At 50.7% G+C, this 144,179-nt stretch overlaps 2 protein-coding genes across 4 annotated transcripts in view; both read left to right on the top strand.

Annotated features, from left to right (window-relative positions):
* Positions 1-1,065, top strand: part of LOC136579926 (discoidin domain-containing receptor 2-like) — a 112,970-nt gene extending 111,905 nt beyond the window's left edge. The window contains exon 18 of the mRNA XM_066580021.1: positions 1-1,065. This exon is cut by the window's left edge and continues 5,963 nt beyond it. The gene's annotated coding sequence lies outside the window, so the exon portion shown is untranslated.
* A 46,307-nt stretch (positions 1,066-47,372) lies between these two features.
* LOC136579924 (uncharacterized) lies at positions 47,373-138,737 on the top strand. 3 transcript variants are annotated; one of them, XM_066580019.1, is made up of 17 exons: positions 47,373-47,438; positions 61,614-61,672; positions 66,449-66,667; positions 68,206-68,283; positions 68,502-68,729; positions 101,130-101,348; positions 103,655-103,732; positions 103,823-104,098; positions 105,058-105,276; positions 105,930-106,007; positions 133,270-133,530; positions 133,737-133,952; positions 134,300-134,377; positions 134,578-134,811; positions 134,981-135,199; positions 136,437-136,514; positions 136,709-138,737. In XM_066580019.1, the coding sequence occupies exons 2-17, from the start codon at positions 61,621-61,623 to the stop codon at positions 136,867-136,869; spliced, it is 2,694 nt and encodes an 897-aa protein (XP_066436116.1). In that variant the 5' UTR covers positions 47,373-47,438; positions 61,614-61,620; the 3' UTR covers positions 136,870-138,737. The 3 variants fall into 3 exon arrangements, with proteins under 3 accessions (XP_066436116.1, XP_066436117.1, XP_066436115.1); XM_066580020.1 differs by lacking the exon at positions 47,373-47,438 and adding an exon at positions 53,746-53,796; XM_066580018.1 differs by lacking the exon at positions 47,373-47,438 and adding an exon at positions 61,414-61,478.
* The last annotated feature ends 5,442 nt before the right edge of the window (positions 138,738-144,179 follow it).

Here is a 144,179-nt window from a genome sequence, read left to right as displayed (position 1 = left end):
CACCCTGAACAGGACTGTCCGCACCTCATGTCCGGCACCCTGCACTGACACATAGGAACATGGCACTGTTTACACTGAACAAACAGAGGAAAGCCCAGCAGCCTCTAGCAGAGGAGCCGGTATATATGAGCAGCAGACCGGTGGGGATTGGCTGGCTGGGGAAATCAACACCCAGCCAGCTCAATCAATCCCACCTATGGGGGGCTGCACTGAGCTGGAACCAAACAGCCTTTAGGTCAGTAGTGTTAATACATGGGATGAATCAAGGGGTCTATAAAAATTAATTGATGAACTCTTGGAAATACTCAAGAATACATAGCTCTGTCTACTAGGTCCTTAATACGGTTTGGCCCTAATTTGGTTTTCTCTGTAGGACATAAAACTTTGTTGAAGGTTCTCTAAAACAGCCAATCAGGGGTTGGAAAAAAATCCCACATAAGTATCCTTTGTATCCTATTCATTATAAGTCACATGACTTCCTTCCTACAGAAAGTTATGCCTACAGAGTAAGGGGTGGAGCCTCACGTCTCCTTCTTGATTGGCTCTTCTAGGGGTCCCTTTATGAGCAAAAATCTATCCACTAAGCAGCTTTGATAGAACATTTAGAGATGCCCTGATCCTTCCCGGCAGCGGTTCCTTTAAGATGCAGTCTGACTGCGGCAAAATTCTGAAATTAAGGCCATGAGGCCACGTAGTCTCACAAGTCCCCACTGGACGGCCATTTATGGTGGCCATTGTGGAGGCGTGGCTTCCTGACTCTAACTTACAGAGACACAACGCATCTCAAATTGCCACCTTGCGCCATACGGTTCTGTAGGCTGTAAATGATGACGTGCTGCAAGACAGCGGTGGCTAATCAAAGTCTCTGCCTGCCTTGCCCTAACCAAGTGGAAACTGCGCTCTATTTCTCTCTGGTTTCACTTCTTGCATCTTCTCACGTTTTTGTGTATTGAATGCCTATTATTATTTTCCCACACTGGATTTTATTTGTTATTGTCTTACACATGAATGTTATGCGGAGGTCATTCTAATGATAGAAGGTGATGACCTGGAACATGGGGGGGGGGGGGGGGGGGGGGGTCGTTGTGTAATACTGTACTACTGTCACTTCTGTAGATAATGAATCGATATTTACCTGTAGCCAGACTGGACTGAAGTGCAATGAACTCTGTATTGCCGAATAAATGAGCCTGATCTGTGGACAATCTTGTACGGTCTCTGTCGTTTTATTTCTCCACTGCATCCAAATGCCTCCCTATTGTTCTAGTAGTATGGGGTCTACATCAGAAAAAAAAAAAACACGATCTACAGTATCCGTTGACTTCATTTAGATGGTTTCCAAGTCTTCAGCCAAAAATAGTCCCAGTAACAGACCATCAGGAGAACATCTTGTGGGTTGGTGAGCAAGAGGAGTCCCTTGGATTGGCGTCTTTATCATGTATCCCTTAGACTGAGAGTCTCCTCATACAAGAGACTCACTGGAGTGTGGAACCCAAATACAGGACGGGGCAAGTGTAATGCTGGAAATGTTTGTTTTACAGATGACGATAATAACACTAGAAGAGAGAGAGAGGATTCAAAAAGATCTAGAAAAGTTTGCACAGCGGGCGGCGACTAACAGAATGGTATTTAACAAGGAGAAATGCAAAGTCCTATATCTGGGCAAGAAAAATGAGGAAAGCCAATACAGAATGGGAGGAATTGGGCTAAGCAGCTGCACATGTGAAAAAGACTTGGGTATACTAATAGAGCATAGACTGAACATGAGTCAACAATGTGATGCAGCAGCCAAAAAGGCAAACACAATTCTGGGATGTATTAAGAGAAGCATAGAGTCTAGATCCCGTGAGGTCATTATCCTCCCCTACTCTTCCTTAGTCAGACCTCATCTGGAATACTGGGTCCAGTTCTGGGCACCCCACTTTATAACAGACATAGACAAACTGGAGCAAGTTCAGAGGAGAGTTATCAAGATGGTGAGCGGTCTGCAAATCATGTCCTATGAGGAACAGTTAAAGGATCTGGGAATGTTTAGCAGAAGAGAAGGCTGAGAGGAGACTTAATAGCTGTCTACAAATATCTGAAGGGCTGTCACAGTGCAGAGGGATCAGCCCTATTCTCATCTGCACAAGGAAAGACTAGAAGCGATGGGAGGAAACTGAAAGGGAGGAGACACAGATTAGATATTAGACAGTGAGGGGATCAATGAGTGGAACAGGTTGCCATGGGAGGTGGGGAGATCTCCTTCAATGGCAGTCCTCAGAGGCCGGATAGACATCTGTCTGGGATGATTTAGTGATCCTGCACTGAGCAGGGGGTTGGACCTGATGACCCCGGATGCCCCTTCCAACTTCTTGGTTTCTATGATGATGAGGTCCAAGATACTGGGCCTAGTAGAAAGCTACTGAAATTAAGTCCAGAGATAGGGCAGCCTCAGGGGTAAAAGAGCTGAAGGGATGCCAAAAAATACTTTGCAAAGCAAAAGGGTTTTATTGGGCAAAAGTGGAAAAACTTAAGTGGAAAAAAAATACAGATATATATAATTTTTGACCCGCAGAATAATGTATCGCAGCACGATTAACAATGTAAAAAAACAATGTCAGATCTGATGTACGTTTTCACCTGCCCCCCCCCCCCCCACAAAAAAAAAAAGAATAATATTATATGTGCCCAAAAAAAGGTTCTCGGGCGCCACACAAAACCCCTCTTACTTGGCCGTGTTGAATAAAAAAGTTATGGCTTTTGAAAAGTGGAAATTAAAATCCCCCAAATTTGTCCTTTGGGCCAAATAGGCCGCGTCACAGTGACGTTAAAGTGCGTAAACATTTTTTGGGACAACCTATTATTTCTTCTTCCCACTTTCTGTAAAGCCCTCCTATTTATTAGATTGATCCGATGTTCACTACATGAAATGTTTGCAAAAATGGTTGTAAATGTTTTAAGAACTGTCGAGCCGAGGATTCGGCCTGAACAGTTTGTCGTCCACCACTTGGACTTCGACGGGAACATGGCAAAAGTCAATTAGTGCATATTACATATCAGTATATTACACCACTTAGTATAGTATATGTTACCTGCGTTAGCAGAGCTGAGCGTATATACCTGCGTGAAGCAGAGTGGAGTGTATATACCTGCATGTAGCAGAGCTCAGCGTATATACCTGTGTGTAGCAGAGCTCAGCGTATATACCTGTGTGGTGTGTATCAGAGCTGAACGTATATACCTGCATGTAGCAGAGCTGAGTGTATATACCTGTGTGCAGCAGAGCTCAGCGTATATACCTGCGTGTAGCAGAGATAGGTGTATATACCTGCGTGTAGCAGAGCTGAGCGTATATACCTGCGTGTAGCAGTGCTCAGCGTATATACCTGTGTGTAGCAGTGATAGGTGTATATACCTGTGTATAGCAGAGCTGAGCGTATATACCTGTGTGTAGCAGAGCTCAGCGTATATACCTGCGTGTAGCAGAGCTGAGTTTCTCTCTCTCTCTTTCCTTGCGCTCAGCAATGCTCATGCTCACCGGTCACCTGCTTCATTCTATTCTTGTCATTTTCACCCACAAGAGCGGCACATGAAGCGCGTGGGTCTGTGAATGTCGGACAATAGATGGGCGAGTGGTCATGTGTTGTCCCATGCAACTTGTGCCCAAGTTTCTCAGTTGCAGCTCATATATGGGCACCTGTATCCGGCCTAATGCTGACGGCCTTGGATCAATATAGAGACGTTCCTCTGAACTTGATGCAAAACTGACTGGCAGGACATTTGCATCGCCTGTTGTAGTATTTAAACAGAATTTAAAAACCCTTTTTAAATCTGCGCTACACCGGATCAACCGCTGAAGTCCCCAAAGAGGAAGATGACGTTTTTCAAACAGATATTCCTTTAAAAATGTATTAACATATAAAAAGAGGAAAAAAGGGAACAAAGTAATCCACACCGCTAGTGACAATACACTGAAGTATGCTATTGCAGTGTATATGCCATTGCAGTGTATTGTCACTAGCGGTGTGGATTACTTTGTTCCCTTTTTTTCTCTTTTTATATGTTAATACATTTTTAAAGGAATATCTGTTTGAAAAACGTCATCTTCCTCTTTGGGGACTTCAGCGGTTGATCCGGTGTAGCGCAGATTTAAAAAGGTTTTTTTTATTCTGTTTATATCTATACCCGATTTTTTTTTTTTGCCAAATTATCGGGGTACCCCTTAATGCTGCAGCTCTCCAAAGATTTGGGTATATGGAAGAAACCTCAAAGGTAACTTGCTGAAGGCTCACCTGGACTGCAGGTGCAGCGGGATATTTGTGTAATTGGATCTTTTCTCACGCTGTATATATAGAGTGTGAGGCGCTCTCCCGGACGCTTTATCTGTTGTAGTATTTGTGTTGTATGGAAACCTTTGATCTGCTTTCAAAAAGTGTGCAGTAGGGTGACAATTCTTTTTTGGGGTCACAAGTACATTTATTGTCAATAAAAACAATTGACCCCCCCCCCCCCCAGAAGAAGTTGTCGTGTTGCTGCAGATTCCGGCATGCAGTTCCATCTCAGCAGATCCGTAAATGATGAGAGTTGTCCTGATTAGATGGACGGTCTTGTCACCAGAGCCTCTAGAAGTGTTTCCCCCCCTTGGCCTATAAGAGGCTCTCGGAGGCTCCTTGTGTGTAGTGACCTCTTCTTCCGCTTGTAGAGCTTGTTGGCCACTAGACGCCTCTACGTCGCAGAGAAGAGATTTCACCCCGTTACCAGAGGGGGGCGCATTGAGATGTGAGAAGCCAGATGGTCGTATCCATGCATTGTCCCCCATCGGCCGTTCTGACTAGACTGTTAGGGGGTGTTGGGACCAGTGGATGGGGCACACAAGGTGACTGGGCTCAGGACGCCCCCTACAGACCACCAGTAGAGAGGAGCATCTGACCAGACTGTTAGGAGGTGTTGGGACCAGTGGATGTGTGAGAGCACACAAGGTGACCAGGCTCAGGATGCCCCCTATAGACCACCAGTAGAGAGGACCATCTGACCAGACTGTTAGGGGGTGCTGGACCATTGGATGTGTGAGAGCACACAAGGTGACCAGGCTCAGGATGCCCCCTATGGACCACCAGTAGAGAGGACCATCTGACCAGACTGTTAGGGGGTGTTGGACCATTGGATGTGTGAGAGCACACAAGGTGCCCAGGCTCAGGATGCCCCCTATAGACCAATAGTAGAGAGGACCATCTGACCAGACTGTTAGGGGGTGTTGGGACTAGTGGATGGGGGCCCACAAGGTGACTGGGCTCAGGACGCCCGCTACAGACCACCAGTAGAGAGGAGTGTCTGACCAGACGGTTAGGAGGTGTTGGGACCAGTGGATGTATGAGAGCATACAAGGTGACCGGGCTCAGGACACCCCATACAGACTACCAGTAGAGAGGACCATCTGACCAGACTGTTAGGAGGTGTTGGGACCAGTGGATGGGGCACACAAGGTGATCGGCCTCAGGATGCCCCTACACACCACCAGTAGACAGGAGCGTCAGACCAGACTGTTAGGAGGTGTTGGGACCAGTGGATGGGGGCACACAAGGTGACCGGTCTCAGGATGCCCCCTACAGACCACCAGTAGAGAGGAGTGTCTGACCAGACTGTTAGGAGGTGTTGGGACCAGTGGATGTGTAAGGGTACACAAGGCAACCTGGCTCAGGACCCCCCGACAGACCACCAGTAGAGAGAAGCGTCTGACCAGACTGTTAGGAGGTGTTGGGACCAGTGGTGAGGGCACACAAGGTGACTGGGCTCAGGACGCCCCCTACAGACCACCAGTAGATAGGAGCATCTGACCAAACTGTTAGGAGGTGTTGGGCTCAGCGGATGGGGCACACAAGAACGCCCCCTACAGGCCAACAGTAGAGAGGAGCGTCTGATCATCCGACAAGCACCAGTAGCTCCAACTGTTTCATTGTCTGCCATCCAGAGATAGAGGGTGCCATCGTTACTTCTTTTTAGGCACTAGGCTGAAGGACATTTGATTTCAGTTCCCCCATTACATATACGACCCCCGCCATTCGCAGTGGTGTCGTGAACCATGAGACTGGACCAGAGGCGTAACTTGAAGCTTCTGGGCCCCAATGCAAAATCTGTAATGGGGCCCCAACTATAATACCTTAGTCATAGTACTGGGCTCCCTATATGCAAAAGAGAAGCCTTATGGGCCCCCCAAGGCTCCTGGGCCCGAGTGCAACCGCATCCCCTGCATCCTCTATAGTTACGCCCCTGGACTGGATGCTACGGATTAGAACCAAGTTGTCTTCAGCGATGAATCCAGGTTTTGTTTGGGAGCTGATGACCGCCGTGTTCGTGTCTGGAGGCCTCGGGTCAGTGCCTTAATCCTGCCCCCTGCTGGTGTGATCGCATACGACAGTTGGCCCCCCCTAATAGTGGTACGAGGTACAATGACAGCTCAGCGTTATGTTCAGGACATCCTGCAGCCACATGTGTTCCTCTCATGGTGGCTTCCAAGAGGTAGCAGGATAATGCTCGACCGCACACACAAGGGGGTCACAGAAGCCTCCACAACATTGTCACAATTCTGTGGCCGCCCGGTCACCAGATTTATCACCAATAGGACATGTATGGGACCATCTGGGATGCCAACTTAAACAGCCTATGAGTTTACACGATCTAGAGGCTCAATTACAGCAAATGTGGAGTGATATGCCACAGTAAACCATACAGAACCTGTCTGCCTCCATGTCCGCCAGTATCACATCTTGTATCCAAGTTAGAGATGACCTAACAGAGCAATACAGTCTCCATGCCCGCCCGCTTAACATCTTATATCCAAGCTATACACAACCCAATAGGATACTAGAGCCACCATGCCTATTCATATCACAACTTGTATCCAAGCAAGAAGCAGCCCCAACAGGGTACCAGAGCTTCCAATCTCACCGGTATCACATCTCATATCCAAGCTAGAAGTGGCCTTACTGGGTGCTAGAACCTCCATGCCCAGTAGTATCACATCTTGTACCTAAGCAAGAGAATGGGTAACAACGGGTACTATAGCCTCTAAGTTTGTTGGTATCACATCTTATATCAAAGCTAAAGGAGGCCCAAGAGGGTACTAGAGCCTCCATGCCTACTTGCATAACATCTTGTAGCCAAGCAATAAGCAGCCCCAACAGGGTACTAGAGCCTCCATGCCCGCCCATATCATATATTGTATGCAAGCTAGAAGAGGCTCCAACAGGGAACTAGAGCCTCCATACCCAGTCATATCACATCTTGTATCTACGCTAGAGATGGCCCAACAGGGCACTAGAGCTTCAATGCTCACCTGTATTATCTTCTATCCAAGCTAGAGGCGACCTAACAGGGAACTAGAGCCTCCATACCCAGCCATATCACATCTTGTATCTACACTAGAGATGGTCCAGCAAGGTACTAGAGCTTCTGTGCTCAGACATATCACATCTTGTATCCAAGCTAGAGTCGGTACAACAGGGTACTAGAGCCTCCATGCCTGCCTGTATCCAAGCCATAGGCGGTACAACATGGTACTACAGCCTTCATATAAATACTCCTTCTAGGGGAAGACATGCAGAGATTTCTTTCAGACAGACAGTCAGTGTTAAAGAACATTCACGTGAATAACATCAAAGGCTGTAATGGAGCCGTGTGCTGTCCGTGGAATACACTGCATATACCTTCGATTGGGCCCTTGGAGTGCACTGTGGACCTTTTCTGAGGGTTCAGGCGGAGGCGTCTCCTACTTAAAATTCAATGTCGTTGTTAGCCATTTGGTTGCTCATGACCCTCGGCGACCCTAAAGGCTCCCTCCCTCCATGTTTTTTGGTTTTGCTTCTTTCAGTTGTATGATATCTTGCCAGTATCAGCTCTGACAGTATCGGCCATTGTGTTCTTTGGCAGCCGGGTCTTCTTTTGCCACTGATCTGTCCAAGCATTATAGATATTTCTAGCGACCCTGTTCGCATTACGTGGTCAAAATCCGTGAGCCTGAGTCTGGTCATCTTGTCCTCCCGTGAGTCTGAGCTCGGCCATCTTGTCCTCTGTGAGTCTGAGTCCGGTCATCTTGTCCTCTCATGAGTCTGTTCATCTTGTCCTCTGGTGAGTCTGAGTCCAGCCATCTTGTCCTCCATGAGCCTGAGTCTGGTCATCTTGTCCTCCCGTGAGTCTGAGCCCGGCCATCTTGTCCTCTGTGAGCCCAAGTCCGGTCATCTTGTCCTTCCGTGAGTCTGGTCATCTTGTCCTATGGTGAGTCTGAGCCCGACCATCTTGTCCTTCATGAGCCTGAGTCCGTTCATCTTGTCCTCCCGTGAGCCTGAGTCCAGTCATCTTGTCCTCCCGTGAGCCTGAGCACGGCCATCTTGTCCTCCTGTGAGCCTGTCTGCTCATCTTGTCCTCCTGTGAGCCTGAGTCCAGTCATCTTGTCCTCCCGTGAGTCTAAGTCCAGCCATCTTGTCCTCCGTGAGCCTGAGTCCAGTCATCTTGTCCTCCTGTGAGTCTGAGCATGACCATCTTATCCTCCTTGAGCCTGAGTCCAGCCATCTTGTCCTCCGTGAGCCTGACTCTGGTCACCTTGTCCTCCCGTGAGCCTGAGTTCGGTCGTCATGTCCTCCAGTGAGTCTGAGTCCAGCCATCTTGTCCTCCATGAGCCTGAGTTCGGTCATCTTGTCATCCGGTGAGTCTGAGTCCAGCCATCTTGTCCTCCGTGAGCCTGAATCCGGTCATCTTGTCCTCCCATGAGTTTAAGTCTGGTCACCTTGTCCTCCCGTTAGCCTGAGCACAGCCATCTTGTCTTCCTGTGAGCCTGAGTCTGCTCATCTTGTCCTCCTGTGAGCCTGAGTCCGGTCATCTTGTCCTCCCGTGAGTCTGAGCACGGCCATCTTGTCCTCCGTGAGCCTGAGTCCGGTCATCTTGTCCTCCCGTGAGTCTGAGCACGGCCATCTTGTCCTCCGTGAGCCTGAGTCTGGTCATCTTGTCCTCCCGTGATATATCGGGTCTTATACGATTCATGACTTCTCTGTTTGTTACTCTTGCTGTCCCGGGCATAGACATCAGCTGTCGCCAGCAGCTCCATCGCATCAATCCTCCTGCTATCAGCTTTTTTTCGGATTCTCTCAATCCTACGGGTGAAGAGCGAAGTTTAAGTACAAGTAGTCGGGGTTTTCCTCATGATACAACTGGGGGAAGTCCTCGGGAAGACCGGCTGCTGATGCAACTCATGATGGAAGGAAAGGACTGCGCTGAACCAAAGCTCACATACTAGCAGCGTGGGATGTGTGCGGCATGAGTCCAGGGAAACCGGACATTGTGAAATGCAAAATGACAAGACTTCACAGTGATATTCTTGGGATTAGCGAATTGCACTGGACGGGTAATGGATATTTTCAGTCCGATGACCTCACATTGCGCTATGCCGGACACGAGGAAATCAAGAGGAATGGATTTGCCTTTACTACAAACAAGCAGAACTCAAAGGCCGTAGAAAGTCCTAGAACAATCAGTGACCGTATCATTGCTATCCGGATATGTGGTAAACCAGTGAACATCTCCGTCTTACAGGTCTGTGCCCAACGACGAATGCCGATGAGGAAACCATTGAAGATTTTTATGCCGACGTCCAGAAAACACTAAACGAAGGACATCATTTACATTATGGGCGATTTCAATTCCAAAGTCAGCAGCCAGAAGCGACCATCACAGGAAGATTTGGGCTTGGTGAAAGAAAGGAAGCCGGTGATCGACTGATACAGTACTGCCAAGACAATGGGCTCAGGATAGCAAATAGGTGGTTTATGCAACCCAAATGGCGACTGTACATGTGGACATCCCCCAAATGCCGACTGTACATGTGGACATCCCCCAAACGCAGACTGTACACGTGGACATCCCCCAAACGCAGACTGTACACGTGGGCATCCCCCAAATGGCGACTACACGTGGACATCCCCCAAACACAGACTGTACACGTGGACATCCCCCAAACGCAGACTGTACACGGGGACATCCCCCAAACACAGACTGTACACGTGGACATCCCCCAAATGCCGACTGTACACGTGGACATCTCCCAAACACCGACTGTGCACGGGGACATCCCCCAAACACAGACTGTACACGTGGGCATCCCCCAAACGCAGACTGTACACGTGGGCATCCCCCAAACACAGACTATACACGTGGACATCCCCCAAACACAGACTGTACACGTGGACATCCCCCAAATGCCAACTGTACACGTGGACATCCCCCAAACGCAGACTGTACACGTGGGCATCCCCCAAACACAGACTTTACACGTGGGCATCCCCCAAACACAGACTGTACACATGGACACCCTCCAAACGCAGACTGTACACGTGGACATCCCCCAAATGCAGACTGTACACGTGGACATCCCCCAAACACAGACTGTACACGTGGACATCCCCCAAATGCCGACTGTACACGTGGACATCTCCCAAACGCAGACTGTACACGTGGACATCCCCCAAATGCAGACTGTACACGTGGGCATCCCCCAAACACAGACTGTACACATGGACATCCCCCAAATGCCGACTGTACACGTGGACATCCCCCAAACGCAGACTGTACACGTGGACATCCCCCAAACGCTGACTGTACACGTGGACATCCTCCAAACACAGACTGTACACGTAAACATCCCCCAAATGCCGACTGTACATGTGGACATCTCCCAAACGCAGACTGTACACATGGACATCCCCCAAACGCAGACTGTACACATGGACATCCTCCAAATGCCGACTGTACACATGGACAACCCCCAAACGCCGACTGTACACATGGACATCCCCCAAATGCTGACTGTACACGTGGACATCCCCCAAATGCCGACTGTACACGTGGACATCCCCCAAATGCTGACTATACACATGGACATCCCCCAAACACCGACTGTACACGTGTACATCCCCCAAATGCAGACTGTACACGTAAACATCCCCAAATGCCGACTGTACACGTGTACATCCCCCAAACGCAGACTGTACATGTGGACATCCCCCAAATGCCGACTGTACACGTGGACATCCCCTAAACGCCGACTGTACACGTGGACATCCCCCAAACGCAGACTGTACACGTGGACATCCCCCAAACGCCGACTGTACACGTGCACATCCTCCAAACGCCGACTGTACACATGGACATCCCCCAAACGCAAACTGTACACGTGGACATCCCCTAAACCCCGACTGTACACGTGGACATCCCCCAAACGCCGACTGTACACGTGGACATCCCCCAAACGCCGACTGTACACGTGGACATCCCCCAAATGCAGACTGTACACGTGGACATCCCTCTAAATGCCGACTGTACACGTGGACATCCCTCTAAATGCCAACTGTACACGTGGACATCTCTCTAAATGCCAACTGTACACGTGGACATCAGCCAAACGCAGACTGTACACGTGGACATCCTGGTCCCCTCCATAATTGTCATACCTGTCTGTCCATGTGGATGCACTGTGCAAAGCTGTCACGTCTATTTTCTGTATGTGTGTTGCACAGCTGCAGCGTCTGAAGGGTTAACTCCCACAAAATCATCGCCTGTCAGCTCTGCTGCTGAATGTATCTATCCTGCTGTGCCATGTGGTACAAGTGAGGGTATAAATGTGAGTGTCTGAGAGCGGGAAGGGGTCTTCTCCTATCTGTGTTGGAGGAGGGTTCCATCTTACCTGCTGCTCGGACTAACACAGAGCCGCATGGGAGCACCATCAGCGTACATGTTGGTGAAGATGGAGGAAGAGGAGCGACATCCCGTAGCACACGGAGTGTGGATGAAGTAGGAGTGAGTCCATTACAGAGAAAGAGAGAGCGTACAACTCCTATCATCCTACCGCACATAATCCAGGCATCCGTTCACACTGCAGGCATTATTTTTCCTGTGTGGCCGCCCACCATTAGGATCCCCACACAGAGGTACATGATTGTGATCCCCACACAGAGGTACATGATTGTGATCCCCACACAGAGGTACGTGATTGTGACCCCCACGCGGATGATGTGCGGGGTGCATTTAAGCTGAGTCTTCTAAGTAATTTTGTCTTGCCAGAGGGTATGTGAGAGGATCTTGTCCTTGTACCTCCTCTGGAGTTTATATAATGTCCAGGACCGGTGACATATAGATAACGTGGACTATAGGGCCGTATTGTTCCTGCCAACCTCTGAGCTTCTGCTGTAACTGCTGCCGTGAATCTACCTGGAATTACCTGTTTATTAAAGTTTAGCTCAGTACAGTTTTACCGGCCTCCACCGTTCCTGAGGACCCGAGGTACCATACACGTGTCCAGTGTTAGAGTAACGTTGTGGGAACGGTGGCGTCACGACGTGATATACATATACAGACTTCCATAAAATATTCCCCCTGTGTTACCGCTCGGTTACACCGTGACAAGGACTAGGTCTCCGGCCATACCACGGTACGTGGGTTTGCAGCAGTGGGGTACTATATCCGCCCTTAGCCTGTTGTAGCTTGGTGTCTCTAACGGGGCGTCACAATCCCCCAATGGCTTCCATTGAAATCAGATTGATTACATCCTGTGTCATCATCGTTGGCGAAGTTCAGTCAACCTTTCCCGCCGCCGACTGCGGCGCTGACCGTGAACTCCATACAGCTAAGATCAAGAGCAAATTCAATAGCATTGAGAAGGGTCCGCCATTGAGAAACTCCAACACCTCTACAATCCCCCAATCACACACTATAGAGGAAGCAAACCGATTGGAACTGCTGGACACATCAGAGACGCATCCAGAGGAGCTCCGGCGCGATATACAGTCCACGGTATGGAAACAGTCAGCAAGCATCTCACCTATAGGAGGCAGGAAACACGACGCTATTGGTTGTCCGAGCGAACCCTGAGAACAGCCGATTAAAGAAGTGCAGCGAAGGCGGCCGGCCGCAAAGATCAGCAAGTGAATGCAATTCTCAGCGAGCGGCAAGGAGGGATGGACTGGATGAGCGCTGCAGACAACCGGAAGCAGAAGCCATGAAAGGCCGTATGTGAGGCCGATTCTCACCGGTCAAGATGGCCCGAAAACCCTTCATGGCAGCGGCCCAATCACAATCCAATGACATTTCGGAAGTTGAATTTCTATGGATCCTCAGCGCTGCGGCGCACTTGTGTTTTTCTTGCGCGTTTTTTTCCTACGATTGTTAATTGGACTTTCTAATGTTAAAAACGCACAAAAATCACACAAAAATGTCACCGACCTGCGATGGGTTTTTAACATTAGAAAGTCCCACTGACAATCGCGTAAAAAAAACGCGCAAGAAAAACACGCGTGTGCCGGGCCCTGTAGGTGCATTTACACGTTAGATTACCGGACACGAACAGTCGCTTGTTTTCCTAATATTTGGGTTCTGTAAATGCGATGGTTAGTCGGCTGTAGATCTGTCCGCATGTGCAGCCAGCCAATGCCAGCTGTATAAGGGTGAGCGAACATATTAACAGTCACTGGGCCCCATGAAGCCAATCCTCTGTCATGCGGTCATGGCTGTGAACAAGCGCCGGTGACCCGTCTTGCCCCTTTTCAGACCTTTAAGGCAGATTGTATAATTGAACATCTGCTGAATTGAGATTCTTCAGAAGTGCCATTGTTTGCAGAGCTGCCCTACTACGTATACCTACAATAGAGCTGCTGCTCTGCTCCATGCTTTACACTGCAGCTCTGCAGAATGAACGTTGAGAATAAGCACATGTCAGTACAAAGCAAATGAAAGCAATGCACCAGTGAGGTCACAACTTATGCCACAGGCTCGGCGTTGGCACCTGACTAACCTGGGCATGTGCCAGGAGCCAGGGAGAGCCCACTTCACTTGCTGGCCACAGGGGGCCCAGGCTGCTGGGTCAGGCACAGCAGTCAGGCCCCTCTGATTTTAATTTTAAGTGTTTATTTTAAAAGAAAAAAGGCTATGCTCATCTCCTCTGTCGCTCTCTGGCAGCTGTAATGGGCGTACTTATTCCCCGCTGACTTCCGGGTTTGGTGATCATGTGACAAAACACATAAAAACAAGGAGTTTAAGATGTCTGAGTATCAACTTTGACAGAGACAACTTGTGGCCGGGAGAAGTCGTCATGGCAGTCTGGGTCGGATGCAAAAGAATAGGGAATCTGAATGACTCCAGTCAGCAAGGAGGTCAGCTGTGATTACTGGATACAACGGTACTGTAATCACTTGTACAGCCTGCAGAGCGCCTGTGTACAGCCCGTATCTACCAGTATATGGTCACTTTATGCACCATTGCAGATATACTGCTGCATGTGTCGTGACACGCAGCAAAGGAGCCCACTGAGACTGTCGCCCAAGGGCCCGCAGAAACCTGCAGCCGTCTCTGTCAGCACCAAAATCCTTCTTCCCAATATTTGTCAGTTCTTGTCCAAAGCTTATAGGATTGTGGGCACCAAACCCAACGTTGTGACAGACACTGGCTGGGCCCTGCCCAAAGCCACATTATTAAAGCTACACCCAACTGATGTGAAGTAGCTCCTGGGTACAATGCACAATGTAGAACCTGCGGGCGCCCCCTTCGGCTGTGGTCCCCAGGAAGGAAGCCAGCACATTTGGCCTTATCCATTACTTGCCTTCCCCCGAGGGCGAGTCTGTAAACGATGGAGGTTTGGCAGAGGGGGCCTCGGTCACCTATATTTCTTTGGACAGAGCTGTTGGCCTCGTACGTGGGCCGGCCGGGGTGATCATCTGGCCAATCGGATGTGAGTGCAGCCGGACTGTTGCCATCTTTGGGTTGCGTCGGCGGGCAGTATTCCTTGGACACCTGCTTGCCCGTGGGCTCCTCCATATCGTGTCACTTGTTTGAGATGTTTATTTGCGTTCTGGAATGGGTTAAACCGGATCTAGTTCCATCATTCACTCCCTGGACCACTTCCTGTTCGTGGGCCCATGTGACAGCAACAGGGGTGCCTTTATTACTGGATAGCTTCCATTTTTCATGCATTGCTTGGTGTCCCCTCGTCCGCAGAGATCACGGAGGTTCGGCAACAATCCTTGATTTCTGGGTAACTGATTTACTGGCCATGATTGTCCGGTTGCCCCAGGATTGGATTTGGTGGAGGGCTTCTGTTCGGTGTCTAAGGTCCCCCTCCGCCACATGTAATCCCTGCTGCGTCTGCTGGTTTTCACCTCCCGGGTTATACCGATGGGCTGGATTTTCTCCCATTACCCATCGCTAGGAACCCAGTGGGGGTGACCGCTCCAGGACACCGGTGGAGGCTGACCGCACCCCTCAAGGCTGATTTGCGCATATTGAAGGCATTCCTGCATTCATATCATGTCCGGCTGCTGAGGTTTCCAATTGAACCATTCATTGACACATCTAGGGCTCCGAGCTTCATTCCAATAGGAGTAGTTTGTTCTCCCACAGCCTTGTGAATGGCAGGAGTCAGGCTTGTGCCGGAACCTGATGTTGCTGGAGCTGTTCTCCATTGTGGCTGCAGTGGAAATTTGGGGGAAGAATTTTAGCAACCGCTGGGAGCGCCTCAGGACACGTTCACATTAATATGCCATCTTCTTCCTCCTTGCCCATCAGGTACTTCAGTGCTGGGAGCTGAACATTGGGTTTTGGGCACGGCACATTGGGTGTCAAAAATAGAGTTACTGACTCTTTGTCACATTTCCATTGGCGGGATTTCCGGGATCTTCATGCGAGGTGCCCATGCCCTGCCTATCTATGGCACCTGCTGTTGCTGAGGTCCTCAATTTCTCCTGCCAGTTGGCAGCATCATGGTAAGGCCTGGGCGGAGTGGCTGTCCTTGGTTCAGGGGCCGGATGTGTCTGGGTCAGATCAGCTCCCCTTGGAAGTGATCCTCGAGTTTATGTTGTGCAGAAAAATGGGCTTCAGGACTTGTTGCCTAGCGTCAGTCATCAGGTGCAGGCTAGTACTTCCAGATTCTGGGCTGGGTGGATGTATACCCTATGCACTATTGTGTCACTAGATTTTTGGAGCTGTGTTCCACCCCTTTTGAATTTTCCCTTTTTTCTGTTAGTTTTGCCCTCGCCTTTTATGAGGCCTTACGGGTGGGTCAATTGGTCCCTTTGGCGGCTTCCCGCCCTGGTGGTTTGCATCCAGAGGATGTGTTGTTAGCGCTTGTGGGTCCGTGGGTCCAAAATTGACTCTTGGCAAGGGTGCGTGGGTGCGCTGTCCTTGTTGGCACCCTTCGGCTTGTCAAGCATTTTTTCAGAGTTTGAATTTTAGGTGTTAATTTTTTGGTTCATTCTGCTAATCCCGTGTCGTGGCCCCAAGGATACATATGTGGCCCTTCCATAACTGTTCATCCGTGTCGTGGCCCCAAGGATACATATGTGGCCCCTCCATAACTGTTCATCTGTGTCGTGGCCCCAAGGATACATATGTGGCCCCTCCACAACTATTCATCCATGTCGTGGCCCGAAGGCTACATATGTGGCCCCTCCATAACTGTTCATCCATGTAGTGGCCCCAAGGATACATATGTGGCCCCTCCATAACTGTTCATATATGTGTCCCTAAATGTCTGTCAGGTCTTTAATGTGGATGCTCTGTGTGATTGTCTTGTCAGTGATTTATGTGTATTGCACAGCTGCAGCGCACAAGAGGTTAACGTCTAGGTATGTCTGGAAAATGTAACAGTTTGTGTGTATCCAATGTTGTCACAGGAGCGTGAAAGATATATGTGTTTGCAAGATGTGCAAAGAGAGAGTTGTTGTTTGTAGGAGTCTTGAGTCTTTGCCAAGCAGTCAGTGTAGTCTGCCCGCCAGACAAGTGAGTCTGCCAGTCTACCCAAGACATCCCCACCAAGGCCTTTCCAATATGGCAGAAGCGGAGCGATATGTCCATCTACTTTGAATGGAGAACACCCCATCTTATCCCCGTTGGCATTGAGTTTAGAAGCTGCCATGGAAGGACTGAGAGAGTGCCCTCAGGGCTCCACCCACCAGCGATATTTGTCCCTGCGATGCGACAGCGATGATTATGAATCCAGTGATTTTTAATGGTTTTATACTCATTTGTGATGTTTCAGCAGAGCTTCGCAGCGCAGAGAAGAAATCTGCAATATGGCCAGTGTCTTCAATGGGGCCGGCAGCAGCGCTAGCCACATAGAAAACATAGGGAGGATACCGCGGACTTCTGTCACAGCTGTGGTAGGAGTTTCCTTCATCCCCGTAGCATAATTTTTGGGGAAGGGCTTGAAATATAAGCCCTTTCCTGAAAATCATCCCCAGCTGGTTAAAAAAAGCAAAAAAAAAAACTTTACTCACCTCTCAGACGCGTCCTCCGGCTGGCTCCCCTGCACTGCTTTCCAGCACTTTCAGCAGACGGGGATTTAAAAATCTCCGCCTCCTGAAAGGGCTGTGCTGATTGGCTGAGCGCTCAGCCAATTACATGCAGGCTATTCATTGATAAATTTCTTTGGTATTGATGCGGCGTGGGCGGGTCTTCCAGAGTCAGAGGTGATGAAGATTCGGAGATGGCGATTGGCCAGTTTTGCAATGTATATCAGGCCAAAACTGTTGCTTTAGTATACACGACCTAACTTTTTGTTTGTAGATTCCAGTAGCTCGGTGGTTTGGGTTCTTGGCATTCCAACGTGCCGAGAGAAGGTCTGGTGGCAAAAATTTGGGCTTCCAAATGATGGATGTACAGTAGGCTGTAGTCAACCCATAAGTCATCAACATCAGCCAAGGGGCAGTGAGACGGGTTGTCCTGGTCATTCAGGCAGGCGGAGGTGACTTCTGCTCCCTGCGGGTTGCCAACCTCCTGACAATAATGAGGTCTGATTTGAAGCATTTCCTTGGATAGATTGGCAAGATGCAAGGGAAGCCCGGCTGGTAGAGAAAGAACGGACCACCATTAATTCCTGTATCTCTAGATTTATGCGTTCCTGGCATGGAATAGTGGTCGGCAACATTTACAAGAGGGTGAGGACACTAATTGGATGCGCACAGATGGTGCCCATATAAATGACACAGCCTCGGGCATATTCCTGTCGGACCTTCAGGATGGTGCGCAGCGAGCCCTGCTTTTGCTGGGTGGGGGTCGGAGTGCCGTGTAGGGTTACACAACCTCCTCTGTGGTGGTGTGTGGTGAGAAATGGGGAAGTTGGAGCTTGGAAGGCGGACTGGCACGTGGCCGACCCCCTGGTCGCTGTTTGGCTTCCACAAAAATGGTAGTTTAAGCAATAAAAAAAATGGTAATGTTTAATGTAAAAGTTAGTAAATGCTGCCCAGCTCAGCGCCTGCAAAACAATAACGGGATCCGTGGGATTATTTTGGTTACCCAATGGTAAATGAAGGGGTTAGGTGCGTGCTGACATCCCATCCATCTGAAAGGCATGTGACTAGATAAGGAGCGCCCCGGACTGAGGGGGTTGTAGTGGTGTTGGAGCTGGGAGGGCGGACTTCCCGGGGTGCCCTCCCCCCACTCCCCCCCCCCCCTGTCGGCATTTTACTTCCAAGAAAATGGAGATTTATGCAATAAAAAAAGTTAGTAAATGTTGAGTTATAGGGTTAGTGAACGCCGTGACCGACTCCCAACCGCACAAGTATATTGATGGTTGTGCGATTACTTTGGCTACCGGCGCAGTTGCCTGATGGTAAATGAAGGGGTTAATTGGGTGCTGACATCCCATCCATCTCTTATGACTGGTAGGAGCGATGAGCCCTCAGATGACCGTATGAAGATGAACATTGTGAAGGCTCATTCCAAGAGAAGGCGTCTAACCAAACCCCGTCGGAGCTTTGTGGTAACACTGTGCAAGCACGGCGCTCATTGTCCTCCGTCAGCGTCTTAATCCCTTAAAGCCGTCCGTCTCAACTGATCAATGCAAGAAAAACAAAGTAGAAAAAACATCTTGAGTAAGAATTTCTAAGGAAGTTGCCCTCAACGTAATGCGAGAGGAAAACCCGTAGACTGCGGCCACCACACCAGTATACTGCATACCTGCCCACTATTGACCCATAATAGTAACCCCCCAACACAGATATAGGAAATAGTAACCCCGTTAGAGGCCTCAGTAGTAATAGTGTCCCCCACAGTAGCCCCAGTAGTAATAGTATCCCCCATAGTGGCCCCAGTAGTAATAGTGACCCCCCAATAGTAATAGTGTCCCCCACAGTGGCCCCAGTAGTAATAGTGACCCCCATAGTGGCCCCAGTAGTAATAGTGATTCCCATAGTGGCCCCAGTAGTAATAGTGATCCCCACAGTGACCCCAGTAGTAATAGCAACTCCCCTGTTGGCCTCTGGCCAACCAGCATCCCTACAGTTTTTCCACTCACCCCACCTGCAGCCGCAGCCCGGAAATAGCAGCCGCTGCTGAGTCTGTGACCTTTACCTCTCATGTCTGTGCTGCATACAGGGCGGTGCATGCGGACGCCGGGGGTCAGTGGTCACAGACTGCACTGCCGGACCAAAGCTGCAGGTGAGGTGTGTAGAACACCTGTTAGGTTTGAAGCACGACCTGCCGAACACATAAAATGAGGCAACAAGGTGGATTCGGGCCGCAGGCCTTGTGTTTGACGTTGGGAACTCTATTACTACTGAGGCCACTGTGGGGATCACTATTACTACTGGAGCCACAACTGAGATCACTATGACTTATGAGGCCACTATAGGGAACACAATTACTACTGAGGCCACTATGGGGGACACTATTACTACTGATGCCACTGAGGGCGTTACTATTACTACTGAGGCCACTGTGGAGGACACTATTGTTACTGAGTCCATTATGGGGATCACTATTACTACTGAGGCCATTATGGGGATAACTATTACTACTGAGCCCACTGTGGGGGACACTATTGCTATTTGGGCCACTATGGGGATCCCTATTACTACTGAGGCTAGTGTGGGCTCACTACTGCTACTGGGGCCATTATGGGGATCACTATTACTACTGGGACCACTATGGGGGTCACTATTACTACTGAGGCTAGTGTGGGATCACTATTACTACTGGGACCACTATGGAGATCATTATGACTGCTGAAGCCACTGTAGGGGACACTATTACTACTGGGGCCATTGTGGGGATCACTATTACTACTGGGGCCACAATTGAGATCACTATGACTTATGAGGCCACTATGGGGATCACTATTACTACTGGGGCCACTATGGGGGACACTTACCACTGGGGCCACTATAGGGAACACAATTACTACTGAGGCCACTATGGGGGACACTATTACTACTGAGGCCACTGAGGGGGTTACTATTACTACTGAGGCCACTGCGGAGGACACTATTGTTACTGAGTCCATTATGGGGATCACTATTACTACTGAGGCCATTATGGGGATAACTATTACTACTGAGCCCACTGTGGGGGACACTATTGCTATTTGGGCCACTATGGGGATCCCTATTACTACTGAGGCTAGTGTGGGCTCACTATTGCTACTGGGGCCATTATGGGGATCACTATTACTACTGGGACCACTATGGAGATCATTATGACTGCTGAGGCCACTGTAGGGGACACTATTACTACTGGGGCCATTATGGGGATCACAGTAATAGTGATCTTCATAGAGGCCCCAGTAGTAATAGAGACTCTGTTAGTTAATGGCCCCAGTAATAAAAGTGAATAGTGTCCCCAGTAGTAATAGTGACTCTGTTAGTGGCCCCAGTCTTAATAGTACCCCCGTAGTGGACCTCCAGCCATCTGGCAATTATTTAAATCACTTGTTGTCAGCAGGGTTATTGGGAGGGATAATGGTTACGTTTGGGGACTATTGTTCCTGAGCTATATAATCATGCCTCCAAACTTCCATATTCTGCAGGAGAGTCCTGGACTTGAGACTCTGTCCCACAGTCCTGGATGGCAGGAGACATGTCCCTCCTCCCTCCAGACAAGCAGAACCCAGATGCTGGTGGAGAGGTCAAAGGTCACACTGATTATAGCAACAGCACTACGGCCTCTGGAACTACAAGTTGGTGAAATGCTTGTCGGGTGGCTTGGGGTCCACTATGTGTGTCACTATTACTACTGGGGCTGCTATGATCAGGTCACTATCATTGCTGGGGGTCACTAGTACTGCTGGAGTTACTAAGAGGAGTTGCTATTACTGCTGGGGTCACGTTGGGGGGGGGGGGGTCACTATTACCACTAGGGCCACTATTACTACAGGGTCCATTATGGGGGGGGGGGTCACTATTACTACTGGGGCCAATTTGGGGGTGGGGGGGCACTATTACCACTAGGGCCACTATCACTACAGGGTCCATTATGGGGGGGTCACTATTACTACTGAGGCCACTATTGGGGTCACTATTACTACTGGGGCCATTATGGGGATCACTATTACTACTGGGGCCACAATTGAGATCACTATGACTTATGAGACCACTATGGGGATCACTATTACTACTGGGGCCACTATTGGGGTCACTATTACTACTGGGGCCTCTTTGGGGGGGCACTATTACCACTAGGGCTACTATGGGGGCAGTATTACTACAGGGTCCACTATAGGGGGGTCACTATTACCAGTGAGGCCACTTTGGGGGGTTACTTTGTGTACAAGGGGCGTGGCCTGTCCTATAGATTTGTCTCTACAATTGTTCCTCTTTGCGGTGTTCAGAGGTTGGGTGGTTCAGTCACACCGATCATCACCCACTTACCTGCCCAGCTTTGGTTGACGGTTGGATTGTGCAGCCAGTAGGGTTAAGGAGATGCTACTTACATTTCTCTGCACTTTCTGTAAGCAAAATTTCTCAAAAATGACCCTGATTTTGCCTTTCATCATGTCTTCTACTCCAATACTCTTGTACTCCAACAGCTGCTTTCATGCTTCTGCTAGGAATCGGAGGGATTGCTCACTATCTGATATTACGTGGGGCGTCCACGGGAAGGGTACTGATTTTGGAATGGTGCCCAGAGGTCCCAGTGAAGTGTTGTGGCTCCCGTGGACGCCCACCGGTCATCCTCTGGCGTGGCTTGTATTTGTGGCTGCTGCATTCCAGATATAATGTATTCCATCGAACGCCCTGGAGCTTGTACGCCGGGTACTTTGCCTTGGAAGGCTCGGCCCAGCACTTGTGTTTGCCTATTACAATGGGTAAATATCACGACTGATAACGGCTCCCTGGAGCTCTGACTCTTTCAGGTCTCTGACTTCTATAATTCTATATTTGTAGGGGTTACAAAACTTTTGCAAAATGGTCATCCTTCCTATTTCTGAACGCCAAAACATTTTGGCCCCTTGACTTCTTGCAGCCATTATATTAAAGCTCTTGTCTAGGACTCATCAACCCCGGATGAGCTGAACACTGAACTAATCCTACCACAGTTAGCCTTACCGGGGCCTTTTAACACCCCTGGACTGCCCCAGGACTTTCCCTCAGTCTGTTTGACACCTTTTGGGTGTTCCTTGGTGTTTCCCTCAGGCTCTTAAACCCTGGGCCTAGTGGAGGCCTTCAATCCTGGAGCTCAAGTGGGCTGATCGTCCCAAAGGGAGGAGGAGATTGCCATCGGACCACTTTACCTATCCGACAACTTGCACATTGGGCTGTAACACCCCACAAGAGGTTCCCAAGTTCAGAGGCTGTGTAATGGCCCAGAGTTTGGGGTCTCCTCCGGCACCTCAGAACACGTTTTATGTTTGTCTTGTATTACTGTCTTAAATGTGGAATGCATCAGATTTAGGTGTATTGGAGTTTGCCGGCATGAAAGGGTTAACGTCTGGTCATGTCTGGTGTTTATTGGTCTGTGTCCACGTGATGTGATGAGTTGAGTGAGAGATGTCTAAAGCTAATTAGAAGTGAGTTGGAGTTGAGAAGAGAGAGGAGTTAAGAGAGGAGAGATGGAGGAAGCGGAGAGATGATCTGCCGCTCATGCCAGAGCCCAGCTATACCAGGAACCCTCCTTCTAGAAGTTGCCCTTAAGGAGTATGAAAGCCTGGATATAACGGAAACGTGTGGGAGTGCAAGAACCGCATGTAACCGGAGAGAGAGAAGCCGCAAGTGTGCGAGGAAAGTGAGTGTCTGGCAGTAGTGAGAGTTTGGCCATGAGATAGATCCTACAGATAACTAGGACTGTGGATGCATAATGCCCCGGGACCCTCACTGCTTCTACACTCTACAAGTTGTTTTGTGCAAGAACTGTTTAATTGTTACTTCATCAAAAGGTTAAGGAAACAGACAGGACCGAACGTTCCTGATTCTCGTTCAGAATATACCCTTTGTGTGTGAACTAACTTATTCAAGTTGGGTGATCTGCTGCAGAAAATGGAACGTTGGCGTCACAGTGACAAACAGGGCTAAAAGGTAACTCAGGTTACTCATTGTGATCCCTCCTAGTCAGTTATGGGGTTGGGTTCTTAGCCACCCGTAGGTTGGAGACGGTAGAGCCCCGTGAAAAGGTTATTTCTCTACCTTCAACCCTCATGTGGTGAAAAATGGAAGCTGAGGAGAGGTATCCTAATGTCCCATCCCAGGACTCCTACCTAGAGAGTGAGTGGAGAAAGTAGCTTGAACACTGCACGGCGGGCTCCTAAGTTCAAGTGAGTGTCTGTGGAGTGTTCTGTCCACCTCGGTGTGTCTCTCCAAGAGCAGAGCCTTACACATAACTCAGCCTGTAAGCCCAGTGTTATCCTGTGTCCTGGAGGGTGTGTGTGTCTAGGACGGGAGTCATATTGATAACTAGGACTGTAGGCCCAGTGTCATCCTGTGTCCTGGAGGGTGTGTGTCTCTAGGACCGGAGTCATACAGATAACCTAGACTGTAGGCCAGGTGTCATCCTGTGTCCCGGATTGTGTGTGTCCAGGAGCGGAGTCATACAGATAACTAGGACTGTAGGCCCGGTTCATCCTGTGTTCTCCTCCCTGACTTTGCTTAACTGTTCTTCTTGCAATGTTGTGTGAAAGTTCCCTTTGAAGAAGTAAAGTTCCAGTCACTGCCCGTTCCCAATGATTGAGGTATTCTACTTTAACTGTGTGTGTATTCTATTGTTTTCTCTCTGGACAAACCAACGGTGTGAAGGAACGGTGGCGTCACAGTGACAACTTCTTCAGTCCACTACACACCTATACAGGTAACTGCTGTCCCAGCCTTGCCTGGAAGACGCCTTGCGGTGCCTTGGCTCAGGCCATATGCATCCCTCTGGGGAGGAGTTTGGTAGAGCCACCGTGACAAGTGCCATCTCTACCTCCACCATCTCCTCAGTGTTGTACCTCGTGTCTTGGTCGCTGCGGGACGTTACAAGTAACCCTCTTTTTTTGGCATCACCAACAGGATAAAACACCTCTGTGCCGCATCCACGTGCCTGTGTTACCGCAAGAATCCAATTTTTCTTGTGGTGTGTTGGGAGAGAATTCATATTACCTGCCAGCAGCGGTGATCCAGCGCATACTATAAACGCTATCCCGGGGAGAGGTAATAAGGGCAAAAAGGGCTTGTGCAGGTAAAAGGGTGAAGAGACAAAGAGGACGATGCGTCTGAGACTATCAGGAGGGGGTTATAAAGACACATATTAGATAAAGCCAAAAAGAAGTAGAAAAAAGAACGAGAGAAGATCCTGTGAAAAACCGCATTACATCAGGAAGCAAAAAGGCAGTAAATAAAGTCATATCCTCAACATCATTTAATAATCATTTCTACGGGATTAAAAGCCTATTCTGTAGGTGCCTGCCAAATTAGAGGCGGACGATAGTCTATGGAAGAGTCGTGATCAAGGCGTTCTATGGGGAGCCAGAGGAAACAGAAGTTTGTCAGATCCCATTGGTTAACACAAAAGGGCTTCTATGAATGCGGTAATACACGCTGCAGTATGTGGCATCCGGCAATGGAGAAGGAAAGTCAGTAACAGCCAAGAAACGAGAGGATTTAATATAAGTTTATTAACGTCATATATTATAGAATGTACAATATGGAGGCCGGACAACGAGGAAACGGAAGACGCGTACATCAGGAACATGAAACATTCCAAGTCATGTAGTTGGGATCTCAGGCTACGCCCAGGACAAGAAGCATCCATGACAGCCCCAATACTACTGGGGAGAGGATCCACAACTATGGCCGCTGTTGCCCAGGGACTCACCGACCTCCCCCCCACCAGAGCAGTGCCTGGATGAATCAGGAGCCGGCACCGCTGCGGGGCCTGTCCGCCCAATGTGCACATTTAAAGTGCCTGAGGCCCTTGTACAAGCGGACCACCCGCCTTGGATCTAGATTCATCAAAATAAATTAGGGGTGAAAGACTGCCCTCCAGGTCTACTAAAACAGTTCATATGTGACTACGGGGATCAAAATGTTGCCTTTTACTTTATGTGAGCTCTACCCCCAAGTACCATACCCTCCATTAAGACAGTCACATAGTGGGCTTGCCCCATCACCCATCATCATTAGGGATATGTCTTCCTCAGAGGAGGACTCACTGGCTGTTTCACACTCTACTTCTCACCATAGCCAGTCAGGTTGGATGGATGAGTGTGATGCAGAGGTGCGCAGTCTCACACAAGCTAGCCCTTCTGAGAGTTCCGTCATTGAGATCAGTTCGAGGGAAAGTCATCCAGCAACTACCAGCTCCTGTTTGAATGTGACCGCGCAAATGGCTTGAATGTTCCCTAACGTGCGTCTTTTGTGCCAGTGTCTGTCTACCATCCTAACTGTCCCAGTAGGTGGGGCATCCTTGTCACCTAATCCTCTAGTCCCAGATATGGGGGTATTGACTTAAGCTACCACCGGCCACGAAGTCTTTGGCTTTTCAGAGAAAGTGATGGTCATTCCACTTGTCTCTTGTTTTTCCTACCCTTCTCTATTCTCTAGTACCACATCAGTGTTGTATTCTTTTTTTTCAGAGGAAGTGATGTTCATTCCACTTGCTTCGTATCTTTTGTCTTTGGGGAGAAGAGTCATGGACTTGCCCCATAGCTATGCTAGTATAACCTGAATTCAGTTCAGCCTAGCAGAAGTTCCTTCGTGGTTTGGGCCAAAACCATTTCATAAACACTGTCATAATGTAGTGCCTTACTAAGAAAGTGACAGTCTTCAGGTGTCTCAGAACACTACAGTGGGTTAATTTTCTGTATAAATAATCGGAGGGTAGGAGCTGTGTTTATAGGTTCAGTCTTGCACACTCCGTGACTGCGCAGTGTTCCTACAGGTGAACTGGATTAGTACACTGAGATATCCTTACTCCAGATATTACACACTGTTTTGGAGGTGCCAGGGTGGGCTTATTTTAAGTAGGGGGGAATGTAGTGGCCCAAAGTCTATATATCTGGCCCCTCCATAATAGTCATACATGTCATGTCTTCAGTGTGAATGCTCTGTGCAAATAGTTTTGTCTTTAGTTATGTGTATTGCACAGCTGCAGCATGTGAGAGGTTAATGTCTATGAATGTCTGGAAATTGTAACCAATTGTCTTATCACGTAATGTTGTATAATATATATATATGTTATTGCAAGAGGAGAGAGGAGTAAGTCAGAGGTTACCTTGCTTCAATGGTTGAGAGTGGAGTGCTAGCGACATGGGGTACCTTCAACCCTCGTGTTGAAGAATGGAAGCTGAGGAGAGGTATCCTGAGGTCCCATCCCAGGACCCCTACCTAGAGAGTAAGTGAAGAAAGGAGCCCGCCATGCAGTATTCAAGCTACTAAGCGCAAGTGAGTGTCTGCAGAGTGTTCTTTCCACCTCCGACGTGTCTGTCCACGAGCGGAGTCATACAGATAACTAGGACTGTAGGCCCGGTTCATCCTGTGTTCTCCTCCCTGACCTTGCTTAACTGTTCTTCCTGCACTGGTGTGTGAAAGTTCCCTTTGAAGAAGTAAAGTTCTAGTCACTGCCCGTTTCCAGTGATTGACTTATTCAACCTTAATTGGGTGTGTATTCTATTGTTTTCCCGCCAGGCAACCAACGGTGTGAAGGAACGGTGGCGGCATGAATGACAACTTCTTCATCCCACTACACATCTATACAGGTAACCGCTGTCCCAGCCTTGCCTGGAAGACGCCTACCAGTACTTGGGCCGAGGTTCTGTGCGTCCCTGTGCGGAGGAATTTGGTAAAGCCACCGTGACAAGTGCCATCTCTACCCCCGCCATTTCCTCCGCGTTGTTCCTCATGTCTTGGTGGCTGCGAGACGTTACACAAGCAAAGACTCAAAACCGCCATATACCCCGCAGTCCACAGCGGAGAACGGGCCATGGCTTACTGACCAAGAACATGAAGCAAAAGAATCCTCACGCAGGGACATCTCGCTCCACATGCGGGGCTTGGTTTTTCCGAGGCGCTGGGGTGGTACAATCAGTGGACCTCACTACTCTTATCTCGTTGGCCTTAGGCTTGGCACTTCAAAGGCACCCACAGTCTACTTTCAATGTCTCTATCCTGACTCACCATGCCCAGGGGAGGGCACTGCCCACCAATTTTTACCACACCCTGGTTGCCAGGGTGAGGGGGATCATTTTGCGCCAGCCACAGGTTGTCCTCTCCATCTCCCAGGGAGCACAATGTTAAAACAAATGTTATCAAACAACAATACTTAAAGGAACAATGCACAAAATGTTCATGTCAGTGCGACAGTTTTTGTGACACCCTCTTACACACAAACAGTCCTTGAAAAACCTACCACCCCTTCTGGTCCCTGTTCCTGCCAGCCAACAGTCGCACCCTTTACATTTTAAGCCAACATCAAGTTTAATAAACTATTTAAACCCCCTTTTATAATTAAGCGAGTCGTCCACCAGATAGGAAGCAGAGTCAAAACTGTGGAGCCTCCGCAAGCCGCTAGGCTAGAATTCAATATGGCGACCACAAGGATTTGGCTCCCATGAATCTCCAGAAAAGGAACATTTGGAGACCGCCGAGTGACTGGTTACACGCAATCAATCACCAATACGGGTCGTTGCTTCCATTTGGCTTATCCTTATTCTAACAGTGGAAACCGCCTGCGTCTCCACTCTGCAAATGATCGCCAGAAGGCGTCTGATCATTCCCTAACTGGGAACACGAGCTGCATGTGCTTCCGGCAGCCTTAGTCCTGCTACCCGGGTAAAAAAGCCAGACCCTTACTACCGAGTGGCTGACAGCTACGGGGACAGCGGCTCTGAGAGGGGTGCTAAGCCCCGCCCCCTCCCAGTACAAGATGCAGCCGGGAGAGTGGGATGGGGAGCAGTGAAGAGGCGCTGTGGGTGCCCCTCCACCGGCCCAGTGTCACCTGGTGCGCTGGTTCAAGCCCCATCAGACAGCAGGGAGCAGAAAAGTGCTTATAAACTGTTGGAGAGAGGGAATTCAACGCCCCCTTGGTGATGCAGGTGGTAACGCGGCTGGCACATCACTGCCCCTCTGTAGGGATGGGGAAACAGAGCTGATCGTCCCCTCACCAGCCCGTACGCTCTTAGCGGGGGCCACATGGGGAGCACTATTACTATTGGGGACCATATGGAGAGTGCTATTACTATTGGGGGCCACATGGAGAGTCCTTTTACTATTGGGGGCCACATGGAGAGTGCTTTTACTATTGGGGGCCATGTGGGGAGCACTATTACTATTGGGGTCCACATGGGGAGCGCTATTACTATTGGGCGCCACATGGAGAGTGCTATTACTATTTGGGGCCACATGTGGAGCACCATTAGTATTGGGGGCCACATGGAGAGTGCTATTACTATTGGGGGCTACATGTGGAGCACTATTAGTATTGGGGGCCATATGGAGAATGCTATTACTATTAGGGGCAACATGGGGAGCACTATTACTATTGGGGGCCACATGGAGAGTGCTATTACAATTGGGGGGCAACATGGGGAGCACTATTAGTATTGAGGGCCATATGGAGAATGCTATTACTATTAGGGGCAACATGGGGAGCACTATTACTATTTGGCAGCCACATTGAGAGTGCTATTACAATTGGGGGGCCACATGGGGAGCACTATTAGTATTGGGGGCCAAATGGAGACTACTATTACTATTGGGAGCCACATGGGGACCACTATTAGTATAGGAGGGCCACATGCAGAATGCTATTACTATTGGGGGCCACATGGGTAGCGCTATTAGTATTGGGGGCCAAATGTAGAATGCTATTACTATTGGGGGCCACATGGTGAGTACTATTAGTATTGGGGGCTACATGGAGAATACTATTACTATTGGGGGCTACATGGGGAGCGCTTTTAGTATTGGGGAGCAAAAAGGAGAATGCTATTACTATTGGGGGTCACATGGGGAGCACTATTAGTATTGGGGGCCACATGGAGAATGCTATTACTATTGTGGGCCACATAGGGAGCACTATTAGTATTGGGGGTCACATGGAGAATGCTATTACTATTAGGGCCCACATGGGGAGCACTATTACAATTGGGAACCACATGGGGAGCACTACTAGTATTGGGGGCCAAATGGGGACTACTATTATAATTGGGGGCCACATGGAGAGTGCTATTACAATTGGGAGCCACATGGGGAGCACTATTACAATTGGGGGCCACATGGGGAGCACTACTAGTATTGGGGGCCAAATGGAGACTACTATTATACTTGGGGGCTACATGGGGAGCGCTATTAGTATTGGGCATCAAAAAGGAGAATGCTATTACTATTGGGGGTCACATGTGGAGCACTATTAGTTTTGGGGGCCACATGGAGAATGCTATTACTATTGTGGGCCACATAGGGAGCACTATTACAATTGGGAGCCACATGGGGACCACTATTAGTATTGGAGGGCCACATGGAGAATGCTATTACTATTGGGGGCCACATATGTAGCCTATTAGTATTGGAGGGCCACATGGAGAATGCTATTACTATTGGGGGCCACATGGGTAGCGCTATTAGTATTGAGGGCCAAATGTAGAATGCTATTACTATTGGGGGCCACATGGTGAGTACTATTAGTATTGGGGGCTACATGGAGAATGCTATTACTATTGAGGGCTACATGGGGAGCGCTATTAGTATTGGGGAGCAAAAAGGAGAATGCTATTACTATTGGGGGTCACATGGGGAGCACTATTAGTATTGGGGGCCACATGGAGAATGCTATTACTATTGTGGGCCACATAGGGAGCACTATTAGTATTGGGGGCCACATGGAGAATGCTATTACTATTGGGGGCCACATGGGGAGCACTATTACAATTGGGGGCCACATGGGAAGCACTACTAGTATTGGGGGCCAAATGGAGACTACTATTATAATTGGGGGCCACATGGGGAGCACAATTAGTATTGAATGCCACATGTAGACTACTATTACTATTGGGAGCCACATGGGGAGCACTATTAGTATTGGGGGCCACATGGGGAGCACTATAAGTATTGGGGGCCAGAAGGAGAATGCTATTACTATTGGGGGCCACCAGGAGAATGCTATTACTATTGGTGGCCACATAGGGAGCACTATTAGAATTGGGGGCCATATGGAGAATGCTATTACAATTGGGGGCCACAAGGGGAGCACTATTAGTATTGGGACCACATGGAGAGTGCTTTGACCATTGGGGGCCACATGGGGAGCAGTATTAGTGACAGTTAAAAATAGATTTTGGAGGAGCTGGACAGGAAGTCTGAACGGGAAGTGCAACACATAACAGGCGCAGCGGAGTCCTCAGAATGAAGAGCAGAAAATAAGGAGGACTGCAGGCTGAAGCTGTTGTGATGGATGTAGTATATGGTAGATGGTCTGGACTGCAGGCGGCCGGTTCACCCCGGACTCTTCTCTTGTGAAGCTGTTGTGATGGATGTAGTATATGGTGGAAGGTCTGGACTGCCGGCGGTTGGTTCACCCCGGACTCTTCTCCTGTGAAGCTGTTGTGATGGATGTAGTATGCGGTGGAAGGTCTGGACTGCAGGCGGCCGGTTCACCCCGGACTCTTCTCCTGTGAAGCTGTTGTGGTGGATGTAGTATATGGGGGAAGGTCTGGGCTGCAGGTGGCTGGTTCACCCCAGATTCTTCTCCTGTGAAGCTGTTGTGATGGATGTAGTATGCGGTGGAAGGTCTGGACTGCAGGCGGTCGGTTCACCCCGGACTCTTCTACTGTGAAGCCATGCTGTTGTGATAGATGTAGTATATGGTGGAAGGTCTATCCTGCAGGTGGCCGGTTCACCCCAGATTCTTCTCCTGTGAAGCTGTTGTGATGGATGTAGTATATGGTGGAAGGTATGGACTGCAGGCGACTGGTTCACCCCGGACTCTTCTCCTCTGAAGCTGTTGTGATGGATGTAGTATATGGTGGAAGGTCTGGACTGCAGGCGGTCGGTTCACCCCGGACTCTTCTACTGTGAAGCCATGCTGTTGTGATGGATGTAGTATGTGGTGGAAGGTCTGGATTGCAGGTGGTCGGTTCACCCTGGACTCTTCTCCTTTAAAGCCATGCTGTTGTGATAGATGTAGTATATGGTGGAAGGTCTGTCCTGCAGGTGGCCGGTTCACCCCAGACTCTTCTCCTGTGAAGCTGTTGTGATGGATGTAGTATATGGGGGAAGGTCTGGACTGCAGGCAGCCGGTTCACCCCGGACGCTTTTTCTGTGAAGCCATGCTGTTGTGGTGGATGTAGTATGTGGTGGAAGGTCTGGACTGCAGGCGGCCAGTTCACCCTGGACTCTTCTCCTGTGAAGCTGTTGTGATGGATGTAGTATATGGTGGAAGGTCTGGACCGCAGGCAGTCGGTTCACTACGGACTCTTCTCCTGTGAAGCTGTTGTGATGGATGTAGTATATGGTGGAAGGTCTGGACCGCAGGCAGTCGGTTCACTACGGACTCTTCTCCTGTGAAGCTGTTGTGATGGATGTAGTATATGGTAGATGGTCTGGACTGCAGGCGGTCGGTTCACCCCGGACTCTTCTCCTGTGAAGCTGTTGTGATGGATGTAGTATATGGTGGAAGGTATGGACTGCAGGCGACCGGTTTACCCCGGACTCTTCTCCTCTGAAGCTGTTGTGATGGATGTAGTATATGGTGGAAGGTCTGGACTGCAGGCGGTCGGTTCACCCCGGACTCTTCTACTGTGAAGCCATGCTGTTGTGATGGATGTAGTATGTGGTGGAAGGTCTGGATTGCAGGTGGTCGGTTCACCCTGGACTCTTCTCCTTTAAAGCCATGCTGTTGTGATAGATGTAGTATATGGTGGAAGGTCTGTCCTGCAGGTGGCCGGTTCACCCCAGACTCTTCTCCTGTGAAGCTGTTGTGATGGATGTAGTATATGGGGGAAGGTCTGGACTGCAGGCAGCCGGTTCACCCCGGACTCTTCTCCTGTGAAGCTGTTGTGATGGATGTAGTATGTGGTGGAAGGTCTGGACTGCAGGCGGCCAGTTCACCCCGGACTCTTCTCCTGTGAAGCTGTTGTGATGGATGTAGTATATGGTGGAAGGTCTGGACCGCAGGCAGTCGGTTCACTACGGACTCTTCTCCTGTGAAGCTGTTGTGATGGATGTAGTATATGGTGGAAGGTCTGGACCGCAGGCAGTCGGTTCACTACGGACTCTTCTCCTGTGAAGCTGTTGTGATGGATGTAGTATATGCTGGACGGTCTGGACTGCAGGCAGCCGGTTCACTACGGACTCTTCTCCTTTAAAGCCATGCTGTTGTGATGGATGTAGTATATGGTGGAAGGTCTGGACTGCAGGCAGCCGGTTCACCCCGGACTCTTCTCCTGTGAAGCTGCTGTGATGGATGCAGTATATGGTGGAAGGTCTGGACTGCAGGTGGTCGGTTCACCCCGGACTCTTCTCCTTTAAAGCCATGCTGTCGTGATGGATGTAGTATATGGTGGAAGGTCTGGACTGCAGGCGGTCGGTTCACCCCGGACTCTTCTCCTGTGAAGGCATTCTGTTGTGATGGATGCAGTTTAGCATCGTCTTGCTGAAATATACAAAGACTTCCCTGATATACACTCTGTCTGGATGGAGCATATGTGGTTCTACACCCTCTATATACCGCTCAGCATTGGTAGTGACTGTCAGGATGTGTAAGCTGCCTGCGCCATAGGCACTAATACACCCACAGGTGTTTCTTGAAGCTGCTGGGCCCCAGTGCAAAATCTGGAACTGGGCTCCCAACAATAAAGCTTCATTAATAGTATTGGCTTCCAATATGGGGAAGACTTTATGGGTCCCCTAGAGTTCCTGGGCCCAGGTGCGACTGTACTCTGCACCCTCTAGCCTTACGCCCCTGAATACACCCCCCCCCCCACACACACACACACACACACACCATCAGAGATGCAGGACTGTGCGCTCACAAGCTGGATGGTTCCTCTCCTCTTGAGTCCGTGGGTTCCAACAAGAATTTCACATTGTGATTCCTCTGCCCACAGAACAGCTCCCCATTGTGCCTCAGTCCATTGTAAATGAGCTTTGGCCCAGAGAAGATGCCGGCGCTTCTGGATTGTGTTGGTATACGGCTTCTTCTCTGCATGATACAGCTGTAACTTGTATTTGTGGTTTGCACGGTGACCTGTGTCACAGACAGTGATTTCTGGAGTATTCCTGAGCTCTGCAGTGATTGGCATTACAGAATCATGCCTGTATATAATGCAGCGCCGCCTGAGGGCCGTAGATCTCCAGCATCCCATACTGACAGTCGGCCTTGTCCCTCGTGTACATGAATTTCTCCAGACTCCCCGAATCTCTAGATGATATTATGGACTGTAGATCGGGGGATATTCAAAGTCTTCACAATTTTACGTTGAGGAACCTTTTTCTGAAATTGTTCTACAGTTTTTCGATGCAGTTTTCCACAGATCGATGAACCTCCGACCATCTTTACTTCTAAGAGACTCGGCCTCTCTAACAGCTCTATTTATACATAGTCATGTAGTAGAAAATTGACCTCCAGCTGGTTTTCATTAGTATCACTTACTTTTCCAGCCTTTTGTTACTCCTGTCCCACCTTTTGTGAGATGTGTTGCTGCCATCAATTTATAAATGAGTTCATTTTTAACAATGAAATGGAAACGTGTCTCCCTTCCACCTCCGATACATTCTATGTTCTACTGGGAATAAAATATGACTAGATGAGATTTCCAAGCCATTGTGTTTTTTTTTTCTTTACATCTATTTACATTTTATACAACGTCCCAACTTTTTTGAAATTGGGGTTGTATAACAGACCTCGAGAAGTTTACACACAATACTTTACAGTGCAGGCGTTCCCTACAGTCTCCGGACCATTATCTACAGGGCTTACTCGTTTTACAGGATCCTTTTTATAGTTGAGACTGAAGTAATGTTTCACTAGATTATCACAGTAGAACACTAATTAGCCCATGAATTATTCATGAAGCTGCTTTCTGAGTCCGGCTCTGGGGACTTTTCCTTTGCTGTCCTTCATTATATTATTCAAAAACATCCATAGACACCAACGTGCCTCGGACTTTCAGAGCAATTATAAAGGGAGATTTTGTAACAGCGATGGAAGTCGGACACTCATCCTGTTTGACCTGTAAGTAGCCAGAGATGAAGTCCTGGAAGCAACCCTCATATTCTACTCTTTTGAATAGTTTGGAGAGGCAATCCAAACAAAAAGAACAGTTGGCTAAAATGTTTTTGCTCCTTGGGAGCTTCAGAGGTCCTCACTTTGGGGTTGTCCTTCAGTAATACGGCTAAGCATCCATCACTACAGATGCCGCAGCAGAAGTGTCTATGGGACACTGATCATAGAATCATAGACTGGTAGACTTGGAAGGGACCTCCGGGGTCATCGGGTCCAACCCCAAATCATTGGGTCATCCCCAACAAAAATATCGCAGACAGATGTCTGTCCAGCCTCTGAAGACTTCCATTGAAGGAGAGCTCCCCACCTCCCGTGGTAACCTGTTCCACTCATTGATCCCCCTCACTGTGTAATATCTAATCTGTGTCTCCTCCCTTTCAGTTTCATCCCATTGCTTCTAGTCTTTCCTTGTGCAGATGAGAATAGGGCTGATCCCTCTGCACTGTGACAGCCCTTCAGATATTTGTAGACAGCTATTAAGTCTCCCCTCAGCCTTCTCTTCTGCTAAACATTCCCAGATCCTTTAACCGTTCCTCATAGGACATGATTTGCAGACCACTCACCACCTTGGTAACTCTTCTCTGTACTTGCTCCAGTTTGTCTGTCTTTTTTAAAGTGGGGTGCCCAGAACTGGACCCAGTATTCCAGATGAGGTCTGACTAAGGAAGAGTAGAGGGGATAATGACCTCACGGGATCTAGACTCTATGCTTCTCTTAATACATCCCAGAATTGTGTTTGCCTTTTTGGCTGCTGCATCACATTGTTGACTCATGTTCAGTCTGTGATCTATTAGTATACCCAAGTCTTTTTCACATGTGCTGCTGCTTAGCCCAATTCCTCCCATTCTGTATGCGCTTTCTTCATTCTTCTTGCCCAGATGTAGGACTTTGCATTTCTCCTTGTTAAATACCATTCTGTTAGTCGCTGACCACTGTGCAAGCTTGTCTACATCTTTTTGAATACTCCCTTTCTCTTCCCTAGTGTTAGCTATCCCTCCTAGCTTTCAGATCAAAGGGAATTGATGGGAAACTGATACTGAGGGTATTTCACAGTTTGGGACTTGACCGTATTTTTGCTGATAGAGGTTATTTTGCTCTCCGGCACCCGAGGACCTCATGGTACAAGTTATCTTTAGCCCCTGACAACAGACATCAGCTGGTAAGGGCCAAGGCACAAACCTAATATCATGCAAGTACAACGAGGGGACCTGACAACATGCAAGACGAGCCACTAACAGAGAAATACTCTCAGTCTTGAGGAGGACGTCAGCAAGTAGGTGCGGTATCTCTGGGTTTCCAAGGTTGATAGATGGATGCAATGGTGCAAAACTACAGTTCTAGGATACTTCTTAAAATCTTCTTGCTCCACAATTCCTGTCCTCTAGGTAGATAGTATTTTCAGGGGTAGCAGTTGGATCTTGGCCCTGCAGCTTGAGGATGCCTATTGGCCTCACCGCCCCATAACAAGACACAGTATTATAAATGGTGCCTGGTAGGAACGAGGTGCACTTACAAAATTTGCATTGAGTCCAAGAGTTTCCATAGAGGCTGTCTGAAGTTCAGACACGTCAAACACAAGTCCTGCGGCCCAAATCCAGCTTGCTGCCTCATTTTATGTGTCCGGCAGGTCGTGCTTCAAACCTAAAAGGTGTTCTACACTCCCCGCCTGCAGCTTTGGTCCGGCAGTGCAGTCTGTGACCACTGACCTCTGACCCCCGGCGTCTGCATGCACCACCCTGTATGCAGCGCAGACATGAGAGGTCACAGACTCAGCAGCGGCTGCTATCGCTGGGCTGCGGCTGCAGGCAGGGTGAATGGAAAGACTGTAGGGATGCTGGTTGGCCAGAGGCCAACAGAGGAGTTACTATTACTACTGGGGCCACTATGGCGGTCACTAGTATTACTGGGACTACCATGAGGGTCACAATTACTACTGGGTCCACTATTAGGGACACTGTTACAACTGGGATTACTTAATACTGCGGCCACTATTACTACTGCAACTACTATGGGAGTCACTATTACTACTAGGGCCATTATGGGAGTCACTATTACTACTAGGGCCATTATGGGAGTCACTATTACTACTAGGGCCATTATGGGAGTCACTATTACTACTAGGGCCACTATGGGAGTCACTATTACTACTAGGGCCATTATGGGAGTCACTATTACTACTAGGGCCATTATGGGAGTCACTATTACTACTGGGGCCACTATTACTACTGGGGCCCCTATGGGGAAGGGACTTATTTGTGTAGCACCAACTTATTCCACAGCGCTTTAAAGTAATCTTGTTTATTCCCCGAGCACGCTACCGCCCTCTGAAGGATGGAAGGCTGAGTCAACCTTGAGCCGGCTACCTGAACCAAGCGGGGATTGAGCTGCAACCTTCAGGTCGTGAGTGAGAGCTTAGGACTGCATTCTGCTGGGGATGTCTGCGGACCCCATCTTGACCCAAGCGGGCTTTATGATGGAACGCTCCATCTGGTTGGGAAATGAATTCTCCATCATTAGTTTTCAGCTTCGGAAAAGAGCGCAAAAGATGTTCAGCCGCAATGTTTATGCCGACGGGAGGACTGATGGTATCCACTATGGAGATCGCGGCGCCGCTAGCGGACATCATCCCCACCATCACATCAGAAGTCCGCAGGTCTACAGAACGGGACTTCTATTGGGTCACTTCTCCCCCCGCAGTAACGTCACTCTGAATGCAGCGCTGGTCACATAAGCACTAGAGATGAGCGAACACCAAAATGTTCGGGTGTTCGTTATTCGTAACGAACTTCCCGTGATGCTCGAGGGTTCGTTTCGAACAACGAACCCCATTGAAGTCAATGGGCGACCGGAACATTTTTGTATTTCGCCGATGCTCGCTAAGGTTTTCATGTGTGAAAATCTGGGCAATTCAGGAAAGTGATGGGAATGACACAGTGACGGATAGGGCAGGCGAGGGGCTACATGTTGGGCTGCATCCTAAGTTCACAGGTCCCACTATTAAGCCACAATAGCGGCAAGAGTGGGCCCCCCCCCCCTCCCAACAACTTTTACTTCTGAAAAGCCCTCATTAGCATGGCATACCTTTGCTAAGCACCACACTACCTCCAACAAAGCACAATCACTGCCTGCATGACACTCCACTGACACTTCTCCTGAGTTACATGCTGCCCAACCGCACCCCCTCCCCCCCACAGCGCACACCAAACTGTCCCTGCGCAGCCTTCAGCTGCCCTCATGCCACACCACCCTCACGTCTATTTAGAAGTGCGTCTGCCACGACGAGGGACCGCAGGCACACACTGCACAGGGTTGGCACGGCTAGGTAGCGACCCTCTTTAATAGGGGCGGGGCGATAGCCCACAATGCTGTACAGAAGCAATGAGAAATACAATCCTGTGCCACCGCCATCAGGAGCTGCACACGTGGGCATAGCAATGGGGAACCTATGTGCCACACACTATTCATTCTGTCAAGGTGTCTGCATGCCCCAGTCAGACTGGTTATATGCACCTTAACAGTAACCGCGTTGGTGGTAATGTGGTGGTGACTGCGGACCTAGTACCACGGTTGTATTTTGTTGGTTTTCGGAATGCGGCCAGGATTAAGTGGGCCGTGGCGGGGGGATGGTGTGGGGGCTCTCGTTGTGTCGGTAAAGGTGAAATTCTTGGACTGCCACCAGACGAAGCAATGCAAAGACATTTGCCAAGAATGTTTTCCCTGTTGGAGGAGGAGGGGGATGTTTTTGAGGCACTACGTGTCCTCTCCACGTGTCCGTGGTTATATGCACCTTAACAGTAACCGCGTTGGTGGTAATGTGGTGGTGACTGCGGACCTAGTACCACGGTTGTATTTTGTTGGTTTTCGGAATGTGGCCAGGATTAAGTGGGCCGTGGTGGGGGGATGGTGGGGGGGCTCTCTAGTAGTGTCGGTAAAGGTGAAATTCTTGGACTGCCGCCAGACGAACCAATGCAAAGGCATTTGCCAACAATGTTTTCCCTGTTGGAGGAGGAGGGGGATGTTTTTGAGGCACTACGTGTCCTCTCCACGTGTCCGTGGTTATATGCACCTTAACAGTAACCGCGTTGGTGGTAATGTGGTGGTGACTGCGGACCTAGTACCACGGTTGTATTTTGTTGGTTTTCGGAATGTGGCCAGGATTAAGTGGGCCGTGGCGGGGGGATGGTGGGGGGGCTCTCTAGTAGTGTCGGTAAAGGTGAAATTCTTGGACTGCCGCCAGACGAACCAATGCAAAGGCATTTGCCAACAATGTTTTCCCTGTTGGAGGAGGAGGGGGATGTTTTTGAGGCACTACGTGTCCTCTCCACGTGTCCGTTCCATGTAAGCAATAGTAGCACTCAAGACAGGCCCCAGTAACAATTCTGAAGCAGCAGTATAGCGGGAGCGCAGTCTTCGTTCCATGTAAGCAATAGTAGCACTCAAGACAGGCCCCAGTAACAATTCTGAAGCAGCAGTATAGCGGGAGCGCAGTCTTCGTTCCATGTAAGCAATAGTAGCACTCAAGACAGGCCCCAGTAACAATTCTGAAGCAGCAGTATAGCGGGAGCGCAGTCTTCGTTCCATGTAAGCAATAGTAGCACTCAAGACAGGCCCCAGTAACAATTCTGAAGCAGCAGTATAGCGGGAGCGCAGTCTTCGTTCCATGTAAGCAATAGTAGCACTCAAGACAGGCCCCAGTAACAATTCTGAAGCAGCAGTATAGCGGGAGCGCAGTCTTCGTTCCATTTCAGTAGCCTTAGTATAGCCAAGGCACAAGTGACATTTATGTAGCTAAACTGTAGGCCAACCCCACACACCTTTCTGTACCATGAGTGCAGGCGAAGAACATAGAAATTACTATGATTACACTGTAGGTGAGGGCCCCAAAAAATTGGTGTACCAACAGTACTAATGTACCTCAGTAAAAATTGGCCATGCCCAATCAAGATGGCAGGTGAATCGCTTTGGTTAATGTGGCTTAAGTGGTAACTAGGCCTGGAGGCAGCCCAGTGTAACGAAAAATTGGTTCAAGTTAAAGTTCCAACGCTTTTAAGCTAATTGAAACTTAGAAAAATTGTTCAGAAAAATTATTTGAGTGAGCCTTGTGGCCCTAAGAAAAATTGCCCGTTCAGCGTGATTACGTGAGGTTTCAGGAGGAGGAGCAGGAGGAGGAGGAGGAGGAATATTAGACACAGATTGATGAAGCAGAAATGTCCCCGTTTTGGATGGTGAGAGAGAACGTAGCTTCCATCCGCGGGTGCAGCCTACGTATTGCTTACGTATCGCTGCTGTCCGCTGGTGGAGAACAGAAGTCTGGGGAAATCCAGCCTTTGTTCATCTTGATGAGTGTTAGCCTGTCGGCACTGTCGGTTGACAAGCGGCTACGCTTATCGGTGATGATTCCCCCAGCCGCACTAAACACCCTCTCCGACAAGACGCTAGCCGCAGGACAAGCAAGCACCTCAAGGGCATACAGGGCTAGTTCAGGCCACGTGTCCAGCTTCGACACCCAGTAGTTGTAGGGGGCAGAGGCGTCACCAAGGATGGTCGTGCGATCCGCTACGTACTCCCTCACCATCCTTTTGCAGTGCTCCCGCCGACTCAGCCGTGACTGGGGAGCGGTGACACAGTCTTGGTGGGGAGCCATAAAGCTGGCCAGGCCCTTAAAGACTGTTGCACTGCCTGGGATGTACATGCTGCTCGATCTACGCACATCCCCTGCAACATGGCCCTCGGAACTGCGCCTTCTGCCACTAGCGCTGTCGGCTGGGAATTTTACCATCAGCTTGTCCGCAAGGGTCCTGTGGTATAGCAACACTCTCGAACCCCTTTCCTCTTCGGGAATCAGAGTGGGCAGGTTCTCCTTATACCGTGGATCGAGCAGTGTGTACACCCAGTAATCCGTAGTGGCCAGAATGCGTGCAACGCGAGGGTCACGAGAAAGGCATCCTAACATGAAGTCAGCCATGTGTGCCAGGGTACCTGTACGCAACACATGGCTGTCTTCACTAGGAAGATCACTTTCAGGATCCTCCTCCTCCTCCTCCTCCTCCTCAGGCCATACACGCTGAAAGGATGACAGGCAATCAGCCGGTGTACCGTCAGCAGCGGGCCAAGCTGTCTCTTCCCCCTCCTCCTCATCCTCCTCATGCTCCTCCTCCTCCTCCTGTACGCGCTGAGAAATAGACAGGAGGGTGCCCTGACTATCCAGCGGCATACTGTCTTCCCCCGCCCCCGTTTCCGAGCGCAAAGCAGCTGCCTTTATGGTTTGCAGGGAATTTCTCAAGATGCATAGCAGAGGAATGGTGACGCTAATGATTGTAGCATCGCCGCTCACCACCTGGGTAGACTCCTCAAAATTACCAAGGACATGGCAGATGTCTGCCAACCAGGCCCACTCTTCTGAAAGGAATTGAGGAGGCTGACTCCCACTGCGCCGCCCATGTTGGAGTTGGTATTCGACTATAGCTCTACGCTGTTCATAGAGCCTGGCCAACATGTGGAGCGTAGAGTTCCACCGTGTGGGCACGTCGCACAGCAGTCGGTGCACTGGCAGCTTAAAGTGATGTTGCAGGGTGCGCAGGGTGGCAGCGTCCGTGTGGGACTTGCGGAAATGTGCGCAGAGCCGGCGCGCCTTTACGAGCAGGTCTGACAAGCGTGGGTAGCTTTTCAGAAAGCGCTGAACCACCAAATTAAATACGTGGGCCAGGCATGGCACGTGCGTGAGGCTGCCGAGCTGCAGAGCCGCCACCAGGTTACGGCCGTTGTCACACACGACCATGCCCGGTTGGAGGCTCAGCGGCGCAAGCCAGCGGTCGGTCTGCTGTGTCAGACCCTGCAGCAGTTCGTGGGCCGTGTGCCTCTTATCGCCTAAGCTGAGTAGTTTCAGCACGGCCTGCTGACGCTTGCCCACCGCTGTGCTGCCACACCGCGCGACACCGACTGCTGGCGACATGCTGCTGCTAACACATCTTGATTGTGAGACAGAGGAGGAGGAGGAGGAGGAGGGTGCTTTAGTGGAGGAAGCATAGACCTCCGCAGATACCAGCACCGAGCTGGGGCCCGCAATTCTGGGGGTGGGTAGGACGTGAGCGGTCCCAGGCTCTGACTCTGTCCCAGCCTCCACTAAATTCACCCAATGTGCCGTCAGGGAGATGTAGTGGCCCTGCCCGCCTGTGCTTGTCCACGTGTCCGTAGTTAAGTGGACCGTGGCAGTAACCGCGTTGGTGAGGGCGCGCACAATGTTGCGGGAGACGTGGTCGTGCAGGGCTGGGACGGCACATCGGGAAAAGTAGTGGCGACTGGGAACTGAGTAGCGCGGGGCCGCCGCCTCCATGATACTTTTGAAGGACTCAGTTTCCACAACCCTATACGGCAGCATCTCAAGGCTGATGAATTTTGCGATGCGGACGGTTAACGTTTGAGCGTGCGGGTGCGTGGCGGCGTACTTGCGCTTGCGCTCGAACACTTGCGCAAGCGACGGCTGAACGGTGCGCTGAACTACACTGCTGGATGGGGCCGAGGACAGCGGAGATGAGGGTGTGGGTGCAGGCCATGAGGCGGTAGTGCCTGTGTCCTGAGAGGGGGGTTGCATCTCAGTGGCAGGTTGGGGCACAGGGGGAGAGGCAGGGGTGCAAACCGGAGGCGGTGAACGGCCTTCGTCCCACCTTGTGGGGTGCTTGGCCATCATATGTCTGCGCATGCTGGTGGTGGTGAGGCTGTTGGTGTTGGCTCCCCGGCTGAGCTTTGCGCGACAAAGGTTGCACACCACTGTTCGTCGGTCGTCAGGCGTCTCTGTGAAAAACTGCCAGACCTTAGAGCACCTCGGCCTCCGCAGGGTGGCATGGCGCGAGGGGGCGCTTTGGGAAACACTTGGTGGATTATTCGGTCTGGCCCTGCCTCTACCCCTGGCCACTGCACTGCCTCTTGCAACCTGCCCTGCTGATGCCCTTGACTCCCCCTCTGAAGACCTGTCCTCCTGAGTAAGCGTTGCACACCAGGTGGGGTCAGTCACCTCATCGTCCTGCTGCTCTTCCTCCGAATCCTCTGTGCGCTGCTCCCTGGGACTTACTGCCCTTACTACTACCTCACTGCAAGACAACTGTGTCTGATCGTCATCGTCCTCCTCACCCACAGAAAGTTGTTGAGACAGTTGGCGGAAGTCCCCAGCCTCTTCCCCCGGACCCCGGGAACTTTCGAATGGTTGGGCATCAGTGACGATAAACTCCTCTGGTGGGAGAGGAACCGCTGCTGCCCAATCTAAGCAGGGGCCCGAGAACAGTTCCTGGGAGTGCTCCCGCTCCTGAGCAGGTGTTATTGTAGTGGAGTGAGGAGGCTGGGAGGAAGGAGGAGCAGCAGACAGAGGATTCGGATTGGCAGCAGTGGACGGCGCAGAACTGCGGGTAGACGATAGGTTGCTCGAAGCACTTTCTGCCATCCAGGACAGGACCTGCTCACACTGCTCATTTTCTAATAACCGTCTCCCGCGTGGACCCATTAATTGGGCGATGAATGTGGGGACGCCAGAAACGTGCCTCTCTCCTAATCGCGCAGCAGTCGGCTGCGACACACCTGGATCAGGAGCTTGGCCTGTGCCCACACCCTGACTTGGCCCTCCGCGTCCTCGGCCACGTCCACGTCCACGTCCTCTAGGCTTACCCCTACCCCTCAGCATGCTGTATTACCAGTGATTAGATTTCCCAGGCAGGAAATAAATTGGCGCAAGACTGCAGGCCAAATATAATTTTTGCCCTTTTTGGAAAACGAAAGGCCCCACTGCCTCTAGTGAATGAATTATCTAAGTTTAATAACTGTGCTGTGTCCCTGCTTATGTGTCACAGAACGTGAGGGTAGCAGAGTTATTAACTGTGGCAGAGCAGGTATTTTTTTTCCCAATTAAGGAAAGCAAATGGCGAACCCAGCAGTAAAGCGTAGCTGGCTGCGTATGATTTAGCAATGTTTTTCACGCAGCTCACACGTCTCCACAGGCGTAAGGACGGACACAGGCTGGACAAATAGATTTGTTTTCAGTTTTTTCCCACCAACAGGCAGCACTGCGTATATTCAATGAACCTGCGAAGTTTAATAACTGCGCTGTGTCCCTGCTTATGTGTCACAGAACGTGAGGGTAGCAGAGTTATTATAACTCTTGGAGAGCAGGTATTTTTTTCCCCAATTAAGGAAAGCAAATGGCGAACCCAGCAGTAAAGCGTAGCTGGCTGCGTATGATTTAGCAATGTTTTTCACGCAGCTCACACGTCTCCACAGGCGTAAGGACGGACACAGGCTGGACAAATAGATTTCTTTTCAGTTTTTTCCCACCAACAGGCAGCACTGCGTATATTCAATGAACCTGCGAAGTTTAATAACTGCGCTGTGTCCCTGCTTATGTGTCACAGAACGTGAGGGTAGCAGAGTTATTATAACTCTTGGAGAGCAGGTATTTTTTTTCCCAATTAAGGAAAGCAAATGGCGAACCCAGCAGTAAAGCGTAGCTGGCTGCGTATGATTTAGCAATGTTTTTCACGCAGCTCACACGTCTACACAGGCGTAAGGACGGACACAGGCTGGACAAATAGATTTGTTTTCAGTTTTTTCCCACCAACAGGCAGCACTGCGTATATTCTATGAATAATAACTGTGTTGTGGCCCTGCCTATACAATTCTTTCCCTGCAGTATCAATGGAGGGTGCAATGCTCTGCAGAGGCGATTTTGAGAAGCCCAAAAAAAATGCAGCACAGCCAACAGCAGCCTGGACAGTACTGCACACGGATAAATATGGCCCTAGAAAGGACCGTTGAGGTTCTTGAAGGCTACACTCACTCCTAACACTCTCCCTGCCTATGCAGCACTTCTGTCCCTAATGCCAGGTGCAACGGTCTGCAGAGGCGATTTTGAGAAAGAAAAAAAAATCCCACTGCTAACAGCAGCCAACACACAGCTATCAGTGGCCCTAATAAGGACCTTTGGGGGGTCTTGAAGCCTACACTAACTACCAATTCTTTCCCTACAGCAGCTCCGGTATAAACAGCACTGTCCCTCATCTAACTCACACCGCATCTGAGGCGAGCCGCGGGAGGGGCCGACTTTTATATTAGGCGAACACCTGATCTCGCCAGCCACTCACAGCAGGGGGGTGGTATAGGGCTTAAACGTTGCAGGGGGAAGTTGTAATGCCTTCCCTGTCTTTCAATTGGCCAGAAAAGCGCGCTAACGTCTCAGGGAAGGAAGTGAAAGTAACCAGAACACCGCATGGTGTTCGTCACGAATAACGAACATCCCGAACACCCTAATATTCGCACGAATATCAAGCTCGGACGAACGCGTTCGCTCATCTCTAATAAGCACGCCAACCTGGGATCGGCGGCCCCACCCATTTAACCCTTCAGACCTCACTCCTGGTTGCCCTCTTTAACGCCCATTTTTCTACCAGTTTCAGTGTTTTCCTGGTTTTCAGCCGCGTTCGTCTCGCAGCGACATCATTTATTGGCGTCGAGTCAGAAAACAACTTCACCCGGTTCGTAGTTTATAAGCCGGAGTTTATAGCCTCGTATAAGGTTGTCATGCTGTACTTATATGGGTCACGGGTTTTACAATGTAACCAAAGACTCCCATAGAAGTCAGCGAGGACGCGCGAATACACACATAGTACACCAGGAGATGCGTGGAACTATGCAGGAAAAGAACCCCGCTGGAACGCATTGCGCTAATTAGACATTTAAATTGGCGCGTCTTTGTTTGCCACAAAAAGTGCAGTAAGATCCGCCGATGCACATGCAAAAAAGTTGCGCTCAGTCATATACAAATGCGCATCCGCTCGAGTGAGGCGGCCTGATTGACCTAATTAAGATGTAACTGCTTTTAAGGAAGGTAGCCGCTCTGCAGTTATTAACTCCTTGATGGCGCAGCGGGACAGAATTGCGCAATTTCAAAAACTGCAGTAATTCACTTCAGCGATTCTATACACCGGGGAGTCACTTTATTATGGCTCCTCTAACGTTCGCCATCGGCAACGTGTAGCGTGTGGGGGGCTCGGTGGGCATATAAGGGGTGCGACGGGTGCTGCTCACATAGAGGACTTGTTGTCGTCGGGGTAAAAGGGGGGATTTAGCCGAGTTTGGATGATTATTGGCCTTCGGACCACGGATGGCGGTATTCCTAAAGCAGCGCAATTTGTGAACTGTTCGCGGGCTCCTGTGGTGAAAGCGTATCGTGAGCGGACAAACGGCACCATTGGGAATAAACGGCGTGGAAGCTGCGGAGCGCCACTGAGGTGAGAGGTGAACGCCGGCCGTGGAGGTCCGCGGGGGCTGACCGATACGCTACAGTGGAGCAGGTCACCGTGACAATGAACCGGGGGGCTACCAGACGTATCTAGTACAACAGTTCAGAGAACCCAACTGCGTACGGGGGTCCGAAGCCGACGGATGGTCACTGCTAACAAAGGGGCTTCGGAAGAAAAGCTTCAGTCCGCTCGGCAGTATCGGCATTGGACCTGATTGGTAAAGGGTGGTCCTCTCCAATGAGCTCCATTTTCTACGGCAAACGCCCCACGACCATCACTGGAAGAACTCCAGCCGGTGCCGGCGGCATCATGGGATTATCCTTGCGGTGATCTTCGGGCTGCTCAGCCATGTGGAAGGCTCTCTGGTTACCCATCACCCATACATGCCGTCCGTCCTTCCCAGCACCTTCCAGCATGACAATGTGACGGGTCACCGGCTAGAAATGTCCAGCAGCGGCTGGGAGAGCCCAACCGAGACCCCCAAGAAGTCCCCATACTTGGACACAATTGACCATCTGTGGGACCTTGATGGTTGTGTTTGCTGTATGGACCCTCCAGCAACTGTAGGATGCACTGCGGTCATCATGGCCCCAGATGCCGGAGACCACCCACAAGCCTGTCTGCGGTCTGTGCGGCACACTGCGGTTGCTCTGGGTATAGCGGGCGGTTGTAATAATGTGACGCCACCCTGTGGTTGTTACTGATAGCGATGTCTGTGTAATATGTTCTTGTCTTCCATGCTGCCCGGTATCTGTGTGGTTGCAGGGCTATCCCAGAGCAGCCCGGTAACGAGCCGGCTCGCCCTCAAAGACCCCGGCGGAGAAGGGCACAGAGAACAGAGGCTTCTGGGAGATTGCGAGTCGTGGACTACAAGGGATGGAAATCATTCTATACATTACAGGAGGGCGGCCATGATGGGGGGGGGGGGGGGATATACGGTATACCTGAAAGGTGTACATAAACTTCAGGAGGGAGGGAACACTCCAACAAGGGGGTACAATCCGGGGTTAGTTGGGGGGGAAATCAAAGTCAACATTAAATGAATTCATACCGGGGATACGAAAAAATGCAAAGAATATAAATCCAGACTGGACGGAGCGCGGGCTCTTCTTGGTGCCGTCAGTTTTTGGGTAGTTGGTATGTCTGTGGCTAACTGAGTAGCTTCCTATTCCTGATACAGAGCTCCAAACCCTGTGCAGAGGGATATAGCAATCTGATAACATTCTGTGTGCCTGCTTTCACCACTAGGGGGAGCTCAGGAGCTTACTGTGTACTGACTATACAATGAACACAAGCTCCCTCTAGTGGTGGAAGACTTTATCTTATCATGTAACTATGCATCACACAGCGGAGCTCTGACTAATATACGGCATGTTAGGAACTACTCATTGCACAATTTTGGATGTGTTTAGATTAAAAGAAGCTAAATCCTGCTAAAGGGTGGCTGTTCCTTTAAGGCTGCTCATTAGGGCGCAGGTACAGGCAGCGTGGAGACCGTCTCACGCTGTCACCCTGCAGACCTGTGTGTACAGTGTGGGAGGGGGACATGTAGGCGTGATAGAGCCGGCATCACATATATAGGAGCCCCAGGCCGATGACTGCACTTCCTGCACTATTAGTGAATAGTCAGGCTTGGCTGACTGAGCGGTGACAGCGCCGACCCAGAGAGGCGACCTACAGGTAAGAGACACTTACCTGCTTATCAGACGCTCAGGGTTCACTAAATCCTTGTGGAATGAAAGGATGGCAGCCTTCTAATCCACTTCAATTCATCAGCATTTCAGGATCTCTGCTTGCTTTTAGTGAGTTTTCTTGTTTACATGCCCTCCTGATATTGCTTGCTCACACTGCTGAGGATTTGCTACAATGTATCAGTGCAGCACTTATGACTGTTACAATGTATCGGTGCAGACTGACTGCACCGATACATTGTAACAAAATGCAGCGGGATGAGCAGGACTAATCCTTTCCATAGAGGATTTCAGAGTCATGCCCGCGGCCGTATGCGTAAAACACGGAGAGTCCCCCAGCCATACGTGCCGCCGGCAGAGACCGCGGATGGCTGCTATGACTGCGTATGACTGCTATGACCGCGTATGACTGCTATGACCGCGTATGGCTGCTATGGCTGCGTATGGCTGCTGTGACCGCGGATGGCTGCTGTGACCGCGTATGGCTGCTGTGACCGCGGATCGCACGGACCGGCGTAGTGTTTTTTTCCTCTTCTTATATTCCAGGCGCGGTTTCAGAGCGGCGCAGCGTATGAAGACGTCGCACATATATAATGTATAGCGTGCGGACAGCATACGCTGCCTATACGAGGGCACAGGGCTCGCACCGCGCAGTGCCCCTTGTCATTGCCTCCATCACCCGTAACGCCCGGTGATGGCGCGGCGTGGACCGGAGCCTCCAGGGCGGCTGCGATAGATTTGTGCTGCGGCTGTATACAGCGCACAGAGGATTGTCTGTAGTGACTGGTGCAACTGTAGCAAACCCTCAGCCAGGAGAAGTAGGAGGTGGGTGCAGGCTGGGATGCCAAGAATATTCCCACTCATTAACCCCCTCCCACCCAGGACGTAAATGTACATCCTGGCGTGCGTACGTCCTATGGATGGCGATGGCTGGGATTGGTAAGAACACTGATCCCCGCTGCTAAAACCTCGCATGCAGTGATCAAGGGTATTCACAGAGGGGCAGGCGCTCCCTCTGTGACATCATCTGGTCTCCACCATGTAATCGCAGAGAACGATGGGTTGCCATGGCAACCAGACAATGGCTTCCGAGTCTGCTATTGTCTGCTATTGCCTATGATAAGTGACAATGCATTGCAGTGCTCATGTACTGCAGTGTATTATCGGGGTGAGCAGAGCATCACATGTTCAAGTTCCCTACAGGGGCATAAAAAATGTTTAAAAAAACACGTAAAAAAACAAACTTTACTGCACTTTCTCCTCTCCAAAGTGCTTCTTTTTTTTGCCTCCGAAAAAACACCCTGAGGGCTCATTCACACGAGCGCAGCGATTGTCTGTCAGCTGTGTCATGGCCACAGCGCCACCAAAAATTGCGTTCAGATGGCCCGAGTCCGGCGCATATACGCTGAGCCCGGATTGCCGTTGGGTGGGGGAGACGGTTTAGCTCTGCTAAACTGCCTTTCCCCTTTCGGCACCCTCGCTGGCTCTCACCAAGGGAAAGGGGCAGCATGGGGCAGAGCTAGTGTGCATTGCTGGGGGGGCGGGACAGAGTGGGAGCTTAGCAACTAGCTCCCGCCCCCTCTCATTGCAAACAGCCGGCAAGGGGAGGAGAGAAGGACAGAAGGGGGTGGGATCTTAGCAATCACGCTAATAAACTCCCTCCCACCTCCCTTCTCCGGCAGCTACTTTAGGCTCCCATAGGAGTCTATGGGAGCCGCCGCCGTATTCCGGCCTGGATGATAGTTCCTGAACTATCTTTCCTGACCGAGGTAAAAGCGCCTGCCTGAAATGCACTCGTATGCGTTATCTTGGCCGGCCGGGCGCTTTTACGCCGTGGAAATACACCCATCTGTAAACCAATGCATCAGATGGGCAGCGTGCAAGCGCGGGTGATATACGCTCGTGTCAATGGAGGCTAAAGGTGATCAATAAAACACATGTACCAATATGGTACCCATAAAAACTACAGCCCGTCGTGCAAGAAATAAGCCCTGACAGAGCTCCGCCCACGGAAACAGGAAAGTACGGGGCTATGAAAAAAAAATTCTAACAAAAGTCGAAAAACCTAAAAAAAAAAATATATATATGATTTTGGTATTGTCATAACTGCACCGACCCGCAGAACAATGTGTCATCTCATGTACGCTGCGTGATAAATGCTGGAAAAACGGCAGAATTAAGGTGTTTTCTCCAAAAAAATGTAAATAAAAGTTCTACAATAGGTTACATGTATCCAAAAATGTTACCAATATAAACTACAGCTCGCCGCGCAAAACGCAGCCCTCGCTGTCCGCGGCGCAGAAAACGAAACACGTTCTGGTTTTTGAAAAGTAGAGACTAAAATCTGCCCAAATTGTCACGTCCTTAGGACCAAGGTGGGCGGCGTCACTAAGGGGTTAACAGCGAGCAGAGATGGAAGTACATTAGGAGGTTTTAGAGCGTTCATGACTGTAACACAGAGTGATATGAGGACGGCCACCAGGGGGCTCCCCTGAGTATGAGGAGTAACTACATATTGTATAGTGTCACGCGTCGGCCACCGGGGGTGCTGTGACGCCAACATGCTGACTGCAGTCACTCCCATGAGTCAGTGACTCCGATGGGAGTTACAGTCTCATTTCCCTGTAGGTCACAGGTAGGTAGTTCCCAAGGTCCCCTTAATATGCCAAATTCGGGAAAGCTAGATGCCAACCTCTGCTGCACCCATCATGGCAGCCGTATTTCTCTGCTTTCCCAGAAATAGACTGAACTGGGACTGTTCAAGAACTTGACAGAAGAGGGCGACTCGGGACTCGATATATGGGGGGGGCACAACTCAAATGCCCCCGCCAGCAGATTCACCCAATCCAGTTCATGCAGACGCTGCCAGGATCTTCTCTGGGTGCCGATTTGTCCTTTTTTCTGGTCTGTATTGCCCGTGTGAAGACCCGGCAGTCGGCCGCCATCGCTGACAACATTCGGCAATGCACCTGCTATGTGCACTCAGTCCCGCTTGGTCGGCCATGCGTACCGTCATTGACTTATTCTATAGACCGCAGAACACGACCTCACGAGTCAAACGAGGAATGACACAAAGCGAGAAACCGGGGGAATCCATGTTTGAAGAATTTAGAAAAACAAGCAGACTGCAGTACTGCCGGTGGCCAGAACCCCCAGCAAACTCTGACCTTACATAATATATCATCATGTTGTCCAGGATTAGAAAACAGGGTCTCCTTGGTTTCCAGAAATAGTGCCACCCTTGTGCAAAGGTCATGTCTGGTACTGCAGCCTCACCTCATTCACTTGGATGGGGATAAGCTGCAGTCCCAGACAAAGCCATGGACAAGGAACAATGCACTCATGTTCTAGTCATGAACAGTCCCTTAAAAACAACTGTTAATGAAGCCCGCAGTCTATACATGTGGTTATGGGGGTCTTTTGGTCAGTGGGATTCCCTTGAACAGTTGATGAGGGTAAGGCCTTGGCAGGGGCAGTAGCTGGGGCCGGAGCCCACCGTTCCTCTTGTACGTAGGGTCCTCGCACCTTTGTTGTTAAATATGATCAAAGAGTCTCACGGATCTTACGAAGTGACAATCAGATCACTAGTGGTGCAGGCGGGACAGCTGCCGCAGCTGTACGGTGCGAGGACCCTGTGGACAGCACCCCATATCTCAGCTTCCTCTGATATAAAGGGACGTCACCAGCTAAGCCATCAGTGAGGACTGTAACAGACTGCGGAAACTCTCAGGTGGAAAGACTCTACCTGTCTGTCACCTTGTGTTTCCCCTGCCCTTCCCAGAGCCCCTTTCACCTTCAGACTCCCTGCCCCACAGTGTCCTTGCCACTTTCAGACTTCCTGCCTCTACAAAGCCTCTGCCACCTTCTGTACCTCCCTTTATCAACACTACCCCAATCACCTCCTTCCTCTAAAATATCCCCTACCACTCTCACTTCCTTGTCTCTACCTCCTCTAGATTCCCTGCCACCTTCTGAGTCCCCGCCCCTGCAGAGCCTTTGACACTTTTTGCTACTCCTTTATCAATAGAATCCCAATTATTTTCTTTACCACCTTCTCCTAACATATTCCCTGCAGCCTTCATACTTCCTTATCTCTGCAATCTTCACAGCATTCCTGCCACCTTCTGACTCCCAGCCCCTGCAGAGCCCCTGCCACCTTCTGACTCCCCACCCCTGCAACCTTCTGACTCCCCACCCCTGCAGAGCCCCTGTTACCTTCTGACTCCCTGCCCCTGCAGAGCCCCTGCCACCTTCTGAGTCCCCGCCCCTGCAGAGCCCCTGCCACCTTCTGATTCCCCGCCCCAGCAGAGCCCTGGCCACCTTCTGAGTCCCCGCCCCTGCCTCCTTCTGAGTCTCCACTCCGCAGAGCCTTTGGTTACTTTCTGTTCCCTCACAGCACCTCCACTACCTTCCATCTCACTTTCTGGCCAAGCCCATCTCCTCTTACCCACCCCCTTCAAAGAGGCCCTGTCACTCTCTTACCCCCAACCCTCCACAGGCCCTTATGTCCACCTCATGTCCAACCTCCACCCAACGACTGCCCCTCAGCACTGATAATGGCGGGCCTAGGAGTCCAGAGTCTGTGGCGATATGGGGCACAGGAATAGCAGCTGGCACTCCTGCCCAGCTCACAGATTGGCAGTGCATTTATTTTCCCTGGTAACATTGGCAGAGGATCTACTGAATGATCGGAGGTCTCACTCATGCGGTGGCAGTGTATATGTGCCACCGCAGCCGAGGCTTTCTGGAGGTGGCAGAGTCTCGAGGTCTCAGCATTTCCTGTTGACAGCAGCTGGCAGCCACCACAAAACTACGGTTTCTAGATTTTATGCTTTCGAATTCAACCCAGACTAATAATAGAAAGCGCCGGGTGCCGCGTGCCCAGCGACGTCTCTGCTGCTCGCATGAACCTGCTTACCCCCCAGTCTGCCTGGATCAGTGGTGATGCTGCACAAGTAGGAGAATTAGTCATTCTGGAGTCTGGGAAAGCTGGGTGACCTCCTCTTTGGGACCTGTCATGGCGGCCATATTGGTTGTCACTCAGCTTTGCCATAGACAAATTTAAAAAGTTAAGAGGTCTCTCCTGGGTGGAGCCTAATACTATTCCGCAATGGGAATTCAAGCGTTGGGAGGTAAGCTATTATCACCCGGGAGTTTAGGACCATCACACATTTAGGTTGGCACATTCAAACTGCTAATGTGGTAACAAACTGGGCATTTGCCAGGACTTCCAATTCACGGGGACCCGCAAAGACTGGAAACCCAGGAGCAACATGTAAACTTTCACAGCCCTGGAGCACCTCTGACTACCATTAACCCCTTCCCTACTCAGGCACTGTATGGCGGTATTATTCTAACACTAAACAGCAGTTTTATTTAGGTGATGAAAGGTGGTGTTTTGTGGGAAATATAGGGCGGTGTTATGTGGACATTGTAGGCATGCGTTACTTAGGTAGTATGTGGTAGCATTAGTTTGGAAGTATATAGTCCTATTATTTAGATACTATATGGAGGTATTCTTTGGGTAGTATGGGGTCCTTTTATTTGGATACTATATGGCAGTATTCTGTATTTAGTGCACTGTAGTATTACTTGGATATAGTCTGTAGTACAGCAGTATATGATAGTATGATAGTGTTACTAAATAACAGTAATGTGTGAGAACTGTATAGAAGCATTCTTTGACATTGTATGGCGGTATTATTTTGGGCTCTGAATGGCAGTACTGTCTGGTAACATCATAGGGATGGTATATAGCAGTATTGTCAAGGCATTATATAGAGGCCTTATTAGTCTGTTCCCTTTCCCCAACTCACAGTAACAGGGATTGAAGTTCCCTGATTCAGGGTTAATACCGCCTATACTGCAGCACCGAATGACGTGCCTTAGCGATCACAGATGCCAGGGCCCACTGGGCTCACGGCGGAGGGGTGACCTGGAGCTCCTGGACACAAGGCGAATTTTGCAACAGCGTCACCAAATGTCATTCGGCAGAGGAGCTGTTGGGCCCCCACAGGCACCAGGACCCTGATCGCTACCTCTGCCCCCCTATAGCTAAGCACCTAATCAAGTCAGGGGGCCCACTGTGACTCTGTTGCACAAGGGCCCAAATACACCTGTAGCTGCTCCTGGCCCCATACAGGGTATGGATGGATGAAACTATTGCGCGACCTCGCCGCCATCCTGTAACTCCTGATGAGAAAGTACAGATAGCACGGTGTCTTCCGCCCGCTGTGGTCAATGACAACAGGAACTAGCAAGCGGCAGCCTCAGTAATAGCTGCAGAGATCCTGGCAGCCGCCCAGGCAGCATCACCATCCTCAGCATCTCCGCCAGCGACAGGCAAGGTCAGGCTGCTTCTACACAATGCAAACCTTCTAGATGTATTACAGGCAGCATCATATCTGCCCTGTGAGGAGAGGGATGACGGCCGGGTGGGGAGACGGGTGGGCAGCAGTCGTCGGGGGCCCATCAGCCAGAACCTGACCCCATGTATGGTGCATGTGTAATGTGACTGCAGAGAGGGACGGATGGGGCATGTAAGCCTGCATGTCGCAATCGTTGCAATTCCTGTCAGCCCTCAGGGTTGCCGAGAGACCATTTATTCACAAGAAGCATCTTCTCCCCCGGAGCAACTTCATCTTGTCTTCTGTTTTCCTGCTTAGCTTTATACTTTTAACGCTTTCATCGCCAGTTATTTACACAGTGTCCGTATAGAGAGATAGATGGACAGATACACAGACAGAACTACTATAATACTGCCCCCTATGTACAAGAATATAACTACTATAATACTGCCCCCTATGTACAAGAATATAACTACTATAATACTGCCTCCTATGTACAAGAATATAACTACTATAATACTGCTCCTATGTACAAGAATATAACTACTATAATACTGCCCCCTATGTACAAGAATATAACTACTATAATACTGCTCCCTATTTACAAGAATATACCTACTATAATACTGCCCCCTATGTACCATAATATAACTACTATAATACTGCCCCTATGTACAAGAATATAACTACTATAATACTGCCCCCTATGTACAAGAATATAACTACTATAATACTGCTCCCTATTTACAAGAATATACCTACTATAATACTGCCCCCTATGTACAAGAATATAACTACTATAATACTGCTCCTATGTACAAGAATATAACTACTATAATACTGCCCCCTATGTACAAGAATATAACTACTATAATACTGCCCCCTATGTACAAGAATATAACCACTATAATACTGTCCCCTATGTACAAGAATATAACTACTATAATACTGCTCCCTATGTACAAGAATATAACTACTATAATACTGCCCCCTATGTACAAGAATATAACTACTATAATACTGCTCCCTATGTACAAGAATATAAGTACTATAATACTGCCCCCTATGTATAAGAATATAACTACTATAATACTGCCCCCTATGTACAAGAATATAACTACTATAATACTGCCCCCTATGTGCAAGAATATAACTACTATAATACTGCCCCCTATGTACAAGAATATAACTACTATAATACTGCTCCCTATGTACAAGAATATAAGTACTATAATACTGCCCCCTATGTATAAGAATATAACTACTATAATACTGCCCCCTATGTACAAGGATATAACTACTATAATACTGCTCCCTATGTACAAGAATATAACTACTATAATACTGCCCCCTATGTACAAGAATATAACTACTATAATACTGCCCACTATGTACAAGAATATAACTACTATAATACTGCCCCCTATGTACAAGAATATAACTACTATAATACTGCCCCCTATGTACAAGAATATAACTACTATAATACTGCCCCCATGTACAAGAATATAACTACTATAATACTGCCCCCTATGTACAAGAATATAACTACTATAATACTGCCCCCTATGTACAAGAATATAACTACTATAATACTGCCCCCTATGTACAAGAATATAACTACTATAATACTGCCCCCTATGTACAAGAATATAACTACTATAATACTGCCCCCTATGTACAAGAATATAACTACTATAATACTGCTCCTATGTACAAGAATATAACTACTATAATACTGCCCCCTATGTACAAGAATATAACTACTATAATACTGCCCCTACGTACAAGAATATAACTACTATAATACTGCTCCTATGTATAAGAATATAACTACTATAATACTGCCCCCTATGTACAAGAATATAACTACTATAATACTGCCCCCTATATACAAGAATATAACTACTATAATACTGCCCCCTATGTATAAGAATATAACTACTATAATACTGCCCCCTATGTACAAGGATATAACTACTATAATACTGCCCCCTATGTACAAGAATATAACTACTATAATACTGCCCCCTATGTACAAGAATATAACTACTATAATACTGCCCCCTATGTACAAGAATATAACTACTATAATACTGCCCCCTATGTACAAGAATATAACTACTATAATACTGCTCCTATGTACAAGAATATAACTACTATAATACTGCCCCCTATGTACAAGAATATAACTACTATAATACTGCCCCTACGTACAAGAATATAACTACTATAATACTGCCCCCTATGTACAAGAATATAACTACTATAATACTGCCCCCATGTACAAGAATATAACTACTATAATACTGCCCCTATGTACAAGAATATAACTACTATAATACTGCCCCTATGTACAACAATATAACTACTATAATAGTGCTCCTATGTACAAGAATATAACTACTATAATACTGCCCCCTATGTACAAGAATATAACTACTATAATACTGCCCCCTATGTACAAGAATATAACTACTATAATACTGCTCCTATGTACAAGAATATAACTACTATAATACTGCCCCCTATGTACAAGAATATAACTACTATAATACTGCCCCTACGTACAAGAATATAACTACTATAATACTGCCCCCTATGTACAAGAATATAACTACTATAATACTGCCCCCATGTACAAGAATATAACTACTATAATACTGCCCCCTATGTACAAGAATATAACTACTGTAATACAGCCCCCTATGTACAAGAATATAACTACTATAATACTGCCCCTACGTACAAGAATATAACTACTATAATACTGCCCCCTATGTACAAGAATATAACTACTATAATACTGCCCCCATGTACAAGAATATAACTACTATAATACTGCCCCTATGTACAAGAATATAACTACTATAATACTGCCCCTATGTACAACAATATAACTACTATAATACTGCCCCCTATGTACAAGAATATAACTACTACAATACTGCCCCCTATGTACAAGAATATAACTAATATAATACTGCCCCCTATGTACAAGAATATAACTACTATAATACTGCTCCTATGTATAAGAATATAACTACTATAATACTGCTCCTATGTACAAGAATATAACTACTATAATACTGCCCCCTATGTACAAGAATATAACTACTATAATACTGCCCCCTATATATAAGAATATAACTACTATAATACTGCTCCTATGTACAAGAATATAACTACTATAATACTGCCCCCTATGTACAAGAATATAACTACTATAATACTGCCCCCTATATACAAGAATATAACTACTATAATACTGCCCCCATGTACAAGAATATAACTACTATAATACTGCCCCCTATGTACAAGAATATAACTACTATAATACTGCCCCCTATGTACAAGGATATAACTACTATAATACTGCCCCCTATGTACAGGAATATAACTACTATAATACTGCCCCCTATGTACAAGAATATAACTACTATAATGCTGCCCCTTTTTATATTATACACTGGCCCAGGCATAACACATATAGCAAATGGGAGGGGCATTACATCCTGCGTCTATTGAGGGATTTGCAACAGACATCAGCTGAGGGGTGTTTTGCAGTGACAGGAACAAGGCATTGCTCTCAGTAAGTGATACCAGGTAATCCTGTAGATACGAGACCTGGTAGCGGTTTACACAAATACAGGATGTTACAGCAGTATGTGAAGCTCTTGGGTTCCTCTTCAGGCTAAAGTGAAATAGATTTGATGAGGCATGTATATTTCCACCCTTCTGACATGGATGGGACCGGTTTGCACCTAAAGGAATACTGCAATAGAACCATAAGTATCTTTGTGTCGTGTTCCACATCTACAGGGTGACTCGGTTCCTCTTGCGGGGAACAATCACACTTTGCTTGCTGGCGACTCCCAAACAAACCTTGGTTTTCATTATACCTAATGGAGGAACAAGGCAGCATGTTATTGGCCTTTCCTTTTTTTAGCTGTGCTCTGCATTTGCGACTCCTATTGTTACCCCACTGCTCGGGGAGGCTGGCCCTGGTACCTCATGCTGTATCTATTCTGCTTGCACTGCTGGCAACAATGAGGCATATTTACTGACACGGTCTAACAGAACGTCTTACAATCAGCAGCTCTGTTGAATGATAAGTCTGTTGATTGGCTACTTTACACCAAATATTGGGCCAAAAGTTGGGAGTGATTTGTGGCAATTTAGGCCACACCCCTTTTTCAGACAAGTTTGAAAAACTGTCCGTAAACGTATAAAAGCAGATAGTAAATGTGGTGGAAAGCATGAAAGACGCTCTCTGGCGCCATTTGTGCCACAAAACTATCGTGTCTTCAGTAGTAAATAAGCACCAATGAATCGCTGCACGAAGGACGCCATCGCGGAGATCCGTGCGAACGGCCCCAGGCCTGTCATGTGACAATGCCGCACACATTGGGCCTCATTTATCAAAAGTGTCTAAGAGACAAACTGTCCTTGTTGCCCCTGGCAACCCATCAGAGCGCAGCTGTCACTTTTGACAGATGAGGCGCTGCGCCAGGTGTAACCACACGCCTGCACAGTATTGACATGTGATTACAGGTATGTTTACACGTGTGCAGCGGCTGCCCTGGACAATCAGAGCCCTGACACGACCGCCGGCCTCACCCACTGAATACGCCCGGCACATGCCAAATGGGCGTAACCTGGGCTATAGCAGTGCGCAGACTGTATCACACAGGATAGGATTAGATACACGGCTCAGCAGACAGTATCACACAGGATAGGATTAGATACACAGCTCAGCAGACAGTATCACACAGGATAGGATTAGATACACGGCTCAGCAGACAGTATCACACAGGATAGGATTAGATACACGGCTCAGCAGACAGTATCACACAGGATAGGATTAGATACACGGCTCAGCAGACAGTATCACACAGGATAGGATTAGATACAGTAGCTCAGCAGACAGTATCACACAGGATAGAATTAGATACAGCAGCTCAGCAGATAGTATCACACAGGATAGGATTAGATACAGTAGCTCAGCCGACAGTATCACACAGGATAGGATTAGATACAGCAGCTCAGCAGGCAGTATCACACAGGATAGGATTAGATACACGGCTCAGCAGACAGTATCACGCAGGATAGGATTAGATACACAGCTCAGCAGACAGTATCACACAGGATAGGATTAGATACACGGCTCAGCAGACAGTATCACACAGGATAGGATTAGATACACGGCTCAGCAGACAGTATCACACAGGATAGGATTAGATACACGGCTCAGCAGACAGTATCACACAGGATAGAATTAGATACAGCAGCTCAGCAGACAGTATCACACAGGATAGGATTAGATACACGGCTCAGCAGACAGTATCACACAGGATAGGATTAGATACACGGCTCAGCAGACAGTATCACACAGGATAGGATTAGATACACGGCTCAGCAGACAGTATCACACAGGATAGGATTAGATACAGTAGCTCAGCAGACAGTATCACACAGGATAGAATTAGATACAGCAGCTCAGCAGATAGTATCACACAGGATAGGATTAGATACAGTAGCTCAGCCGACAGTATCACACAGGATAGGATTAGATACAGCAGCTCAGCAGGCAGTATCACACAGGATAGGATTAGATACACGGCTCAGCAGACAGTATCACACAGGATAGGATTAGATACACAGCTCAGCAGACAGTATCACACAGGATAGGATTAGATACACGGCTCAGCAGACAGTATCACACAGGATAGGATTAGATACACGGCTCAGCAGACAGTATCACACAGGATAGGATTAGATACACGGCTCAGCAGACAGTATCACACAGGAGAGGATTAGATACAGCAGCTCAGCAGATAGTATCACACAGGATAGGATTAGATACACGTCTTAGCCTACTGTATCACACAGGATAGGATTAGATACATGGCTCAGCAGACAGTATCACACAAGATAAGATTAGATACATGGCTCAGCAGACAGTATCACACAAGATAAGATTAGATACACAGCTCAGCAGACAGTATCACACAGGATGGGATTAGATACACAGCTCAACAGACGGTATCACACAGGAGAGGATTAGATACATGGCTCCGCAGACTGTATCACACAGGATAGGATTAGATACACGGCTCAGCAGGCAGTATCACACAGGAGAGGATTAGATACACGGCTCAGCAAACAGTATCACACAGGATAGGATTAGATACACGGCTCAGCAGACAGTATCACACAGGATTGGATTAGATACATGGCTCAGCAGACGGTATCACACAGGATAGGATTAGATACACGGCTCAGCAGACAATATCACACAGGATAGGATTAGATACACGGCTCAGCAGACAGTATCACACAGAAGAGGATTAGATACAGCAGCTCAGCAGACAGTATCACACAGGATAGGATTAGATACACGGCTCAGCAGACAGTATCACACAGAAGAGGATTAGATACACGGCTCAGCAGACAGTATCACACAGGATAGGATTAGATACATGGCTCAGCAGACAGTATCACACAGAAGAGGATTAGATACACGGCTCAGCAGACAGTATCACACAACAAACTACTAAGGACCACTTGTGTGTGAATATGTATGTACCTATGTGTGTGGGTGAGTGTATGTGAGTGCTTCTCATGCTCCACCCCTGCTGATGTTATTGCCCCGCTCCATAGTGACATCATTGAAGGTCCTACAACACATTTAGGGCTTTTGGAAGGGGAGGACAAAAATAAAATGAGAATACAAATAAACTGCTATTATGTCTCAGCAGTCCTGACAGAAGACACCGACCTACCGCCACCACAGATATCCGCGGGCTGAAGGACCTGTGGTGATGTCACTGCTGTGGGAGGAGCCAAGCTGGGTGTGTGATGTGTGGGGATCATAATGGATGTAACATGTAGCAGAGCTGTGTGTGTGACGTGTGGGGTGTAGCAGAGCTGTGCGTGTGCATGTATTATGTAGCAGAGCTGTACAGATACACTGGGTCTATAATGTCCTAATAATCACCAGTAGGGTTAGCTGCGGCCCGCTCCTGCATTGGCCGCGGTTATATGTCACTGATGACATTCTGTGGTTACGAGAGGCAGAAGCTTCCGGAATAGTTTATCATCATAAAAATTGGAACAATCTGTCTGTTTGATTGTTGCAGCAGATTTCTCGGAAGCAGAGCAGTCACCCACAGCAACCCGCGGGGACCGCCCGCAGCAACCCGCGGGGACCGCCCGCAGCAACCCGCGGGGACCGCCCGCAGCAACCCGCGGGGACCGCCCGCAGCAACCCGCGGGACCGTCCACAGCAACCCGCAGGGACCGCCCGCAGCAACCCGCTGGGACCGTCCACAGCAACCCGCAGGGACCGTCCGCAGCAACCCGCGGGAACCGCCTGCAGCAACCCACAGGACCGTCCATAGCAACCCACGGGACAGTCCATAGCAACCAACCAACCTCCAGCTCACAGAGTTCAGAAGGTCTCTGTAATAAAAGCTAGTAGCTGATTGACACTTTCCCATGGGTTGCTATGGGCAACCACTCATTCCCCATTTTTGGATGCAGGGTGTATCTAAGCTCCCATGTATGTGGTGTGCCCGCTCTGTCAGTCATCCTCCAGTATAAAGTGTATTTGGTCTCTGACAGCCGCTAATGGCCGCCATTACAGCGCGGTGGTCACCCAGCTTTCCACAGATCGCGAGGTGCGTATTAATCTGCAGTGTGACCCCATGTAATAATCTGGGTGTCGGCCCCCCGGTTAGAGGCGGGACCTTTGTGACATCGACTACATTGTTGGGGCGACGAGCCCGCCTGACGCTTCCTTCTCTTCCTTCCAGATCCAACATGGCGTTCAACAGGAGTTTTGCCGGCCTGCGGCTTCAGGAGCGCGGCGACGGTGAGTCAATGCATCGGCGCAGAACAACACCGGGTGGGAATAGAACGGCGTGACGGAGCCCCCCAGAGCACACCGAGCCCCCTCAGACCACACGAAACCCCCCAGACCACACGGAGCCCCCCAGACCACAGGGAGCCCCCTCAGACCACACGAAACCCCCCAGACCACAGGGAGCCCCCTCAGACCACACGAAACCCCCCAGACCACACCGAGCCCCCTCAGACCACACGAAACCCCCCAGACCACACCGAGCCCCCTCAGACCACACGAAACCCCCCAGACCACACGGAGCCCCCCAGAGCACACGGAGCCCCATCAGACCACACGAAACCCCCCAGACCACACCGAGCCCCCTCAGACCACACAAAACCCCCCAGACCACATAGAGCCCCCCCCCAGACCACACCGAGCCCCCTCAGACCACACCGAGCCCCCCCAGACCACACCGAGCCCCCCCAGACCACACCGAGCCCCATCAAACCACACGAAACCCCCCAGACCACACAGAGCCCCCCCTCCCCAGATCACACGGAGCCCGCCATGGGATCAGCACCGCAGCCGGGCGGTTCCCCAGTCTCTCTTGATAGAAGTCATGTGACCGCTGCCTGCCAATCATGGGCCGTAGCATCACCGCCCGTTCTCCTGGCATCAGCATCCTGAGCGCCAATGATGCCAGGAGTTCAGAACGGTGACGCTGCGGCTTCCGAGCAGCAGGCAGCGGTCCCCTGAGAATGGCGCTGCTGATCCTGCGGCGGAGGAGGCGGGCGCCCGCTCTCGTAGTGTTTTAAGTCATTTGGCTTTAGTTTTACAGCGGCTTAGTACCATGCTCCATATAACGGGCCGGCCGCGTCTCCGGGCGCTGTGAGCGTGACGCAGTCCTTATGCTCGCCCGCCCCCTTGTTCCCGCGTGTCCATCTGTGAAGTTGGTGCGCTGAACGAAAACCTGAATCTTCCCAGAATCCTGTTCGCACGCGCCAGCACAGAGGACGGACGCCGCGGGATCCGGGGAGCGGGCGAGGACAGATGATACAGCCACCCGCTTCCTGCCACCTCCACTGACAGCACCATAACTTATATTATGTGGGGGGGCTTTACCCTTTCCAATTCAGTCTGACGTCTAAAGACACTCTGATGGAAGGCTGTACAGCTCGGATGTTGGAAGACGTCCGGCAGGGTATTCTTACTGTATATTACTGGCCGCTCTGTTGTCGGGGGCCTCTCCAGCATGTCCCATACTGCAGTACTGGTTCTAGCCAGCAGATGGCGCCATTGACTGCAATCCCTGCTAGCCATCATAAACCGATCCTGCAGTCATACCGATTCTGCCGTCACACGGCTAAATGTCTGACCATTGTCTATGTGTATAGCATCCCTCACTCTCCACCCCGCCATACCGCGCACATCTCCACCCCGCCATACCGCGCACATCTCCAGCCCCCCATACCGCGCCCATCTCCGCCCCCCCATACCGCGCCCATCTCCGCCCCGCCACACCGCGCCCATCTCCGCCCCGCCACACCGCGCCCATCTCCGCCCCGCCACACCGGGCACATCTCCGCCCCGCCACACCGGGCACATCTCCGCCCCGCCACACCGGGCACATCTCCGCCCCGCCACACCGGGCACATCTCCGCCCCGCCATACCGGGCACATCTCCGCCCCGCCATACCGGGCACATCTCCACCCCCCCATACCGTGCACATCACCACCTCCCCATACCATGCACATCACCACCTCCCCATACCGGACACATCTCCACCCCGCCATACCGTGCACATCTCCACCCCGCCATACCGTGCACATCTCCACCCCCCCATACCGTGCACATCTCCACCCCCCCATACCGTGCACATCACCACCTCCCCATACCACGCACATCTCCAGCCCCGCTATACCGTGCACATCTCCAGCCCGCCATACTGTGCACATGTCCACCCCGCCATACCGTGCACATCTCCACCCCGCCATACCACGCACATCTCCAGCCCCGCTATACCGTGCACATCTCCACCCCACCATACCGTGCACATCTCCACCTCACCATACCGTGCACATCTCCACCCCGCCATACCGTGCACATCTCCACCTCACCATACCTGCACATCTCCACCTCACAATACCGTGCACATCACCACCTCCCCATACCGGACACATCTCCACCCCGCCATACCGTGCACATCTCCACCCCGCCATACCGTGCACATCTCCACCCCCCCCCATACCGTGCACATCTCCACCCCGCCATACCGTGCACATCTCCACCCCGCCATACCGTGCACATCTCCACCCCCCCCATACCGTGCACATCTCCACCCCCCCCGCCATACCGTGCCCATCTCCACCCCCCATACCGTGCACATCTCCACCCCGCCATACTGTGCACATCACCACCTCCCCATACCGTGCCCATCTCCACCCCGCCATACTGTGCACATCTCCAGCCCTTTACCTTCTGTATCCCCCCCATTACTTGTAGTATGTAAGCTCGTTGGAGCAGGACCCTCACCCCTATTGTTTCCATCAGCTGATTACTATGTAACCGCGGTTCTGTAATGTTTGTCCTTCTGTCTTTCTGTATCCCCCTGTCTATGTAAGCGCTGCGGGATATGGTGGCGCTATACAAATAAAGATTATTACTATATACATGACACAGGGCAGTATACATCTATACGGTACCCCTCCGCACACTGTATACAGGGCTATATATATAATGAGTGCTGCGGGATATGTTGGCGCTATACAAATACAGATTATATACACACACACACACACACACACTACACAAGGCAGTATACATCTATATGATACCCCTCACACAGTATACAGGGCTATATATATATAATAGGCGCTGCGGAATATGTTGGCGCTATACAAATAAAGATTAGTATTATATAATGGCAGAAATAGAAAGCCCCAGAGTCAGAGTCCCAGGAAAGACACTTAATGAATTGTAATATCGTTAGTAACCAGTAGAGGGAGCAATGTACCCAGAGTTATTAAAGAAAGATAGATAGATAGATAGATAGATAGATAGATAGATAGATAGATAGATAGATAGATAGATAGATAGATAGATAGATAGATAGATAGATAGATAGATAGATAGATAGATAGATAGGAGATAGATAGATGAGATAGACAGACAGGAGACAGACAGATATGAGACAGATAGATAGATAGGAGACGGATAGATAGGAGATAGATAGGAGACGGATAGATAGATAGGAGATAGATAGGAGACGGATAGATAGATAGGAGATAGATAGGAGACGGATAGATAGATAGGAGATAGATAGGAGACGGATAGATAGATAGGAGACGGATAGATAGATAGGAGATAGATAGGAGACGGATAGATAGATAGGAGACGGATAGATATGAGATAGATAGATAGATAGATAGATAGATAGATAGGAGACGGATAGATAGATAGGAGATAGATAGGAGATAGATAGGAGACGGATAGATAGATAGGAGACGGATAGATAGATAGGAGATAGATAGGAGACGGATAGATAGATAGGAGATAGATAGGAGACGGATAGATAGATAGGAGACGGATAGATAGATAGATAGGAGACGGATAGATAGATAGATAGATAGATAGATAGATAGATAGGAGACGGATAGATATGAGATAGATAGATAGATAGATAGATAGATAGATAGATAGATAGATAGATAGATAGATAGATAGATAGATAGATAGATAGAGAGATAGGAGAGAGATAGATAGATAGATAGATAGATAGGAGACGGATAGATAGATAGATAGGATCCGGATAGATAGATAGATAGATAGGAGATAGGAGACGGATAGATAGATAGATAGATAGATAGATAGATAGATAGATAGATAGATAGATAGATAGGAGATAGATAGGAGATAGATAGATAGATAGGAGATAGATAGGAGATAGATAGATAGGAGATAGATAGATAGATAGGAGACGGATAGATAGGAGACGGATAGATAGATAGATAGATAGATAGATAGATAGATAGATAGATAGATAGATAGATAGGAGACGGATAGATAGATAGGAGATAGATAGATAGATAGATAGATAGATAGATAGATAGATAGATAGATAGATAGATAGGAGATAGATAGATAGATAGGTAGATAGATAGGAGATAGATATGAGATAGATAGGAGATAGATAGATAGATAGATAGATAGATAGATAGATAGATAGATAGATAGATAGATAGATAGATAGGAGACGGATAGATAGATAGATAGATAGATAGGAGATAGATATGAGAGAGATAGATAGGAGATAGATAGATAGATAGATAGATAGATAGATAGATAGATAGATAGATAGATAGGAGATAGATATGAGAGAGATAGATAGGAGATAGATAGATAGATAGATAGATAGATAGATAGATAGGAGATAGATATGAGATAGATAGGAGATAGATATGAGAGAGATAGATAGGAGATAGATAGATAGATAGATAGATAGATAGATAGATAGATAGATAGATAGATAGGAGATAGATATGAGATAGATAGGAGATAGATAGATAGATAGATAGATAGATAGATAGATAGATAGATAGATAGATAGATAGATAGATAGATAGATAGGAGACGGATAGATAGATAGATAGATAGATAGGAGAGAGATATGAGAGAGATAGATAGGAGATAGATAGATAGATAGATAGATAGATAGATAGATAGATAGATAGATAGATAGATAGATAGATAGATAGATAGGAGATGGACGGATATTTAGTATCTTGCCTCTTGCTGTTGATTAGGTATTGATATGAAGAAGTTTGAGGCGGATTTCTTGGCGGCCCATAATAAGTACCGGGAGCGGCACGGATCGCCTCCTCTTCAGCTGAACCGCGACTTCTGCAAATCAGCGCAGAAATGGGCCGACCACCTGCTCTCCATCCGCACCCTGCAGCACAGCAACAGTAAGCTTGGAGAGAACGTGTACTACCGCAGCAGCTCCAGCCCCAAGGACCTGGCAGGTGAGTGATGTGCAGCCAGAGGGGCGGGGGCGCAGGAAGACTCACAGGGGTGACATGTCATCCACACATCTGGCCGCTTTCTTCAAATAATGGCTCCTCTCTTGTCCTTAGGTTATACCTGCTATTGTACAGCCTCTTTCAAATGAAAGGAATTGAGCTGCAATACCAGGCACAGCCTGCGGGCAGCAGTGGCGCTATTTCTGGTCTGTTCTTCGTATAACAAGAAGTTCTGCAATTTCTGCAGTACTTTGGGGTCTATTTACTAAGACTTCATACGGCGCTCTAAGGCTTCCTGCACACGGGGAGGTCGGACCCTGCATGCAGGATTCCCGCACCAGAGATCGACCTGGTGCCCGCCGGTGACCCCAGCTTACCCGTCCGGTGGCTTCTGCACACGCTGAGGATGTGCCGGCCAGCACTCCGTTGCACATGCACAGTAGCCGCTGGGGGGACGCGTATCTTGCCATACTTCTGCAGTGCTCACTATGGCAGTGCCGCGGGACGGACGGCTTCAGTTGACTTCAATGGAAGTCCGGAGCCCGCCGCAGACTCCGCAGTGCAAATCCCCCCCATGTGCGGGAGGCCTGAGGGCACGGTCTACTAAGGGGCTTGGACCGCTCAACACATTAGTCGCATTTGGCTCTGTGCGTCAGATGGATACCTGCAGCAGCTCCAATCTGGCGGAAGCAGAGCGATCATTAACCCTTTGCAATCCACTGTCTGATGTCTAAAGACATTCTGATTGAAGGCTGTAGAGCCAGTATATTACTGGCCGCTCTGTTGTCGGGGGGCTCTCCAGCATGTCTCATACTGCAGTACTGGCTCTAGTCAGCAGATGGCGCCATTGTATAATAGCAGAAATAAAAAAACCCTAGGAAACCCTGAATTCAAAATTGGATTGCAAAGGGTTAATTCTAGTTTTTGGTGTAAATTATAGTAAATGCGACAGCTGCAGATGGCCACACCCCTTATCACCAAGCCCCACCCACTTTTAAAAAAAGGGCGTGTAAAGTACAAAAAGTTGCAATTTTGCTTTGTGCACCAAAAAAGCAACTTTTGCACGTTGGAAATCTGAGGTGTAAAGAATTCTACATGAGCCCCTTTTGTGTGTAAGATCTGCACTATTGCCAATACCTCTGTTTGCTGTCAGTGAATGAGAATAGTCAATGTTTACATTCAGTAGCTGAAGACTCCTCTCAGCCTCGTGACCGGCAGCTGCGGCTTGCTTCAACGTAGACAACCCTCTGCAAGCTGAACACAGCAGCAACTCACGTACCCCCTGATACGCTGCAGCAAACCCACAGCTGTGTGAGGTCATCTACTCATCTCAAATGACATGCTTCATACTCCAATCACATCCGAAGCAGAGACTAGAACCTGCAGAACCTCCCATCTGACTGCTGCATGCTCTGCTGTAGTGCATCGTGGGAGATGTGGTGTTCCCTCGAGGCACTGTACTCTGCTGTGTCTGGGAGATCTGCCATGAGGGGTCCGCCTGCCATAAGGTATATTACAACCTGTCATTTTGTGCCCTGCAGGCAACGAGCCGGTGGACAGCTGGTACAGCGAGATCGAAAACTATGACTTCAGTAATCCCGGCTTCTCCAGCGACACAGGTGAGGAGCTATAGCCAAGATATGAGATAATGGTTCCTCTTCCTGCACACAGCGCCCCCTGTGGGCAACAGAGCATGAAAAACTCTGCTAGTGCCTCTAGATTTGCATTTGGCAAGCCTGCCCTCTAGTGGCCAAACAGCTAACTGCCTGGGTGCTAGCCATGCATTGTGCGGTGTGTCCTACCCGCTGACCTGCAGCCAGGGTTCTTGTCTTCTAAGGTCACTTCACCCAAGTTGTCTGGAAGGACTCCAAGGAGGTCGGACTTGGATTGGCGACGGATGATAAAAGAGTCTACTTTTTGGTGGCTCACTACAACCCAGCTGGCAACATCACCAACCCGGGATACTATGAGCGCAACGTGCTACCTTCTATAACAGCGCCCCCTACTGCCAGTGCAGGGTCTGACTCCCAGCTGAAACCAGCAAGCATCAAGGAGCCCTCCGTAGGTAAGACATGGAACGATGAAAGGTCCAGAGCTGACCAGGGTGCGAGACGGGGGGTCCTGGCCGCTGGATCACCCCGCAGACCGTGGGGGCCGGACATCATCCCTCCAAAGGTCTCCGGGGGGCGCCATAGTCTGCAGCCAGGACTCACTTTGATACATGGCACTGCGCTTTATATAGTAGGACACAACGGAGAGGGGTGACAGGACTCCCATCTCCCAACCGCTGGACAAGTCGTGGGCGGAGCAGCAAGTTGTTTTTTTTTTTTAAACATCTGGCCATGCCCTTTTTACATTAAGCCACACCCTTTGTGGCCCCACACAATAATAATGTAGTCAGGAACTGGTGATAGTGATTACAGTGCAGTTACCTCCAGTCATAGTAACTACAGTGCAGTGACCTCCAGTGATAGTGATTACAGTGCAGTGACCTCCAGTGATAGTGATTACAGTGCAGTTACCTCCAGTGATAGTTATGACAGTGCAGCTACCTCCAGTGATAGTGATTACAAATAATGATTGGATCACAGCACACGTAAATCCTGTATATCTCCAGGGAAGATATTCCACTCCAGAAGGTGCTCGCTCTCAAAAGTCCTGGATCCTGGACCGTATTCCAAATAGCAAAGGAGAGTAGATAAGAGCAGCACTCAGGGGTTGATTCCAGAAAAACTTTATTGCCCACAACGTTTCAACTCAAGCACTTGACAAAGACTCTTCTGAGTTGAAACGTTGTGGGCAATAAAGTTTTTCTGGAATCAACCCCTGAGTGCTGCTCTTATCTACTCTCCTTTGCCAGTGATAGTGATTACAGTGCAGCTACATCCAGTGATAGTGATTACAGTGCAGCTACCTCCAGTTATAGTGATTACAGTGCAGCTACATCCAGTGATAGTGATTACAGTGCAGTTACCTCCAGTGATCACAGGTGAGGTCTCCCCTGATCGGAGGCAGCCCGTTGTTTTTCTCCTCTCTCTGGGCCCAGACGCTCCTTGAAGCCTTTTTCCAGCCATGACTCATCCCTGCACGCTCTGCCCGTCCTTCCAGTGAACCTCTCAGTAACTGCTGCCTTAGTACTAGTGCGCCCTCTGTGGCTCCACCTACTGATTGCGCCCTCTGTGGCTCCACCTACTGATTGCGCCCTTTGTGGCTCCACCTGATTGCGCCCTCTGTGGCTCCACCTACTGATTGCGCCCTCTGTGGCTCCACCTACTGATTGCGCCCTCTGTGGCTCCACCTACTGATTGCGCCCTCTGTGGCTCCACCTACTAGTTGCGCCCTCCCCTGCCGGGTCCCTAAGCTTTGTCCATTTCCAGCTGTGACTCCCAGTAGAGCCGGCGTTGTACTCTGTGCAGCACGGTCTGACTGCTCCTTGCTCTCCTGCTCGGACTATGCCGTGTCCGGAGACGGGGGAGCCGTCAGGCAGCGTGTACAGAGCGCAGCGCTCCGCGCCTCCTGGAGGCTGCTCACTGCTGGTGATGGTGGGAGGGGGAGTCAGGACGTTCCTCCGGGGCCGGCGCCCCAAATCCAGGAGTGTCCTGCTGCATCTGGGATGGTTGGGATGATGACAGCATTAATCCAGGGCTGACCGGCGACAGCCACACGTCAGCACTTGTATTAGAGTTGGGATCTGTTAGAAAGCAGCCATATCACGCAATTTGCAGGAAAGTCGCAGTTGCGCGCCGCTTGCATCGCAGTATATGATGGAGGCGTTGAACGGGACTTGTGACTAAAAATCCAACATCTCTGGTCTATTGTGAGTGGCGTCACGATGCCGCCGCACGGAGGCCGGGTTATATTGTGGAATCCGCCATCCTCACCCGCGTGGACGATCCGCATTATTCCGCACCTGTTTAAAAAACAGAACATTGGCGTGTCGGCTCAGGCGTGCGGATGGCGACTGGGATTTCCACGAGTGGATTTACACGCAGCATGCTCTATTTTTGTCAATGGAAGTCGTCCGATCGGCAAATGATCCTCCAATGACACTGCGGACGGCCGCTGGTTCCCGTGTCACGCCTAGCGCCGCCGGCGGAAAAACAGATATAAAAAAAACGTGCACTGTGCATGACCGACGGCGAGCGGTCCAGGCGTGTGGGGTCACCGGCCATGGTCAGGGACGGATTCCACTGCGGCCTCCAGCGTGCCTGAGCCTTAATAATGACCGCATGCGATGGCGCTCTGCGAAGAGTCGCGGTGTAGGGCGGGCCTCCGGGCGGCTGCACACGACTGGGTCGCATTCTGCATGCGGGAGCCTGCAGCGGATCCCGGCTCTGACCGCAGCCAGCAGCCCCGCTACCTTCTCTTTTCTGTATTGTGGGTGATTGCGGACGCTCGCCGTCGGTCATGTGCAGTACGGATCTTTTTTCTAAATCTTTGTATTTCGGGCGCCGTCGCTAGGCGATGATGCGGCTCGGCGACTTCCATGGACTTCAATGGCCGCTGTCCGTGCGAATCCCACTAAAAGGTAGAACATGCTGCGATTTTAATCCCGCTCACTTATGTGCGAATGTTGGATTCTTTCAATGCTGCGGAATATCGCGGATTGTCCTCGCGGGTGACGGTCGCGGATTCCACAATTCAGATCCTCCCGTGTACAACCAGCTTTACGTAGGGCGGGGCTTACATGGAAAAGCGTGCTGCGATCCCGCGTCGCCCCATCGACAACAGCGTGACGGACGTGCGCTAATATAATACTACCGTGACTGCGCCGTCCGCGACGCCCACCGCCTGATAGTGCCGATATCCCGCTCCCTCTAGCAGCACTATGTGGGGTCCTGCACGGGGGGGGGGACCCCGGAATATTCCGGACCTGATATCTTTCATCTGATTTATGTAATCCCTTCTGCTTCTCGTCTCGCTCGTTGCCACTAACTGTATTCGCACGTTTCCCGGCGCCGCATGTTCTCTCGGCTCTGATTACTTTTCTCGCCGTGTTCTGCCACCTTCTGCTGCAGCGGTGTGAAGAGTTATGTAACGGGCCGCTATATGACGGGCGCAGCGACGGCTCGGGCACCGACCCGCACGACTGCTGAGTGTGGCAGGGACCCCGCACACGGGACGGAATTGTCGGCAGCGCGGATGCGGATCGCGTTGCGCTGCCACCTGCGGCCGTTCTGATGAATGCATTGACTTATTTTGCGCAACAACAATCCCGGCGCGTCGAGAAGATGGTTTACGCACGGGGGCGCTGGCGGCCGGCTCTTCTGTGACCCGCTGCTTCACCGCTGGAGCGAGACGCCGGAGTGAGTTCTGTGGCGGTGAGCTGGTTTTCTGGGATGCCCTCTGACCGCAGCACCGCCCGCCTGGTTACACGTTTACCGCATTTCTGACTGAGTCTTTGGCGCTGCGGCATCTGCGTGATCTTTGTCCGACTCGCCGTCTCCAAGGCCTCCATCGCCATTAGCAACCACCTGCTCCTACGTTCTCCCCTCCCAGCTTCCTACTATGGCCGCTTTCACACGGCGAGCGCGATGTCGGTCCGAGGACATTTCAGACTTGCAGACGACAGAATATGCTGCGACCTTTCGATCTCGCGGCATCGCCCGTGAAGCCACGCCCCTTGTAAGTACTGGGGTGGACTTTGCACAAACCTGCACGATTTTCTTGCCCATGTGACTACGGCGGCGCCCACGTGGAACAATTAGCGAACGCGCCAATGATTGTTGTCATGTTTACATGAAATGAACAATAAGTGATTTATCGTTCGCCGTCCGATCGTTTACACTGATCGACCATCGCTCCGCGGGAACGCTCCTAGGCCGGCTTTACACCAGCATTAGCGCATTTTACCGCCCCTTTTCTGCCGCAGCGCACGTTCTTCGCGTGCGGCCAACAAACGCACCTCCTGACATGGCTGATTAGTTCCGGATGTTTCCTTCTCCAGCGGGCTTCACGCGTCTCCCTGCGTATTTCTTGCACATTTGCGCACCCTCCGTTATTTTCCTTGGGGACTTTCTTTCTTTTTTTGCATTGCTGAAAATGCGAAATGCAAAAACCGTCGCACGCGAACGAACCCGGCGGCCTCAGCTGTATTAACGGTTTATCACATGACCCTGTAAGCTGCGCGGCCTCGCACAGGCGGCGCCGGTCGTCCTTGGAGCGCTCCGTGCGGCAGACAAACGTCTTCTATCGCCGGTTTCCTCGTTTATTGACGATATTTTTGCAGAAGTTTCGCTTTTTTTTTACTGACCTGAAAAGGAAAAAAATGACTGCAAACAACATCCTGCGCGGCGGCAGCGGACGTCAGATGGCGGGGAGGAGTCTCAAATGTCACCACTGCTGTGGTCACATGACAGCATGTTGGTATCGGACCCCCGGGCCCCCAGATAAGGCAGCTTACTGCACTTTCCTCTCACTAATCCACCACCTGCTGCCCCCCCATTGGCCAGGAGATGGCGCTGATGGGACTACTACAGCATCGCAGCACTGGAGATGGCGGGACGTCTGATTATGGCTGAGGCCGGCTTCACACGGGCCTGATCGCATTAATGCTATATATTTGCGCAGTGGGCGTGCGTGTTTTACCGTATGTTCTGCACACGCATGTCATGCGTATTTGTACATGCAAGCCCCTACTGATCTGACGGCGGCGTTCATGCGCCATTCTCACGAAAGTAGAACTTGCTGCGGATTTATTGTGCAAAGAAGCACATGTGAAGGAATCCGGTGAAATCAGCGGGCTCAGTGTGCGCAATACACTGCGTTCGTGTGAATAAGCCCGTAGACTACTAGGCTGCACTGGGGAGGAGGGAGCGCTTAACAGGGTCTCCGGGGTTAGACAAACATGGCTGTTTTCTTCCAAGCACAGCGCCACCCTTGTCTGTAGGTTGTGTCTGGTACTGCAGCACAGTTCCTATTCACTTCAATGGCACTGAACTGCAGTACCAGACACATCCTGTGGACAAGGGCGGCGCTGTGCTTGAAAGAAAGCAGCCATGTTTGTCTAACCCCGGAGACCCCTTTAGAACTGGATCACAAATTGTCCCCCCAAAACATCATTTTCTTCTAACGGAGGCCATGCGGTGCCGCCGCTCTCCACCAGGGGGCACTAGACGATTCAAATGAAGAGGTGAATTCTGCAACAACAGCAAAAACTGCGCCAAAATCTCCACAAGTCGCGGGTCTTTATGTGGGTTTTGCGCTGCGGATCTGATGTGACTCCGCCCAGCCCCAGATAGCAATAGCTGACGTTATCACAATGAGGTCATGAAATGTTCCGCACAATTCTTTATGGTTACCATGGTTACATGCGATAAAAAAGGATCGCAAATGAGTGAAATACGCTTTTTGTAATCGCACCACATGACTGGCGCAGCCTCCGCAGAAGAGAGCGCGCTGCGTGTTATTTGTTCAGACGGTTCGTCCGATTAAAAAATGCGCACATCTGAGAAAAACTGTCAAACACCAAAACACGACGCGGATCTCTCCGATTTCTCGGATTTTGGTGCAATTTTTTTTTCGGTCTGAAAATTGGACAGAAAAGTCGCTCCTGTGACTGCGGGGGGGGGGGGGGGCCCTCGGGGACCCTCCGGTACCCTTACATACCGTCACCTGTAGCGCATCACACGGACCATTGCTGGCGCCCCCTATAGGTCTATGTGTGAATACGAGGAACACAAACCGCTTCTTGTCTCCGGATCGCGAGGGGCTGAGAATTAACATGCATGGAGTCTGGCGGTGGATTCCCACACGGCACCACAATGAGGCCCCCGCGGCCCCCGCTGCAGCCCCCATTCATGGCTGCAGCAGACAATGCGACCAACAACAGCAGACCCTTAATGGGGGATTTCCTCATGGACTAGAATGGGAGCGGAGGGTGGGAAACAATACGGGGGAGGGGGGTCTATACAGGAGAGGGGGGCGTCTGCTATAAACGGGGGTCTATACAGGGGAGGGGGGCGTCTGCTATAAACGGGGGTCTATACAGGGGAGGGGGGCGTCTGCTATAAACAGGGGTCTATACAGTTCAGGAGGGTGCTTGCTAGAACACGGGGGTCTGTACAGTCCAGGTGGGCACCTGCTAGAATAGAACCCCCCGTATTTTAGCAGGCGCCCTCCTGCATTGCATAGACCCCCCCTTATTCTAGCAGGCGCCCTATCGGGGGGGGGGGATTTGTGTATATGAGGGAAGGTATCTGTATATATGAGGGCGGTTTAGGGATATGGAGGGAGGTGTTTGTGTAAATGGGGTGGGGTGTTTGTATATATGGAGGGGTTGTGTATATGGGGGGTTGTTTGTATATATGGGGGGGTGTATATGGGGTGGGGTGTTTGTATATATGGAGGGGGTTGTGTATACGGGGTGGGGTGTTTGTATATATGGGGGGTTGTGTATACGGGGTGGGGTGTTTGTATATATGGGGGGGTGTATACGGGGTGGGGTGTTTGTATATAAGGGGGGTGTGTATACGGGGTGGGGTGTTTGTATATATGAGGGGTTGTGTATACGGGGTGGGGTGTTTGTATATATGGGGGGTTGTGTATATGGGGTGGGGTGTTTGTATATATGGGGGGTTGTGTATATGGGGTGGGGTGTTTGTATATATGGGGGGTTGTGTATATGGGGTGGGGTGTTTGTATATATGGGGGGTTGTGTATATGGGGTGGGGTGTTTGTATATATGGGGGGGTGTATATGGGGTGGGGTGTTTGTATATATGGAGGGGGGTGTATATGGGGTGGGGTGTTTGTATATATGAGGGGGGTTGTGTATACGGGGTGGGGTGTTTGTATATATGAGGGGTTGTGTATATGGGGTGGGGTGTTTGTATATATGGGGGGTTGTGTATATGGGGTGGGGTGTTTGTATATATGGGGGGTTGTGTATATGGGGTGGGGTGTTTGTATATATGAGGGGTTGTGTATATGGGGTGGGGTGTTTGTATATATGGGGGGTTGTGTCTACGGGGTGGGGTGTTTGTACATATGGAGGGGGGTGTATACGGGGTGGGGTGTTTGTATATATGGAGGGGGGTGTATATGGGGTGGGGTGTTTGTATATATGGGGGGTTGTGTATACGGGGTGGGATGTTTCTATATATGGGGGGTTGTGTATATGGGGTGGGGTGTTTGTATATATGGGGGGTTGTGTATATGGGGTGGGGTGTTTGTATATATGGGGGATGTATATGGGGTGGGGTGTTTGTATATATGGGGGGTTGTGTATATGGGGTGGGGTGTTTGTATATATGGGGGGTTGTGTCTACGGGGTGGGGTGTTTGTACATATGGAGGGGGGGTGTATATGGGGCGGGGTGTTTGTATATATGGAGGGGTGGTGTATATGGGGTGGGGTGTTTGTATATATGGGGGGGTGTATACGGGGTGGGGTGTTTGTATATATGGGGGGTTGTGCATATGGGGTGGGGTGTTTGTATATATGGAGGGGGGTGTATATGGGGTGGGGTGTTTGTATATATGGAGGGGGTGTATATGGGGTGGGGTGTTTGTATATATGGGGGGTTGTGTATACGGGGTGGGATGTTTCTATATATGGGGGGTTGTGTATATGGGGTGGGGTGTTTGTATATATGGAGGGGGGGTGTATATGGGGTGGGGTGTTTGTATATATGGAGGGGGGTGTATATGGGGTGGGGTGTTTGTATATATGGAGGGGGGGTGTATATGGGGTGGGGTGTTTGTATATATGGGGGGTTGTGTATACGGGGTGGGATGTTTCTATATATGGGGGGTTGTGTATATGGGGTGGGGTGTTTGTATATATGGAGGGGGGGGTGTATATGGGGTGGGGTGTTTGTATATATGGAGGGGGGTGTATATGGGGTGGGGTGTTTGTATATATGGAGGGGGGGTGTATATGGGGCGGGGTGTTTGCATATATGGAGGGGGGGTGTATATGGGGTGGGGTGTTTGTATATATGGGGGGGGGGTGTATACGGGGTGGGGTGTTTGTACATATGGGGGGTTGTGTATATGGGGTGGGGTGTTTGTATATATGGAGGGGGGGTGTATGGGGTGGGGTGTTTGTATATATGGAGGGGGGTGTATACGGGGTGGGGTGTTTGTATATATGGAGGGGGGGTGTATACGGGGTGGGGTGTTTGTATATATGGGGGGTTGTGTATACGGGGTGGGATGTTTCTATATATGAGGGGTTGTGTATATGGGGTGGGGTGTTTGTATATATGAGGGGTTGTGTATATGGGGTGGGGTGTTTGTATATATGGGGGGTTGTGTATATGGGGTGGGGTGTTTGTATATATGGGGGGTTGTGTATACGGGGTGGGGTGTTTGTATATATGGGGGGTGTATATGGGGTGGGGTGTTTGTATATATGGGGGGTTGTGTATACGGGGTGGGGTGTTTGTATATATGGGGGGTTGTGTCTACGGGGTGGGGTGTTTGTACATATGGAGGGGGGTGTATACGGGGTGGGGTGTTTGTATATATGGAGGGGTGGTGTATATGGGGTGGGGTGTTTGTAAATATGAGGGGTTGTGCATATGGGGTGGGGTGTTTGTATATATGGAGGGGGGTGTATATGGGGTGGGGTGTTTGTATATATGGAGGGGGGTGTATATGGGGTGGGGTGTTTGTATATATGGAGGGGGGTGTATATGGGGTGGGGTGTTTGTATTTATGGGGGGGGGGTGTATACAGGGTGGGGTGTTTGTAAATATGAGGGGTTGTGCATATGGGGTGGGGTGTTTGTATATATGGAGGGGGGTGTATATGGGGTGGGGTGTTTGTATATATGGATGGGGGTGTATATGGGGTGGGGTGTTTGTATATATGGGGGGTTGTGTATACGGGGTGGGGTGTTTGTATATATGGAGGGGGGGTGTATATGGGGTGGGGTGTTTGTATACATGGGGGGTTGTGTATACGGGGTGGGATGTTTCTATATATGGGGGGTTGTGTATATGGGGTGGGGTGTTTGTATATATGGAGGGGGGGTGTATATGGGGTGGGGTGTTTGTATATATGGAGGGGGGGTGTATATGGGGTGGGGTGTTTGTATATATGGAGGGGGTGTATATGGGGTGGGGTGTTTGTATATATGGAGGGGGGTGTTTGCATATATGGAGGGGGGGTGTATATGGGGTGGGGTGTTTGTATATATGGGGGGGGGTGTATACGGGGTGGGGTGTTTGTATATATGGGGGGGTGTATACGGGGTGGGGTGTTTGTATATATGAGGGGTTGTGTATATGGGGTGGGGTGTTTGTATATATGGGGGCTTGTGTATATGGGGTGGGGTGTTTGTATATATGGGGGGTTGTGTATACGGGGTGGGGTGTTTGTATATATGGGGGGTTGTGTATACGGGGTGGGGTGTTTGTATATATGGAGGGGGGGTGTATATGGGGTGGGGTGTTTGTATATATGGGGGGTTGTGTATACGGGGTGGGATGTTTCTATATATGGGGGGTTGTGTATATATATGGAGGGGGGGTGTATATGGGGTGGGGTGTTTGCATATATGGAGGGGGGGTGTATATGGGGTGGGGTGTTTGCATATATGGAGGGGGGTGTATATGGGGTGGGGTGTTTGTATATATGGAGGGGGGGTGTATATGGGGCGGGGTGTTTGTATATATGGAGGGGGGTGTATATGGGGTGGGTGTTTGTATATATGGAGGGGGTGTATATGGGGCGGGGTGTTTGCATATATGGAGGGGGGGGTGTATATGGGGTGGGGTGTTTGCATATATGGAGGGGGGTGTATATGGGGTGGGGTGTTTGTATATATGGAGGGGGGTGTATATGGGGTGGGGTGTTTGTATATATGGAGGGGGGGTGTATATGGGGTGGGGTGTTTGTATATATGGAGGGGGGGTGTATATGGGGTGGGGTGTTTGTATATATGGGGGGTTGTGTCTACGGGGTGGGGTGTTTGTACATATGGAGGGGGGGTGTATATGGGGCGGGGTGTTTGTATATATGGAGGGGGGGTGTATATGGGGTGGGGTGTTTGTATATATGGGGGGTTGTGTATACGGGGTGGGATGTTTCTATATATGGGGGGTTGTGTATACGGGGTGGGGTGTTTGTATATATGGAGGGGGGGTGTATATGGGGTGGGGTGTTTGTATATATGGGGGGTTGTGTATACGGGGTGGGATGTTTCTATATATGGGGGGTTGTGTATATATATGGAGGGGGGGTGTATATGGGGTGGGGTGTTTGCATATATGGAGGGGGGGTGTATATGGGGTGGGGTGTTTGCATATATGGAGGGGGGTGTATATGGGGTGGGGTGTTTGTATATATGGAGGGGGGGTGTATATGGGGCGGGGTGTTTGTATATATGGAGGGGGGTGTATATGGGGTGGGTGTTTGTATATATGGGGGGTGTATATGGGGTGGGGTGTTTGCATATATGGAGGAGGGGTGTATATGGGGTGGGGTGTTTGCATATATGGAGGGGGGGTGTATATGGGGTGGGGTGTTTGTATATATGGAGGGGGGTGTATATGGGGTGGGGTGTTTGTATATATGGAGGGGGGTGTATATGGGGTGGGGTGTTTGTACATATGGAGGGGGGGTGTATATGGGGCGGGGTGTTTGCATATATGGAGGGGGGGTGTATATGGGGTGGGGTGTTTGCATATATGGAGGGGGGTGTATATGGGGTGGGGTGTTTGTATATATGGAGGGGGGTGTATATGGGGTGGGGTGTTTGTATATATGGAGGGGGGTGTATATGGGGTGGGGTGTTTGTATATATGGAGGGGGGGTGTATATGGGGCGGGGTGTTTGTATATATGGAGGGGGGGTGTATATGGGGTGCGGTGTTTGTATATATGGGGGGTTGTGTATACGGGGTGGGATGTTTCTATATATGGGGGGTTGTGTATACGGGGTGGGGTGTTTGCATATATGGAGGGGGGGGTGTATATGGGGTGGGGTGTTTGCATATATGGAGGGGGGTGTATATGGGGCGGGGTGTTTGTATATATGGAGGGGGGTGTATATGGGGCGGGGTGTTTGCATATATGGAGGGGGTGTATATGGGGTGGGGTGTTTGCATATATGGAGGGTGGGTGTATATGGGGTGGGGTGTTTGCATATATGGAGGGGGGTGTATATGGGGTGGGGTGTTTGTATATATGGGGGGTTGTGTATATGGGGTGGGGTGTTTGTATATATGGAGGGGGGTGTATATGGGGTGGGGTGTTTGTATATATGGAGGGGGGTGTATATGGGGTGGGGTGTTTGTATATATGGGGTGGGGTGTTTATGGGGCGGGGTGTTTGCATATATGGAGGGGGGTGTATATGGGGCGGGGTGTTTGCATATATGGAGGGTGGGTGTATATGGGGTGGGGTGTTTATGGGGCGGGGTGTTTGCATATATGGAGGGGGGTGTATATGGGGTGGGGTGTTTGTATATATGGAGGGGGGTGTATATGGGGTGGGGTGTTTGTATATATGGAGGGGGGTGTATATGGGGTGGGGTGTTTGTATATATGGAGGGGGGTGTATATGGGGTGGGGTGTTTGTATATATGGAGGGGGGTGTATATGGGGTGGGGTGTTTGTATATATGGAGGGTGGGTGTATATGGGGTGGGGTGTTTATGGGGCGGGGTGTTTGCATATATGGAGGGGGGTGTATATGGGGCGGGGTGTTTGCATATATGGAGGGTGGGTGTATATGGGGTGGGGTGTTTATGGGGCGGGGTGTTTGCATATATGGAGGGGGGTGTATATGGGGTGGGGTGTTTGTATATATGGAGGGGGGTGTATATGGGGTGGGGTGTTTGTATATATGGAGGGGGGTGTATATGGGGTGGGGTGTTTGTATATATGGAGGGGGGTGTATATGGGGTGGGGTGTTTGCATATATGGAGGGGGGGTGTATATGGGGTGGGGTGTTTGTATATATGGAGGGGGGTGTATATGGGGTGGGGTGTTTGTATATATGGAGGGGGGTGTATATGGGGTGGGGTGTTTGCATATATGGAGGGGGGGTGTATATGGGGTGGGGTGTTTGTATATATGGAGGGGGGTGTATATGGGGTGGGGTGTTTGTATATATGGAGGGGGGGTGTATATGGGGTGGGGTGTTTGTATATATGGAGGGGGGGTGTATATGGGGTGGGGTGTTTGTATATATGGAGGGGGGGTGTATATGGGGTGGGGTGTTTGTATATATGGAGGGGGGGGGTGTATATGGGGTGGGGTGTTCGCTCTCGGTACAGCGGACTTCATTCAAGTCACTGGAATCTGAGGTTCAATTCTTTCCCCATGTAGTTTCCCACCCCCCCCCCCCCCCTCACATGGTTGTTTCTCTCCTCTTCTGGATAGTTTTCCTTTCACTTTTCCAGCAGTTCCCGTTCCAGCGGATCATTGGCGTCTGCCTGGAGCCTCTGGCGCCCGTTTACTCCCTTTGATCAGAGTCATGTAGATTTGAGGTATAGATTGATGAGGCTCTTCCTACTGCAGACAGTCTGGGGGGCCTCAGGCCCCCCTGCATCAGGATGGTACAAGTATAATATTCAAATAATATTATAATAATATTCAAATAGCGTTTCCCCACTCCGGGAAGGCCTGGCACCGCTGTGGGGTCCTGAGCCGGGCCTCATGAGATGCTATCAGCCCATTGATCAACTGGTGAATATTCAGTGCCGCCAATGGCGTGGAGGGCAGCTGGCACCACTGCGGGCAACTTCACACACCGCAGAATCCGGCTGCAGAATCCCAACTGAGATTCGGCAACAATGTGCCGCAGAGCACAACGATGTGAATGCGCTTTTACCGCAGCGGCATCCGGTCCGGTCGCAGGTTATTGCACTGCGCCTCATTCACTGCAGTGCAGGGAGAGAAGTGCGCTGCGAGGCTCCGCGCCGGAATCTGCAACCAAGTCCTCTGCGGACAAGACTGTACTCTGCGATCCAGTGCCGAGCCCCAGTGCCTGATAGTGGGCGGTCTAGAGCGCCCCCCGGTGGTCAGGCTCCTGCAGCAGACCTTGTTCAGCTGCGGCTTGTTGACCCCAGATGTGCACAAGACAACAAACAGAAGTCGCTGCAGGAACACGCAAGAAGCACAAGGCGCTCTGTGAAACAAAACGTTACTTTCGTGGGCGATTTCTTTGCGGTCGTTTTTCTGCGCCTCGCAGTACAGAGAAGGAATCGCCCGCGGAAACAGACAAAACGCATCCGTCCGCTTCGTGAGATGGAATAAGCATCACGTCTTACTTGTCTATGAGATCGCAGGCAGCGCGCCCATTATCTGCTGCAGGAGTTAATAATGGCGGTCAGACGTATTCGCGCGTTTCCTCCGAGCGCACGGCGAGTTTTTAATTTTCCTATTGAAAAAACATGTCATTTTAGCGCGAGTAAAAATCGCACGTTCGGCAATGGGATACGTTTTTCTTGCGAAACGCATCGAGCTCCTGGTGACAATGGCGAGACTACAAGCGTGAGACCAGTGGGAGTCCAGCCCTACAGGAACACTCTATTGCTCCCTGTTATCAGCCGGTGACGCCAGCAGCCCTCCCCCGGGGCAGTGGCCCTTTAACTCCTCGCCGGCAGATGTGCGGGGGGCTGCCCTGCAGCTGTCGGGGGTCTCGTTTCGCTCCCCTCCTCCTCAGCTCCTTTATCCTCCGCAGACAAGAGCGGCTCTCAGTGAGCCAAGTGAGTCAGAGCCGCCGGCCGGGGAGATGGGAGGCTGCTTCTCACGGCGCAGAGCCCGGGGTGAGTACGGGGGGCAGGGCTGGGGGTCAGCTCTGGGGGTCAGCTCTGGGGGCAGGGCTGGGGGTCAGCTCTGGGGTCAGGGCTGCGGGGGACTCCTTTCTTAGGGGGGCTTTTAACCCTATAAACTTTTATAGCGCCTGGATGTCCGCCCGAGCCCCCCATAGTAGTCTATCGCTCCGTTAAAGCAAACGGGAGGTGGGAGAACCCCCTTAAGGGGTTAATCGGCAAAGGGGGAACTCCTGAAGGGGGCGTGCGGGACCCCCGCGGTGCGAAGGGCGGGCCGCATCCTGACTCCGTTATATTATAGCGCCTACATATCCCACAGCGCGGGGGGCTCCGGGACACTAGTGGGGGACCCCCAGCCCCATCACTGCCGCTGCACAAGCCCCGCCCCCACCTTTGGGTTAAGTTGTGCAACATTGTAGCAACTGCCTTCAGCATGGCCTTATAAGTGCAAACACCACTGATACAGTGTATATAGTACATGCCCGACCCGTGTAATACAGTATATAGTATATACCTGACCCCGTGTAATACACCACTGATACAGTGTATAGTACATGCCCGACCCGTGTAATACAGTATATAGTATATACCTGACCCCGTGTAATACACCACTGATACAGTATATACCCGACCCGTGTAATACACCACTGATACAGTATATACCCGACCCGTGTAATACACCACTGATACAATGTATATAGTACATGCCCTACCCGTGTAATACACCACTGATACAGTGTATAGTACATGCCCGACCCGTGTAATACAGTATATAGTATATACCTGACCCCGTGTAATACACCACCGATACAGGATATAGTATATACATGACCCCATGTAATACACCACTGATACAGTATATACCCGACCCGTGTAATACACCACTGATACAGTATATAGTATATACATGACCCCGTGTAATACACCACTGATACAATATATAGTACATGCCCTCCCGTGTAATACAGTATATAGTATATACCCTACCCGTGTAATACACCACTGATACAGTATATAGTATATACATGACCCCGTGTAATACACCACTGATACAGTATATACCTGACCCGTGTAATACACCACTGATAGTGTATAGTACATACCTGACCCGTGTAATACACCACTGATACAGTATATAGTATATACCTGACCCCGTGTAATACACCACTGATACAGTATACAGTATATACCTGACCCCGTGTAATACACCACTGATACAGTGTATATAGTACATACCCGACCCGTGTAATACACCACTGATACAGTATACAGTATATACCTGACCCCGTGTAATACACCACTGATACAGTGTATATAGTACATACCCGACCCGTGTAATACACCACTGATACAATATATACCTGACCCGTGTAATACACCACTGATACAGTATATAGTATATACCCGACCCCGTGTAATACACCACTGATACAGTATATAGTACATACCCGACCCGTGTAATACACCACTGATACAGTGTATAGTATATACCTGACCCCGTGTAATACACCACTGATACAATCTATACCCGACCCGTGTAATACACCACTGATACAGTATATAGTATATACCCGACCCCGTGTAATACACCACTGATACAGTATATAATATATACCCGACCCCGTGTAATACACCACTGATACAGTATAAACTATATACCTGACCCCGTGTAATACACCACTGATACAGTATAAACTATATACCTGACCCCGTGTAATACACCACTGATACAGTATATAATATATACCCGACCCCGTGTAATACACCACTGATACAGTATATAGTACATACCTGACCCGTGTTAATACACCGCTGATACAGTATAAAGTATATACCCGACCCCGTGTAATACACCACTGATACAGTATATAATATATACCCGACCCCCGTGTAATACACCACTGATACATTATATAGTATATACCTGACACCGTGTAATACACCACTGATACAGTATATAGTATATACCTGACCCGTGTAATACGACCACTGATACAGTATATAGTACATACCTGACCCGTGTAATACACCGCTGATACAGTATATAGTACATACCTGACCCATGTAATACACCCCTGATACAGTATATAGTACATACCTGACCCGTGTAATACACCACTGATACAGTATACAGTATATACCTGACACCGTGTAATACACCGCTATTACAGTGTATAGTATATACCTGACCTCGTGTAATACACCACTGATACAGTATATAGTATATACCTGACCCGTGTAATACACCACTGATACAGTATAAAGTATATACAGGACCCCGTGTAATACACCACTGATACAGTGTATAGTATATACCTGACCCCATGTAATACATTACTGATACAGTATATAGTATATACCTAACCCGTGTAATACACCACTGATACAGTATATAGTACATACCTGACCCCGTGTAATACACCACTGATACAGTATATAGTATATACCTGACACCGTGTAATACACCACTGATACAGTATATACCTGACACCGTGTAATACACCACTGATACAGTGTATAGTATATACCTGACCCGAGTAATACACCACTGATACAGTGTATAGTATATACCTGACCCGAGTAATACACCACTGATACAGTATATAGTACATACCTGACCCGTGTAATACACCACTGATACAGTGTATAGTATATACCTGACCCGAGTAATACACCACTGATACAGTATATAGTACATACCTGACCCGTGTAATACACCACTGATACAGTATATACCTGACCCGTGTAATACACCACTGATACAGAATATAGTACATACCTGACCCGTCGTGTAATACACCACTGATACAGTATATAGTAGATACCTGACCCGTGTAATACACCACTGATACAGTGTATAGTATATACCTGACGCGGTGTAATACACCACTGATACAGTATATACCTTACCCTGTGTAGTACACAACTGATACGGTATATAATATATACCTGACCCCTTGTAATACACCACTGATACGGTATATAGTACATACCTGACCCGTGTAATACACCACTGATACAGAATATAGTACATACCTGACCCGTGTAATACACCACTGATACAGTATTTGGTATATACCTGACCCGTGTAACACACCACTGATACAGTGTATAGTATATACCTGACCCGTGTAATACACCACTGATACAATATATACCTGACCCTGTGTAGTATACCACTGATACAATATATACTATATACCAGACTCCGTGTAGTACACCACTGATACAGTATATAGTATATACCTGACCCCGTGTAGTACACCACTGATACAGTATATACCTGACCCGTGTAATACACCACTGATACAGTATATAGTATATACCTGACCCCGTGTAATACACCACTGATACAGTGTATAGTACATACCCTACCCGTGTAATACACCAATGATACAGTATTTGGTATATACCTTACCCGTGTAATACAGAACTGCTATGTGGTATGAATGCAGATGTCACATCCATGGAGTCATGTGACATAATCATGTGACTGCTGCCCCGTCCAACCACCACCGTGTTTTGCTCTGCTAAGCCATGGGCAAGCCTCTGCAAGAATATAAAAGTGTAGAGTCACCGAGGATTCCCTATGAGCCAAAAATGTGGAATTATCTTTCAGTACCAAAAGCCCCCCCCCCCCCCCCCCCCCCCTCTGCTTGATGGGATTGTTGTTACATAATGTCACAGCTGATGTTTACATAGGAAGTTCAGGAATATATCTTCTATTATCTTACTTATCCTGTATTATACTCCAGAGCTGCACTCACTATTCTGCTGGTGGAGTCACTGTGTACATACATTACTTATCCTGTACTGATCCTGAGTTACATCCAGTATTATACTCCAGAGCTGCACTCACTATTCTGCTGGTGGAGTCACTGTGTACATACATTACTTATCCTGTACTGCTCCTGAGTTACATCCTGTATTATACTGCAGAGCTGCACTCACTATTCTGTTGGTGGAGTCACTGTGTACATACATTACTTATCCTGTACTGCCCTGAGTTACATCCTGTATTATACTCCAGAGCTGCACTCACTATTCTGCTGGTGGAGTCACTGTGTACATACATTACTTATCCTGTACTGACCCTGAGTTACATCCTGTATTATACTCCAGAGCTGCGCTCACTATTCTGCTGGTGGAGTCACTGTGTACATACATTACTTATCCTGTACTGCTCCTGAGTTACATCCTGTATTATACTCCAGAGCTGCACTCACTATTCTGCTGGTGGAGTCACTATGTACATACATTACTTATCCTGTACTGATCCTGAGTTACATCCTGTATTATACTCCAGAGCTGCACTCACTATTCAGCTGGTGGGGTCACTGTGTACATACATTACTTATCCTGTACTGCTCCTGAGTTACATCCTGTATTATACTCCAGAGCTGCACTCACTATTCTGCTAGTGGAGTCACTATGTACATACATTACTTATCCTGTACTGATCCTGAGTTACATCCTGTATTATACTCCAGAGCTGCACTCACTATTCTGCTGGTGGAGTCACTGTGTACATACATTACTTATCCTATACTGATCCTGAGTTACATCCTGTATTATACCCCAGAGCTGCACTCACTATTCTGCTGGTGGAGTCACTGTGTACATACATTACTTATCCTGTACTGACCCTGAGTTACATCCTGTATTATACTCCAGAGCTGCACTCACTATTCTGCTACTGGTGGAGTCACTGTGTACATACATTACTTATCCTGTACTGATCCTGAGTTACAACCTGTATTATACTCCAGAGCTGCACTCACTATTCTGCTGGTGGAGTCACTGTATACGTACATTACTCATCCTGCACTGATCCTGAGTTACATCCTGTATTATACTCCAGAGCTGTACTTACTATTCTGCTGGTGGAGTCACTGTATACATACATTACTTATCCTGTACTGATCCTGAGTTACATCCTGTATTATACTCCAGAGCTGCACTCACTATTCTGCTGGTAGAGTCACTGTGTACATACATTACTTATCCTGTACTGATCCTGAGTTACATCCTGTATTATACCCCAGAGCTGCACTCACTATTCTGCTGCTGGTGGAGTCACTGTATACATACATTACTTATCCTGTACTGATCCTGAGTTACATCCTGTATTATACTCCGGAGCTGTACTCACTATTCTACTGGTGGAGTCACTGTGTACATAGATTACTTATCCTGTACTGATCCTGAGTTACATCCTGGATTATACCCCAGAGCTGTACTCCCTATTCTGCTGGTGGAGTAACTGTGTACATACATTACTTATCCTGTACTGCTCCTGAATTACATCATGTATTATACTCCAGAGCTGCACTCACTATTCTGCTGGTGGAGTCACTGTGTACATACATTACTTATGCTGTATTATCCTCCAGAGCTGTGCTCCCTACTCTTTGCGGTCTCCCACACAGATCCGATAGTAGTGCAGCATGTTTGGCTGTTTTCTCTGGTAAGTACGACAGAAACCCGCAGAGCCCAGTTATAGTCAGTGGGGTCTGTTGGGCGCTGTGTGTTTCTGTCGTGCGCCGGATACTGAGGTATCTCTGGAGTCTGCAGAACTGTGAATGCAGCACTGGGGTATTTGTGTTTCATACCCTCATCCCAGTGGATTATTACTATGCAGCAATGAAGGGGTTACGTCTTTCCTTAACTTCTTCAGGAAGCCATATTGGGGGGGGGGGGGGGGGGGGCAGTTCTCCTTCTGAAGCTCCTGGAGTTTCGCTCTGACTCACTTGAAGTGACCCCGCCGGCCGCGATGAAGCATCTAGTATAAATATTTATTCCGGCCCACGGAGATAACGCAGCTGCGCTCGCAGATCAGGCTTGTGGCTTTCCAGGACTGCATGCTGGGACTTGTGGTTCTCCACCAGCCATATGGCCGCCACAGCCTGTCAGGGTGGTTCTACGGCCTCCAACCGTTCGCTCTCTCTGCTGCGTACTACAACTCCCAGCATGCTCTTGGCTACTTGTTAGTTTCCCCTTGTCTTATGCCGGTGACGCGCCGCCGTTCTTCTGCCATGTTCGGCGTCTCTGATACGGAGGTGTATTTGCGGCGGCGGATCTCCTGACCCAGCGCGGACCATCGTAGGTTCCTATACTGCTGGCAGCTTCCGGAGACCCGCCATATTCCAGACGTAAAAACACGTCCGACCGAAATAGGTGAAGGGAGCGCCATGATATAAAGGGGCGTCACAGGGTGAGCCGACGGAGCGGCGCCCTGCGGACGAAGGGGCCCGTCATTGTTCTGCTCTTATGAGGAGACCCCTCTGTATATGATAATTGGGGCGATCGGGGACCCCTCGTAGGTCGCCACTAGTAAGCGCAAGTAAAGAGCGGTAGGGGCGGCCGGGCAGCAGCCCCACAAACCGTTGACTCACTCGCTCTTTAATTTAGTCCATATGCGACTCTATAGGAAGGGGGGGGGGGTGCAGTATTGGATGAGACTCTATAGGGGGGGGCAGTATTGGATGAGACTCTATAGGGGGGGGGGCAGTATTGGGTAAGACTCCATGGGGGGGGGGCAGTATTGGATGAGACTCTATAGGGGGGGGGCAGTATTGGATGAGACTCCATGGGGGGGGCAGTATTGGATGAGACTCTATAGGGGGGGGCAGTATTGGATGAGACTCCATGGGGGGGCAGTATTGGATGAGACTCCATGGGGGGGGCAGTATTGGATGAGACTCCATGGGGGGGGGCAGTATTGGATGAGACTCCATGGGGGGGGGGGCAGTATTGGATGAGACTCCATGGGGGGGGGCAGTATTGGATGAGACTCCATGGGGGGGGGGCAGTATTGGATGAGACTCCATGGGGGGGAGCAGTATTGGATGAGACTCCATGGAGGGGGGGGGCAGTATTGGATGAGACTCCATGGGGGGGGGCAGTATTGGATGAGACTCCATGGAGGGGGGGGGCAGTATTGGATGAGACTCCATGGGGGGGGCAGTATTGGATGAGACTCCATGGGGGGGGGCAGTATTGAATGAGACTCCATGGAGGGGGGGGGCAGTATTGGATGAGACTCCATGGAGGGGGGGGGCAGTATTGGATGAGACTCCATGGAGGGGGGGGGGCAGTATTGGATGAGACTCCATGGAGGGGGGGGGGCAGTATTGGATGAGACTCCATGGGGGGGGGCAGTATTGGATGAGACTCCATGGGGGGGGCAGTATTGGATGAGACTCCATGGGGGGGGGCAGTATTGGATGAGACTCCATGGGGGGGCAGTATTGGATGAGACTCCGTGGAGGGGGGGCAGTATTGGATGAGACCCCATGGGGGGGGCAGTATTGGATGAGACTCCATGGGGGGGCAGTATTGGATGAGACTCCATGGAGGGGGGGCAGTATTGGATGAGACTCCATCGAGGGAGGGGGGGGCAGTATTGGATGAGACTCCATGGGGGGGCAGTATTGGGTGAGACTCCATGGGGGGGCAGTATTGGGTGAGACTCCATGGGGGGGGCAGTATTGGATGAGACTCCATGGGGGGGGGCAGTATTGGATGAGACTCCATGGGGGGGGGCAGTATTGGATGAGACTCCATGGAGGGGGGGGGGCAGTATTGGATGAGACTCCATGAGGGGGGCAGTATTGGATGAGACTCCATGGGGGGGCAGTATTGGATGAGACTCCATGGAGGGGGGGGGGGGCAGTATTGGATGAGACTCCATGGAGGGGGGGGGCAGTATTGGATGAGACTCCATGGAGGGAGGGGCAGTATTGGATGAGACTCCATGGAGGGGGGGGGCAGTATTGAATGAGACTCCATGGAGGGGGGGCAGTATTGGATGAGACTCCATGGAGGGGGGGCAGTATTGGATGAGACTCCATGGAGGGGGGGCAGTATTAGATGAGACTCCATGGAGGGGGGGGGGGGGGCAGTATTGGATGAGACTCCATGGGGGGGGGGCAGTATTGGATGAGACTCCATGGGGGGGCAGTATTAGATGAGACTCCATGGAGGGGGGGCAGTATTGGATGAGACTCCATGGGGGGGCAGTATTGGATGAGACTCCATGAAGGAGGGGGGGGACATTGAATGATCGTTCGTCCCCCACAGAGTCTGAATCAGCCGTTGTGAAGACCGGGTGGACGGGCGCTGATCTCACTGATTTGGTGCCACTTATCGTGACCATATGTATGAATGCGCTAGCGCGCAGCGGTCGTCACCCGGAGGGCTCATTCACGCAGACCTATTCCATATTGGGCGTGAAATGCGCAGCGTTATGAAGGACCAGAACCGCGCACATTCTCTGCTAATGGCGCTTTTTGTGCGAGTGTTAATTATGCTTTTCAGACGACCCCGTTGGTTTCACGTGTATTCACGCCGTCCCCGGGGCTTTATTGGGCCATTTCAGTCCAATACGGACCAACATCGGACCGCTGCCATTTTATTTTTTTTCATGAGCGTAAAAAATGTCTAAATACTCAAATGCCAATCAGTGGGGCTTCAGCTCTCCGTATTAGGCGCACATAACGAGGAACGCAAATCCGCCCGTGTGAGTGAGGCCTCGGGGCGGAGCAGAACGCATCACGTCAAAACACGGGCCGGTGGAAGCTTGTGTCTTCAGCGCGGAACGCATCAGATACACGTCCGGGCCTGGCGAATCGCAGAATCTGACACGGAAAACAAACACAGTGCGCATCTTATATACTCGGCGCCCTTCAGGACCGGCTGCCATTACAAGTCAGTGGGACGCGGGTTATTAGCGTACTTTGGCGCAGAATACATCCCAAAATCCGCCTTGTGAATATCCCCTTATAGTCTGTATGCGGACGCTACGACCCCCCAATGTGGGCGAACGGCTTTAGAGTCGGCGGCTCCGTCCAGCTGCCCCCTCACAGTAATAGACCAGAAGCTGTCGGCGCAGTGCGTTGTGATGCGGACGGACCGGTCGGTTATTTCACTGCTGACCGAGGCTTTTATCTTATTAAGCTCTTGTCTGTTTGTGGAAACCTTCCCAGAATTCCACGCTGCTCCCGCCCTGTAGCCCCGCCCCTATGGAGCCTTCCAGCTTCATGAATAGAATCCCAGAATGACAGTGAAGACTGACACAACTACAGGTAAAAAGTACGAAGGTTTGATCCAGCACCAATGTTTTTTTAATAAAAAAAACACTTCTTTATTGGGTAGATATTTCCCATGCGCGCGGATTAAAGGAGCAGCTGAGGCGCTTCGGCTGTTATGCAGCCTTAATCAGAGCATGGCTTCAGAGCAGAAATCAAGGTCTTAAATAGTATAGAAGGATATGCCATGTTACAACCGTCCACCCACCCGGGACCACCAACCATGCGTGCTGACATTAGCCTGGAGACTAAACCACTGGATGGGTATCAGCTGGTGACCCCGTATCACAGATGTGAGGGCGCTCACCCCCCTATAGAGCACATACTGATCGGGACACATATCACAGATGTGAGGGAGCTCACCCCCCCTATAGAGCACATACTGATCAGGACACATATCACAGATGTGAGGGAGCTCACCCCCCTATAGAGCACATACTGATCAGGACACATATCACAGATGTGAGGAAGCTCACCCCCCTATAGAGCACATACTGATCAGGACACATATCACAGATGTCAGGGAGCTCACCCCCCTATAGAGCACATACTGATCGGGACACATATCACAGATGTGAGGGAGCTCACCCCCCTATAGAGCACATACTGATCGGGACACATATCACAGATGTGAGGGAGCTCACCCCCCTATAGAGCACATACTGATCGGGACACATATCACAGATGTAAGGGAGCTCACCCCCCTATAGAGCACATACTGATCGGGACACATATCACAGATGTAAGGGAGCTTACCCCCCTATAGAGCACATACTGATCGGGACACATATCACAGATGTAAGGGAGCTCACCCCCCTATAGAGCACATACTGATCGGGGCACATATCACAGATGTAAGGGTGCTTACCCCCCTATAGAGCACATACTGATCAGGACACATGTCACAGATGTCAGGGCGCTCACCCCCCTATAGAGCACATACTGATCGGGACACATATCACAGATGTCAGGGCGCTCACCCCCCTATAGAGCACATACTGATCGGGACACATATCACAGATGTAAGGGTGCTTACCCCCCTATAGAGCACATACTGATCGGGACACATATCACAGATGTCAGGGCGCTCACCCCCCTATAGAGCACATACTGATCGAGACACATATCACAGATGTCAGGGCGCTCACCCCCCTATAGAGCACATACTGATCGGGACACATATCACAGATGTAAGGGAGCTTACCCCCCTATAGAGCACATACTGATCGGGACACATATCACAGATGTGAGGGAGCACCCCCCTATAGAGCACATACTGATCAGGACACATGTCACAGATGTGAGGGCGCTCACCCCCCTATAGAGCACATACTGATCGGGGCACATATCGCAGATGTGAGGGAGCTCACCCCCCTATAGAGCACATACTGATCAGGACACATATCACAGATGTGAGGGAGCTCACCCCCCTATAGAGCACATACTGATCAGGACACATATCACAGATGTAAGGGTGCTTACCCCCCTATAGAGCACATACTGATCAGGACACATATCACAGATGTCAGGGCGCTCACCCCCCTATAGAGCACATACTGATCGGGACACATATCACAGATGTCAGGGCGCTCACCCCCCTATAGAGCACATACTGATCGGGACACATATCACAGATGTAAGGGAGCTCACCTCCCTATAGAGCGCATACTGATCAGGACACATATCACAGATGTGAGGGAGCTCACCTCCCTATAGAGCACATACTGATCGGGGCACATATCACAGATGTGAGGGAGCTCACCTCCCTATAGAGCACATACTGATCGGGACACATATCACAGATGTGAGGGAGCTCACCCCCCTATAGAGCACATACTGATCAGGACACATGTCACAGATGTGAGGGAGCTCACCACCCTATAGAGCGCATACTGATCGGGACACATATCACAGATGTGAGGGTGCTTACCCCCCTATAGAGCACATACTGATCAGGACACATGTCACAGATGTGAGGGAGCTCACCACCCTATAGAGCGCATACTGATCGGGACACATATCACAGATGTGAGGGTGCTTACCCCCCTATAGAGCACATACTGATCAGGACACATGTCACAGATGTGAGGGTGCTCACCACCCTATAGAGCGCATACTGATCAGGACACATATCACAGATGTCAGGGAGCTCACCCCCCTATAGAGCACATACTGATCAGGACACATGTCACAGATGTGAGGGTGCTTACCCCCCTATAGAGCACATACTGATCGGGGCACATATCACAGATGTCAGGGAGCTCACCTCCCTATAGAGCACATACTGATCGGGCACATAGAGATGGCAGTCTCCGCAGACTATGGGGTACACAGCGTATTGGTGTTATGGCTGATAAAGGATCGTGTTCCGTAACTTGTGGGATTGTTGTTCGTACCGCTTTATGGCACCAATCACATCTGCCGCCCAACATGGTGAATGAATGATATGCCGCTCAGGGTCTGTGGAGAGCTGGGTGCCGAGCGCAGGGGGCCCGGCTGTGGGATGTGCGCTCCCAGCCCAGACATTAGCCACGTGATTTGGCGCAGGGTCAGGGCTGCTTGGAAGGAGCTGGTGACACATGATAAGTCCTGGGAGTGTGAGATAAACTGGCCGTGACACAGCGGTGGGGGGAGGGGGATGTGTAATATTACACGGGATGTTATAAGGTTGTGCAATATAGGGATGATGGAGGGGGAGGGGCTGACCACTCGGGGGTCCTAATCGCTGGGAGCTGTACTATTTGTCAACTTTTGGGTAGTAGTGACCTCCAAGGGGGATTCCCAGGGGGAGGGGTCCCAAGCGGCCGGACCCCCAACTATCTGCAGGCTATCCCCTGTGCTGTGACTGGGGGTGACTCTTACGTCTGCGCAAAATTACTGTAATCGCCACCCATTAATGTACAACACGTCTCCAAGCGAGGGCCGGCTCACGGGGCGGATTGGATTGCGGATTCCATGATCGCCGTCCGCGGGGGATCCACAGTAAAACGCGGCATTGAAAGGCAATCATTTTCGTTTCCACTCACAAACACAAATTGCGTATTCTGCGAGCGGAAGAAAAATCGCAGCGTGCTTTATATGGAGGCTGAATCCGCACGGACGGCCTCCATTCATGTCAATAGATGCGTCCGATCTGCAGTCCGTAACATTAATGCTGCGTATGGACTGCGGGTACCCGGGGCATCGCTAAGCAACGGCGCGGCAAAAACAAACCCGCACTGCGCAATACAGTAATGGCAGGTACGCAGGGTGGCTGGCCGGGCTCACAGCTGGGATTGGCTGCAGCCCTCCTCCATGCGGAATCTGATCCGTTCACGTGAGACCCGCCTAAGGCATTTGAATCACAAGGAGTGCAGATGACCCCCAACTAATATAGACCGACACCCTGTATGCAGGCTGGACCCCTAATCAATACAGACCCCAGACCTGGGCCAGTCCTTTAAATCAATACAGACCCCAGACCAGACCCCCTAATCAATACAGACCCCAGACCTGATACAGACCCAGACCAGACCCCCTAATCAATATAGACCCCAGACCTGATATAGACCAACACCCTGTATGCAGACCCCCAACCTAATACAGACCCAGACCAGACCCCCTAATCAATACAGACCCCAGACCTGATACAGACCAACACCCTGTATGCAGACCCCCAACCTAATACAGACCCCAGACCAGACCCCCTAATCAATACAGACCCCAGACCTGATACAGACCCAGACCAGACCCCCTAATCAATATAGACCCCAGACCTGATATAGACCAACACCCTGTATGCAGACCCCCAACCTAATACAGACCCAGACCAGACCCCCTAATCAATACAGACCCCAGACCTGATACAGACCAACACCCTGTATGCAGACCCCCAACCTAATACAGACCCAGACCAGACCCCCTAATCAATATAGACCCCAGACCTGATACAGACCGACACCCTGTATGCAGACCCCCAACCAGATACAGGCTGGACCCCTAATCAATACAGACCCCAGACCTGGGCCAGTCCTTTAAATCAATACAGACCCCGGACCAGACCCCCTAATCAATATAGACCCCAGACCTGATACAGACCGACACCCTGTATGCAGACCCCCAACCAGATACAGGCTGGACCCCTAATCAATACAGACCCCAGACCTGATACAGACCCAGACCAGACCCCCTAATCAATACAGACCCCAGACCTGATACAGACCAACACCCTGTATGCAGACCCCCAACCTAATACAGACCCAGACCAGACCCCCTAATCAATACAGACCCCAGACCTGATACAGACCAACACCCTGTATGCAGACCCCCAACCTAATACAGACCCAGACCAGACCCCCTAATCAATACAGACCCCAGACCTAATACAGACCCAGACCAGACCCCCTAATCAATACAGTCCCCGGACCCTTAAACTAATATAGACCCCAGCCTGATACAGACCGACGCGCTATCTACCGGCCCCAGGATCCTTCACACCGGCCAGTAAAGCGTTCGATCTTCTTGCGATGCGAGTGAAACGCGCGATTATGAAAGCAAATAATTCCAACGCCCTCCGTCCCGTCTGGGATGTCTGCAGTCCTGCGATGCCGCGTGAAAAACACATTTGCAGCGGGTCTTTTTTTTTTTGCGAAATTACCCATTGCTTTCAAAAGGGGCCGGCCCATTAACATGGCAGAACATCACGATCCCCTGCTGTGGCTGTGCTAGATACGGCGGGGGATCCCTCCAGCCCTGGGGGGTATCCCTTCGGCCCTGGGGGGTGTCCCTTCGGCTGCAGCAGGGGTGAAGGGATACCCCATGAGGATGAAGGGATTCCCCACCGTGATGCGAGGCTATGTTCACATAACAGCATCTTGCATCCAGGGGTTTCACATGGATTATGAGGGCGCTATCATACCACCCTCGCCAGTGTGAAGGAGCGGTCATAGGAAAGCCCCTGGATGCAAGGCCTTTTCATGTGAATACAGTCTCACATCACTACGGGGAATCCCTTCATGCCCGGGGCATGATGGGGTTCCCCCTGCTTAGTCATGAAGGGGTTCCCTCCCTGCTGGGGCATGAGGGGTTTCCCCCGCTGCAGCTGTCACAGTTGCGGCAGAGGATCCCTGAGTCCTCCGATTGAAATCAATGGATGACATCGCAGGAATGTAGGACCTGCTGTGATTTGTTTCCCGCGGCGCGGCGCAGAAGGATGTCGCTCATGTGTGACCCCCGTTCAAATGAGTGGAGTTCATATTTGTGCATCTTGCAAACCACAAATCTTGTGTTATTAACCCCAAACCGCGTGAAGCCGGCCCAATTAATCCAGACCCCCTACCCCTAAACAAGTGCGGCCCGCCTCAGACCCCAGCCATCTCCGTGTGATCCTCTAATGGAGACCCCAATCACCATCTACATCTCCGCAGGAGAGAATAGCGCCATTTCTGTATGCGCACGTTCATTTGGATGGCGATTTAAATCCAGAGCAGACAGAATGCCGAGGGAAAAACCGGAGCCGTTAGAGAGCCGCCGCTGCGGGCGCGACGTCACCGGTCCGGCATGTAGTGATGGGAGAAAAACGCCGCCAGACGCCTGACAGCAGCGCCAGATCTGCCCGAGGACAGAAGGGTCGGGCGTACGGAAATCCAACTGCCTGATCCTCCCCCCCAGACGTATAATCCCGGCGCCCGCCTGCGTGGGCCCCATCACCCTCTCGTATGTCGCGCTAAAATCCTGCCACATGGAGGGCAAATGACCGCAGCGGCGGATCCAGGCCCGGGCAGGCAGAGGGTGTGCCTATTAACCCTTTACATCCGGACACCTGCAAACCAGTAAGGCAAGACTAAGCGCCCAACACACAGGAGCTGTCATGCATTGCGCACGTATATCTGCGTCATACAGAATGCAGAAACCCCATTAGGTTGTATCGGAGTGTCGCAGCGCGCATTTTACATCGCGGTACGTCCTAGTTTAGTCTGTAGTATGGATTGAAATGGCGCATTAAAATCATGGAGCTTGCGCAGATACGCAGTGCGTACTCATGACGCGTGATACTCTCACGGTAAATGAATGGCCGCCCCGTGTTTTTATTCGTGTGCGTAAATATAGAGCATGAAAATCCGCAGCGTCTTTACCCGACCGGATGCCCTGCGCCCGTGGGAGAGAGCGATGCAGGGCCGGTCCGCACGTGGGCAGGCGTACGGGACGACCGTAGTGTAAACGGCGGCGGAGCACGCTCTTCCATTCACAGTAACAGGAGGCGCTCTATCGTTGAGCGGCTCCCTCTACGCGGCCCGACGGTCGTTTGGTTTTCACTTCAGCTAATTGTGATTTGTCGCTCAGCGCCCCGCGGGCACACGGGACGATCATTGCCTGAATTGACGGTTTCCAGCGTTCATTTTGTCGCTCCTGGCCCGCGTCTGAGGGTGCGCCGTCGACCCTGCAGCTCGCTCCGGACACCCAGCTTCATGCTCCTTGCTGAGTGAGGGTCTGCTCGACGCTGTCATGGCGGCCGCTTCACTTTCCCAGAGTCAGACTAACTAAGACACGACCGCGTAGCGGCCACGAAGCAACTCCCAGTCCTCGAAGACACCGGCCGCCTCCACCTCAGCGTCTTCCCAGGGCGGACTGCATGATGTGGGCGAAGACGTCCATCTGAAGCCTCTCGGACTGGCGGCAGCCGGATTCCTTGCAGTACAATGTGGTGATTCATCCGGACGCCATGACTGAGGTGATTGGAATGACGGGGGCCGCCTGCAGGAAACCCTGGTGTTCTCATGTGTGCGGGGGCCCCGTCCGCCACCCCAGGGGCCACTTCTAGGTCCTGCAGTGTAATAACCTCATATAGGACAACTGCTGCTTAATAACCGGATAACATTCTTATCGGAGCGCCGCGATTCCTGCGACGAGTTCATAGAGGTTATAACTTTTTACTACGTCTGCACAATAATAACATGTTTATAAGATGAACCGCCGGCCGCGGCCTGAGGCCCGGCACGCTGTTACTCCCCGGCCGTGGTGCCGCAGTCTGAGGCCCGGCACGCTGTTACTCCCTGCCCGCAGCGCCGCAGTCTGAGGCCCGGCACGCTGTTACTCCCTGCCCGCAGCGCCGCAGTCTGAGGCCCGGCACGCTGTTACACCCTGCCCGCGGCACCGCAGTCTGAGGCCCGGCACGCTGTTACTGGCCGGCCGCGGCCTGAGGCCCGACACGCTGTTACTCCCCGCCCGCAGCGCCGCAGTCTGAGGCCCGGCACGCTGTTACTCCCCGCCCGCAGCGCCGCAGTCTGAGGCCCGGCACGCTGTTACTCCCTGCCCGCGGCACCGCAGTCTGAGGCCCGGCACGCTGTTACTCCCCGGCCGCGGTGCCGCAGTCTGAGGCCCGGCACGCTGTTACTCCCCGCCCGCAGCGCCGCAGTCTGAGGCCCGGCACGCTGTTACTCCCCGGCCGCGGTGCCGCAGTCTGAGGCCCGGCACGCTGTTGCTCCCTGCCCGTGGCGCCGCAGTCTGAGGCCCGGAACGCTGTTACTCCTCAGCCGCGGCGCTGCAGTCTGAGGCCCGGCACGCTGTTACTCCCCGGCCGCAGTCTGAGGCCCGGCAAGCTGTTACTCCCCGGGCGCGGTGCCGCAGTCTGAGGCCCGGCACGCTGTTACTCCCCGGCCGTGGCCTGAGGCCCGGCACGCATTTACTCCCCGGCCGCAGTCTGAGGCCCGGCACGCTGTTACTCCCCGGCCGCGGTGCCGCAGTCTGAGGCCCGGCAAGCTGTTACTCCCCGGCCGCAGTCTGAGGCCCGGCATGCTGTTGCTCCCCGGCCGCAGTCCCCGGCACGCTGTTCCTCCCCGGCTGCAGTCTGAGGCCCGGCACGCTGTTCCTCCCCGGCCGCAGTCTGAGGCCCGGCACGCTGTTACTCCCCGGCCACGGTGCTTCGTGGGCTACTTGTTGGCGGGTAGAGTTGTGGTAGTCATTGGCACCGGTTCGCGGTCATGTGACTGCTGGGTTGGTTTTTGTTACATTCTTCATGGACAAACAAAAGAAAAATACCAATTCTGACGTTCGTTCTTAAACCCACTTTTACAGCGTTCACCGCACGATAAATGGCAGAATATGGTCTGTCCGGTCGATATGCGCCGCTTTTAATAACTTTTTTGTATTTTATCAATTTAAAAGAATTTTTGTGTGGAAACGATGGGTTGTTTTTCCTGTGACAGCCGCAGGGGGCGGGGCCTAATAGGCTGAGTTACATGGCGGGCATGGAGGCATTTATCAGGCTTCTGGCTGCCATGTGAGCCCACTGGTATCTTGTGATCGCCCTGTGGGGTCCGATGGGTGGCAGAAGGAGCCCCCCCCCCCCCCCCCCCCCGTCATCCGCTTACAGGCTGCAGTTACTGTTGATTGCATCATGTAAAGGGTTAAACTGCGGGATCGGAGGTTTCTCTATTCCTAGCGGTTAGAGCAGGAGCCCCGCTGTCAGTAGTCGCTGAGCCACCGCCATAACAAGATGTGCAGGTGTAACGCCCCTGAGGGCAGTAGAAGGCTGTCGGGGCCACTAATATACGACCGACAATCGTTTGGTGTGAAGACGCGGAGTGACAGAACAGTGAAGGGTAACTTGTTCGCTTCTCGTTGGTTTCGCGCAGGTATAACGATCGTCGTGACTCATTCACTAATCCTTCGGTTCCGTCGTTCTCATCCACGCCGCAGCGGCTGAACGATCCCGTTTAAGGAAAAACAACTGTTCACCTTTGTGTTTAAACTGAGCGAACGGGGAACCGCGCCGTCCATTGCTCAGGCGAATGATTTCTCACTACGTATCAAAGTACCCTAAGGGGTTAACGGGGTTGTGCAGGAGAGGAAGCGGTTACCCAATCCAGCAGTGCTGGCACTTCCACTTTCTGCTCGCCTCCTGCAAAGGAAGGACCAAACCATGTGACCTCCAAACATCATGGTCTTGTAGACTTCTTGGAGAGAACACAAGTGTTCATTTCCACCTGGTCCTCCTATTCCAGGGGTGGGGCTTCAGTAAGGGGTGGAGCTAGTTTTCTTAAAGGAGTTGTCCAGGAAGGTGGAGTCTTTACCCTGACTTGTGGTTTCACAACCTTCCTTTTGGGCCCCATGGTCTGGGCTCTGTGCCCCTCACGTCATTGGAGGGGGCTAGCTGCTCATCTTAAGAACCAAGCCTACCCTTTTACTGTCACGGCCGCTGCAGAGAAGGGGCGGGGCTTAGTTAATGAAAAGAGGAGCAGAGTCGGCCCCCTCCGATGATGTGACGAGCGCAGCTCGTAGCTTGCGACAGGCCTGCAAGGGAGGTTCCGCTGCCGCCGGTCCAGGTGAGGATTCTGCCTCCATGAACAGCCCCTTCAATACAAGAAATGGCAGTGGGTGCCTTACAGCCAGAGAACGGGGTCGGTGATGGAGGTCGGCTAAGATTTCTAATTCTGCATATCTCCAACCACACCCCAACTGTTTTGTCCTCCGAAGACCCCCAAAACTGAGTGACTTCCGCTTTGCCGCTGCTAAAGTCATATAACTGATATGCAGAGCCTAAATCACACGTGGATCTTCTTGTGCCGTGCGGATACTCCAGGGAGGGGGGGGGGGGCAGGATGTTGGTGACTTCTCCTGAGATCTGTGTATCGCTCCGTGGCCGTCGCTCACAACTCTTCTGCTTCTTTTAGGTGTTGAAGGAAACCAGTTTGAGAGAGACTTTGTGTTGGCCCATAATGTATACAGGAAGAAACACGGCGCCCCGCCACTCCAGCTCAACCGGGATCTCTGCCGCTCAGCACAGACATGGGCGGACCACCTGCTGTCCATCCGGACCCTCAAACACAGCGGATCGGACCATGGAGAGAACCTGTACTACAAATACAGCTCCAGCACCAGAGAACTCCCAGGTAATTCATAGAATCCTAGAATGGTAGAGTTGGAAGGGTCCTCCGGGGTCATCAGGACCTCCATGGTCATCGGGTCCAACCCCCTGCTCAGTGCAGGATCACTAAATCATCCCAGACAGATGTCTATCTGGCCTCTGAAGACTTCCATTGAAGGAAAACTCCCCACCTCCCGTGGCAACCTGTTCCACTCACTGATCCCCCTCACTGTCTAATATCTAATCTGTGTCTCCTCCCTTTCAGTTTCATCCCATTGCTTCTAGCCTTTCCTTGTGCAGATGAGAATAGGGCTGATCCCTCTGCACTGTGACCGCCCTTCAGATATTTGTAGACAGCTATTAAGTCTCCTCTCAGCCTTCTCTTCTGCTAAACATTCCCAGATCCTTTAACCGTTTCTCATAGGACATGATTTGCAGACTGCTCACCATCTTGGTAATTCTCTGAACTTGCTCCAGTTTGTCTATGTCTGTTATAAAGTGGGGTGCCCAGAACTGGACCCAGTATTCCAGATGAGGTCTGACTAAGGAAGAGTAGAGGGGGATAATGACCCCACGTGATCTAGACTCTATGCTTCTCTTAATACATCCCAGAACTGTGTTTGCCTTTTTGGCTGCTGCATCACATTGTTGACTCATGTTCAGTCTGTGATCTATTAGTCTTTTTCACATGTGCTGCTGCTTAGCCCAATTCCTCCCATTCTGTATGGGCTTTCCTCATTTTTCTTGCCCAGATGTAGGAATTTGCATTTCTCCTTGTTAAATACCATTCTGTTAGTCGCCGACCACTGTTCAGGCTTTTCTAGATCTTTTTGAATCCTCTCTCCCTCTTCCCCAGTGTTGGCTAATCCTCCTAGCTTTGTGTCGTCTGCACATTTGATCAGTTTCCCACAATTCCCTCCTCCAGATCATTTATAACAATGTTGACCAACACTGGGCCCAGGACAGAGCCTTGTGGTCCCCACTTGATACATTCTTCCACTTGGATGTGCAGCCATTTATGACCACTCTTTGAGTACGATCACTCAGCCAGTTGTGAATCCACCTAACAGTTGCCTTGTTAATCCCAGATTTGGTCATTTCATCAATAAGTATGGTATGAGATACTTTGTCAAATGCTTTACTAAGGTCAAGATATACTATATCCACCACATTTCCCTGATCAGCCCGGTCGGTGATTCTGTTATAGAAGGACATTAGATTAGTCTGTCATGACTTGTTTGTTACAAACCCATGTGGCTCTGGTTAATTACTCCATTCTCATCCAGGTACTTGCATTCATGCTCTTAAACCTTGTTCAAACATGGTGTCCTTTCTGTTGTTCTCTCCTTGTATTCTTACCCAAACAGTTTCTACCGAACTCCCAGCTCTGACGCTTGAATCTCTGTGGAGATGAAGGTTCTCCTAACATACAACCCAACACCTCCTCCCCTTTTATTAGGTCTGTTTCTTATAGATACATTGTATCCTTCAAGCCTTGTATCCAATCATGTGTATCATCCCACCAAGTTTCCGTGATGCCTATGACATCATATTTCTCTTCTTGTGTTCGGAGCTCCAATTCTCCTTGCTTGTTTCCCATGCTCTGGGCATTTGTGTAGGAACATGTTAGTTTGTGATCGGGGTCTCTTGTTCCTCTACTTTCCTTCTGAATTGTTTTGTTGTTGTTTCTTCTCACTTCTAATAACAAGGTTCTCAAATGTATTCATTAGGCCGCCTGCAGACGGCCAGGTCGGATCCCGCTGCGAGAATTTTCATAGCGGGACCTGACCCGCGCCCTCTACTAAGCCTATGATAGCAGCCTATTAGACTCTGCCGGTGGCGGGGCATAATAGGCTTTGTTACATGGTGAGACATACAGGCCTTTGTCAGGTTTCCGGCTACCATGGGAACCCACTGGTAACTTACATGCTGTAGTTGCTATTGATTGTGGCATATAAGAGGTTAAATTGCCCAGATCTGAGGTTTCCCCCTCTCATGGCAGTTAGAGCAGGAGCCAGGCTGTAAGTTAGCCAATCCACCACATTACAAAGATCTATGTATTGGTTTAAAGCCCATTCGGGAGGTCAGTAAAAAGGGGTATTGGGGTCACTAAGCTGTTAATCTAATGTGTATAACCAGCTTTACGCTGATTGAAGACCATCTCTGGCTGGGAGGCAGCTTCCTGCAGAAGAAACCTCCCTCCACTAACCTGACTGTAGCGGGACACCTTCCATAGCTAATTTACTCTTCTCTAGGTAATTGCAGTGAATTAGGGAATGTGGACCGCTGAACTAAGTCTTAGACTTAAGATCTTGTTTCTCCGCCCAACAGGTCAGGAGCCCGTGGACTCTTGGTACGATGAAATAAAGAACTATGATTTTGGAAGGCCGGGGTTCCGCAGTAACACAGGTAAGTCTCCATATCCTTACCGGAATGTTGTTGTACAAGATGTAGTTGACGTCCTCCTCACTTCGACGGCTGCTGTCCCTTATGATTTAGGTCACTTCACTCAAGTTGTCTGGAAGGACTCCAAAGAAGTCGGCGTTGGTGTGGCGACTGACGGCAATGGTCTTTTCTTTGTGGTGGGACAGTACAACCCAGCGGGAAACATCACCAACCCGGGTTACTTTGAGAGGAACGTGTTGCCCTCAGGAACAGCCCCAACCGCTTCAGATAATGAAGGATCCGGATCGCGGTGGAAACCGAGCGTTAACAAGTCGTCAGAACCAGAGAAGACAAGCGATCGAAAGCCAACAACAGCATTTGGCCGACAAGGTAAGAAGTTTAGATAGGAAGAACGCCGGCCGTTACATCAGAGGATGGATCTACACGATCCTGTGACCTTATGAACATGGTGTCCTCCAGGGTGTCCCGTCTTTGTGGGCCTTTCAGACTTGGTGATTTCTTGGTTCTCCTCATCCATCTTGGTCAGCTTCTACCTCTCTTTTCCACTTTTTCTAATTTCTTATAAGTTGGGAGTCCTAATAAAGCTCCAGAGGTTGGTTGGATTTAATCTAAGAGCCCACTCACCTCCGGACCTCAGAGCGGCGGGAATTATTTTTTCACCAGAAGATAATTTTTTGGCTCGGTTCACTCCTTTTGGGCCCTCCAACTGCTGTGACCTCTTTCTTCCTGTTGTCTGCGTATGTTCCTGCGGACCTAGTGAGTGAACTGCCCGTCGGGGTGCTGCCTGGCTAGAAAGTCCGGATATTACATATCTTGTTATTTGGATTGCGCCAACTTATTCCATAATTTATTTATTGGTACCCATTTACTGACCTCGGAAGGATGGAAGGCTGAGTCAACCTTGAGCCTTGAACAATGCGAGGATTGAACCCACAACCTTCATGTCGTGAGCCAGAGCTTGGGACTGCATTTCTGCTGCCTTAACACTCTGAGGCTCTATTACTGCTGGAGCCGCTATGGGGGACACGAATACTATTACACGTCACTATTACTACTGGGGCCGTTCATGGGGGTCACTATCACTGCTGAGGCACGATCACTCTGTCACTTTAGACAAGTCTCACATATGTGTTGGGTATCTTGTGTCTTGGCACTTTCAATGCCTGTAAAATGTGAGGTTTTCTTGTGGATGTGGATGGGGGTGGGGGGGGGGGGCGTTATTTCACACTTTGCCCCATGCAGCATATAGTCTTGGGGCCCCTGGGTGTGGGGTGCAGCTCGCTCGGATCACTTGGGCTCCAGTTGTTGCATCTGATTATGTTTTGCAGCCATAAAACTCAGCGCTTTTGAGCAAGAAGCTTTGGACTGCCACAACCAGCACCGCCGGTCACACGGAGCGCCCCCCCTCCAGCTCAGCCGGGAACTCTGTGAATCTAGTCAGAAATGGGCCGACCACCTTCTGTCCATCAACGCCCTCCAGCACAGCAACACCAACCACGGGGAGAACCTGTGGTACAAGTGGAACTCCAGCGTGCGGGACGCGTCTGGTAAGCGGTCGCCCAGGCAGAGGCCTCGCTCCCGCAGCTTGTGGAACGGTTTACTTATCTTTTTTCCATTTTCTTGCTAAAATTTTGCGGCACAATATCCTGTGATGGAGGTCATGGCTGGGGTCCCGTCTGGAGGTCATGGCTGGGGTCCCGTCTGGAGGTCATGGCTGGGGTCCCGTCTGGAGGTCATGGCTGGGGTCCCGTCTGGAGGTCATGGCTGGGGTCCCGTCTGGAGGTCATGGCTGGGGTCCCGTCTGGAGGTCATGGCTGGGGTCCCGTCTGGAGGTCATAGTTGGGGTCCCTTCTGGAGGTCATGGTTGGGGTCCCGTCTGGAGGTCATGGGTGGGGTCCCGTCTGGAGGTAATGGGTGGGGTCCCGTCTGGAGGTCATGGGTGGGGTCCCGTCTGGAGGTCATGGGTGGGGTCCCGTCTGGAGGTCATGGGTGGGGTCCCGTCTGGAGGTCATGGGTGGGGTCCCGTCTGGAGGTCATGGGTGGGGTCCTGTCTGGAGGTCATGGGTGGGGTCCCGTCTTTAGGGCGCTGTTAGAATAGTATCATTGGCTTCTGCACCGCACACATAACGTGGAGGGGGTTCATGGTCCGTCACTCCCGTCAGAGGATGCCGTTGTCTGATGTCTCTTTGCTGTACTTCAGGCTCCGAGGTTGTGGATACCTGGTACGATGAGATCAAGGACTACAGCTTCAGCAAGCCCGGCTTCCAGTCCAACACAGGTGAGGACCCCGTGTATAATTCTACGGGACCCGGCCATCACAACCAACCCGATCCTTCCACTATGTACACCATGCATAAAGAAGTGACATGCGGGCCTCCCCACGGCAGTGCCAAGTCCACTCTGCTACATACGGAATGCCTGTAATATAAGGGTCCTCTTACAGACACTTCATGTGGGACATATCGGGGGTCGCACCACGGACTCTTCCATAGATACTAATGACACCGCAGCCCCGTAGTATACAGAAGAGATTGAACTCACTGGTACAAACGTCATGTAATGCAACGGTCCCTGGAAACGGGAGCCCCGCCATAGAGCCACGCCCCTTCATGTCCGTTAGAACGGCCATTAATTTGGTTAAAACCTATAATTATCCCATAAAGTAGCCGCTGCAACGATCTGCAGGCAACACAGATAGCATGAAGCTCCGATGCAGAATCTGCAACCAGGGGCCCACCTACCATAATAGCGGAGTCGTGTCATGTGGTGGGGAGCTGTATGGCCCCCGCAGGCATCAGGGCCCGCCTACAGCTGCTGCCTCTGCACCCCCTATAGCAATACCCCTGACAGGTGTAGTAAGACGATTTGTAGATGGTGATCGCTGCCGCCATCGATACACACTGCGAACTTGTGATACACGAAGGATCCTGAACACAATGATTTACAGGAGCGGCTGGGTCCTTCCTGAACTACTAATACAAAGAGCCTGAATAGAGAGAGGCTGTAAGCAAAGGAGAGACCTCCTCCCAGGTACCCCTGATGTAGAGGGGTATTCTGATAATGTACCATCCCGAGGGTATGTCCGTGTGTGATCACTACATTATATCTGTGTGTCATTTATAAAAGAGGAGTCCATTTGCAAATATATTACATTACTTATCCTGTATTATACCCCAGAGCTGCACTCACTATTCTGCTGGTGGAGTCACTGTGTACATACATTACTTATCCTGTACTGCTCCTGAGTTACATCCTGTATTATACCCCAGAGCTGCCCTCACTATTCTGCTGGTGGAGTCACTGTGTACATACATTACTTATCCTGTACTGCTCCTGAGTTACATCATGTATTATACTGCAGAGCTGCACTCACTATTCTGCTGGTGGAGTCACTGTGTACATACATGATGTATCCTGTACTGACCCTGAGTTACATCCTGTATTATACTCCAGAGCTGCACTCACTATTCTGCTGGTGGTGGAGTCACTGTGTACATACATTACTTATCCTGTACTGCTCCTGAGTTACATCCTGTATTATACCCCAGAGCTGCACTCACTGTTTTGCTGGTGGAGTCACTGTGTACATACATTACTTATCCTGTACTGCTCCTGAGTTACATCCTGGATTATACCCCAGAGCTGCACTCACTATTCTGCTGTGGAGTCACTGTGTACATACATTACTTATCCTGTACTGATCCTGAGTTACATCCTGTATCATACCCCAGAGCTGCACTCACTATTCTGCTGGTGGAGTCACTGTGTACATACATTACTTATCCTGTACTGACCCTGAGTTACATCCTGTATTATACTCCAGAGCTGCACTCCCTATTCTGCTGGTGGAGTCACTGTGTACATACATTACTTATCCTGTACTGATCCTGAGTTACATCCTGTATTATACTCCAGAGCTGCACTCACTATTCTGCTGGTGGAGTCACTGTGTACATACATTACTTATCCTGTACTGCTCCTGAGTTACATCCTGTATTATACCCCAGAGCTGTGCTCACTATTCTGCTGGTGGAGTCACTGTGTACATACATTACTTATCCTGTACTGCTCCTGAGTTACATCCTGTATTATACCCCAGAGCTGCACTCACTATTCTGCTGGTGGAGTCACTGTGTACATACATTACTTATCCTGTACTGATCCTGAGCTACATCCTGTATTATACCCCAGAGCTGCACTCACTATTCTGCTGGTGGAGTCACTGTGTACATACATTACTTATCCTGTACTGATCCTCAGTTACATCCTGTATTATACTGCAGAGCTGCACTCACTATTCTGCTGGTGGAGTCACTGTGTACATACATTACTTATCCTGTACTGATCCTGAATTACATCCTGTATTATACCCCAGAGCTGCACTCACTATTCTGCTGGTGGAGTCACTGTGTACATACATTACTTATCCTGTACTGATCCTGAATTACATCCTGTATTATACCCCAGAGCTGCACTCACTATTCTGCTGGTGGAGTCACTGTGTACATACATTACTTATCCTGTACTGATCCTGAGTTACATCCTGTAGATCTTTTATTAGAAAAGTATAAAACACAACCAAACATGAACAATAACACAACTGTATACAACAAGATGAGGCCCTTTCCCCGGTCCATGACCCATCAACAAAAGAAAAGTCACTTTATACCCATTCCCCCTCCCCCGCTGTACACTCACACAGCCATTCATACTCAATATATAACAAAAATACTTAAAAGAGCATATCACTACAAAAAACTAGAACTACAGGTCCAGCCGAACCCCCTGAAACCACACAAATAAAACGAAATAGCGTTAAACAATAACAGAAATAACTAACCAAACCAAACTAACATAAAGACTGAGCCAACCGGCATATAACCAAACTAAAATTATTTTTTTTGGGTCCCCAGTGCAGCTTGCGGGCCATGCCTGCTCCACCAGTCCGTGCCCAGAGTTCAAAGTTCAGGACGTGCCAAGCCACACCAGGGTTTTTTTTTTTTTTTTTTTTTTTTTAAATATACATCATACCACACTTTTCCCTGCCGCAGCCTGGGGGCCATGCCCACTCCACCAGTCCGTGCCCAGAGTTTGTTTGGGACGTGCCAGGCTACGGCTCAAGGCGTGAACCCCACCCCCCCCAACTCCCCCCCAACCTACCTACCACCCAAAATGTGAATATATACAATATATACAAAACCATAATAAACTATACACCGACATACACCAATATACATACTATACAATATTCATACAACCCGAAAGCCTAAGGTCGGCTCACCTGCAGCCCTACTTCTTTTCATTTTGCCCAAACCAAAACAAAAGGCTTCATGGTGCACTCACAGCCCCCCACCAGGATTGGAGATGATAAACCGGGCACATACACAGCAATGCCCTTTCCCTTCTCTTTTTTTAAAAAGGTCTCCCTATTCTTTCCCTAATTTGCCCTAGACTGTCCTTAGTCTGCCCCTCAGTCTGACCCTTCATGGAAAACTTTCCCTGCCCTATCCCTCCTCTCTCCCTATCCTGTCCCTATTCTCTCCCTACTCTGCCCCTAGTAAATTAAGAAAAGACTGTCCCTAACGAAATACAAGCCCTCTCCATAGGAGAGAAGCCTTAGATGTGCCCAGCCTCTCATACTCCAAAGAACGCACCTTCACCAGGTCACCCAGGATGTTCCTACATACCGTATCCACGGGGAGGATTTTCAGCTCCGTCGAGATTAGACACCGTGCACTCCAGATGTGGAACCTGACCACTAGGCTAACTAGAAATAAAGTGCAGCGGTCCCTGCCACCAAGGCCTCTGAACGCTCCATAAGCCCACTCCGCGTAGGAGAGGTGTGCCAGCTGACGCCAGCCTATGGAGACCCCTACCCGTTGGTATACCTCTGTATTAAAGGGGCACTGAAGCAGGAAATGCTCCATGCTTTCCAGCACGTCGCTGCACTCCTGACGGGGGCAACCCCTGTCAATCAGAGGCCTGCTCTTCAAGTTACCCCTTACATACAGTCTCCCGTGAAAGCAGCGCCAAGCCAAGTCCCAAAACTTCAAGGGGACCCGGGTTGAATTCAGTAAACGTAACCCTCCCTCCAGGTCCCGACTTGGGCAGTCCTTGAGCGCCAGGGGCTTCTGGAAATGGGTCAACAGGACTCTTTCGTCGAGGAGCCTCCTCGTCAGAGTCCTGATCTCCCACATCCCCAGACCCCACCGGCGTATCACCTTCAGAACCAAGGTAGCGTAAGCCGGGAGATGTCCGTGCTGCGTGCGAAGGTCCTTCACTCGCCCTCCTGTCTCCCATTCCTGGAAGAAAGGCCGAAACCATCCCCGGCAGGAGTAGACCCACGGAGGAGCCCTCTCTTGCCAGAGGTTGCCTATGTTGATCTTAAAAAAGGTGTCTACAAGAAACACCACGGGGTTGACCATAGACAACCCCCCTAGTCTCCTCGTGCGGTATGTAACATCTCTCCTGATCAGGTTCAACCTGTTCCCCCACAACATTAGGAAGAACAGGTTGTAGACCCGGGTCCAGAGAGGCTCTGGCAAAATGCATACGCTGCCCAGGTAGATGAATAAAGGGAGCAGGTATGTTTTGATCAGGCTAACTCTTTCCCGAAGGGTTAAAGACCAACCCTTCCACTGATTAACCTTGTGAGTGGCACCGTCTAGCCCGTCTACCCAATTTTGCATGGGGTAATCCCCCTGGCCAAATTTGATGCCAAGAACTTTTGCTGAAGTCTGGGGCACCGGAAGAGTGTCCGGGAGATCAAACACAGGATCTCCCCTTCCTAACCAGAGACTTTCGCACTTATCCCAGTTGATCCTGGACCCAGATGCCTCTGAGTAGCCATCCACCTCCGACACCACAAACTCCGCCTCCTCCCTTGAGGATACGAAGAGCGTGACATCATCGGCGTATGCCACTGCCCTCAGGGTAGCCTCCGGCACCGCCCGGTCCATCCCGACCCCTGCTATAGGTCCACGATCAACCCTCCTGAGGAAGGGATCTATCGCAAACACATACAACAGGGGACTTAGAGGACAGCCCTGGCGGACACCGGACCCCACCTCGAAAGGGCGGCCAAGCCAACCGTTCACCAGCGGGAAAGTCTCAGCCCCTGCATACAATGTTCGCAGCCAATCAACAAACCCCACTGGCAGGCCGTATCTCAGAAGGACTGACCAGAGGTACTCGTGGTTAACCCGATCAAACGCTTTGGCCTGATCCAAGGACAGCAAGTACCCCTCCCAGTGACCAGCCCTACCCTGCTCCACTGCCTCCCGGACACCAAGAACAGCGCTAAAGGTGCTACGGCCTGGAACAGAGCAATGCTGGGCGCCTGAGAGGAGCCGGGGTGCAAACTTGACCAACCGATTAAACAGCACTTTTGCCAGAACCTTCCTGTCCGTATTGAGAAGTGCTATGGGACGCCAGTTCTCAATACGGCTCGAGTCTTTACCCTTTGACAGAAGGATCAAAGCTGACCTCCTCATTGACTTTGGCAGAGTGCCCGAGGAAAGACACTCGTTTAATACCTCCGTCAAGAGGGGACTCAAGAGGTCCTTGAAGGTCTTATAATACTCGGATGTTAGTCCGTCCGGTCCTGGCGATTTTTTGAGCCGGAGCCCATCAATCGCCAGTTTAACTTCCTCTATTCTGATCTCTCCTGTCAAAACATCAAGAGAGGTGTCTACCCCCGGCTCAGGGACAGTTTCAGCCAGGAAAGCCGACATCACTTCCGAATCTAGATCCCTCTTTCCCAAGAGTTGCGAGTAGTAGGATCTGACAACCTCCAGAATCCCTGATCTGGATCGATTCAGGGATCCTGTACTATCGATCAGTCCAGTGACCACTTTACTATTCACTGACATCCTACAGTTTCTGTAAGGGTCGGGCGAGCGGTACTTCCCGAAATCCCTCTCAAAAACCAAGGATGCGTGTCTATCGTACTGGCACTTCTTGAGCAAAGATTTCACTCTGGAGATCTCCTCGCGGCTACCTCCAGTCGAAACGAGATGTTCGAGTTTCCTCCTCAGGCCGTTGTACAGGCGGTACCTGTCCAGGCATCTGAGGTTGGAGAGCTCTCGGAAGAACCTCGCTGCCCTCCTCTTGAACATCTCCCACCACTCTGACTTACTGCTACAGAGATCCAGTAATGGTACCTGGCTCTGCAGAAAATCCTCAAAGGACTGTCTTATCTCTGCTTCCTCCAGGAGTGATGAATTCAGTCTCCAATAACCTCTGCCCATCCGGGGGGTCTCTGCAACATTCAGAGAAAACAAAATCAGACAGTGGTCGGAGAATTCCACCTCAACAACGGACACTGGTGAAGAGATGGCTTCCTCCTTCAAAAAAAACCTGTCTATTCTTGACCTGCTCTGACCTCTATAATAGGTGAACCCCTCGTGGCCTGGGGTGTGCCGGATGTGGACATCCACCAGGCGAGCCTCGCTAGCTATGCTATTAAGTGCGACGCTGTCAAAAGTCAACCGCCTGTCTCCAGAGCCTCCCCTATCGCGGGCTCTTGTGACTGCATTAAAGTCACCTCCAAAGACAACTTGGCGGCTGGTAAAAAGGTAGGGCTTGATCCTCATAAAGAGACTCTTCCTGTCCTTTTTTGACTGGGGACCATAGATGTTTACAAGTCTCAATTCTTGTCCCTTCATGAGGACATCTAAGATCAGGCACCTTCCCATTTCTAATTCAATAACTCGTCGGCATTCAACCGCTGCGGTAAAAAGGACCGCCACTCCGCTATACGGCTCGGCCGCAAGAGACCAGTAGGAAGGGCCTGACCTCCACTCCCTTTTTGCCTTATGTATCGCTGCCAAATCAGACAGCCTGGTCTCCTGCAAAAATAAAATGTCAGCTTCAACTCGGCTGAGAAAATCAAAGGCCGCAAATCTAGCCGTATCCGACTTAATGCTGGCAACGTTAATTGATGCCAGAGTCAGCGGAGTGGGTGCCGCCATCATGAGTGATTAAATTAGATGGCTTTCTTCCTCACACCCGCTTCTTCGGGGTCAGAGGAAAGCCCCTTGCTTCTTTTTTTGGACACAGATGTGTCCATAGCAGGGGATCCCCCGACCCCGTCGTCCTTGTTTCCAGGCTCTAGAGTCGCCTCCTCCCCTGTAGGAACTATGCCTCCATGAGGAGGAGACTCAGCGCCCCCTGTTGACCCTTTCTTTGCCCCAGGAACCTTGCCCTTTCCTTCCCCCTCAGAGGAGGAAGAGATGTCTTGAAGGGCTCGGAACCTATTGGAGTGTCCAACTGGAGGTGAGCAGGCTTCCCCTTCCAGTACTTGGCCCGGGGTGGGAGAAGATCTTGAATCCCCCCTTCGCTTCCTCCTCGTGGCACGTAGCTTACGCCTTTTTTCTAACCACCTCTTGCCTTCCTCATCCACACTTTCATAGTGGGAGGAATCTGCAGAGTTGGTCTCCTCCCTCTGGATCCTCCTGTCCTCTTCATCTAACTCGCTGTCCCTCAAAGCCTCAGCCGCGAGATTTGCTTCTGGAACAGGGGCCACCATCGACCCACCTGCTGTGGGCGCTCCTGTCAGCTCCCTGCTCCGTCTGCGCTTCTCCTGACGCCTCTGCTGAGCAGCCGTCTTTTGCCGGTTCTTCCCTGGCTCCTGAGCTCCCTCACCTCTGCTGGTCCCCTCACCCCCGGAGGCCACCTCATGACCCCCATCCGTAGGGGCAGAGACCGCATTGGCAAAGGAGCGTGGACAGCGGCTAAATGGGTGACCGAGATCACCACACAGGTTACACCTAATCTCTGTACAGGAGGCGGCAAGATGACCCAGACCCCCACACAGAGCGCACTTCAAGATCTTACAAGCAGCGCTCAAGTGTGAGGGGTCGCCGCACCTGTGGCAGAGCTTCGGCTGCCCCTGGTAAAAGGCCAAGATACGATCCCTGCCGAGGAAGGCTGCAGAAGGTATGTGTGCCACTGAGTTACCTGAACGTTTCAGCTGGACCATAAACGTCCAGGCCCCGGACCATATGCCGTGCTCATCCCGGTTCTTTTTGGGCATCTCTGTCACCTCTCCGTACCTACTGAGCCACGTCATGATGTCAAAGCAAGAAAGTGACTCGTTACGAGTCAAAACGGTCACTTTCTTGATATCGTTCTGGCGAGACACCACCTGGATGGCAAAGTCCCGCCAGCCGGGCTCGTTTTTCATCAGCTCATAGTTCCCCCAGAAAAGTTCTAGACCCTCTGGGCGAACGAAGCTGATGTCAAACTCAGACGTGCCGTAGGGATGGATCAGGGCAAAGATGTCAACCGCCCTAAAGCCCATCTTCAGTAGGAGCTCCACTACCTTCCCCCTTGGAGGACATGCATCATTGCCCCTCCAACGAAGACGGACCACATTCCTACGACCTGCATCCTGCCCGGGTGTTGGTAGGGACCATACGGTCTCCCCCCTTTGCTCTCGGAAGGCACCCAAGCCATGTCTCTCTTTCCAGAGAGATAGGTCCACCTCTCTTCCTCCAACTGTAATTGAACTCTCCCCTTTCCGTAGAGCCTCCAAGAGGCGCTGTTGCAAAACGCCCTCCCTAGAGCCTGGAGACAAGGAGGACCCACTCCCTCCAGCGGCGACACTGGCATAACTCCTACCAGGTGTTGTCGCCGCTGGAGGGGCGACTGGAACCTGTGACACTTCCTGACCCCCTGAACAAACTGTACCTGCTTGTGCAGCAGGTGCCCCTATATTAGGGGTGCCAAGAGCTCCCTGGGTCTCTGAGCTCTTAGTAGTATCAGAGACCTGGGCTGAACTGGGAATCTTCTTATTACCACTAGTACCTCTCTCGCACGCACCCTCACCATCCGGACCAGATTTTGGGTCACGACCAGGGTCCAAGCGGGCCTTAGCAGACCTAGGGGGCAACATTGCTGGCCCAGCTTGTGCAGCTGCAACTACCGCAATGTTCCCCCCACGGTCAGCACTCTGTGTTATAGCAGAGATGTTTTTAGTTTTGCTTTTGCTTTTGCCTTTCTTTTTACCTTTGCCAGAAGCCTCCGCATCACTGGGTGCCTGGGACCGAGAGACCCCCGCAGACCGAGCTGTCACACAGGAGACCTCAGATGCTGATCCCGCTGCTCCCTCCACATCACTGGCCTTACTGGCACCATCACCGCCATAGCCTTCAGCCTTCTCAACTTTACCACAGGGTCCCAGGTCGGAGGTGCCTCTTTCTGGCTTTGCAGCCGGACCAGCGCCCCCCGTCACATAGACAAATTTTTCCTGGGGCTTCCTTTGTTTTCCTTTTTTATCCTTGATTTTTGTGTCCACTTTGGGAATGTCTTTGCCAAAGTGAAGACCCCCCATATGAGGAGGGGATTCCAGCAGTTGCGACACCAAAGCCCCCACCTTATGATTTCCTTCCTCCAGATCAGACTCCTCAGAGGTTGTTGGTAGCCCAATCTGCTCTGGCTGGAGATTGCTGGTGCTTGTAGTGCTGCCTTGGGTTAGGGCTTGTTCAGCCGAACACGCAGGCTGCTCTCCCAGACTCTCCTGTACATCCTTGTAGTCGTCCTCATCCGAGCTGTCGTCGCGATCACTGGACTGATCAGTCTGCTGTGAGTTACTGCGTCCTGCAGCCATCTTCGCAAAGCGATCATCGTTCATGATCTTTTCTTTAAAGGGACCGCTCTCCTCCAAGATCCGCTCTCTCACATCTTTCCACACTTTAATGCACTCTTTGCACTTCTGTATCACTTTAGAGACTTCCGCCTTTTTGCCTTTAGAGGTGGCTTGGTCTCTTTGCAGCCTGGCAGACCGCAGTTTTTCCATCTGCATAACAATCTGCTTTCCTGCAGTCTCATACTCGGCCATGCTTCTTGCCAGCCGGGAGGCCAGCTCTACTACAGACTCTCCCTCTGGCCTATCACTCCACTTTTCTGGCTTTGCCAGCTTCTGTGGCTTACCTGTCTTCCTCCGGGCCTGGCTACGCGTCACCATCTCGCTGCCTGCGCTGTCGGATGCAGCCGCACTGATGGACTGGCCCGCGTTACTGCGCCTGCGACTGGAGCCCGTGTCACCGCTGCCACGACTTAGAACCGTCCTTTTCTCCGGCTCACCTGCAGTCCTTGGCTTCTTATATTTTGCCGCTGCTGCTGCGGAACATCTTGGAGCTGCAGAAGCCACCGATGCCACTGCGGAGGTCGTTGCGGCCATCTCTGTCCTCCCTCCCTCCGACCGAGATCGGAGGGAGGAGGTGCACGACTGCATACCAAACAAAGCCCAGAAATGTGCACTGTTCCTGGGCTCTCAACAAGGTCTCCACCTGGGAAGCAGACCACACCCTGGATCCTGCAGAGCTCTTCAGAACACAACCTTACTCCAGAGTTGCACTCACTATTCTGCTGGTGGTGGAGTCACTGTGTACATACATTACTTATCCTGTACTGCTCCTGAGTTACATCCTGTATTATACCCCAGAGCTGCACTCACTGTTTTGCTGGTGGAGTCACTGTGTACATACATTACTTATCCTGTACTGCTCCTGAGTTACATCCTGGATTATACCCCAGAGCTGCACTCACTATTCTGCTGTGGAGTCACTGTGTACATACATTACTTATCCTGTACTGATCCTGAGTTACATCCTGTATCATACCCCAGAGCTGCACTCACTATTCTGCTGGTGGAGTCACTGTGTACATACATTACTTATCCTGTACTGACCCTGAGTTACATCCTGTATTATACTCCAGAGCTGCACTCCCTATTCTGCTGGTGGAGTCACTGTGTACATACATTACTTATCCTGTACTGATCCTGAGTTACATCCTGTATTATACTCCAGAGCTGCACTCACTATTCTGCTGGTGGAGTCACTGTGTACATACATTACTTATCCTGTACTGCTCCTGAGTTACATCCTGTATATCTTTTATTATAAAAGTAAAAAACACAACAAAGACAAACTGTAACAATAATAACCATATAAAGCAATATAAGGCCCTTCCCCCACAGTCCGTGATCCATAAACAAAGTAAAATGTCCATATCCGGGTTTCCTCCCCGACGTACACACCCACACACATACACACTCAACATATAACACTATATACAACTATAACACAATATACAAGTATATACCTAAAATATAAAACTAAGGAAACTATAACTACATAAAACCCTGTAAACTATAACTCCAGGTCCAGCCGTGCCGCACTGCACCCACACAGAACAAATGGAAGCAATAACATAAACAGCAGAAATAACTGAAATAACAACATAAATAAGCAAATTCAAACAGAAAGACCGAGCCAACTGGCATAAATAACTAACTAAAAATATGCCTGTTTTTTTTTGTTTTTTTTTTTTGGGTCCCCAGTGCAGCTTGGGGGCCAAGCCTGCTCCACCAGTCCATGCCCAGAGTTCTTAGTTCAGGATGTGCCAAGCCACACCAGGGTTTTTTTTTTGTTTTTTTAAGAAATAGCACACTGTGCCTGCCGCAGCCTGGGGGCCATGCCCGCTCCACCAGTCCGTGCCCAGAGTTCAATGTTCGGGACGTGCCAGGCTACGGCTCGAGGCGTGAATCCCTCTCCCCCCAACTCCCCACCCAACCTACCTACCACCCAGAACGTGAATATATACAATATACAATATATACAAAAGCATAATACACTCCAACCAACATACATAATATATACTATATACATAACCCGAAAGCCTAAGGTCGGCTCTCCTGCAGCCCTACTTCATTCCATTTTGCCCATACCAAAACAAAAAGCTTCATGGTGCACTCACAGCCCCCCACCGGGATTGGAGGTGATAAGCCGGGCACAGACATCACAATGTTCTATCCCTTGAATTTAAAAAGGTGTCCCTATTCTCTCCCTAATTTGCCCTAGACTGTCCTTAGTCTGCCCCTCAGTCTGACCCTTCATGGAAAACTGTCCCTGCCCTATCCCTCCTCTTTCCCTATCCTGTCCCTATTCTCTCCCTACTCTGCCCCTAGAAGATTAAGAAAAGACTGTCCCTAACGAAATACAAGCCCTCTCCATAGGAGAGAAGCTTTAGATGTGCCCAGCCTCTCATACTCCAAAGAACGCACCTTCACCAGGTCACCCAGGATGTTCCTACATACCGTATCCACGGGGAGGACTTTCAGTTCCGTCGAAATCAGGCACCGTGCACTCCAGATGTGGAACCTGACCACTAGGCTAACTAGAAATAAAGTGCAGCGGTCCCTGCCACCAAGGCCTCTGAAGGCTCCATAAGCCCACTCCGCATAGGAGAGGTGTGCCAGCTGATGCCAGCCTATGGAGACCCCTACCCGTTGGTATACCTCTGTATTAAAGGGGCACTGAAGCAGGAAATGCTCCATGCTTTCCAGCACGTCGCTGCACTCCTGACGGGGGCAACCCCTGTCAATCAGAGGCCTGCTCTTCAAGTTACCCCTTACATACAGTCTCCCGTGAAAGCAGCGCCAAGCCAAGTCCCAAAACTTCAAGGGGACCCGGGTTGAATTCAGTAAACGTAACCCTCCCTCCAGGTCCCGACTTGGGCAGTCCTTGAGCGCCAGGGGCTTCTGGAAATGAGTCAACAGGACTCTTTCGTCGAGGAGCCTCCTCGTCAGAGTCCTGATCTCCCACATCCCCAGACCCCACCGGCGTATCACCTTCAGAACCAAGGTAGCGTAAGCCGGGAGATATCCATGCTGCGTGCGAAGGTCCTTCACTCGCCCTCCTGTCTCCCATTCCTGGAAGAAGGGCCGAAACCATCCCCGGCAGGAGTAAACCCACAGAGGAGCCCTTTCTTGCCAGAGGTTGCCTATGTTAATCTTAAAAAAGGTGTCTACAAGAAACACCACGGGGTTGACCATAGATAACCCCCCTAGTCTCCTCGTGCGGTATGTAACATCTCTCCTGATCAGGTTCAACCTATTCCCCCACAACATTAGGAAGAACAAGTTGTAGACCCGGGTCCAGAGAGGTTCTGGCAAAATGCATACGCTGCCCAGGTAGATGAATAAAGGGAGCAGGTATGTTTTGATCAGGCTAACTCTTTCCCGAAGGGTCAAAGACCAACCCTTCCACTGGTTTACCTTCTGAGTGGCACCATCCAGCCTGTCTACCCAATTTTGCATGGGGTAATCCCCCTGGCCAAATTTGATGCCAAGAACTTTTGCTGAAGTCTGGGGCACCGGAAGAGTGTCCGGGAGATCAAACACAGGATCCCCCCTTCCTAACCAGAGACTTTCGCACTTATCCCAGTTGACTCTGGACCCGGATGCCTCTGAGTAGGCATCCACCTCCGACACCACAAACTCCGCCTCCTCCCTTGAGGATACGAAGAGCGTGACATCATCGGCGTATGCCACTGCCCTCAGGGTAGCCTCCGGCACCGCCCGGTCCATCCCGACCCCTGCTATAGGTCCACGATCAACCCTCCTAAGAAAGGGATCTATCGCAAACACATACAACAGGGGACTTAGAGGACAGCCCTGACGGACACCGGAACCCACCTCAAAAGGGCGGCCAAGCCAACCGTTCACCAGCGGGAAAGTCTCAGCCCCTGCATACAATGTTCGCAGCCAATCAACAAACCCCACTGGCAGGCCATATCTCAGAAGGACTGACCAGAGGTACTCGTGATTAACCCGATCAAACGCTTTGGCCTGATCCAAGGACAGCAAGTACCCCTCCCAGTGACCAGCCCTACCCTGCTCCACTGCCTCCCGGACACCAAGAACAGCGCTAAAGGTGCTACGGCCTGGAACAGAGCAATGCTGGGCCCCCGAGAGGAGCTGGGGTGCAAACTTGACCAACCGATTAAACAGCACTTTTGCCAGAACCTTCCTGTCCGTATTGAGAAGTGCTATGGGACGCCAGTTCTCAATACGGCTCGAGTCTTTACCCTTTGCCAGAAGGATCAAAGCTGACCTCCTCATTGACTTTGGCAGAGTGCCCGAGGAAAGACACTCATTTAATACCTCCGTCAAGAGGGGACTCAAGAGGTCCTTGAAGGTCTTATAATACTCGGATGTTAGTCCATCCGGTCCTGGCGATTTTTTGAGCCGGAGCCCATCAATCGCCAGTTTAACTTCCTCTATTCTGATCTCTCCTGTCAAAACATCAAGAGAGGTGTCTACCCCCGGCTCAGGGACAGTTTCAGCCAGGAAAGCCGACATCACTTCCGAATCTAGATCCCTCTTTCCCAAGAGTTGCGAGTAGTAGGATCTGACGACCTCCAGAATCCCTGATCTGGATCGATTCAGGGATCCTGTACTATCGATCAGTCCAGTGACCACTTTACTATTCACTGACATCCTACAGTTTCTGTAAGGGTCGGGCGAGCGGTACTTCCCGAAATCCCTCTCAAAAACCAAGGATGCGTGTCTATCGTACTGGCACTTCTTGAGCAAAGATTTCACTCTGGAGATCTCCTCGCGGCTACCTCCAGTCGAAACGAGATGTTCGAGTTTCCTCCTCAGGCCGTTGTACAGGCGGTACCTGTCCAGGCATCTGAGGTTGGAGAGCTCTCGGAAGAACCTTGCCGCCCTCCTCTTGAACATCTCCCACCACTCTGACTTACTGCTACAGAGATCCAGTAATGGTACCTGGCTCTGCAGAAAATCCTCAAAGGACTGTCTTATCTCTGCTTCCTCCAGGAGTGATGAATTCAGTCTCCAAAAACCTCTGCCCATCCGGGGGGTCTCTGCAACATTCAGAGAAAACAATATTAGACAGTGATCGGAGAATTCCACCTCAACAACGGACACTGGTGAAGAGATGGCTTCCTCCTTCAAATAAAACCTGTCTATTCTAGACCTGCTCTGACCTCTATAATAGGTGAACCCCTCGTGGCCTGGGGTGTGCCGGATGTGGACATCCACCAGACGAGCTTCACTAGCTATGCTATTAAGTGCGACGCTGTCAAAAGTCAACCGCCTGTCTCCAGAGCCTCCCCTATCGCGGGCTCTCGTGACTGCATTAAAGTCACCTCCAAAGACAACTTGGCGGCTGGTAAAAAGGTAGGGCTTGATCCTCATAAAGAGACTCTTCCTGTCCTTTTTTGACTGGGGACCGTAGATGTTGACAAGTCTTAATTCTTGTCCCTTCATGAGGACATCTAAGATCAGGCACCTTCCCATTTCTAATTCAATAACTCGTCGGCATTCAACCGCTGCGGTAAAAAGGACCGCCACTCCACTATACGGCTCGGCCGCAAGAGACCAGTAGGAAGGGCCTGACCTCCACTCCCTTTTTGCCTTATGTATGGCTGCCAAATCGGACAGCCTGGTCTCCTGCAAAAATAAAATGTCGGCTTCAACGCGGCCGAGAAAATCAAAGGCCGCAAATCTAGCCGTATCAGACTTAATGCTGGCAACGTTAATTGATGCCAGAGTCAGCGGAGTGGGTGCCGCGATCATGAGTGATTAAATTAGACGGCTTTCTTCCTCACACCCGCTTCCTCGGGGTCAGAGGAAATCCCCTTGCCTCTTTTTTTGGACACAGATGTGTCCATAGCAAGGGATCCCCCGACCCCGTCGTCCTTGTTTCCAGGCTCCAGAGTAGCCTCCACCCCGGAAGGAACTATGCCTCCACGAGGTGGAGACTCAGCGCCCCCTGTTGACCCTTTCTTTGCCCTAGGAACCTTGCCCTCTGCCTCCCCCTCAGAAGAGGAGGAAGAGATGTCTCGGAGGGCTCGGAACCTATTGGAGAGTCCAACTGGAGGTGAGCAGGCTTTTCCTTCCAGTACTTGGCCCGGGGTGGGAGAAGATCTTGAATCCCCCCTTCGTTTCCTCCTCGTGGCACCTAGCTTACGCCGTTTCTCTAGCCATCTCTTGCCTTCCCCATCCACACTTTCACAGTGGGAGGAATCTGCAGAGTTGGTCTCCTCCCTCTGGATCCTCCTGTCCTCCTCATCTAAATCGCTGTCCCTCAAAGCCTCAGCCGCGAGATTTGCTTCTGGAACAGGGGCCACCATCGACCCACCTGCTGTGGGTGCTCCTGTCAGCTCCCTGCTCCGTCTGCGTTTCTCCTGACGCCTCTGCTCTGCAGGCGTCTTTTGCCGGTTCTTCCCTGGCTCCTGAGCTCCTCCACCTCTGCTGGTCCCCTCACCCCCGGAGGCCACATCATGACCCCCATCCGTAGGTGCTGAGACCGCATTGGCAAAGGAGCGCGGACAGCGACTAAATGGGTGACCGAGGTCACCACACAGGTTACACCTAATCTCTGCACAGGAGGCGGCTAGGTGACCAAGACCCCCACACAGAGCGCACTTCAAGGTCTTACAAGCGGCGCTCAAGTGTGAGGGGTCGCCGCACCTGTGGCAGAGCTTCGGCTGCCCCTGGTAAAAGGCCAAGATACGATCCCTGCCGAGGAAGGCTGCAGATGGTATGTGTGCCACTGAGTTACCTGAACGCTTCAGCTTGACCATGAACGTCCAGGCCCCAGACCATATGCCGTGCTCATCCCTGTTCTTTTGGGGCATCTCCGTCACCTCTCCGTACCTACTGAGCCACGTCATGATGTCAAAGCAAGAAAGTGACTCATTACGAGTCAAAACGGTCACCTTCTTGATACCGTTCTGGCGAGACACCACCTGGATGGCAAAGTCTCGCCAACCGGGCTCGTTTTTCACCAGCTCGTAATTCCCCCAGAAGATTTCTAGGCCCTCTGGGCGAACGAAACTGATGTCAAACTCAGACGTGCCGTAGGGATGGATCAGGGCAAAGATGTCAACCGCCCTGAAGCCCATCTTCAGCAGAAGCTCCACTACCCTTGCCCTCGGGGGGCATGCATCATTGCCTCTCCAACGAAGACGGACCACATTCCTACGACCTGCGTCCTGCCCGGGTGTCGGTAGGGACCATACGGTCTCCCCCCTTTGCTCTCGGAAGGCACCCAAGCCATGTCTCTCTTTCCAGAGAGATAGATCCACCTCTCTTCCTCCAACTGTGATTGTACTCTCCCCCTTCCGTAAAGCCTCCAGGAGACGCTGTTGCAAAACGCCCTCCCTAGAGCCTGGAGACAAGGAGGACCCCTCCCCTCCAGCGGCGACACTGGCATAACTCCTACCAGGTGTTGTCGCCGCCGGAGGGGCGACTGGACCCCATGACCCCTCTGGCCTAACTACCTTATCCCCTGGGCCTCCAGATTCCTGGCCGCCAGGGGTACCCGAGGTGCCCGGAGGCCCAGCAACTGCAGAGGAACGTGTACCCTCGGCCTTGTCCCTTACATCTGCCGCACGCTCTCGCACATTCATCCCCGGATCTACCACTTTTTTCCTTGGATCATGTGGTCCATGGGTCCTGGCCTCTCCAGAGGTAGATGGTAAAACCTCCGGATTTTTGCTTGTGTTTTTACTTTTTCTTTTTTTCTTTTTTGCCTCCGCATCACTGGAGGCGCGGGATCCGGCCTGACCTGCTCCCAAATTATGGGAGACCCCAGATTTTAGGTCCACAGCCCCCTCCGCATCACAGGCAGCACTTGCTGCATTAGTGGCACCGCTGCCACCCTCCTTTCCGGTACCGCGACCTGCATCTGTACTGGCCTTTACTGCACCTTTCTTACTGATCTCCTTGCCCTTGTTACCAACTAGCACAGGGACAGGGGGTCTGACCAGCTGGGCCCTTTTCTCCCCAACTTCCCGCTCCAGGCCCACCACAGAGCCCGAGCCAGGGGGGTTTTTGGGGTCAGAACTCTGATCCGACTTTGCAGCCAGACCAGAGCTCCCAGGAACGAACACAAGCTTTTCCTGCAGCTTCTCCGGTTTCTTTTTCTTTATCTCCATGTCCTGCTCTGGCAACTCGTCGCCAAACATGAAGCCCTCCATATGTACAGAGGCTTCCGGCTGCGGGGTCTTCTGTAGCTGCAATCTCCCTGTTCTTTCCTCCACCTCAGATTCCCCTGAGGTGGAAGGCAGCGCAATCTCTTCAGGTAGCTTGCCTCTGGGACTTGTAGTGCCTCTGGGCGTTGGTGCCAAGTCTTGAGAGCACACAGGCTGCTCCAGGGTCTCCTGCACATCCTCAAACTCTTCATCTGAGGCTTCACCATCACTTGACTCATGGTCACTGCACCTTGCCGCCATCTTAGCAAACCGGTCGTCGTTCAGAATTTTTTCTTTAAAGGGCCCGCTCTCCTCCAGGATCTTTGCCCTCACCGCTTCCCACATCTTTATGCAGTCTTTGCACTTATTTATCGCTGACCTGGCTTCTGCCTGTTTGTCTTTAGAAGCTTTTTGCTCCAGTAACATTTTGGCGTCACGGAGCTTCCCTTTTTGTACCACCAACATTTTCCCTGCAAAGTTGTAGTCGGTGATGTTTTTAGCCAGCCTGGAGGCCAGCTCAATCACAGATTCCTCCTTCTTTTTGTCACTCCACATTCCCGTGCTTACCGGTATCTGCGGCTCACCTGCTCTCCTGCGGGTCTGGCTGCGCGTAACCATCTCACTCCCGGTGCTGTCAGAAGCTGCCGTGCTGACAAACGGAGCCACGCTGCTGCAGCCACGGCCCGGACCCAGTCTCTTCTTACCTCCAGCAGCTCCTGTCTTCTTGCGGACTGCTGGCTTTTCTGGCACCCGTGGCAAAGTTTTTTCGGAAGACTCTGATGCCGCCATTGCCATCACTTCCCTCCCTCCCCCCAAGTGGCCCCGGGGGGAGGAGGTGCGGTACTCCATGTCCAACAAAGCCCAGAAAAGTGCACCTTCTCTGGGATCCAAACTCAGCAGAACCTCCTTCTCTGACCACACCCTGGAAGTTGCAGAGCTTAACCAGCACACACCCAACTCCAGAAGCTGCACTCACTATTCTGCTGGTGGAGTCACTGTGTACATACATTACTTATCCTGTACTGCTCCTGAGTTACATCCTGTATTATACCCCAGAGCTGTGCTCACTATTCTGCTGGTGGAGTCACTGTGTACATACATTACTTATCCTGTACTGCTCCTGAGTTACATCCGGTATTATACTCCAGAGCTGCACTCACTATTCTGCTGGTGGAGGCACTGTGTACATACATTACTTATCCTGTACTGCTCCTGAGTTACATCCTGTATTATACCCCAGAGCTGCACTCACTATTCTGCTGGTGGAGTCACTGTGTACATACATTACTTATCCTGTACTGCTCCTGAGTTACATCCTGTAGATCTTTTTATTATAAAAGTGAAAAACATAACAATAAACAGAACATAAATATCGCTCACTTGGCATAAAAGACATAAACATAAAACCAAAACAAATTATCACTTGTGTTAACTGGACTTTGCCTTACTGCAGGACAAAGGAACAAAAGCAAAAGGTCCATCTGGTCCAAACAATACACCGCACACTACACCAACCTGCACTCCAAAACTACACTCACTCATCCTCACCAATACATATACACTACATACTACATATAACAATATACACACGTGAGAAAACATCCCTAACTCTCAGGATCCAGCCTGAAATCCCAAAAAAAGAAGAAAGAAAACGACTAATAACCAAAGCAATTATATAATAACAATAATGCAAATAACAAAAGTAGTAACAATAAGAACAACCCAATACCTTTTTTTTTTTTTTTTTTTTTGCGTTTTTTTTTTTTTTTTTTTTTTTTTTTAATGCCCACCACCTAAAAAAATAAAGCCTTACATAATCCTAAACTAACCCTATATCCAGACCAAACCACCACACACCCCAAACAACCCCCTACGGTGCAGCCTGGGAGCCACGCCTGCATCCCAAGTCCGTGCTCAATGTCTATGTCCAGGACGAGCCGAGCTGCACCGCATACACACACCCTGCCCGCCGCAGCCTGAGGGCCACGCCCGCACCAACAGTCCGTGCCCAGTGTTCATTGTCCGGGACGTGTCAAGCTACGGCTGAGGCATACATCCCCCCCCCCTCCCCCCAATAAACCCCCACCCAACCTATCTATAACCCCTAGCCCTATATACAAAACAAAACATAACATAACATATAACATCTCTTATATTACATACCTACAAACCAACACTACATATTAATACCCGAAAGCCTAAGGTTCAGTTACCTGCAGCCGTACATACTTTATCTTTGACCGAAAACAAAAACTCTACTAGTGTCACACACAGCCCTCCACAAGGACTGGATATGATAAGCCGGGCACCGACCAAATAGAGAAACACTATCCCTATAGTTAATCTGTCCCTACAATGTCCCTACTCCTTCCCTAAAACTTACCCTCAGAGAAACTGTCCCTACCTCTCCCTATTCTGTCCCTACAAAGACCCTAACAATAAGAAGACTGTCCCTAACGAAAGACAAACCCTCTCCATAGGAGAGAGGCCTTAGTCGTGCCCAACCTCTCATAATCCAGAGAGCGCACCTTCACCAGGTCACCCAGGATGTTTCTATTTACCTCATCCACGGGGAGGATTTTCTCTTCCGTCGAAACTAGACACCGTGCATTCCAAATGTGAAACCTGACCACTAGGCTGACTAAGAATAAAGTGCACCGGTCCCTGCGACCAAGGTCCCCGAATGCCCCATAGACCCATTCCGCATACGAGAGGCGTGCCAACCTGGGCCAACCAATGGAGGCTCCCACCTGTTTGTACACCTCTGTATTAAAGGGACACTGAAGCAGGAAATGCTCCATGCTTTCCAGTACGTTGCTGCACTCCTGGCGGGGGCAACCCCTATCCACCAGTGGCCTGCTCTTCAAGTTGCCCCTTACATACAGTCTCCCGTGGAAACAGCGCCAAGTCAAGTCCCAAAACTTCAAGGGGATCCTGTCAGAATTCAATAAACGTAACCCTCCCTCCAGGTCCCGACTTGGGCAGTCCTTGAGCGCCAGGGGCTTCTGGAAATGGGTCAACAGAACCCTCTTATCGAGGAGTTTCCTCGACAGAGTTCTGATCTCCCACATCCCCAGACCCCACCGACGTATCATCTTCAGAACCACGGTAGCGTAAGCCGGAAGATGCCCGTGCGGCGTGCGAAGATCCTTCACTCGCCCTCCTGTCTCCCATTCCTGGAAGAAAGGCCGAAGCCATCCCCAACAGGAGAATACCCACGGAGGAGCCCTCTCTTGCCAGAGGTTGCCTATATTGATCTTAACAAAGGTGTCTACAAGAAACACCACGGGGTTGACCATAGATAACCCCCCTAGTCTCCTCGTGCGATATGTGACATCTCTCCTAATTAGGTTCAACCTGTTCCCCCACAACATTAGGAAGAACAGGTTGTAGACCCGGGTCCAGAGAGGTTCTGGCAAAATGCATACGCTGCCCAGGTAGATGAATAAAGGGAGCAGGTATGTTTTGATCAGGTTAACCCTTTCCCGAAGGGTCAAAGACCAACCCTTCCACTGGGCCACCTTCTGAGTGGCACCATCGAGCCTGACCACCCAATTTTGCATGGGGTAATCTCCCCGGCCAAATTTGATGCCGAGAACTTTAGCCGAGTCCTGGGGCACTGGAAGGGTGTCCGGGAGACCAAATGTAGGATCTCCCCTTCCTAACCAGAGACTTTCGCACTTATCCCAGTTGATGCCGGACCCGGATGCTTCCGAGTAGCGATCCACCTCTGCCATCACGTACTCTGCCTCCCCCCTCGAGGACACAAAGACGGTGACGTCATCAGCGTACGCTGCCACCCTGAGGGCGGCTTCCGGCACCGCCCGATCCATCCCGACCCCCGCCATAGGCCCACCATCAATCATCCTAAGGAAAGGATCAATGGCAAACACGTACAGCAAGGGGCTCAGAGGACAACCCTGACGGACGCCAGACCCAACCTCAAATGGGTGGCCGACCCAACCGTTCACTAGTGGGAAAGTCTCAGCCCCCACGTACAATGTCCTGAGCCAATTAACAAACCCCACTGGCAGGCCATATCTCAGAAGAACAGACCAGAGGTACTCGTGATTAACCCGATCAAACGCTTTGGCCTGATCCAAGGACAGCAGGTACCCCTCCCAGTGACCAGCCCTACCCTGCTCCACTGCCTCCCGGACACCTAGAACAGCACTAAAGGTGCTACGGCCTGGAACAGAGCAATGCTGGGCGCCCGAGAGGAGCCGGGGTGCAAACTTGACCAGCCGATTAAACAGCACTTTTGCCAGAACCTTCCTGTCCGTATTGAGAAGCGCTATGGGACGCCAGTTCTCAATACGGCTCGAGTCTTTACCCTTTGACAGAAGGATCAAAGCCGACCTCCTCATTGACTTTGGGAGAGTGTCCGAGGAAAGACACTCATTGAAAACCTCAGTCAAGAGGGGACTCAAGAGGTCCTTAAAGGTCTTATAGTACTCAGATGTTAAGCCATCCGGTCCTGGCGATTTTTTGAGCGCAAGCCCATCAATCGCCAGTTTAACTTCCTCTATGTTGATCTCCTCTGTCAAAACATTAAGGGAGATGTCATCCCCTGGCTCAGGAACAGCTTCAGCCAGGAAAGCCGACATCACATCTCGATCTAGATCCCTCTTTCTCAAAAGGTGCGAGTAGAAGGATCTGATGACTTCCAGAATCCCTGATCTGGACCTGTTCAGAGATCCCGTACCGTCGATCAGTCCAGTGACAACTTTACGATTCACTGACATCTTGCAGTTTCTGTAAGGGTCAGGTGAGTGGTACTTCCCGAAGTCCCTCTCAAAAACCAAAGATGCGTGCCTATTATACTGGCACCCTTTGAGCAAAGACTTCACTCTGGAGATCTCCTCGCGGCTACCTCCAGTCGAGACGAGATGTTCGAGTTTCCTCCTCAGGCCCTGATAAAGACGATACTTACTCAGGCTCCTGAGGCTAGAGAGCTGGCGGAAGAACCTCGCAGCCCTGATCTTGAACATCTCCCACCACTCTGACTTACTGCTACAAAGATCCAGTAATGGTACCTGGCTCTGCAGAAAATCCTCAAAGGACTGTCTTATCTCTGCTTCCTCCAGGAGTGATGAATTCAGCCTCCATAAGCCTCTACCCATCCGGGGGGTCTCTGCAACATTCAGGGAAAACAAAATCAGACAGTGGTCGGAGAATTCCACCTCAACAACAGAAACTGGTGAAGAGATGGCTTCCTCCTTCAAATAAAACCTATCTATTCTAGACCTGCACTCGCCTCTATAATAGGTGAAACCCGCGTGGCCTGGGGTGTGCCGGATGTGGACATCCACCAGGCGAGCTTCGCTAGCTATGCTATTAAGCGCGACGCTATCATAAGTCAGCTTGCCTAGGGAGCCTCCCCTGTCACGGGTCCTCGTGACTGCGTTAAAGTCACCCCCAAAGATCACCTGCCGACTAGTAAAAAGGTACGGCTTGATCCTCATAAAGAGATCCTTGCGGTCCCGCTTGGTTTGGGGACCATAGATGTTGATTAGCCGAAGCTCTTGTCCCTTCATGAGAACATCCAGGATCAGGCACCTCCCTATTTCTAACTCAATAACCCGTCGGCATTCAACTGCTGCGGTAAAAAGTACCGCCACTCCGCTATATGGCTCGGCCGCAAGAGACCAATAAGATGGACCAGACCTCCATTCCCTCCTTGCCTTGTGCACAGCTGCCAAATTTGGCAGCCTGGTCTCTTGCAAAAACAAAATGTCGGCTTCAACGCGGCCGAGAAAATCAAAGGCCGCAAATCTAGCCATATCAGACTTAATGCTGGCAACATTAATGGATGCCAGCGTCAACGGAGCGGGTGCCGCCATCATTGGTGATTGAGTTAGATGGCTTTCTTCTTCCCACCCCCCTTCTCATCAGGGTCTGAGGATGACCCCTTGCCACGTTTCTTGGACACGGAAAGGTCCATGGCAAGGGGCTCCTCAACCTCGTCCTCCTTGCCACTGGGCTCTGGGCCAGCCCTCCCCCTGGATGTCACCAAACCCCCACAAGAGGAAGGCTCAGCACCCCCTGTAGGCCCCACGCTTGTCCTGGCCACCTCTGCCTCCTCCGAGGACGAGAGAGCTTGGTACCTGTTGGAGAGCCCAACAAGAGGAGAGTTTGGATTGCCTTCCTGCACCTGGCCTGTTGCAGGGGAAGATTTCCCTTCCCTTTTTTTAATTTTCTTGGAGCCCTGCTTGCGCTTTTTCTTTTGCCACTCATCCTTGCCCTCACCCACACTTTCATAGTGGGAAGAATCTGAATAAGTGGCAGCCTCCTCCCTTTGGATCCTCCTGACCTCCTCATCCAGCTCCCTGTCCCCTGGAGCCTCAGCCACATGATTTGCGTCCGGAGCAGGGGCCAGCATTGACCCACCTGCCACCTGGGTTTCCACCAGCTCCCTGCCCCTTCCGCGCTTCTCTTGGCGCCTTAGCTTGGCTGCCCCAGCATGTTTGTTCTTCCTTGGCTCCTGGGCTCCCTCGCCTCTGCTGGTCCCCTCCCCTGCAGAAGCAACCTCACGGCTCTCCTCCGCTGGGGCCATGACCGCATTGGCGAAAGAGCGCGGACAGCGACTGAATGGGTGACCGAGGTCACCACACAGGTGACACCTAATCTCTGTACAAGATGCCGCAAGATGACCTACCTCGCCACACAGAGCGCACTTGATGACGTTACAGGCTGCACTCAAATGTGTGGGGTCGCCGCACTTGTGACAGAGCTTCGGCTGCCCCTGGTAGAAGGCCAAGATACGATCCCTGCCAAGGAAGGCTGCGGATGGTATGTGGGCCACCGAATTCCCTGAACGCTTAAGTTTTACCATAAACGTCCAGGCTCCGGACCAGATGCCGTGCTCGTCCCGGTTCTTATTGGGCATATCCACCACCTCTCCGTACCGACTTATCCAAGTCATGATATCGTAACAAGAGAGGGACTCGTTACGAGTCAAAACGGTCACTCTCTTGACTCCAGTCTGGCGGGTTACCACTTGTGCAGCAAAACCGCGCCAGCCGGGCTCGTCCTTCATCAGCTCATAATTCCCCCAGAAGAGCTCCAGGCCCTCCGGGCGAGCAAAGCTGATGTCGAACTCAGACGTGCCATAAGGATGGATCAGGGCATAGATGTCATTTGCCCTGAAACCCATCTTCAGCAGAAGCTCCACCACCTTACTCCTGGATGGGCATGCGTCATTGCCTCTCCACTGAAGACGGGCCACATTCCTACGGCCAATGTCCTGCCCGGTTGTCGGCAGGGACCAGACGGTCTCCCCCCTTTGTTCTCGGAAGGCACCAAGACCATGTCTCTCCACCCAGAGAGACAAATCCACAACTCTGCCCCCTACATTCATCGAGCTCTCCCCCCTCCTCAAGGCCTCCAGGAGGCGCTGTTGCAAAACGCCGTCCCCAGAGCCCAAAGACGAGGAGGACGCATCCCCCCTCCCTCCAGCGGCGACACTGGCATAACTTCTACCAGCTGTTGTCGCCGCCGGAGGGGTGACTGGATCCTGGCCCATCCCCTGACTACTACCTGAAGCCCCACCCTCCTGTACAGCCGATGTCATACCTCCCGGGGGATTGGGGGCATCCTGAGCTCCCAAAGCCTCTGCGGGAGCGGAAGCGGGAGCAGGGGCAGCGGTAGCACTAACGGTTGTCCCATTCACATCATTCATACATTTTCCTTTTGTTGGACCAGGACCTGCTTCACCTTTTTTCTTAATGTTACACTTTCCAGCTGGATGAGGCTGGAGACCAGCACTGAAAGAGTTAGCCTTAAGTCCAGCATTATGCTCTGTAGGAGCTGTCTCTGCAGCTCTAGCTCCGCCCATTTTTCCGGCCATTCTGGGACTTGCAGTTCTTTTTACCTGCTTATTTGCTATTACATTACCATCATGATGGGTGGGAGGATCGGCAGACTTGGCCACCACCCACTGCGCCCCCTCTACACCTGACAGGCGTTTTAGGGACACAGGAGGGACAGCCAAGCCGCCACTGGTGGAACCTGATGCCAGACTGCCCCCCCCTCCCACTGGAGGGCAACCATCAGCACCAGCACCTCCGGATTGGCCGCGACCCCTCATTCCATCTTTCCCACGGACCTTCTCTGCCTCCTTATGGCCTCCATTCCCACTACTGGCACAAGCAGAAATGGAGTTTTGGGCCGCATTAACCCTCTCTTCCCCAGTCCCCTGCACCGGACCCACTGCAGAGCCCGGGACTAGGGGTATACCAGGGCTAGCACCCCGATCTGACTTTGCAGCCGGACCGGAGTGCTTGGTGACGTACACAAACCTCTCCTGCACGGTGGTCTTCATCTTTTTTTTCTGTTTCTTTTTGCCCGTAGATGTTCCTTCAGGCATGTCGTCACCAAAGTACATATTGTGCATTCTTTCTGGGGACTCCTGCAGCATAATTTGCTGCATGATGAGGGCCCCCTCACCGCTGCTGCTGTCGCTGTCGTCGTCCGCGTCCTCAGCACTGGACTCCTCCGATGTGGGGGGCAGGCTAACCTGCTCAGCAGGAATGCTGCTCCCTGCAGTTCCCCCCTGCTGTAGGGACGGCTGCTCCCCAGAGCATATCGCCATCCCCTCCTGTGGATCCTCCGACTCGTCTGAGCTGCTGTCGCTGCTCACGTGCGCCATTCCAGCAAATCGCTCATCATTTAGGAGCTTCTCTTTAAATGGGCCGCTGGCTTGGAGTATTCTATATCTCTCCTCCTTGTAGAAGTCCACAGCCTCCTTGCAGGCTTTAACTTTTTCTGCTGCAGCGATCTTTTTTCTTCCCTGTGGGGCTTTGTCTAGATCGCTCAGGGCAGTCTGCAGTTCCCTGCGATACTTCTGCAGCTGCCTACCAACCTCCTTATAGTCCTTTATGTTGGCAGCTATCCGAGATGCCATAGCAGTAACAGATTCACCTTTGCTGCGCTCTCCCCAGCTGACACTTGTAGGTGCCTTTGCAGCACTCACCTTGGCTTTAGTTTGGCTTCGGGTTTTCCTATAATCCACATCCTCCCGGGGAGTCTGGGTGACGCTGCGTGGACCCCGACTGGATCCTCTCCCCTCCTGGGGTTCATTCCTCCCCCCTCCCGACCGAAGCCGGAGGGGGGAAGCACGGCACTCCATGGCAAATGTAGCCCAGAAACGTGCACTTGTTCCTGGGCTCTCAGCAAGGTCTCCACCCTAGAAGCAGACCACACCCTGGAACCAGCAGAGCTCTCAGACACACAACCTTCCTCCAGAGATGCACTCACTATTCTGCTGGTGGAGTCACTGTGTACATACATTACTTATCCTGTACTGATCCTCAGTTACATCCTGTATTATACTGCAGAGCTGCACTCACTATTCTGCTGGTGGAGTCACTGTGTACATACATTACTTATCCTGTACTGATCCTCAGTTACATCCTGTATTATACTGCAGAGCTGCACTCACTATTCTGCTGGTGGAGTCACTGTGTACATACATTACTTATCCTGTACTGATCCTGAATTACATCCTGTATTATACCCCAGAGCTGCACTCACTATTCTGCTGGTGGAGTCACTGTGTACATACATTACTTATCCTGTACTGATCCTGAATTACATCCTGTATTATACCCCAGAGCTGCACTCACTATTCTGCAGGTGGAGTCACTGTGTACATACATTACTTATCCTTATCCTGTATTATACCCCAGAGCTGCACTCACTATTCTGCTGGTGGAGCCTTCATAAACCTAAATTCTTTCTTTCAGGTCACTTTACGCAGGTGGTCTGGAAGGACTCCAGGGAAGTTGGCATTGCCAAAGCTGTAGATGGTAAGGGGATGGTGATCGCGGTTGCGCAGTACAGTCCAGCTGGCAATATCACCAACCCCGGGTACTTCCAGAAGAACGTGCTGCCCAAGGGAACCCCAGTGACGGAGTCAGCAACGAGTCCCAGTGACCGCGGGACGTCGCCCACCACCACCTCCTATCCGTCCGCCCGCGGGGGAGAGCCCTCATCGCCTTCTGCCGGTAACGTCCTCTTCACTGATTGTAGAAGGAAGCTGCGAGTTCGCCAGTAATGGCGGATTATCAGCCGGAGCCCGCGGCGTGGCAGGCGCCCATCGGTTGTGCAGCGGGTCTGTAGATGTCGATGGGCAGTCCTGAGGGCGGCCGGGCTTCTAGAGGGGTGCGGCGGGCAGCTTGTCTCATCCCTGTTCATTTGCTCCATTTTTCAGTCGACTCCAGAACTTTTGCGCAGGAATTTCTGAAGGCGAACAACGCTTACCGGTCTCAACACGGAGCCAAACCCCTGCAGCTGAACACCCGCATCAGCCAAGATGCCCAGAAGTGGGCGGAGCATCTGCTAACCTTAAAGACGCTGAAGCACAGTGACACATCCTGCGGGGAGAACATTTGGGCTAAAACGGGAAGTCCGTCAATCACAGTGACAGGTCAGCTGGAAAATCCCTCCTTAAAGGGGAAACCCATTTGTGACCGCCGAGACCCGTCTGCAGATGCCGGCTGGTTTATCCTCGGCTGCGGTGGAATTCAGGGAAGGGGAAAGTTGTAACATTTCAGATGCCAAGTTATGTGACTTGCATGGCAGAAAAGTGACATCAAGGGGTTGAAATGCTTTTGGTGTGCCATCTAGTGGTCACTCGTGGGATTGCCGGTATTTGTTTAGTTTTTAGCCATTTGCTGCTTTTGTGTCTTACAATTCACATTGATATCAATGCTGGTTCTGCCATCTGGTGGTCATCGGTGGAATTGCAGTTTTGACTTCATTGTCTTCTTTCAGGACAGGAAGTTGCTGACAGTTGGTACAAAGAAGAGAAGAACTACAACTTCTCCAAGCCCTCCCACCAGCCGGATACAGGTACTGAAGCTGCAGGACTTGGTTTACACTGCCATCTGCTGGTTAGTATCAGCAGTGCAGCTGTTCCGTAGAACTCCGGTTTTTAAAGGGCCGCTCTAGGCGGAGCCGCTGTACATCGCTGTTCTACGGCCAGAGGGGGCGCCGCACACTGCAGGGTTTTGTGCTGCTGCCTCATTCCTTTTAACCTCTTCTCCTCGCAGGGCATTTCACCCAGATGGTATGGAAGGCATGCAAAGAGGTTGGAGTTGGCGTCGCATCCAGCGGAAAGGGAATGTTCATTGTCGTAGCCCAGTACCACCCGTGTGGTAACATCACCAACCCCGGCTTCTATGCCCGTAACGTCCTGCCCCTCGGCTCCAAAATCACAGATGATGACGATGATGAAGATGGTTTTGTGAAGGATTCGGCTCCTAATGGCATTATTGCTATTCCAGGTATGGGTTAGAGGCCGGCAGAGGGGCGAGACTACCGCCAGCGCAACTGGCATCAGTGAGACCTCATAGCTGCTGTGCTATAAGATCTCAGAAGGAGGGGGCGGGGCTGTGACTACCTACCGGTCTCGTACAATGGTAGTCACATATCTGGTCACCTCCTTATTTCCAGATAAAGACCTGAAAACATTCCGGAAAGATCTACTGAACGAGCACAACAAGTACCGACGCACGCACGGAGCGGGCGCCCTGCAGCTCAGCACAAGCCTGACCCAGGAAGCCCAGAAGTGGGCGGATCACCTGGTGGAGGTTCGCGCTCTACAGAACAGCTCTACTGAACACGGCGAGAACCTCTGGTACCGCTGGGGCACCGACACCAGCCTGCCTACGGGTAGGTCGTCAGACTTCAAGGGGAACTAGAGATCCCTATTTGTTGATGTCCCCAAGCTTCATCTACCTGGGGGCCAAATATAGGAAATTGGAGGGGATCTCGCTGCGTCTCCTCTGAGCAGAATGTGGCTTCCATCCATCAGTGGCCACCAGTGACCATGACCGTGACTCCACCCACTTCCACAGGAGGCCGGACCAGGGTGGGCGGGTCTTAAGGGCATAATTAGATAATGATGAGAAGTCAGGGGGAAGATCCATAGCATGTTCATCTGCATGGGGGCCCCGAAGGTAAGGGGTCCAGACACCTCTTAAAGGGAAAGTACCAGAACTGCATGTAGGGGACTGCTGCTGGACAGTGAGGGGGATTATAACATGAGGAGCTGTTGGCCCCCCCACTGGCCCCATGTACTGCTCTGAAGGCCCTTTTACATGACAAGAACATTGGTCTCAAGGATCGTTTACCCCCTAATTTTACAGGTAGCGAAAGCGCCAATACACAGGATACCCAAGTTATATTTGAAGCCTTGAGACTTGTCTGAAGTGTCAAAAAATCGGGACCCCAATAGTAATAGTGACCCCCGTAGTACTCCCAGTAGTATTAGTGGCCCCAACAGTTATAGTGACCCTGTTAGTGACCACAGTAGTAATAGTGACCACCATAGTCACTCCAGTAGTAATAATGACCCCCATCAGTGGCACCTGAAGGTAATAGCATCCCGTGTAGTACTGGTGCCCCCCCCGCCATTGTGGCCACTGTAACAATTGTGTCCCCTATAGTTGTTGCAGTAATAATAGTGACCCCCAAAGTGGCCCCAGTACTAATGGTTTACCCCATAGTGGCCCCAATAGTAATATCATCCCCCCTATTGGCCTCCGGCCCGGCAACAACCCGACAGACATTTCACTGACACAGCCTGTGGCAGCTGCTGCTGAGTCTGTGACTGCTGACCTCTCCCCTGGCGCCTGCAGGACGTCACACGCAGATGCCAAGGAAGAGGTCCGCTGCCAGACCTGGCAGCGGCTGCCGCTGGACCCGACCTGCAGGCTGGATGAGTGAAATACCTGTTGGGTTGCTGCCAGGCATTTAGTTATTAATGGCCAGCTGGGTGGCAACACGCAGGCCCCCCAGGGTCCTATAGATTGGGGTGGCCTCATGGCAGGGGTGTCCATGACTGTATGACATCATTACATCTCCTGTCTACCGCTTTATGACATCATTAAATATCCTCCTATCACAGGGAAGGAAGTGGGAGAATCCTGGTACAACGAGATCTCCAAGTACAACTTCAGCAACCCGGGATTCCAGAGCGGATCAGGTGAGCGGATCCCAGAGTAGTCGCATGCGGATACTAGATGGCGATATTATTTATGCACTTCATGGCAGTGTTGGGGTAGTGAGCATGGAAGGGGGTGGGGCTTCTTTCCAGTTCCCACATGGGCGGAGCTACTAGACACGGCCTGTGGGCAAGAGTGGCCATGTTTTTCTAACCACTTTTGTGCCCCCTCCCAGGTAACTTCACCCAGATGATCTGGAAGGGGTCCAGCCAGGCCGGGTTTGGGCTGAGCACAGACAATAAAGGAATGTACATCGCCGTCGGCTTCTACGACCCCGCCGGTAACATCGCTAACAAAGGATACTTCGAGGACAACGTCCTGCCTAAGAAGAAGTGACGCGGGTCAATCGCCCCTAACATGAAGCGCTCCCCAACAGCCGACCTACTGAATGATTGAGAGCTCCCTCTAGTGGTAGGGCACCTCACTGCAAGAAAGGGATGATGGAAATGTTCACGGAGGGAAAGAATGGGGAAAAGTTAAAAAAAGTAACATTTTGGAAATTCCCCCCAGAAGTTCCCCGTACCGCCCCCCCCCCCCCCCCGATACACGGCCGGACCTGCACATCTGCTTATATACAACCTGTCAGCTATATATTAAATGTGAGAAGTCCAACCCCCGTTTTGATAGGCTCCTCCCTGTTTTGAAGGGCTGCTGCCCGATGGGTTTTGGGGGATATTTGGGGCACATGAGCTCTACATAGTTTTGCATTATGAAGGACATTTCAGCCACATGGTGACTATAACTAGCAATGCGCTTGAAGGCCCATAGAGGGCGCCACTAAATGTTTTTAAATCTTTTTTTGTCAGTGTCATGGCGGTCGTTTTGTGGGCGCAGATGGTGGGTTTCACCCGTTCTGCTGGCATCTAATATTCCGGCTCTTGTATTAATCCGCTCTTCTGTTTAAACAGCTTGTTTTTATGAAGTTTAACCCCTTTGTGCCCCGCATACAACTATTTACGCCGCTGAACTCGCTCCTTACGGGGTGGGTATCGACTGTCTCTGATAGCCAACAGCCACGGTCAAAGTGAACTATGACAGCACTCCATCCCCAAGTTATATATTCCAAACACAAACTCCAGGATGCCCTGCAAACAATGAACGGGCCCTCACACACCCCCAGCAACTGTGATGGGGGGCCAAAAGAAGGCCGCCGAAGGCAACGCTTTGGGTTTTTTTTCTTTTAGAAAGGTATTTTATTTTTTTAACTATTATTATATAAAACCCCCCAAAGAACAAGGCAGGTCTTATCCTGACTACAGCGTGACTGCTGTAAAAATACCCCCCATCCCAAACGGTGCAATTGTGGGTTTTTTGCCCACTTGGCTATGTTTGACCACAATGTTTTCAGTCCTCCAGCACATTCTATGGTATATTAGGTGGCACCATGACAGATACAACAAGCCCTGGTGTAGCCATCAGAGCTGCAGGATGTGGCCGGGATGCTGCGCATGAGTGACCCATGGTCATGAAAGTGCTAAGAGTAAAAGAGGTTGTCAGTGAAGGCGCCAACGTGCCATCCAGAAGGTGGCAGCCGGACGACGTTTATTAACCACTTAGGAGGGAGCATCTGAAGGGGATTGTCCATGTTCCCCAGATCCCTGTTTCAGGCCACATCCCACAGTGCGAAGGTTCTGCTGATTTGCCACCTGGAACGCATCAGCATTGCGTCAGACGCATCCCCAGCGAGGAGTTTGAGCCGTCGTGATAGTCGGATTGGTGGGCTCCACTCATTGCAAAAAACATGGAGATTTCTGGCCCCGCTTTCATTAGATAGAGGACTGCAAGCTTTGATTTACCCCCATCCAAACAGTGAAGAAGTGGGCCCCATCATGGTCATCTCCCACCTCTCCCCTCCCTATAAACCTTGGACTATGCCCTAATTACTGCCAGTTCCTCTAGGGAGGGGCCTCCTGCACCAGTCCTGCCACTCAGTAAAGGGACCAACCAGGGCTGGGCTGCCGCTCCGCCATCTCTGCTTAAAGGTATGAAAGCCTGAATCCAAAGTGCTCCCTGGGTTTAATCAGTTTCTATGGAAGGATGAAGACTTTCTGACACACCGCGGTAAATTCTTATATTTGGGCTTCTGGCTCCGCCACCCTGCCGGATACGGCGATTATGACCACTGATCCTTCAGGCTTCATCTGTTATGATCGTTACTACCGGCCGTGGGGCCTTGTTTTCTATTAAAATATTTTTTCGCTCTATTCGGTTCTTGTCGTCTCTGAAATATGGAAATTATCACTTTTACCTAAATGTTAAAAAGAAAAGTGCAATCTAAAAAAAAACTAAAGTTCAGGATTATTGATGTATTTTCTGTCTTGTCCTTTGGAGACTTGATTGAAATACTCCACCCATTACATATGTAGTCGCCCAGGGTTGGCACTGCAAAAGGCTTATGTGGGCACCTCTTAAATGTTCATTTCATGTCCGTTACAGTTTGCAAAATCTGCCTTACAACCATCTTGTTTCCTCATTGGCTGTCAGCCGCTCTATTCCCACATGGCAACAGCTTAGGGATTGGCTGGCAGGGCAGTGAGGAGACAGCAGAGCCAGTGATTGGTGAAATAGCTCCCCGCATGTGTTGGTTGAGGAGATTCCTGTCAGGGAGGGGAATGACAAGGAATGGAGGGAGAAAAGGAGAATACAATGTGGTGAGAAGGAGAAGGTGTAGCGAGTACCAGAGAAGGAGAATACAGTGTGGTGAGAAGGAGAAGGTGTAGCGAGCACCAGAGAAGGAGAATACAGTATGGTGAGAAGGAGAAGGTATAGCGAGTACCAGAGAAGGATAATACAGTGTGGTGAGAAGGAGAAGGTGTAGCGAGTACCAGAGAAGGAGAAGGTGTAACAAGTACCAGAGAAGGAGAATACAGTGTGGTGAGAAGGAGAAGGTGTAGCGAGTACCAGAGAAGATTATAATAGAAAGAAGAATTGTATAAGAAAGATCTAAGAAAAGGATTACATACACACAGAGGGAAAAACAGAAGATTGTAGAAGAAAGACAGACGTAAGGAAAGAGAAACCACATAAGAGAGGAATCCATGCCTACAAAGAGATGAGATTATGAAGAGAGGAGTAGAGATGTGCTGCTTCCCTCCCTCACGGTGACAATATGAAGAACTGCTGCAATGTGTGACTAGAACCGACTGCTGACATCTCTACAACATAGATTACTGATTGTTGTTCAGCCGTTCCCCGACTCCTGGAGCCTCTTCTCACCAGTTACCACCTGCACTGAGTACTACAGCGCCCACCAGGGGAAGAAACGGCAACCCCCTACAGCTCGCATTTTACTTTTTCCCCTTTTTATTATTTTTGCTTGTAGCGGGTTTAGGGCCGACCACAGGCTGGCTCCATGAACAATTAGTTTTCTACCGTACCCTGCCGGGCAGCGGGGAGCCAAACTGAAAATGATGCCATAATTTTTATATACTGTTGGTCGCTGCCATTTGTGAGGGGAACCGTGGGGCCACCGCAGCCATCAACACACACCCCTCACTTTCTGAGTCTGGCGCGCCACACATCTGTGGACCACCCACTGCGCTGCTCCCACTCCATATATTTGGAAAAACTGATTTGAAGGAGCGCTTGATTTCCTTTTAAATGAGGGAATTTAGTAATTTCTAGATTGTGTGTTTCTGTACACCGCAGTGTGTAATGTGACCAGCAGGGGTGTAGCTATAGGCTCATGGACCTGCGTGCAACAGTTCAGCTTGGGCCCCCCTCTCATAACGACTCTTCATGGCTGCCGAGGAAGCTCTGCAGAGAACTCTATGCCACCTCACTGGGTCTTTTCGGTGGGGCATCGATGCACCAGATGCCAGGGGTGATGCCAGCAGCAGGACTTGCGTCCTCTTCCCCCAAAATAAAGTTGTATACACATACACACGCGTGTGGGACGGCCTGCGGCACGCTCTCCGTGTTGTCCGTTTCTCGCACAGCCAACGCAGGGATCTGCATACGCTTGTCTTATTGCTTGTCTGTGATGTGGACATGAAGAGGATGTGCCATGGGGTTCTCACGCGGACCCTTGGTCTGACTCTGTCCTCATGCCCCTATAATGGTGCCGCCTGCAGGGCCGGCCGTAAATATACTCTACACATACTAGTTCTGCACAGTGATAGTGATTACAGTGCAGTTACCTCCACCGAGTACAGGGACGTCTCCTCTGATTGGTGTCATTAACCTTCTCTTTTCTCTAGCCTGGTTCAGACCGCCATGAAGACAATGCCCCCCCTCCTTGCCTTCCCATACTAGTAATGCCCACTTCCATATCCCGTACTGTACTGGCACCCCCTGTTCTGCCTCAATACAATAAGGCTGATCTCTCACGGACAAGTCGGATTCCGCAGCGGAATCCAACTCTGACTGCGGCCGGCAACCCCACATAGCTGGAATATCTTTACTACGGATGACCGTGGACGCTCGCCATCCGTCATGCACAGATTTTTTTTCCCCCATGCCATCGCTAAGACACTGCTACCCACGGACTAGCTGAAATGTTTATTACAGATGGGCCGCAGGTCGGACGGCTTCTATTGACTTCAATGGAAGCAGAATCCGTGCAAACATAGAACATACTGCGATTTCAATTCGCAATCACCATCCACGCATCTGAGCGGACATGCGGATGTTCTATTTTTTTTTACTGTGTGCGGAGTACCGCGGATGGTTTGTGTGGGTGACGATCACAGATTCCGCAATACTATAGAACATTAGGATAGCTGGCAGCATATAAGGATGCAGTAAATACTGGTTATTGTCCCATCACCACTGAAGCAACGTTTCAGCCAAAATGGCCGCCTTCAAGCTTCCACAATACTAACCTGGTTGTGTGAGAGCGGCCCAATATTTATCCCATAGTGCCCACCACAAGAACTAATTCACCTTCCTAGTCTCCCTCATGGTCAGCATGGCCCTCTCTGTGCCCCCCTCATGGTCAGCGTGGCCCTCTCTGTGCCCCCCTCATGGTCAGCGTGGCCCTCTCTGTGCCCCCCCTCATGGTCAGCGTGGCCCTCTCTGTGCCCCCCTCATGGTCAGCGTGGCCCTCTCTGTGCCCCCCTCATGGTCAGCGTGGCCCTCTCTGTGCCCCCCTCATGGTCAGCGTGGCCCTCTCTGTGCCCACTCATGGTCAGCGTGGCCCTCTCTGTGCCCCCCGCATGGTCAGCGTGGCCCTCTCTGTGCCCCCCGCATGGTCAGCGTGGCCCTCTCTGTGCCCCCCGCATGGTCAGCGTGGCCCTCTCTGTGCCCCCCGCATGGTCAGCGTGGCCCTCTCTGTGCCCCCCTCATGGTCAGCATGGCCCTCTGTGCCCCCCTCATGGTCAGCATGTACCTCTGTGCCCCCCTCATGGTCAGCATGTACCTCTCTGTGCCCCGCTCATGGTCAGCATGTACCTCTCTGTGCCCCTCTCATGGTCAGCGTGGCCCTCTCTGTGCCCCTCTCATGGTCAGCGTGGCCCTCTCTGTGCCCCCCTCATGGTCAGCGTGGCCCTCTCTGTGCCCCCCTCATGGTCAGCATGGCCCTCTCTGTGCCCCCCTCATGGTCAGGGTGGCTGCCTGTAGCCCATGACCCTCCCAAGCTCCGGTCAGTAGGATAGGATCTTGCTCCATTTCTCCCTCTGCTGCGGAGGGTGTTTGGGCTCGGGACAGAGGGGATACGAGCCGCTCCATGCTATGCTTGCATGACTGTGATGTGGCAATGTGAGGAGCTTTGGAGGGTCCTGCGACTGTAGCGAGGGGGAACCCCCAGGCGTAAGGGCCCGCTACCAAATTGTGAACCCTATAGCTACACTACTGATGACCAGGACCATCAACGATCAGGAAAACATGGCTGCTGTCTTCCTATAACTACTAAGAGCCATAATGCAGAGCAGCCACATTCACTTCAGTGGAGCTAAGCTGCAGTACCGCTCACATCCTGTGCACACAAGTGGTGCTGTTCTAATCCTGTACAACCTCTTGGTGACAACTGTGTGCAGAGATTATACAGCGGACATCCACCAGCATCGTAAGTAATTGTAATCCCAGCTGTTTAACCCTTCAGATTCCACGGGCAGACAGGGAGGCGGGGCTCCTTCTTTCCCGCAATTGGCCTGTTATCATGGTACGTGTATTACATCCTGCGAGAGGTAGAGTGTAATAAAATGGCGGTGACCACAGAATACAAACATAGTGCATTCATCGGTCACATGTGCGAGTCCAGTCGTAGAACTAAAAGAAAACTTAATAAAGCTTCTAAAAATATTTTTAAAATATAAAAATTTCCAAACAAGCCCCTCCCATTCAGGATGCAAAACCGAACCGCTGCCGGGTATCCGAAACTTTCCAAACCATTGGAAAAGCACATTGCTTACTTCCCATGATGCATGCCAGAACTACTGATGGTTTTTTGGGGGGGTCATTTTGCCACCCAAAAAAGGTGATCAAAGACCGGTATGTACGACAAAATGCTACCAATAGCTACAGCTCAACCTGCAAAATACAAGCCCTCCCCATGGGGGCGCCCCTAGCATGAAGCAACCTAAGACTGCTGCCTCGGGCGGGAGGCTGCAGGACCTCAGGCCATCCACTGCCGGGGCAAAGTCATTGCCAGCTGTAAGCTGGCCGGGCAGCAACCCAACAGACCTTTCACTCCCCCATCCTGCAGCTCCATCCACCTCTGCTAAGTCTGTGGGCCATGACCTCCCCTGGCGTCTGCATTCCTGTATGCAGCCCAGATGCTGGGAAGGGGGAGAAGTCTGTGGCACGCACTCCACATCGGTGAAAGCCAACAGACCAGTGCTGCGATTAGGTGAAATGCCTGTAGGGTCGCCACCCAAGGGCAGGCCAATAAGGATGACACTATTATACTGGGGCAATTATGGGGGCACTATTACTACTTGGGGCCACTATAGAGGACACTGTTACTACTGGGGGGCCACTATGGAGGACACTGTTACTACTGGGGCCACTATGGAGGACACTGTTACTACTGGGGCCACTATAAGGGTTACTAATACTGAGCTACTAATGTGGGTCACTATACCTACAGGAGTCACTAATGGGGTCATTATTACTACTGGGGCTGCTAATTGGGGCACTATTACTACTGGGGGCACTTACAGTAGTGCTATTACTATCGGTACCATGATGCGAGTCACTAATACTACTGGTGCCACAATGTGGGGTTACTATTACTACTGGGGCCACTAAGAGGGACATTATTAATGCCCAATGCTGCCTGACTGGAAGTTCAATGACTATTGGTTCATGAGCTACTATGGGATACATCATTACTACTGGGGCAACTATAGGGGACATTACTATTACAGGGTCTCTATTACTACTAGGCACTGACGTAACTATAGGGGATGCAGTTGCACCCGGGCCCAGGAGCCTTAGGGGGCCCATAAGGCCTCTCTTCTCCATATAGAGAGCCCAGTACTATAAATAAAGCATTATTTTTGGAGCCATTAATGGGGGTCACTAATACTACAAGGGGCCACTAATGGGTGTCACTATTACTACTGAAGCCATCAATAGGGGCGTCACTATTACTACTGGGGCCATTAATGGGAGTCACTATTACTACTGGTGCCATTAATGGGGGTCACTATTACTACTGGGGCCATTAGTGGGGGTCAATATTACTACTGAAGACATTAATACGG

The sequence above is a fragment of the Eleutherodactylus coqui genome, chromosome 10 (assembly GCF_035609145.1).
Source record: "Eleutherodactylus coqui strain aEleCoq1 chromosome 10, aEleCoq1.hap1, whole genome shotgun sequence".
NCBI lineage: Eukaryota > Metazoa > Chordata > Amphibia > Anura > Eleutherodactylidae > Eleutherodactylus > Eleutherodactylus coqui.
The sequence above is the reverse complement of the archived record's forward strand: the minus strand, read 5'-3'. Positions and strand labels throughout refer to the sequence as shown.

Coding starts and splice junctions, on each gene's coding strand:
- LOC136579924 (XM_066580018.1), top strand. CDS start 61,429: ATGGCCGCCATTACAGCGCGGTGGTCACCCAGCTTTCCACAGATCGCG. Junction 101,349..103,654: donor CAGCACCAGAGAACTCCCAG/GTAATTCATAGA, acceptor TCCGCCCAACAG/GTCAGGAGCCCGTGGACTCT. Junction 106,008..133,269: donor CGGCTTCCAGTCCAACACAG/GTGAGGACCCCG, acceptor TCTTTCTTTCAG/GTCACTTTACGCAGGTGGTC.